At 58.1% G+C, this 133018-nt stretch overlaps 8 protein-coding genes and 1 long non-coding RNA gene across 41 annotated transcripts; 4 read left to right on the top strand and 5 right to left on the bottom strand.

Moving 5' to 3' along the window:
* The first annotated feature begins 1691 nt into the window (after positions 1-1691).
* Positions 1692-41370, top strand: MOV10L1 (Mov10 like RISC complex RNA helicase 1). Of its 13 annotated transcripts, none has more exons than XR_004324424.1 (26): positions 1692-1813; positions 3264-3448; positions 8769-8931; positions 14476-14588; positions 15058-15245; positions 16475-16615; positions 16872-17116; positions 17499-17631; positions 18614-18808; positions 22679-22793; positions 24563-24740; positions 25008-25078; positions 26035-26126; positions 27433-27491; positions 27921-28018; positions 31844-31922; positions 32335-32507; positions 33008-33154; positions 33550-33671; positions 33805-33904; positions 34468-34632; positions 35417-35590; positions 38761-38973; positions 39842-39953; positions 40497-40634; positions 40717-40857. XR_004324424.1 is itself a non-coding variant. In XM_032492557.1 (26 exons), exons 1-26 carry the CDS (start codon positions 1717-1719, stop codon positions 40810-40812), a joined length of 3588 nt encoding a protein of 1195 aa, XP_032348448.1. In that variant the 5' UTR covers positions 1692-1716; the 3' UTR covers positions 40813-41370. The 13 variants fall into 13 exon arrangements, 10 of the variants coding, with proteins under 10 accessions (XP_032348448.1, XP_032348449.1, XP_032348445.1 ...); XM_032492557.1 differs by having other exon boundaries at positions 39842-39949; positions 40717-41370; XM_032492558.1 differs by having other exon boundaries at positions 38824-38973; positions 39842-39949; positions 40717-41370.
* Positions 35470-37088, bottom strand: LOC116667564. Its single transcript, XR_004324427.1, has 3 exons — positions 36953-37088; positions 36169-36609; positions 35470-35603 (listed from the first exon to the last, which is right to left on the bottom strand). It is a non-coding gene; the product is annotated as an uncharacterized LOC116667564 (long non-coding RNA).
* A 4575-nt stretch (positions 41371-45945) lies between the features above and the next one.
* On the top strand, positions 45946-54673 carry PANX2 (pannexin 2). Its single transcript, XM_032492565.1, has 3 exons — positions 45946-46376; positions 51547-52980; positions 53416-54673. Exons 1-3 carry the CDS (start codon positions 46151-46153, stop codon positions 53757-53759), a joined length of 2004 nt encoding a protein of 667 aa, XP_032348456.1. The 5' UTR covers positions 45946-46150; the 3' UTR covers positions 53760-54673.
* A 3048-nt stretch (positions 54674-57721) lies between these two features.
* On the top strand, positions 57722-67485 carry TRABD (TraB domain containing). 4 transcript variants are annotated; one of them, XM_032492566.1, is made up of 10 exons: positions 57726-57826; positions 63056-63124; positions 63482-63560; positions 63938-64104; positions 64335-64475; positions 65162-65272; positions 65364-65503; positions 65682-65854; positions 65931-66042; positions 66297-67485. In XM_032492566.1, exons 2-10 carry the CDS (start codon positions 63092-63094, stop codon positions 66493-66495), a joined length of 1155 nt encoding a protein of 384 aa, XP_032348457.1. In that variant the 5' UTR covers positions 57726-57826; positions 63056-63091; the 3' UTR covers positions 66496-67485. The 4 variants fall into 4 exon arrangements, with proteins under 4 accessions (XP_032348460.1, XP_032348457.1, XP_032348459.1 ...); XM_032492568.1 differs by having other exon boundaries at positions 66188-66474; XM_032492567.1 differs by having other exon boundaries at positions 57729-57826; positions 66161-66474.
* A 4876-nt stretch (positions 67486-72361) lies between these two features.
* Positions 72362-85345, top strand: SELENOO (selenoprotein O). The gene is made up of 9 exons (XM_032492578.1): positions 72362-72979; positions 79053-79256; positions 79768-79948; positions 81111-81241; positions 81666-81946; positions 83403-83553; positions 84324-84509; positions 84609-84765; positions 84846-85345. Exons 1-9 carry the CDS (start codon positions 72411-72413, stop codon positions 85017-85019), a joined length of 2034 nt encoding a protein of 677 aa, XP_032348469.1. The 5' UTR covers positions 72362-72410; the 3' UTR covers positions 85020-85345.
* Positions 79645-106055, bottom strand: TUBGCP6 (tubulin gamma complex associated protein 6). 5 transcript variants are annotated; one of them, XR_004324430.1, is made up of 27 exons: positions 105052-106055; positions 104021-104184; positions 100399-100609; positions 95458-95631; positions 94399-94520; positions 93577-93667; positions 93333-93442; positions 93118-93209; positions 92881-93020; positions 91652-91801; positions 90963-91044; positions 90782-90870; positions 90580-90695; positions 89333-89471; positions 88966-89037; positions 87638-88757; positions 87440-87498; positions 87127-87262; positions 86878-87046; positions 86654-86795; positions 86375-86569; positions 86170-86302; positions 85888-86101; positions 85606-85805; positions 85424-85527; positions 81209-81344; positions 79645-80839 (listed from the first exon to the last, which is right to left on the bottom strand). XR_004324430.1 is itself a non-coding variant. In XM_032492572.1 (25 exons), the coding sequence occupies exons 1-25, from the start codon at positions 105778-105780 to the stop codon at positions 85436-85438; spliced, it is 4893 nt and encodes a 1630-aa protein (XP_032348463.1). In that variant the 5' UTR covers positions 105781-106055; the 3' UTR covers positions 85410-85435. The 5 variants fall into 5 exon arrangements, 2 of the variants coding, with proteins under 2 accessions (XP_032348463.1, XP_032348461.1); XR_004324429.1 differs by having other exon boundaries at positions 81209-82377; XR_004324428.1 differs by having other exon boundaries at positions 81209-83706.
* A 119-nt stretch (positions 106056-106174) lies between these two features.
* Positions 106175-111772, bottom strand: HDAC10 (histone deacetylase 10). 10 transcript variants are annotated; one of them, XR_004324431.1, is made up of 20 exons: positions 111330-111768; positions 111127-111261; positions 110837-110933; positions 110517-110614; positions 110335-110439; positions 110106-110174; positions 109797-109923; positions 109558-109623; positions 109313-109372; positions 109145-109234; positions 108898-109004; positions 108758-108825; positions 108413-108677; positions 108227-108311; positions 107740-107831; positions 107567-107623; positions 107227-107305; positions 106877-107059; positions 106633-106701; positions 106175-106469 (listed from the first exon to the last, which is right to left on the bottom strand). XR_004324431.1 is itself a non-coding variant. In XM_014555018.2 (20 exons), exons 1-20 carry the CDS (start codon positions 111386-111388, stop codon positions 106459-106461), a joined length of 1977 nt encoding a protein of 658 aa, XP_014410504.1. In that variant the 5' UTR covers positions 111389-111768; the 3' UTR covers positions 106175-106458. The 10 variants fall into 10 exon arrangements, 8 of the variants coding, with proteins under 8 accessions (XP_014410504.1, XP_014410503.1, XP_032348464.1 ...); XM_014555018.2 differs by having other exon boundaries at positions 106633-106792; positions 108449-108677; XM_014555017.2 differs by having other exon boundaries at positions 106633-106792; positions 111330-111388.
* A 1871-nt stretch (positions 111773-113643) lies between these two features.
* On the bottom strand, positions 113644-122523 carry MAPK12 (mitogen-activated protein kinase 12). Of its 5 annotated transcripts, none has more exons than XM_032492582.1 (12): positions 122168-122520; positions 121968-122097; positions 119238-119296; positions 118326-118587; positions 118194-118223; positions 117919-117966; positions 117294-117408; positions 116947-117018; positions 116737-116816; positions 116591-116669; positions 116324-116497; positions 113644-114204 (listed from the first exon to the last, which is right to left on the bottom strand). In XM_032492582.1, the coding sequence occupies exons 1-12, from the start codon at positions 122290-122292 to the stop codon at positions 114125-114127; spliced, it is 1254 nt and encodes a 417-aa protein (XP_032348473.1). In that variant the 5' UTR covers positions 122293-122520; the 3' UTR covers positions 113644-114124. The 5 variants fall into 5 exon arrangements, with proteins under 5 accessions (XP_032348473.1, XP_032348474.1, XP_032348472.1 ...); XM_032492583.1 differs by having other exon boundaries at positions 118326-118437; positions 122168-122518; XM_032492581.1 differs by lacking the exon at positions 113644-114204 and adding an exon at positions 114211-115960 and having other exon boundaries at positions 118326-118437; positions 122168-122522.
* A 1888-nt stretch (positions 122524-124411) lies between these two features.
* On the bottom strand, positions 124412-131244 carry MAPK11 (mitogen-activated protein kinase 11). Its single transcript, XM_032492584.1, has 12 exons — positions 130848-131244; positions 128412-128541; positions 128224-128282; positions 128037-128148; positions 127925-127954; positions 127804-127851; positions 127615-127729; positions 127054-127125; positions 126735-126814; positions 126196-126274; positions 125936-126109; positions 124412-125701 (listed from the first exon to the last, which is right to left on the bottom strand). The coding sequence occupies exons 1-12, from the start codon at positions 130961-130963 to the stop codon at positions 125622-125624; spliced, it is 1095 nt and encodes a 364-aa protein (XP_032348475.1). The 5' UTR covers positions 130964-131244; the 3' UTR covers positions 124412-125621.
* Positions 131245-133018: the final 1774 nt, after the last annotated feature.

The raw sequence follows: 133018 nt of genomic DNA on the forward strand, positions 1-133018 counted from the left end.
TGATGAGGCTAAGGAGTTTGTTGGATGTCCAGGTGGATCTGCTGATGAGTTGAAGAGTCCAGAATCCAGGGGAGAGGTTCGGGCTGGCAGATGTGAGGGGCAGCCCTGTGAAGTGGAAACTCCCAGTGCACATCACCCTTGCTCTGGTTGCACATTCTTGTTCTAAGGATGTCTCTCCCCATGTAACAGAAAAAATCTGGAAAATCCCCCAAATATTTAGAAATTAAACAATATACTGCTAAAATAACCCCATGGGTCAGAGAAGAAGTCACAAAGGAAATTAGAAATTGAATGAAAATACAACACGTCTAATTCTGTGTGATACAGCTGAATCAGAGCTTAGAGAAATGTGTAGTTTTAAATGCTTATATTAAAAATGAAGAAAGGGGAGGAGGGTATGGCTCAGCGGTAGAGTGCATGCTTAGTATGCACAAGGTCCTAGGTTCAATCCCCAGCACTTCTATTATAAATAAATGAATACACAAATAAACCTAATTTCCTCCCCCCTCAGAAAATAAAATATTAAAAAATAAAATTCTAAAATTCATTATCTAATCTTCACCTTAAAAAGTGAGAAAAGGATAAATCAAACTAAAAATGAGGAGGACGAGGAAGAAGAAGACAGGAAATAGTAGAGAAAAATCAATGAGACCAAAAGGGTTTTTTTTAAAGATAAATAAAATTGACAAATGTGTGGCTAGACTGATGAAGGCAAACGAGAGGAAATATATAAACTACTAACATCAGGAATGAAAGACAGTTCATCACTGTGAATCACACAGACATTAAAAGGATGTAAGGAAAGATGAACAGATTTATGACAATAATTTGACACATGGATGAAGGGAAAAATCTCTTAAAAGATGAAATTACCAAAGCTTACATAATATTGCTCAATATTGGCAACTTATTAAAGCCCTTTATCTAATGCAAAAGTTGAATTTGTTTAAGTAGATATACAACGTATATTTGATAGGCCACAAGACAGGCTGTTCTCATTAGCATAAAGTTCAAGCCAAATCATGTATAAGCCAGAAGGACTCTCCCATACACCAACATGTGAAAATTTCTCCACCCCTCTGAGTAAAGATGCCACCCTTGACCAAACATTACTAAGCTGAATCAGTAAGCAGAAAGGATGAAAACCATGACCAAGGAAAGCATTTGACAATCAGTGTATTTCACTCTTATTAACAGGCTAAAATAGAAAAGCCCATTTCAACAGATGAAGAAAATGCATTTGAGAAAATTCTACACCCAACCATGATAAGAACGCTCAGAAAACTAGCAGACAGAGCACCCTCAACTTAATAAAGAACACCTGCCAAAGCCACACCTAACCACACAGTGGTACGTGAAAGGCTCAGCCCTTTCCCCTCGTGGGAAGGAGGCAAGGATGCAAAGCACTTTATGAAGCCCCGCCCACCCGCTCGATGCCCCGCCCACCAGCGGGGCCCCTCACACCGGGCATGACGTCACTCCCACACTGCACCTCTCCTCGCTTGCTGGCGCACTAACGGTCGCCAACGGCCAACCACCGTCGGCTAACAGTCTTGGCCAGCGCGACGACGCCATTGGCCAAGCTCGACGGGGAGCAGGCGCAGGCGCGGGCGCAGCAACCCCATTGGCCGAGGGCGGCGGGAGCGGCCTGCCGCGTGCGGGCGCCTCAGCGGGGTGCGGAGGGCGCGGTGGCGGCGCGGAGGCGGCGGCGGGGCAATGTTGCGTCTCGCGGCCAAGCTGGTGGCCTTCTTCTGGAGGAGGGCGGACCGTCCCGAGAACGCGGCGGGGCCGCCGGGGCCCGAGCTCGCGGAAGGTGCCTTGCAGGGTGGGCGGGGCCGCGCGCGGCTGCCCCCGAGGCCGCCCGGCCAGGAGGGAGACCTGGCGGCCGAGCGGGCGCAGGCGGCCCAAGGCCGGCCCGTTCCTCCGGACCTAGTGGCAGCTGCCGTGGCCCCGAGGCCGGGTCACTGCGCCCGAGGGGTGGGAGAGGCGGGCCGAGCGGTCCTGACGAGACGGAGTTGGGAAAAGGCCGGCGTCGCCTTCTGCTTGTTTCCGCGCGGATCATGGCGCGTGTCTTTTCCACGGTCGTCCCTTCTTCCCTGCGTAACTTAAGCAGGCCTTCTAACGGTGCCGTAGCACCCTGCATGATTTTGCACATTCACCTTTTGGGGGGCCAGTGCCACGTTGGGCCCTTCCTTCTTGTTTTCGCTCTGTGTCTTTGTGTACCGGGAGCAGCCCGGCGGGACGTCCCTCTGCGTCTTCCCGTGTCATGTGTCGTCAGTATTGCCTGTTGCTTTGCGCTTAGAAAGCTCGGGAAAATATAAGCCCCGCTGTCTTAAACTGTCCTAGACTCTCCTGGAATCAGGCTTCTCTTTTCTTGAAATTGTTTTTGAAGTCATCTTCCTGGAGTCCAGGCCGTACTTCTGATTCTGGCAGTGCCCATCCCTGGCACCCACAGTTACACGATTACCCAGCGTCGTTAAAGCTTCTTTAGGAAGCTAACTTTGCAACTGGAGAGAGTCGCCTCATACATCCAGGTCTTGTCTGTAAAACATGGCCTTTCAACAGCAGTTGGAGTTCCAGCCTGGCCTTCAACTGGCTTCCGTGGCTGGGCGATGACCTGCCACCTCAGGCTTCTTCTGTGTCTGAGAGGTTGCAGACAAGGTGTAGGGAGGACTCACGGTGGGGGTTCCAGCCAGAGTCGCTGAATGGGTTAGGCAGGCCCTGCTCCACGCTGGGCTTGCTCCGCAGGCCCAGAGTCTTCCACACCTCATTGGTGGGATAATGCAGGCTCTCCTGACACCGCTGCTGCTGTTGGTGGTTCTATTACAACGGTGTGCAGTAGCCACGCCCCGGCTGCTGATGGAGTGTGACACTGGTGCGTGGCTCCCTAACCTGTGCTGCTTCTGCCCTGTGACCCTGTCTTGGGCAGAGACGGTAACTGCTTCCGTTTCACAGATGAGCACAGGCAAGGAGTGGTTGAAGACACGCTGCGCCAATGGCAGTGGGAGAGCTGGCATTCAAACCTAGGAACCCGGGCCAGCTGGCTCTGGGCTCACAGCCCTCCCCGCTGAGCCCGCTGCCTGGGCCCCCGGAGGAACCTGCCCCCTGAGCCCTGCTTCCTGACAACTCTGCTCTCCAGGGCGGATGCTCCAGCCCATAGGCTCCTAGCCCTGCACGTGCCATCCTCCACTTTCTCTGAGGGGCTCTACTGTAGTGTGTGCTTGCTTTGTGGTCAACATAACCTCTCTGTTTACCCGTCTCAGGTGACACCAAGTTGAAAACCGTCCAGGGTGTCGTGACAAGGTACTGCAGCGATTATGGCATGATCGATGACTTGATCTACTTCTCCAGTGAGGCTGTGACTAGCAAAGTTCTTCTAAACGTTGGACAGGAAGTTATTGCGGTTGTGGAAGAAAATAAAGTGTCAAATGGACTGAAAGCGATCCGGGTAAGGCCTGAGTTCATTCAGAAGTCTCCCTACCCCACAGGCTTCATGCTGCCGTCCCCCTGTTGAGTTATCCTCTCAGAGACAACCTCTGGTTTTATGCCACGGAGAAAAACTCTGTTACCATTTCTGTATCTGTCCTTCTAGTCTTTTAAACAATTATTGTTAAAAATGGTAATTATTGGACCCTTTGTCATCCAGTTAGCAAACATAATTAGTGGGCTCTGTTGTTCAGCAGCTTTTTCATTAAGAAAATAGTGTTTTGTACTCTAATTTCTTGGAAGTAGAACTGTTAGTCAAAGGGTATGCACACTTGACATTTCAATGATTATCAACAAATTATCTTTCTATAACATTGTAATAATTATACTTTCAGGAGCAGGAGGAGAGACTGCCTATCACCCAGTGTTGGCAAGGATGCAGATATTATCGATCTTTGAAATCTTTGCCAATCTAATACATGAAAAATGATCTTATAATTTTAATTTGCATGTAAGCTTTAAAGTAGATTAAGTTTTCACATTTTTTCTGTGTGTTATTTTCATGTCCTTTATGCATTCTTTTCATTGGAGTCAGTTTTTTTTAAATTAAGCTTTGTATATTATGGAAGTTAGAGCTTTTTATGGAAAATTATATGAAACTATTGCAGATACTTCCCCCAAGACCATCTTTTGACTTTGTTTTGTCGTTTTATTCCACATAGTTAAACGTGTCTGTCTCTCCCACGTGGCTTTTTGGGCCTTATGAGAATCCTTAGGGAGGCTTACACCGCTTCTCATTACAGACGTGCATCCAGGTTTTCCTCTGAAAATTGCTTACTGACATTTAAGTATGTAAGCTACCTGGGTTTATTGGCTGTACAGATGGAAAGAAGAAACCAGATATTTCTTTCTGAGTAGTCTGCTTTTTTCCTAATAAGTAGAAAGATTTGATTCTCATACAGCGGAATCCCACATGCCCAGGACCCTGCCTGGACCCTGTTGATTCTTATGCCTGCACCCGGGCCCCAGGGGCACGGTTGTGTCCACAGGCAGCGCTGGTTTCCCTCTTACTGTTCTTTGTGGATGAGGTTCTCTGGCCTCTCCACTCACTCTGCGTAAGGTTAGAGTCGTTCTGCTGTGTCTCCTCCTGGCCTCACACCCTGCTGGCCAGCACTGAGTTTGCGGATCCATTTAGGCAGGTGACATGTGGATCACATTCAGTCTTCTCCAGCTGCAAACTGGCCACTTACATAAGCCTTCCTTCAGGTTCTTTTGTAGGTCAGTAGTTTTCACTTAGGTTCTGCAAATTCTTTTTTAAGTTTATTTTCAAGAATTTTAACATTTTTGTTCCATTATCAATATAATTTTGCTTTATATTTCCTTTTTTAAAAATTGAAGTATAGTAGTTTACAATGTTGCATCAATTTCTGGTGTACAGCATAATGTTTCAGTTATATATATATGCAAGTATTCCTATTCATGTTCTTTTTTTATTATAGGTTACTACAAGATACTGAATACAGTTCCCTGATAGTTGTGGAATCAGCTCATTTGCCCACCCTCTGGATTTATTTGCTTATTTTTTATTTAGCTTTTTTGTTCTTGTAAAATATAATATAACAATATAAAATTTACCACTTGAACCATTTTTAATTTTTACTGCCGTCCGGTGGCATTAAATGTGTTCATGTTGTTGTACACCCACACCGCTGTCTATTTTCACAACTTTTTCATCATCTCAAAGACAAACTCTGTATTCATCAAATAGTAATTCGCAGTTCGACTTTCTGTCTCTGTAAATTTGACTGCTCTCAATTCCTCACGTAAGTGGAGTCATACAGTATTGCTCCTTTTATGTCTGTCTTACGGACTTACCATAGTATCTTCAAGGCATATCCACGTAACGTGTATCAGAACTTCGTTCTGTTCATGGCTAGATAATATTCCATTGCATGTATAGACTGCATTTGATTTCTCCACTCATCTGTTGATGGACACTTGGGTTGTTTCTGCCTTTCGGCTGTTGTGGGTCATGCTGCTGTGAGCAAGTACCTTTTTGGGTCCTGGTTTTCAGTTCTTTTGGGTCTGTACCTTGGAGTGGAATTGTGGGGCTAAATATACTTATATAAATTTATATAGAGATATATAGCCCTATATTTAACTTTCTGAGGAACTGCCAGATTTTCCCCAGTGGTTGTACCATTTTACATTCCCACCAGCAGCTCAAGGCTTCCAGTTTCTCCACATCTCAGCAATGCGAGTTATTTTGCATTTTTTGACAATAGCCACCCTAGTGGATGTGAGGTGGTGTCTTACTGTGCTTTGATTTGCATTTCCCTAAGGATTAGTGGTCTTGAGCATCTTGTCATGTGCTTGTTGGTCACTTACCCGTCTTCTTTGGAGAAATGTCTATTCAGTTCCTTTGCCTACATTTTTTTATTGAAGTATGGTGGATTCACAGTGGTGTGTTAGTTTCTGGTATGCAACATAGTGATTCAGTTACAGATATAAATTCTTTTCCATATTCGTTTTCATTATAGCTTATTACAAGCTGTTGAAAACAGTTCCCTTCGCTTATATTTTGATCAGGCTGTTTATTTTCTTGTTGAGTTGTAGAAGTTTGTTATATGTTCTGGATATTAATCCCTTACCAGATACGTGATTCACAAATATTTCCTCGCATGCTCTGGGTTGTCTTTTCACTTCTTCTTGATAGTATCCTTTGATGCACAGAAGTTTTAAACTTTGAAGTCCAGTTTATCTTTTTTTAAGCCTGTGCCTTTGATGTCACACTTTAGAAAATCGTTGACTAATCCAGGATTGTGAAGATTTTCACCTGTGCTTTCTTCTAATAATTTTATAATTTTAACTCTTAAATTTAAGTCTTTGACCCATTTTGAGTTAATTTTTGAATATGGTATTGGCTGAGGGTTTGACTTCATTCTTTTGCATATTGAGATCCACTTTTTCCAGAACCATGTTTTGAGAAGGCTGTACAACAGGGAAATAAAAACCTTTTCCCCATTGAATGGTCTTGGCACCTTTGTTGAAAATCATTTGACTATATATGTGAAGGTTTATTTCTGGTTTCTTTATTCTGTTTCATTGGCATTTTGTCTGTCTTTACACTCTTTTGATTACTACAGCTTTGTAGTAAGTTCTAAATCAAAAAGTGTGAGTCCTAAGTAACAAACGTTGGTGAGGGTGTGGAGAAAAGGGAGCCCTCGTGCGCTGTGAGTGGGAATATAAACTGGTGCAGCCACTGTGGAAAACGGTGTGGAGGTCTCTCAGAAACCTAAAAATAGAGCTACCATATGACCCAGCAATTCCACTCCTGGGTATATACCTGAAAAAAACAAAACCACTAATTCAAAAAGATACACACACACAATATTCATAACAGCATTATTTACAGTCTCTAAGATACAGAAGCAGCCTAAGTGTTCATCAACAGATGAATGGAAAAGAAAATGTGGCATATATTTACAATGGAATACTACTCAGCCATAAAAAGAATGAAATTTTGCATTTGCAGCCACTTGGATGGACTTGGAAGGCATTATGCTAAGTGAAAGAAGTCAGACAGAGAGACTGTGTATAATGTCACTTACATGTGGATTCTTAAAAAGTACAACACACTAGGGAATATAAAAAAAGAAGTAGACTTATGGAGAACAAACGAGTGGTTACCAGTGAGGAGAGGGAAGGGGTGAGGGGGAACATGGGTAGGGAATTAAGAGCTATAAACTATTAGGTATAAAATAAGCTACAAGGATATATTGTATAACATGGGGAATAGAGCCAGTATTTTATAATAACCATAAATGGAGTATTACCATTAAAAATTGTGAATCACTGTATTTTACACTTACAATTTATATAATGTTATACATGAACTATACATCAATTTGAAAAAGAATGATGGTGAATTCATAGACATTTTTTATATGTTGACTTTGTTTCCTGCAAACTTGCTAAATGCACTTATTAATTCGGGTAGCTTTTATTATAAATTCTGTAGCATTTTCTACATAGAAAATTGTTTTGTCTGCAAATAAAGCTAGGTGTGCTTCCCCCCTCAAAAAAAAATGTGAGTCCTCCAACTTTGCTCTTCTTTTTCAAGACTGTTTCAGCTGTTTTAGGGTCCCTTGAGATTCCATATGAGTTTTAGGATTGGGTTTTTCTATCTCTGTAAATCATCACTGGGATTTTAGTGGAGACTGCATTGAATCCAAAGATTGCTTGGATAATAATGATGTCTTGATGTTAATCCATGAACATGGGATGTGTTTCCATTTATTTGTCTTCTCTAACTTGTTTCAGCCACATTTTGTAGTTTTCAGTATACAAGTCTTCCACCTCATTCATTAAATTTATTCCTAAGTATTTTAGTCTTTTTGATGCTATCGTAGATGGAATTGTTTTCTCAGTTTACTTTTTTGGATTGTTCATTGAAAGTGTACAAAAATACAGTTGATTTTTGTGTGTTGATTTTGTATCCTGGAACTTTGCTGAATTCATTTATTAGTTCTAACAGGTTTTGTGTGTGTGTGTGTGTGAATTCTTTTAGCATTTTCTATATATAAGATCATGCCATCTGAAAATAGATGAGTTTACTTCTTCCTTTCCAGTTTGGATATTCCAATTTGTATACATTTAAATTTTCTTTTTCTTGCGTAACTGCTCCGACGAGGACTTCCAGTGTTATTTTGAACAGAAGTGGTGAGAGCAGGCATCCTTGCCTTGTTCCTGATCCTAAGGGGAAAGCTTTCAGTCTCACCACTGAGTGTGATGTGTGCTGTGGGTTTTTCATACATGGCCTTTATCCTGTTGAGGAAGTTCCCTTTTTTTTCCTAGTTGATTGAATGTTTTTATCATGAAAGGCTGTTGAGTTTTGTCAGATACCTTTTCTGCATCAACTAAAATGATTGTATGTAAATTTTTCCTTCATTCTATCAATGTGGTGCATCGTATTGATTGATTTTCACATGTTGAGCCTTTGCGTTATGGAGTAAACCTCCTTGTTCGTGATGTGGAACCCCTGGACTACACAGCTGCATTTGGTTTGCCAGTATTTCGTTGAGAGTTTTTGCATCAGTGTTCACAAAGGGCATCGGCTGGTAGTTTGCATTTCTTTTTTTTTAATTGTGTTTAATTATTTTGTTTTGGTAGGGGGCAGGTAATTAGGTCTGTTTATTTTTAGGGGAGGTACTGTGGATGGAACTCAGGACCTCGTGCAGGCTAAGCATGCGCTCTACCACTTGAGCTACATCCTCCCCGCCAGTTTGTGTTTCTTGTAGTCCTCTGCTTATGTCTTAAGTAGCAGTTTGTCTGCCTTGCAGGTAGAAGCTGTCTCGGATAAATGGGAAGATGACAGCAAAAACCACAGCCCAGGGCTGTCCGACTCCAGCCCCCGGGTGCTGATTGGATGCGTGACCTCACTGAGGAACGGCGCTGGCTACATCAGCCAGACCACATACTTCTCCCGGGAGAGCGTTTGTGAAGGTGCGCTGGGCGGGTCTCCGCCTCACATTTCAAATTAGGTTTTGTGGGTTTTAAAAATGTCCATGGTTAGATTTGAGATGGCTGTGCGCATCCTCAAAAGGGCCACACCTGGGGTCACAGCTGGGTGCGCTTCATCTGTGAGGAGCCTTGGGCGGAGCAAAGGCTCCTGGCGCGGGGTGGACGAGCCGCCCTTTGTCGTGTGTCCATTTGTTGGGTGCAGCCACGAAGTTCTGGGTCATTGTCCCTTTCTCATAATTAGTACTACTAATCTAAAACAATAGTGTTATACAGAGGTCTTATTATTTTTTAAGTACTTCAGATGTTTTAAAACAGGAGTTGGGGATAATCTTGTATGTTTCCAAGAGTACAGGTCCATTTTTAATTGCATTTATTTTTAGCTGATCGAAGATTTTGTTTTTATACCTAAAGGAACACTTTGTCAGCATCACTTACTGAGTTTGACTGAACAACTGTGTATTGTGTGCTTGCTGTCTGCAGTGGTGGGTGGGGGCGGGGCAGGGGGAGACCGAGATGCGTGAGCCCAGTGCTGCCCCCTGCGGGGAACCAGACCTAGACGTGCTCTGTCTTCCGGCAGGGCTTAGAAGGGCTGCCTGGGGGCGGTGCTGGCACGGGTGCCAGCTGCACAGCCTGCTGGGCTGCATGTGCAGAAAGGGGTTGGAGCAGGCTTCTCTGCCACCCTGACAGCCAGGAGCCCAGGTACAGGAGGGCTGTCACCGTGAGCTCGGCCCACCGGCCAGCTTGCTGTCTTACGTTTCTTGGATGTAAAAGCCAGGACTCTGACCTTGACCACTAATCCTGGGAGTTCCCAGGATGAGAATGACACATGGCTGTAGCAGGGTGTCACTCCCGGACACAGCTGGAATGTGCAGAAGGCCCACCCTGAGGACAGGCACCCGCAGCACAGGAGGAGGGCTCTCCCAGCGCGGCCCAGTCCTCTCCAGCCCTTAGAGTTGCATTGTTCAAAACCTATTTGCAAAACTAAAATTCCTTCTAGAAAAAAGAAAAATGATACCTGGGTACATTGAAGCATTTTAAAAGAGTTTAATATTGATTATTCAGTTATTCTTGGTACATAAAACAATCTAATTTCTTAGCATCCCTAATCCCACGTCACTGGTATTGTTCTGAAGAACGTACAGTTTTCAATATGATCTTACTTTCATTTTTTCATACAGTGGCCTTGAAAGCTGCATTTTATGGTTAATGAAGTTGTAACTGTAGGCACCTTTGATTGGCACTCCCTGTACACTACAGTATAATATTTTTAATTGAGGAAATACTAGTTTGTGTGTGGGTGGTTTCCTGTCTTTACTGATGAGCTTTTCCATTTCATAATTTTCTCGTTTCTAGTGTGGCCTTTTCTCTTCTTCCTAGAGAAGTTCCTTTAGTGTTTCTTGTACAGCTGGTTTGCTGCAACTGAATTCTTTTAGCTTTTGCTTAGATATCTGTGAAGCTTTTGATTTGTCGAATCTGAACAAGAGCCTTGCTGGGTAGAGTGTTCTTGGCTGCTATTCCTTTCCATCACTTTAAATATGTGGTGCCCTCCCTTCTGGCCTGCAGCGTTTCTGCTGAAGAATCAGCTGATAACTTTATGGGAGTCCCCTGTATGCTATTTGCCACTTTTCTCCTGCTGCTTTTAGTCGAGGAAGTACTAGTAAGCTCAGAGCAAATTTTGCCAAGTGTAGATATTCACAAGTCTGTGTTTTTTCCCAGATTTGTATAACTGAAATGTGTAACTTTTTCAGCCCAAATGTTTTCTCTTTTTTTTTTTTGCCTGTGAGTACAGAGGTGTTAAATATTTTCATAAACTAAAACCTATCAAATAAATCATCTCTGTGATTTTTCTTTCCTAGAAATTTGTTTTTTTGGAATCTTACACCAAACTTGGAGGCTGTAAATTTGTAGGCCTTGTCAATTTCATGCATTCCATCACTGAGTATCAGTTTATCCAACTAAACGTAAGGGCATGAGGGCCTCCCTGAAAGGCTCCTCACACAGATGGGCCGATGTCGAGTCCCATCCTAGGAGCTGAGCTTTGAGCCACGTCCACGCGCAGGGTCTCCTTGCTCCGCCGCCTCCGTTGCTTTTGTGGGGAAGTCAGGGTCACTGTTGCTGTATTTTCAATAACTGCAATTCACAAAAGGCTTCAAAGCTGAACATTTTTTGCTTCCACATCTACTGAATACAACGATTAAATATTTCCAACTGATTTTGAACAAAATGTAACCAAAATTTAGAGGTCTTGCTTAAAAACATGTAAAGGCACACCATTGCTGATTTACAGAGTGCTTCTTCAAAGGTTCAAATGTTTGTGAAATTCAGACAGCGGGGCCGCCAAGAAAACCAGGCTGCCAGGTCCTGTGGTTTTCTTTGTTTTGCCACAGTCTTGTAGTTGGGTCACCTTTGTGCACCAGTCTGTTTTGACCGCTGCGGTGGCGGCCTGCTGGAGGCACAGCGTGCAGAGGCAGACAGGACTGGTCTGCTCTGCAGCTCCCAGTATGTCCGCCCCACAGGTTCCCGGCACCATACGCAGGGATCTTGTTTTATTATGGTGCTTTGTTCCAGCAAAACTTGTGTTCGTGTAAAATTATGTGAAAACCTGATTTTATCTTCAGTGTTGGATTTTTAACTGATTTGTAGCATTCACAATAACTTCAGATATTTCTCCTTCAACAGAATAATCTTCCAGAATCTTTGAGTCCATGATTCTGATGGAGGGGAAAAATCCAACTGGTTTTTGAATTTGCTTCACTATTTTTCTCTCTAAAGTAACTGATTCACTTTAGAAGAACTATTGCTTCACTTCTTTTTTTTTTTTTTTAGGTGATTTTTGATTAGTTTATTTCTTTTTTTTAAAAATTTTTTTTGAGTTATAGTCATTTTACAATGTTGTGTCAAGTTCCGGTGTAGAGCACAATTTTTCAGTTATACATGAGCATGCATATATTCATTGTCATGTTATTTTTTCACTGTGAGCTACCACCAGATCTTGTATATATTTCCCTGTGCTATACCATATAATCTTGTTTATCTATTCTACATATGCCTGTCAGTATCTACAAATTTTGAACTCCCAGTCTGTCCCTTCCCACCCCCTCCTTGGTAACCACAAGTTTGTATTCTATGTCTATGAGTCTGTTTCTGTTTTGTATTTATGTTCTTTTTTTTTTTTTTTAGATTCCACATATGAGCAATCTCATATGGTATTTTTCTTTCTCTTTCTGGCTTACTTCACTTAGGATGACATTCTCCAGGAACATCCATGTTGCTGCAAATGGCGTTATGTTGTCATTTTATGGCTGAATAGTATTCCATTGTGTAAATATACCACATCTTCTTTATCCAGTCATCCGTTGGTGGACATTTAGGCTGTTTCCATGTCTTGGCTATTGTAAATAGTGCTGCTATGAACACGGGTGCAGGTGTCATCCTGCAGTAGGGTTCCTTCTGGATATATGCCCCGGAGCAGGATTCCTGGGTCATATGGTAAGTCTATTCCTAGTCTTTTGAGGAATCTCCATACTGTTTTCCACAGTGGCTGCACCAAACTGCATTCCCACCAGCAGTGTAGGAGGGTTCCCTTTTCTCCACAGCCTCTCCAGCATTTGTCACTTGTGGATTTTTGAATGATGGCCATTCTGACTGGTGTGAGGTGATCCATCATCATAGTTTTGATTTGCATTTCTCTGATAATTAGTGATATTGAGCATTTTTTCATGTGGCTATTGATCATTTGTATTTCTTCCTTGGAGAATTGCTTGTTTAGGTCTTCTGCCCATTTTTGGATTGGGTTGTTTGTTTTTTTCTTATTAAGTCATATGAGCTGCTTATATATTCTGGAGATCAAGCCTTTGTTGGTTTCATGTGCAAAAATTTTCTCCCATTCCGTAGGTTGTCGTTTTGTTTTACTTATGGTTTCCTTTGCTGTGCAGAAGCTCATAAGTTTCATTAGGTCCCATTTGTTTATTCTTGCTTTTATTTCTTCTAGGAGAAAATTTTTGAGATGTACGTCAGATAATGTTTTGCCTATATTTTCCTCTAGAAGGTTTATTGTATCTTGTCTTATGTTTAAGTCTTTGATCCATTTTGAGTTTATTTTTGTGTGTGGTGTAAGGGAGTGTTCTAGCTTCATTGCTTTACATGCTGCTGTCCAGTTTTCCCAACACCATTTGCTGAAGAGACTGTCTTTATTCCATTGTATATTCTTGCCTCCTTTGTCGAAGATTAGTAGACCAAAAGTTTGTGGGTTCATTTCCTGGCTCTCTGTTCTGTTCCATTGGCCTATATGTCTGTTTTTGTACCAATATCATGCTGTCTTGATGGCTGTAGCTCTGTAGTATTGTCTGAAGCCTTGGAGAGTTATTCCTCCAGCCTCTTTCTTTTTCTTCAGTAATGCTTTGGCAATTTTAGGTCTTTTGTGATTCCGTGTAAATTTTATTATGATTTGTTCTAGTTCTGTGAACTATGTCCTGGGTAATTTGATAGGGATTGCATTAAATATTGCTTCACTTCTTATGTGTGTCTGGGAGGGTTTAGAATAAAAGATTAGCAAAATTGTGTCAGACAGTTACCTGGTAAATGAAGCCATGGTTTACACAACGTGTTAATGCACCTTTAGGGCTTGTTGAGTTGTGCTCTGGGCACGTCCTCCGAGCACACGGACTGACCTCGCGTCCAGCGCTTCCAGAGGCCTGTCTCCTGGTTCTGCCCTGCGGTGTTGCCAGTGTGGCCTGTGCATAGCAGTGGACGCCGTGCGTGTTATGGGCTGTTGTGTGCTCGTCACCAGCTCTCCTGAGAAGCAAACTCAGTATTTAATTATGCACATTTGATTTTTGAGCTTATTGCTGCCAGAAATGTTTATTGTAAAGTAACAGAAAGGTTATAACTAGTTATAGCTTTACAGCAGGTACTACAGCCCACCTGTTCAGGCCACACTCTCCCTGTTGGTGTCAGGACTGCTCAGCCACATCACCTCACCCAGCCTGCAGGTTCCTAGTGTTCCCGCCCAGGCAACCCTGCATGTCCCTGACGGGGCGGGGGACTCGCTCCATGGCTGGAAGGAGCTGACATGGAAGCAGGGCACCCCTTCTCCCCCTAGACTGGAGGAGGGGAGAGGAAAGAGGGGAGGTTGCAGTTGTTCATAATACTTTGTTGCTGTGTTTGTTTGTTTGTTTGTTTTAATGAAAAGCATGGGGAGGATTGAACCCAGGTGGGATCCTGAGACTCTGCTGGAACCAGGTGTATCCAGGCCTGACCTCAGACCTCTCTGAGGACCCTGCCCTCACCTTGTGGGCTGGAGGGTCAGGCTGTGCAAAGGTTGGTCTGTAATAGCCTCTGCTCTCTCTGAGCAGGGTAAATGGAGAAGAGAATTAGGTTGATAAGCTGGTTTCTGACAGGCGGGAACAGAGAGCTCCTTCCTTAACTGTTCACGTGTATGTCAGCACAGTATAACTTCGGAGTGAATTGCACATTTTGAGGTTACAACATTACCAAGTAACTCAGCCTGGTTTCCCTGCCTTGGAGGTTTTGAGCCCTGCAAGGGAGACTGGGTGGAGGCCGAGTACTGGATCCGGCCGGGCACATGGAGCAGCGAGGCCGTATCGGTGAAGCCGCTGAGGTACAAGCGCGTGGACAGGGTAGGTGCCAACCCTCCTCATCCCTGGCTCTCCTGGGTGTGCCAGGAAGTCAGGAGAACTGAGGTTCCGTCTCAGCTGGAGGAGACCCTGTCCTCTTACTGGGAGTGCTGCCTCCCTGCGGGGAGGCACACAGTAAAGCTCTGGGGACAGGTCTGCACAGGTGTCACGATGCCCTGGGTGTTGGGGGCGAGCGCGGGGAGACGCAGGCTCTGAGCACAGGTGTCACGATGCCCTGGGTGTTGGGAGCGAGCGCGGGGAGACGCAGGCTCTGAGCCTGCTGTCACCACTGCTGTGGGCCCAGAGAGGGGCCAGGAGAGGAGGGAATTGAGTCTGCGGGAGAGGGGAGGTGTGCGCAGCCTGAGGTGCCCCCTGCCCCTGGGACCCAGTGCTGTGGGCCAGCTCAGCAGGCGTCGGTTCCGGCGGGCCCCATCCACATGTGGTAACTGGCTCCTGGGCACCCTGCGGACAGGTCTGCGTGTCCAGCCTCTGTGGAAGAAACGGGGTGATCGACGACTGCATCTTTTTCACCTTGGACTCCCTAAAACTTCCAGAAGGATATGTGCCTCGGAGACACGACTTGGTCAGTGCAGTGGTGGTGGAGAGCAGCCAGTCGTGCTACGTGTGGCGGGCGCTGTGCCTGACCCCTGTGCACAGGCGGTGAGGAGACTGGCTGGGCAGGGCTGGGCGGATCCGGGGCTGCATGTCGTAAGACAGAGTAATGGCGGGCTGTGTGTGGTCTTCATGGCTAAGTGAAGGCCGAGTTAAAAGTTGCCTCGTTCCTTAATCTCATGGTAATGATCTTCGTACTTTGGTGGGTTTATGCCTTCTGTTACTCCTTCCCCCGTTGGCATTTGTTAGAACACACCGCACGGTAGGTGCTGAATTTGCCATCTCCGCTCCTGTGCCCCCTCCCGCCCCCGCGCTCTGGGGCTAAGCGGCAGCCCTGCCCCGCCTCCCGCTCCCTTCTCTGCCTGCTTTTCCCCTTTGGCCCTTATCTCCAGTGAGCTTGTTACACGGTTTTCAGATTGTTCTGTTTTTGAGCTGATCTCCTCACTAGAGTGAGTTCTGGGTCGCACCTACCGAGTGCCTGGCCCGCGTCCCCAAGCCACGGGGGTGTGTGCGGTTCTGCTGGGAGCAGAGCGGCGGGAAGTGCCCCACGATGCAATGGGTGAATGAGCCTGTCCCTTCTTGGCTGTGATAAGTGTCTGCAGAAGGGCCACCAGGCCCGGGGCTACCGGGCTGGAGAGGCGCCGGCGCACGTGGTGGACAGAGGAGGCCAGGGGGAGCGGGCGTGGGAGGGCCGTGTGTGTGACAGCAGGGACTTGCAGGGAGCTGACTGCGAAGGGGTCACTTGTGTGGTCGAGGAGTCGCTGTGTGTGTGTGAACAGCAGCTAGTTTCTGAGTGGGGCTGCAGCCCGGGGTGGGGAGGTGGGGAGCACCAGGGGACAGTGGGGTGAGCTTCTCGGTGGCACCATCAGGAAGGTAGAGGGGCTTCTCCACGGAGGGTGGAATCACCTCATTTTCTGAAGAGAAAAGTTCTCATTTAATTGTTTTCAAATACTTTGTAGCAACAACTCTTTCCAAATGAAAGCTTAGCAGTGGGTCCCTGATGAACACCCCCCACCTCCAGCAGCCTGGGAGGGACGGGGAAGAGGACAGTGGGACGAGGGGCCCCGGGGCATCTGGAGAACCTGCAGCTGGTGGAGCCCAGCATCAGGCCTCCTGGTCCCCGGTGTCACCACTGTGTCCCTCCGCTTCTGCTCCCGAGTTCTGAGTGTTGTCGCTCCATGGTCACCTCTCTGGGACTTCGCTCCTTGTCTCCGGCCTGAGGGGGGAGGCTGGCGGCGCCTCAGACGCGCAGCCTGACGCTGCTACGCTCCCTCCAGGGACTTCTCCACCCCCGAGGAGGCCGCCGGGGAGGCCTGTGGAGCCCTCTTACAAAACAAAGGTGACATCGAGGTCACAAGGATGACAAATTTTGGAACAATGAAAGAAGGAGGATGTAAAAGTATGGTAATCTGTATAGAGTAAGTTTGCCACTCAAATAAAATTGCTCATTAGTTTACATGGGTTTTAAACTGTAATTTAAGAATTTTTATAAGATCAACTTTATTTTTCCTACATGTATCTATTTAGGTTTTCCACCCTGAAATACCCTTTTAACTTGCACTCATAAAAGTATTTCTCGTTGCCTTTCACTAATTAGATTGAATTCTGAGTTTTATAGTAACTGAATGTTTTAGCTTTAGAAATCTGTGTTCACAACTAATTCTCTTTTTCCAGGAATAAAGGAGACGTCCCTCAGTACTTAGTCTGTTGCAAACTGGCTGGCTGGGACAAAGCTAAACAGTTCAGATTTCAGATGCTGGATAAAACTCAGAGGTGCTCCATGGTGTCTCTTGTTTCTCTTCCTGAGGAGGAGAAGAATTTTTCAGATGAAACTATTAACTCATTAGACAGCTGCAGAAAAACCGACACCTGTCAGACATTGGAGAGCAGCCTGGGGAACAGCAGAGCAGTCTCTCCAGGTAGACGCTTCACTGTTCCCATGACATCAGCCTCCGGAGCCTGGCAGGTCGGGCGCCGGTGCAGCTGCTCTCTGGGGCCCTGGGCAGGCGAGTGGCAGTAATTTCTCTGCAGTCCCTTTGATCTGGACCCTTCTCTGATACCCGGGGTAAAACAGCTTGAGAAACACCGGAAGTGCTTCAGACAAGCGCTTCCCAGGAATGACTCCAGATTGGGGAGGGGCTGCCTACTGTCCCCTTACTCGTTGGCCGTCCACCGTCTGTGGTTTTGTGTCTGTGTGTGTGGCGGTCTCTGTGTGATGCTTATGTCCACCATCCTGCCACCCCTGGGAAAGGAAACATGTTTACCTTTGGTCTAATTTTAAATTCAAATTTCATCTCCCAGATGACTGTGTCTGTAAAGGAGGAAGCGGAGAAAAGGAAAAGTGTGCATCAAGGAAACAGGTGACAGAGCCTGAGCCCGGCAGGCTCATCCCTCCAGGCGGACAAACCCTGGTTGTGATCATATGTGAAGCGAAGTACGTGGCTGGAGGATGTGGAGGGACTTTACTGTGGGGACAGCTGGACACTTGTCTTTTTAGGTTTCATGTGTGGTGTTCTAGGTTGAATGTTACAAAAAGTATTCATAACTATTTTGATGGGCCGAAACTGTAAGAAAAAGCATTGCTGGAGATGGTGGCTTGAGTGTGCGTGCACATCAAGGCCCTGCTGCCCTGCCTGGACTCCGGACTGGCCGGGAGGACGGCGCAGGCAGGGCTCCCCCAGCCCTTCTACTCCCTTGGCTCAGCCTGAGACCTCCTCGCCCCTCCCTCCGCCTCCACCTGGGCAGCCAGGCAAGACACGGGATCCCGAGCCCTTGCGGGTCCTTCCTTTCTTCGGCCTCCTCCCCGTGTCCAGGCTCCCCGCCTGGTGGTCACCCATCAGCGAGCACTCGGGCTGCAGCCCTTAGTCCCTCCCTCATCTCACGTGCACCTGCTCATCCTCGACTTGTCAAACAGTGGGTCTGGTTAGATCCACGCCTTGCCTCGGGCTGGTGGTGATCCGTGAGCACAGGGCAGTCCTGCGCCAGCAGCTTGTGACGCAGCTCCTATAGGCCATCTGTAACCCGTGGTGGTGACAGTGGTGGTGCAGGGGGCGGTGAGGAGGCCAAGCGCCGGGTGTGCAGTGGAGCTGGGACCCTGGCAACAGCAGAAACTGGGCAGGAGGCAGAGTGAAAGTCGTGTCTTCTTGGTCACATGACACAATTCTGATTTAAACTGGGGAATACTGGAAATGTATTTCCTGTTCTTAAGTCTGAGAATTACAGAGAAGACCATTTTAGGTGCTTGATTTTTATCTTGGGAAAATGCTACATTGCTTACGTCCCCTTTTTCCCTGAGAAGATTATCAAAAGCGAAGGAGGACGGTGGTTCGGTAGCTGTGTGATTGTCCTCATGTGAGTGAAGGGGAGTGTGTGGGACCCGCTGTCTTATTGGTGACAGCCGTGTTTGGTTTGTCCAGGAACTCCGGCCGCTGCAAGGAGCTCCTTCTGCTTTGCTTCTCAAATTTCATAATCGGGCGATTCCTTGAAGTGACCGTCGTGAGTGAGGAGGAGTCATTGATAGCGGTCCGAGAACCGTTTTCATGGAAAAACTCAAAAAGTTCCCAAGCATTAGCTTCTACAAAAACTACAGTTGTTGTGACCACGCAGAAAAGGTACCGTGGGCGGAGGGGACAGGCCAGCCGGCTCTCGGGCCAGCAGTGTGAGGGATCTGTGTGGCTGCTTTGCTGTTGGAGGGAGACGGGCGTCCCCTGTTCCACTATTGTTCTGGGGTCACGCTGGGAGGAGAGGGTGGGGGACAGGCACTGTGGAGAGGACTGCAGCGCCCCCTAGTCTCGGGGTGATCTCCCACAGCAGGATGCCATTTGACGCTTGCCCTCAGCTCCTGCCACCTCTCATGTTCCCACAGCCTAGCCAGCCCATCTCCCGAGACGTCCTGTGTCCCACATGGGCACCCGGAGGCGTCGATCTGCAGCAGTCAGTGAGACATGGCTGGTGTGACTGCGAGCCGTTCACAGCACCTGAGTTATCTTGTTGAGCGCTAACTCAACAAGCTTGGCTGCTTGAAGTCCATTTGAAGATGTAGCATCTTTGAAAAATGAAATTAAGAAGGAAAAAATCTGCTAGTAACATATGGCTGGGGGCTTGGGGATGACCCGGCCTTTAACTGGGGCGTGGTCTGGAGAATGTGTGGCATGTCCATATTTTCTTGTCTGCAGCTATGAAACCCAAAATCTGAACAGCAGATTTTGTTTTTTTAAGCTTACCAAAAACTCTGATCTCTGGGGCTGAGGGGATGTTTGGTGATAGCACCCTGTGTCTTGTGGACACTTACCCTCAGGCTGTAACTGATGGCTTTGAGCGCTGCCCAGAACCCCCTCGGGTGATGTGTGCCACTTCTCCAACAGTGGAAAGTCCTGGATTTCAGATCACACCTTACCCAGAAGCAACTGAAGATAAGGTACTATGACTGGTGCTGATTTGTGGGCTGAAGGAAGAATCTCCCAGCAGAGTATTGTGTGGCTGTTAACCTTGGGGTTGAACTGTTGTTTGAATCCCAGCACTGCGGATGGGAAGCTGTGTGACTTCGGCCAGTTCCTCAGTCCCTCTGAGCTTTAGTCTCATTTGTAAAGTGGTAGCCACTTTGGCTACGTGTGGCTGTGAAGATTAAATGTGCGGTTTCTGGCACAGGTGGTCAGTAGTGACCAGTCGATAGTATCAGTCGTTGGTCATGTGAGCAGTGGTCAGACGTGTCCTAGGACTGGAACCTGGAACATGGGAGCAAGAGGCCGCTGCGGCCTGCGGGCAGCAGGGTCCAGGTGGTTGGGCTCCAGTTATGGGAGCTTTTACGAACCTCTGGCTGTCACTTAGTGGTGCACTAAGCAGCCTTCTTGCTCTGCTTCGGCTTTACTAGAGGAGTGAAATAAGCCAAGAGCACAGGTGTTTTAATTCTCTAGTTAGTTACTTCCCTTTGAATGTTAATGTATCGTTACCATACGGAAACGTCCGTGAAACAGGACCTTTGTTTTCCGCTGTCAGAACAGTGACCCAGAGTGCCTGTCCTCCTTGGCTTGGCATCCTTGGAACTGCCAGTGTCTGCACCTGCTCAGCCCCATCAGCAGACAGGCTGCCTCAAGACCTGAGCCCACAGCTTCCCCAGGACCCAGGCCTCTCCACCAGTGTACCAGCACTAGTCCCGGAACCCCCGGGGCCCTGCAGCCCACCCCCCAGCAGGCCCGCACCAGCCCTGGGGCCCCATAGCCAGCAACATTGTGACCGGCCCCACCCGCCAATGGCCAGCAGCCTCCACACAAGACAGGACCTGGCAACTAACCAGACCAGGGACCAGCCACGCCTACGAGACCACCCACGCAGCCCGCACAGCATAGAGCTCTGGTACTCAGAGCGGGGTGCACACTGCAGCCCAGAGGGTGCCTACAAAAGGCCACTTCTCCTAGATCAGGAACTGTAAGGAACCTACCAGATACAAAGAAATACAACCCAGCAAAAGAGTGGCAAAAAGGAGGTGACAGAGAAACATGTTGCAAATGAAGGAACAAGGTAAAACCCCAGAAGCACTCACTGAGTGAAGTGGAGGTAGGCAGTCTACCTGAGAAAGAGTTCAAAGTAATGGCCATAAAGACCAAAGAACTCAGGAGAATGGGTGGATACAGTGAGAAATGGGAAGTTTTTAACTGCGTTAAAAAATGTAAAGAAGAACTAAACAGACACGAAGACACAGTAGCTGAAATGAACAATGCGCTAGAAGGGATCAGCGGTAGAGTCAGCGGCGCAGAGGGATGAGGCAGCTGGAAGACAGGGTAGCGGAAATCACTGGTGCTGAACGGATAAAGGACTGAAAAGAAGTGAAGACAGTGTAAGGGCCCTCAGGCACATCAGTGTACCAACACTCGCACTGTAAGTTCCCAGAAGGAGGAGAGAGGGAGGGAAAGGGCCAGAGAGCACATGTGACTTCCCTCCCCTGGGGAAGGGGACAGTCACACGGGTCCATGCGGCGCAAAGTCCCACACGGAGTCAACCCAGAGCTGCCCACACCAAGGCACACTATGATTAAAATGGCAAAAGTAAAGATAGAGAGTATTAAAAGCAGCGAGCTACATACAAAGGAGCACCCTTGAGGTTACAGTACAGCTGACTCTCCAGCAGACACCCTGCAGCTCGGAAGGGACGGCACGATGCCTTCATTCAGAGTGATGAAGGGGAACCTGCAGCCGAGGGTACCCCACCTGGGAGGGTGCGTTTGGACTGATGGCGAGGTCTGAAGTTCTACAGACAAGCGGGAGGTAAAAGTTCCTTACCACCCAGCCAGCTTTACAAGAAATATTAGAAGAGCATCTCTAAGTGGGGAAAAGGCCATAACTAGAAACACGAAAATTACAAACGGGAAAAGCTGACCGGTAGAGGCGAGCACACAGTGAAAGCACTAGAGCCAGCGTGTGCAGAGCCGGTGCTGAGGTTAGAAGACGGAAGTGGTAGTCGTCTGTGTCCATAGCCAGCAGCTAAAGGATGCACAAAACAAGAGGATGTAAAATAAGAAATTATTACAAAACAGTCATCGTGAGGGAGGAGAGTAAAAGTGCGGGGCTGTTGACGTGTGCTTGAACTTGGGATCAGCAGCTTGACTGCACAGTGGATGGATAGCTGTGTGCGCTCAGCAGCTGTGATGTCTGTGTGGGGACAGATTGTGACAAGACATTGTGCTGATCGTTTTGAAATGCAGAGAAGTAGCCAGTCCCTGTGTTGTTTAACAGGAACTAACATCCTGTTGAAGGTCAGTTATACTTCACACACAGATTCCGAGAAAAAGGGATCAGATTTGCAGTCACCCGGGATGGGGGAGGGGGAATTGGATGAAGGGGGTCAAAAGGCACAAAGTTCCAGTTGTAGGACAGGTGAGTACTGGGGTATGATGAGCAGCAGGTCGGGTGTAACTATAGTGCTGCTGGGTGTCACGTGGGAGAGCTGCCCAGAGAGAGAGTCCTGGGAGCTCGCATCACAGGGAAGAGCACTTTTCCTCACTTTTCAGTGACGCACCTGGTGAGATGACGGCTCACCAGCCCTACTGTGGCTGTCATCTCATGACGTGCGCAAGTCAGACCACGATGCTGCGCGCCTTAAACTTGCATCGTGCTGTGTATCGGTCACATCTCAGTCAAACTGGAAGGAAAAACAGTAGTAAGAGTTGAGCTCATTGGAAGTTTAGAAACTGTTTTCAAGCTCACTGGTCCCTGGGGGTCGGTTCCTGGGGCGCTCAGCCCCGTTGTCCTGTTGCAGGCAAAGCAGCTCTACTCTCCTGCTCACGGAGATGCCGGGCAGGGCGAGCAGGCCCCAGAGCTGAGTCCCACTCTGCAGCCCACGGGCGGGGGCCCGCAGCTCACGTAGCAGCTGTTCTGGTGGCTGAACGTCAGTCTTTCTAAAATAGGGAAGGATGTTTAGGTGAAAACGTCTGGTATCAAATGCCTGGTGATTACAGGTTGTTTTTAATGTGTGATTTTCTTTTTAAGGAACTCAAGACGACAGCTTCCAAGTTTTCTCCCACAGTATCCTATTCCAGACAGACTGAAAAGGTGTGTGGAACAGAAAATCGACATCCTGACCTTCCAGCCACTGCTGGCTGAGGTAGGAGAGTGTCTGGTGCGGAAACTGGTGCTCCTCCAGAGGTGGTGCCCTCCTCACCCCCGGGCTCTGGGGTTGGGGCGGGGCGAAGAGGAGGAGGGAAAGAAACCCTGTGCCGCCAGCCCAGCCCGTCTCCCAGACCTGTGGCCAAGCAACTCTGAGCCGCTGAGAGGGGGCCTGCGGCTGTGCAGGCCGACGGTCAAAGAAGGAAGGAGGCCTCACGTGGCCTCCTTTGCCGGGACCATCTTGCCCACCCCCCGCCCAGCTACACTGTTGCTCCTCTCTTCTCAGGCCTGCTTGTGACGAGCTGAGGGAGCCCGCCTGCTGTTTCAGGTGGAGGCTGGAGCCAGGAGGGGGAGGGGACTGCTGGAGGGGGCACATCCACGCAGGGTCCGGGAAGGGAAAGGGTCTGTCTCTTTGGCGGTGAGGAGCTCGCTGCCCCTTCTTGAGGGTGGGGGGCATTTTCCGGAGGCTTTTGGGGTCCATGGGCTGAGGCTTGGCTGAGCAGAACGAGGGCCCTGGCCTGTGTGGCGTCAGGGTGAGAGGGAGGGAAGAGACTGGGAAGTGGCGGGAGGAGACTTGTGGAGGATGGGGGCCCCTTGAGTGTGGAGAGATGGGGCATCAGGAGGAGAGGAAGAGGGTCTGGAGGGAAGCTGGGGCGGGGGGTGTCTTGCCCTGAACCCACAGAGCATGCCTGCCTGGGAGGCGCGGGGCCCTCTGTCTGCCATGCCAGGGAGTGACGCTGCCTGGACCGCGGGGAGGCTTCTTTGTCTCTGCTTGACGTGCGTGGTCTTTCCTCAGCCTTCGCGCTGCGTGTACCACAGATGCTGTCCTCGTGTACGGCTTCCATCACAGGGTCCTCTTCGGTCCTGTTTCTGCTGGTTGCTTTCTCCCTCATTGTGGGTTGCGGTTTCTGCTTATTTCCACGCCTGGTCATCTTTGTTCAGATGCCGGACGCCCTGCATTTCGCCCTGTTGGGTGTTGCATGTTTTTCTCTTCCTGAAAATGTTTCTGAGTTTTGTTTTGGATGCAGTTAAGTTACTTGGAAACAGTCAGATACATTCAAAGCTGGCTTTAAGGCTTTGTGAGGTGAGGCCAGAGTGGCTGTTAGGTTAGGGCTGCTGCATGCTGAACGCCCCTTTACCCTAGGCCTTTCCATTCGGGCCAGCGGGCCTGCGCTGCTCTCAGGCCTGTGGGTCTGAGGGCTGTCCTCTGTGATCCAGTGGTTCTCAGCAGGTGGCACTCCCCCCGGGGGGACGTTTTCAGTTGTCACGGCTGAGGGTGCTAACAGCCTCTGGAGCAGGGAGGCCAGGAGTGCTGCTAAACACCGTGCAGTGCCTGGGACAGCGGCCCGGGGGAGTGCCCATCTAGGGGCCCTGCCCTCGCCCCTTCCCGGGATGCTCTCCCACAGCTGGCCGACAGAGTTTCTTGTGTTTGCACGTGGACCAGCGCTCAGTTGGTGGCTCAGAGGGGATGCTGGGAAGCTCTGCTGCCCCCCTTCCCGGCCCTCAGTCCCCAGCCCCACCCCCTGCGCTCTCTCTGTGTGCAGCTTGGGGGCTCTGTCGGGGGCAGCTGGGTGGCTGCGAGCTCACTTAGATGGGTCCCCATCTCAGGCTGGCTTCCCGCGCCACCTGGTGGTCAGCGTGGAAGGCCGTCGTTCCATCGGTCTGTCAGACTGACGGCTCCAGGGCCGCCGACGTCCTGACGTGCCAGTGTGTGTGAGAGAGAGAGGTGTCACCCTGCTGTCACTAGCGCGCTGGGTTCTTTTTCAGCTTTTGAACATGTCCAACTACAAGGAGAAGTTTTCGGCTTTGCTGTGGCTGGAGGAGATCCACGCGGAGACGGAGCTGAAAGAGTACAACGTGACTGGGGTCACCCTGAGGAGGAACGGGGACCTCCTGGTTCTGGAGGTCCCCGGGCTGGCCGAGGGCAGGCCCTCCCTGTACGCAGGTGCGCTGCTCACGGGCCACGTGTTGCTGGGCGGCCTCACAGACGCTGGGCCAGTCGGAAGGAGCACATTTAACTGGCAGCACCAGCCCTGCCCAGCCCGGCCCCAGGCCGTGCATGGTCTCCCTGAAGGCCGGGGCGCGGCCAGCATTCCCCGCGCTGACGGGCCCCGCGCAGCGGCCCCAGCAACGCGTGTGTTGCGCTCCACTTCTTTAGACGGTGTGACTTCACAGTTCTGTTGTTTTACACGCAGTGATGTCTTTTAACTAGGTGACAAACTGATTTTAAAAACTCAAGAGTACAACGGACACATCATCGAGTACATTGGCTACGTGATGGAGGTGAGAGCCGCTCGCTTGCCTCGAGGACCTCCTGCCCCACTCTGGGGGCGGCACGGCCCTTGGGGTGGATGGCATTTTGGAAAATTCAGGGTAAAGTGAACATTTCGATAAATCTGACGCATAAAGAGAACTTTGTAAAGAAATCCTGTTGTTTTCAGTCACGTAAAACACACTCACCTTCAAAGTTACCACAAGTAGGTCATGATGTTTGCACGTCAGTGTTTGTTTAGTCAGATGTGGGCGTCTGAACACAGTCCAGGAGAGGGAGCCTCGGAAGGCAGCCTGCACGTAGGCATCGGGGAAGGTTGTGCTGGTGTAACCTGCCGCCGCCACACCTGAGTGTGGTCTGTGCTCCTCCAGCTGGTCCTGCCTGCTCTCCACTGCGCGCCACACGGGGATGGAGGCCGGTCTAGGCGGAGGAACCACCACGCCGCGCACTCCCGACGGAGAAATCAGAGCTGCCCAAGCCCTGACTCTGGAGAGGGAGGAGGGGGTGCGAGAACCAGCCTGGGACAGGGTGGAGGCGCCCTGGCCTCTGCGGCCCCGTCTGCTGTCTGCTGCAGCTCTGCTCACAGACCCACCTCCTCCTGGCAGCCAGGAGCTGAGCCGGTTGCCCCCGCGTCTGGCTGAGCGTCGCCCTCGCTGGGGCGGCTGGACAGTACCGGGGGTGTGGGTGGTTCTCCACGGAGGACAGAGGCATAAATAGTTACCAGGAGAGGAGAGGTCTGTTCACCTACCCGAGGGGAGCGGAGAGGCGTCCCACTGCCTCGAGAGACAAGCGCAGTGTAGCAGCACGGTGACGCCACCCTTTCTATTTCTCCCACGCTGAACACACCAGACTTTTTAGCTCAGATCTGTGGAATGAGCGTTGACTGGTGCGTTGCAGAGTATGGGTAGAAGACTTTTCCAAGAAACCGGGTATAAAGTCTGTAAAGTAAATACTTTGTTTTTTTCAGATTCATGAAGAAGATGTAACTCTTAAATTTAATCCAGAATTTGAACAAGCATATAACTTTGAGCCTATGGACGTGGAATTTACGTATAACAGGTAATGCTTTTAGAGGCTCCTCCTCCCGGGCAGGCAGGTCCTCTCTGCTTCGGCCCTCGCCATGCGAGCGGCGGTGCAGGCTGCTGCGCCACCTGGACCGCAGCTTTCCCTCCAGGCGTAAAGACACACGTTTGCATGTTATTCTTCCTGGGACCTTGAGTACACGGATCTTTGGTTCCTCACGTGCTGTCATCGTCAGTCCACTCCCTCCTTTGTCTGGTCACTCGTCCTCTGTCACATCAGGAGCGCAGGGACCCCACCACCTGGTACCTGTCCCTGTTCCTGCACTAAACTCCCTACGGGGTGTGTGATGCACACCGTGTCTCCTCTCCTGTTGGGGAACTTATGCACCGTCCTCTCCTTGGTTAGTTGCTGGCTGCTGCGGTGGACTCCTGTCTCCTTCACGCCCACACCCCGCCCCTCCTTACTTTCTCGGCTGTGCACGAGGAGTGGGCAGCGGTTTGGGGAATGGCCATGTTTCAGCTTTGCACTGGTGACAGAAGCCTGTCCCAGTGTGGGCATCGGTAATGGCCGGCCACTCCGTAGGGTGAACTTCTGGCTTTGTGCCGGCCTGCTGAGTGTGGCGCAGCTCACGGTGGGCTGGACGTATGTGTCTCACTGCTTCTGAGGTTGAGGGTCTCCCTGTTTGCTGGCTCATGCTGGGCCCCATGTCACCAAACCGAGACTCAGCTGAACTGCAATCTCGGCTGCTCCAGAAACAGAGTCTTAGACCAGCCAGGCAGGAGCCTCCTGGTTGGTACTGGGAGGTCATCTGCCTGGTGGAGCAGTGCCATCCCTACAGGAAGGTGACTGCACTGTAACCAAGCCGCTTCTTTGCCTGAATAATCTCCTTGTCCCTGCTCACCTCTGCCCTCACGTCCGAGCCGCAGCTCCGAGCCCCTCCTGTGCTTCTGCTGCCCGATCGGGGTCAGCTGTGCCCTAGCGAGCTCCTGGAGGTCCCCCAGGCCGCAGTCTTTCACCAAGCATTCTGAGTGGGTCTCTCCCGTCAGAGTTACTCCCCTGCTGACACAGCACTGGTAATGTTTCCCTGTCCCTTCACAGTTTGAATTTTCTGTTTTCCCTACTTGTCCACTTTATACGTTAAAACAGAAATATTTCCAGAAAGGAAGGTGTCCCTGCTGTCCTGACACGTGTTTAAAGTTTTGCTGTAAAACTCCTGGTGTCCTGCTGACGCCCCATGGCCTACAGTCCCCCTGGTGCTGCCTCCAGGCTGGTCTCTGGGTGAGTTTCATGAAGCTTCAAGTCTCCAGACTCCAGAGGGTGACTTGTGTCCTTTCTCCTGCAGGACCACCAGCAGACGGTGCCACTTTGCACTTGAACAAGCCATCCACTTGGGAGTAAAAGGTATTACCTTTGTGGGATGGTGGTGCGACATCTCCTGGCTGTGTTCAGAGGTGTCAGGAGAGTGCGTGTGACTCAGTCTCTTCAGGCACACGCTAGAGGAACCCTGACACCCAGCATGTGTTCCTACAGGGAGTGTCAGTGTCCTTTGACTATTGCAGCTGTGCAGAAACAGCGTGCTTACTTGACTGACAGTGAAGTCGTCGCGCTCCGCCCGTCTCCTCTTGCTATGACTCGTGTCTGTGTTCACAGTCAATAAATGATGGCTTTGTTGCACAGAGCACATGGTCCTGGCTTTGTGCTGTGGCTGAGATGGCACAGGGGCCGAGGAGGGAGGAGCAGTAGACACGGGTCACTGCAGGCCGCTGCCTCTGCGCGTCATTCTTAGACTCTACAGTAACATCTGCCTTCTCACCTTTCCTTGTTTACAAGTGTTGTTTCCGGAAGAAATCATTTTGCAGTCTCCCCAAGTTATGTGGGATTGGAACCATGCACAGGACACCCAGACCGACGGCCCACCCGCCTCCAAGGTACTGCTCCGGTGTTTAACCAGATCACAGATTAGCTCTCCACTGACCGGCGGCAGACGAGTGTATTGAGCGTGGTCCCGGGAGAAACCAGGGTCACGGGTAAAGCAAAACTCACTAAAACGTGTGCAGTGCAGATGTGACATGAAGGTCACATGCAGCTGCACGCCGTGTCTCAGTGGCTGCAGTGTACTGAGTGGGGAAAAGCAAGATACTGATCTTTTGTGTGTGAGCTTACAGTTTTGTTTTTAAATTATGTGGTTTTGTGCACGCTCAGACAGGCACATTTTTATGATTACAGAAAAAGTGGGAAGGCACGCACACCCAGCAACTTGCTGATCAGGAGCTTTCGTAAACAGTGTAGCGTGTCGCCTGTGTACACAGCACAGTGCCTGCAGCGTGTACACGACGAGACACAGTCGTCGTTGTCATTGTGTTTCTGTTAACAAGAAAAACCCTCATGCTGTGGTCAAGCTTGTAACTATAATCCTGTGCTGTTGGAATTAGCTTTTTTGAGCATGTTTTGAATTTATAAGAAATACATATTTTTTACTATATCTAACATTTAGACCCCCTTTGACCATTTTATGGCCCCTCTCCCAAAAAATGAAAAAATGAGAGCTTTATAATGCGTGCACATAGAAAATTCTGTAAAGGAAACAGCAAAAGGTTTTCATTAGAATCATCTGCCATGTGATTTGTATCTGATCCTTTTGTCCTGATAATGGAAAGGGGTCTTCACTGGACACGGGTGCTGTGTCATCCACAGAGCTCTCTGAGCACTCCCCCCACCCCACCCACCGCTGGTCCGCCTGCTGCCTGTGTCTCCTGGGTGGGGTGCTGACAGCTGCCTGAGGTGAGGGAGTGCTGCTGTGTAGGGGATTGCATTCCTGAGCCAGTGCATCTCAATGCTTTTAAATGCAGAGCATCCTCTTTCCATGGATTAGCCAGGTTGCAGATAGACTCAGTCATTCTGTGCGTCAACCAAGCTGACGTTACATAGACTGGACTTAGCCTTCCACCTAAATCACTGAAAACCACACGAGATACGTAAAATAGCAGGTTCAGACGCTGAGCATCAGCTCCTGTAGGACAGTGGTTCCTGGGAGAGGAGCCGGTGCGGAGAGCCACTGACCGCCCAGCGGACCGCCTGCAGAGCTCCCAGGCCAGGAGCACAGAGCGGGCAGGCGTCTGCCGAGCCCTGGGCAGTCCAAGGGCAGGATGGAAGAGGTTTGGGGGCAGAGAGCTGGGGGAGAGCCCTGGGGCCTTTAACTGAGGCCTCGTCTGGTCACACTTGTGAGGGAAGGAGCCCCTGGGGAGCAGAGGGGGCCTTGAGCTCCCTCGGTGCTGGGGGCTTCATTCCTGGCCATCAGGTGTGCCCCTCGGGGGTGCTGCCTGGGGGTCTGGAGGCCGATCGAGGAGTGGGAGAGCAAGGCCCTGACGCTCGCCCACCTGCTCCACGTGCTGCAGCCACAGCCCATACAGCGCGCAGCCCTTGTGGGAGCGTGACAGTGTCTAGCACCCGTCAGGGCATAAAATTCATTCCATCGGGTATCTGATCCCAAAATGAAACAACCTGAAAAACTCAGCCCATAATAAGAAATTGCAGGCAACTGAAACCAACCCAGAAAACTGGCAGTGGCAGAATGAGCAGATGGGGTCGTTCAAGTCACCGTGGCTGTATTCTGTGTGCTCGAGAGGAAGAGGGACACGGGAGCCCTCTTCGCGGCACAGGAAGGACGTCAAAGTCACCTGCTCACCTTCTGGGGATGAAGACTCGAGGTCCGAGATGAAAAATGTGTCAGAATTAACAGCAGACTAGACACTACAGAAGAGATTAGTGAATTTGAAAACATAGCAGTAGAAACTGCAGGACAGAATAAAAGGAATTTCTTTTAAAAAGCTGAGAAAATAAAGTGTATTTTAAAAAAAAAAAAAGCATCAGTGATGTGTGGGATAGCTTCAGGCAGCCTCCCTACATGTGGTTGGCGTCCCAGGAGGGGAGTGGGGGGCTATGAGAACAAATAATGAGCAGAAGTTGTCCTAATTTGATGAAAATGATAAACCTTGAACCCAGGAAGCTCAGCAGACAGGAAATGCAAAGAAAACTGCACCAAGGCCTGTGACAATGAGATTCCCGAAATCAGTGGAGGAGAACAAATCCTGAATACAGAACGTCTCGTTATAAAGAGAATTAGAAGTAAGACCTATAGCAGCCTCCCCGCCGCCAGCAGTGCGAGCCCGGGGTCCCGAGGGCACGCCCGGAGCTCTGCGGGCTGCTGCATCCCTGCTGCCACGGTGCTGTTCCCCAGCTGAGGTGTGTCCAGAGGGTAGAGCGTGTGTTATGCTCTTACTGCAGTAAAAACTTTTAAATAATTTTTTAAAAGAAAATTGACTCTTTAAAACTGAAGTAACAACAATGTATTATAGCATTTGTAACATACCAAGGACAGTTGGTAAGAAATTGACAGGCTAATTACAAAATTCATGAGTGCAAAGGGCCTAGAATTTTGAAAACAACTTTAAAAAAGTACAAACTTTTAAGTCATCTAACAAAGTAATCAATGGCGTGTGGTGCTGTCACCAAAACAAGCCTGTGCAGAACAGAATTGCCTGGGAACAGACCAACACGTACTTGAACGACTGGAAGTTGGCAGAGGTCCCCTGGCAGCTGTAGGAGAAGGGGTGGTCTTCTTAACCAGCGCTGCTGGGGCATTTGGAGGTTGTGTGGGAAAGTGCGCCAAACGGCACAGCGGCTAAAACTCGTCCAGAGTGGTTTGTGGCCCTAAACGTGGAGCCTGATGAAAACTTCTGGAAAACACTGTGGGAGAATGTCTTCATGTCCCCCAGGTTAGGCAGAGTCTGTCGATGTGATGTGAGTGTGGTCCGTAAAGAAAAACAGATGCACTTGGACGCCAGTGAAAATGAAATATTTCACTGTTCAAAAGACACCAAGACTACGAAAGGCCAGTGACAGATTTCAGTCTGTGTGACAGCAGTAGGGAGCTCAACGGGCTCTGGGCCTCGAGAGATGCATTCGTGTCCTTGTGGTGACAGGGTCATGGGTCCGGTTGTACACGTGGAACGTGCCCACCTCAGTAAATGTCCCCTACACTCTGCAGAACCCGGACGGCGGTGGAGGGTAACTGCTGTGACCTCCGGGAATCAGATTTGATGACATGTCTAAAATTTTCCATGTGAAAACTTTCAATGTAGCAATTTTACTTCTAGAATGTATCCTGTGGAAGTAATCACGTGATTTCACAGAGATAAATGTGCAGAGTTGCCTGTTACGGCCTTGTTTATAATGGGAAATTGGAAAAACGGTTCTGTCAGTCCAGGGCAGACTCTGTTTATGTTTAAACACACATAAAACCAACTCCTGTGTGGGGCTGGAGCGCGGTGAGGAAGCCGCAGCACCGGCACTTTGCTTCACCTGCGAGGCCGAGAGGTTCTGCTTGTTCTCACACGGGCTCTCGGGGTCCTGCACACGACGGAGGAGGGTCTCCCCGCAGGCGAGCAGGGTCCATGTGGAAGGATGCGGGAGGAGACGACACCCTGGAGCCAAATGGGGTCCTTTGTTTCAATGTCATCATCACAAAATTTAGTTTATTTTTAAAGGGGTATGTAAAAAGAAATCATCTTAGCAGCTTTTTGTTACATGTTCTTCGTTTTCGTTATGTCTTAAAAGGTAGGACCTGCGACTTGTGCAGAGGGCTGTTAAGTAAATCAAACAAGCAGGATGTTGATAATTGTTTAGATTTACACTTTAAGCCTGTGTGGACACAGCTTTCTTTTCAAGCCATTTTTCTGCACGATCCTTCCTAGGGTAGGAAAGCCATGAGGGACCAAGCTCAGGTCGGAGTTGAGGAGCGGCAGGCCGGTACTGTGGAGGCAAGTGGTCTGGGTGAGTGTCGGGGCCGTGGAGCCTCTGGAGAAGCTGGCTCTTGCGTCTGGAAGTGAGGCTTGGTGGGGGGTGCTCTGACAGCCGCGCAGCCAGGCGGAGCGGAGACGTCTTGTCTCTGACGACTTTCTGATGATGGGCTGTTTTTGTCCTCCTGCTTGTGACGGTGTCTCTGCGTCCTGGGTAACGCTGCGCGGGTAAGGTGGAGAGAAGGAACAGCGTGGCCTGCGTTTTGCCCTTAGAAAGTGGACTTTCCGGACTCTGCAGGATGAGGCCGAGACGGTGTGAGGGGCCGGCCTCACGGTGGTCAGAGCTACATGCACGCGCACGCACACGCACCCCTCCATCCCCGCCCCTGGGCGGTGCAGCTGCGCGTCCTGCGACTGGCCCTGACGCTGTCTGCGCTTTGATGCAGTTGGCAAGACCCCAAAAGCCAGAGAGAAGGAGTTTTTCAATTTGATGCTCAACGAAAACCAGAAGTTAGCAGTGAGGAGGATTCTGAGTGGTGACTGCCGCCCACTCCCGTACGTTCTCTTTGGGCCTCCTGGAACCGGGAAGACAGTGACGATAATAGAGGCTGTTTTACAGGTGAGATGGGAGTGAGGGAGGACGGGGGAGGGAGCCGGGAAGAGCAGGGGGTGACGGTGGGGGTGCCGCGGTGGCTGGAGCTGCGCCGTGGGCCACCATCGCCTGCGGGGTCGGAATGTGGGAAGAGCTCAAGGAGCCCCAGTTACTTCACACCTGGAGAAGTCTGTTTTGTCCTGCGGCTGCTTAGGGTTTGAGAGCTGGTGTCAAAGGTTAGAAGGGAACCCCCTTGGTGCTCAGGGTGGCGGACTGCAGTGGGGGTTCCGTGCCCCCATCTGGGCTTACGCAGAGTCTGGCGGTGGCATGTGTCCATTGTTTGCATGGTTTGGGATTCCGGTCCACACGCCTGCACTGCCACCAGCTGGCAGGTGTTGGGGGCACAAACCTGGGGCCCCACCTGGACTACTCAGGTCTGGAGAGCCAGGGCCTCTGCCTTCTCCCTGCGGTGGGCTGGGCCCTGGCCGCATGACCCTCCCGCCCGTCTCCTGCGTGTCTGCACAAAGGTGTTCTACGCTTTGCCGGACAGTCGGACCCTGGTGTGCGCACCCTCCAACAGCGCTGCCGACCTGGTGTGTCTGCGTCTGCACAAGAGCCAGGCGCTGCGGCCTGGAGCCATGGTCCGCATGAACGCCACCTGCCGGTTCGAGGAGGTAAGCGAGCAGCCCGCGCCCTCCCTGACACTGACGTTCCGCTTTCACTGGATCCCCAAACAGTATTGTTTGTTTTTGGTTCTGTTTCACTGGTTTGCTATAAAAGGTCCTGGTTTGGTTAAGAAGAGAAATTGAATCTTGAAAATGTATAAAGTTGTTCTGGGGAAGGATCTACAGGGTTTTGTGTTATATTCACAGCTCGAGGGTTGGTAACACACGGACTAAATTGATAGGGAAATGTAAACTACTTTGATTTGAGAAGACAAGTCTTACGTCGTCCTTGGTGGTGACTAAGACGTGCAGCGGGACGGGCCCCCGTTTCAGGAGCCCTCCCAGCCTTGCGATCGGGTCCAGTTTAAAGAGACTTAATGACCTGCTGGTGACCTGCTCCCCAGACCATCACGGAGGCCATCAAGCCTTACTGCCGCGATGGGGAGGACGTCTGGAGGGCCTCGCGCTTCAGGGTCGTCATCACCACGTGCAGCAGCGCGGGGCTCTTCTACCAGATAGGGCTGAGGTGGGCGCTCGCCAGCGTTGGGAGGGGCCCACCAGGGGAGGGGGTGCCCTGCAGGGGGGACGGGGGCAGAGGTGGCGGGTGCTTGTCCAGGACCCTTGGACGGGAGCGACCACTAGGAAGGCGTCTGTTCTAGGGTCGGACACTTCACACATGTGTTCGTGGACGAAGCGGGGCAGGCAAGCGAGCCGGAGTGTCTGATCCCCCTGGGGCTGGTCTCGGACGTCACCGGCCAGGTGCGGCCCGCGTGCTGCGCGTCATCTTTCCTCCCTCGGCGGCGGAGCCCTGCACCCCCAACCCCATCCACTGCACAGGACACACAGGCTGACCAAGGGCCTGGGGCATGAGAAGCCTCCCGTCACACACCAGCCTCCCCACCTCCTCCACTGTGACCACAGAGCCTGCACACAGGGCAGGAGCGAGGAGCAGGCCAGCGAGCCGCCAGGGTGGGCGGGGCCAGGGCAGCATCGAGAGGAGGGCGCAGCAGAGAATTCCAGAAGAAGGGAAGGGAACAGAGGCTGCCAAGTGTGGGGTCAGGGTGGGGTCTGCCCCCCGGGAGCTCAGGGCTCCAGTCCACTGATGTTTTCCACTGGGCTGTCCCTATCCCAGCTGCGTCCCTGTCCTCTGCAGCCCGAGTGACTGTGCAGCCGCACTCCCGCCTCCCAGCCGCCCTGGTTTGGGCAGTCAGGGCGGGAGGCCAGCCCATCACACTCTGTGTCCTGCTCACCCAGCCCCCTTCACCCACCTGACCGTGGTGGGGTCTCCCTGCACCAGTGTGGGCCCCGTTTCTTTGCCACAGATCGTCCTTGCCGGAGACCCCATGCAGCTTGGGCCAGTCATCAAGTCCAGACTGGCCATGGCCTACGGGCTGAGTGTCTCCATGCTGGAGAGACTAATGTCCCGACCGGCCTATATGCGAGACGAAGACGCTTTTGGGGCCTGTGGCGCCTACAACCCCTTGTTGGTGAGCTCGGCCCCCTGCTGTAAGGTCAGACTTGAGCCGAGGGGCCCACCAGGGAGCTCACACCGTGTCCACCAAGGCACACATGGGGCCAGAGGCCCAAGCAGCCCCTGGTCCCCTCTGCCACCACCCCCAGGGTGGGTCGGGCTCTTTCCCCGCTCCTCTGTCCCAGGACATGGAGGCTCAGCCTGTGGCGGAGGCAGGTGGGCAGACTAGCACTGCAGGGCCTGGCTCAGCCAAGGGAGAAGCTGTGATGCTGAATCTGGTTTGGGGTTTGATGAACATCTTAGAGACTGGATGTGTTAAAATTACTGAGTTGAAGTTTATCGCCCTGAGTCAGCAGGAGAGCCCTGGATCTCGGGCTCTAGAGGGAAACTAGAATGAGCTTCCAGGTCAGTTGGAGGCAGAAAACAAAGTTGTTCTTGCTCCGTGTCCTGGTAACTTCATCCCCAGCCCCTCTGAAGGTCCCACCCAGCCCACAGGGTCGGGGCTGGGGCCGTGCCTCTAGCCACCCTGGCTGGGGCCCGAGCCCGCACCTGCTGCCGCAGAGCCTGTGAACCAGAGCACAGCTTGCGGCCAGACACGCAGCCCCCCAGGGAGACTCCCTCCTTTTCTGTTAAAGTGAAGTTGTCGGAGGCTCCGAGTGCACGTCCTCGCCGGGTGGAGGTGACAGGCGGGAGATGGGGGCAGCAGGGGCCTCCCGGCTGTGACTGAGGGGGACGGGGCACTTTCCATGTGGCCGCAGCAGGCCGGCTTTGGCCCTGGACCTGTCCCTTCCGCCCTGCAGGTGACAAAGCTCGTGAAGAACTATCGGTCCCACTCGGTGCTGCTGGCCCTGCCGTCCAGGCTCTTCTACCACCGGGAGCTCGAAGTCTGCGCGGACCCCACAGTGGTGACGTCTTTGCTGGGCTGGGAGAAGTTACCGCGGAAGGGCTTCCCCCTTGTCTTCCACGGAGTGAGGGTGAGCAGTGGACCTGGAGGGCAGGCCAGGGGAAGTGCTCAGCCCTGAGCGGCCCCTCAGTGCTGCTCACAAGTTTACGTGTGTTCAGTGCGTGGGTTCCGTTTAATCCAGTCATTAACCAAGCATTTGCTGGGTGCCTCTGGTGCGGTGACTGTGCCCATGAGGGGTCCGGAGAGGTCCGGAGGGGTTCCTGAGGGAGCTCTCGGGGCTGGTCGGGACCTGGGAGGTGAGCAGGAGGGCCAAGGAAGCCCCTGCCATCCCACCCCGTGCACCAGTGTCCAGGGGATGGACCCGCACTGGGGCAGAGCCTGCCCTCCCGCCAGGTCTCACAGGGTGGGGTTCCCTACAGGGAGGGGTTAGATGCCCGGTAGCCAAAGAAATGACAAATATTCCCTAAAATCAGAGTTTGTGTTGGAATTTGGTTGTTAGAACCAGAAGTCAAGTTTGCAAGTTCTCATGCAGAATTGGGGCTGCATCCAGACTCCAGAACAATGGACGCTGGTGCCAGGGTGCCCTGGAGTGGGGTCTGCCCCTCTCCTCTCTGCAGCCTGCTTCCTGGGGACAGCTTCTGGACTTACCTGGGGTTGTGTGTAAGGTGCGGCCATGGGGTGCCCACCATCTGGATGGGAGAGACTTTGAGGGAAGGGATTCTGTGGTGAGACGGGACGTGGTCCACTCGGCACGAGCCCCCTGCTGGCTGGTTCTTCCTCCCTCCGGGAACCCTCTTTCAGCTTCTGCTCAGGGCTTCCGTCTATCTCAGAAAAAAGCAACCAGAAAGCATAGTGGGGGCATCAGTGATCCCCCCAGCAGCAGAAAGTCGAAGGCCTCTCCTGAGAGCAGGAGCTCAGATGCGCACGGGCACTCCTGGATGCGGGGCCAGTGTGGTGAAGAGGTCACTTCTGCCCAAATCAGTCCATGTGTTTCATGCAGACTACGCAGAAGTCTCAGTAGGCTGATTGCTGAGAAAGCGGAGTTGTAGGTGTGCAAAAGGTCTTGTAGAAGGAAACGGAGACTCAAAGCTGCGGGAGATGGAGGTGCTCAGTGTGAAAAGAATGAAGTCCAGAAATACTATTTTATTTAGAATTTCTTGAGGGCCTGACTGTACCCAACTCTGTTCTGGGCCCTGAGGACAAAGTGAGGGTTAGGCCTCTGGGGCTAGTTGCAGAGAACAGGGTCCACTCCCACATTTGAGCAAAAAGGGCTGTGTCGTGGGTTGTTAGCTGGCTCTGGGTTAACCCCCGGCCCTTGCTGGCCCTGGATCCTGTGGGTGCCCTGCCCAGGAGGCCACATCAGACAGGCAGAAACCCTCCCATCCAGGCGTTCCCTCCCCCAGAGTTCCAGAAGGACCCCTGTCTGACTCACTGCTCTGTCTCCAGCCCAGTGTGTCTGGGCAGAGGGTGCCCAGTAGAAGGAGCAGCTGAGCCCAGGATCGCCCAAGGAGGGTCCAGGCAGCTGTGGTCTTGTCCTAAGGGGAGCGTGGTCGGAGCAGAGCTGAGACACTGGCCTCCTGGCCCTTCCCAGGACAGAGGCCCCGCCTGTGGCCTAATTGGAAAGCTAGCTGTGGACTTCCGGATGTTTCCTGTTGGCTCTCTGCCTCATTAGTCTCAGCTTCATTTTTCATCCTTCTGCTCCCTGACTTGCTCGTCTTCACTGAGTTTACTGTGGTTCCCCTGAGATGGACGCCTTGCCCCCTGACATGAGCGCCTGGGGCCCACACCCTCTGGACACCTGTGACTTTGTTTTCTTTTTCTGAGCCAAGGGTTCTAGAGAAGCATTTTTTCACTTTCCATGTGGCCGAGAATATTTTGGTCACCGTGTTACCAAACTCAGATTTGGCAGCTGGCCACTCACAATTCAGTACCCGAGAGGCAAATGTCAGTAGAAACAGAAAACATTGCTTTTAATCAGAAAGCCAGCAATCTGGGGAGAAGGCGGACTCATGTCCCCAAAAACCAACTGCTAGGATTCTGCTCGGCCATGAGCGTTAAAGGGAGAAGGGGAAGTGACCTCAGCGAGTCACTGAGGTGGGGGCAGACCCGCAGCCACTCCCACGGCGCCGGCACATCGGCGGCTCACGGTCTTCTCTCTGGACGCGGTCTCGGTCGCACATTCTGATCGTGGGATCACGGAAGGGGCAGCCGGGGAGATCTGGTCATCTGTTAATGACTTACTCTCCGTTTCTACTTCTTTGATCTAGGAGAGAACCGATAGGTTAGGCCAGGTGTTGTGTGAGCAAAACATTTGACCCGTTAGTGGTGTTTGGGCCGGAGGTGAGTAGAGCGTGGGACGCCTGGGTTAAGGTTAGTGACAGTGCAGCTCAAGTAACAGAACGAAGGGGCCTCCTGCTGAGATCTCTGTCCTGCCAAAAGCTGCTTACAAATCCCTGCTTGTGTGACATCATTCCATTTCTACGGGATTAGGGCGGGGTCGTCTTCTGTGACTTCCTCCTGCTGACTCCGGGTGCCGTGCTCCCAGAGAGGAGGATGTCCGCCTGGGCCTGCAGCCCCTCTCTGTGACAGTCGTAGTTGGCCGCTTACGTGTATGAACTGTACGAACGGACCAAGCTGCAGTTCCTCTGACGCCCATGCAGACGTGGACGCTTGTGAGCAGCAGCGGGGGCCCCGCTCTCTCGAGGCACTGCATGGACCCGTGCTGCCGTAGAGTCGGTCCCGCTGCAGGCAGGGCAGCTGACGTCCTGGCTGGAGTCTGGTCGTTGTGCAGGCAGCTCTCCTCTCCGGTGGCAGCTGCAGTGCCTGTAAAACGACTCAGAATGTGCACTGGACCCTGTGTCTGTGACTCTTGTCCAGTCTTGACCTGCTCGAGCCTGCCCTCCTGTGGCTCAGGGAGGCCTGGGGGGCTTCAGCTTTTCCACAAACAAGAGGCAGGGGCCACAGAGGGGCCTTTATACTTGAGGCGCCCCTCTGTGAGAGGCTTCTGCTCGGTTCCAGTCTCTTTTATTTCTAATTTCATTAGGCTCTGATCAAGAATGATGGCCTGTAAATTCTGCTTTTGAACACTTGCGGCCCAGTAGGTGTCAGCTGGCTGGCCGCCGCCCAGGCCGCTCTGGTCTAGCCAGGCCTCCCACCTGCAGCGTCTCCGCAGCCTGAGTCCGTGAGAGTCGGCCTGGGAGCAGGGCTCTCCTGTCTCTGCCAGCTGCTCCTTGTCCACAGACCCTGGGCGAGCTTCTGTGGAGGGCAGCTCTCTGTGACGCGTCTCTTGTCCCCGATGCCCAGGGCAGCGAAGCTCGGGAAGGGAGGAGCCCGTCCTGGTTCAACCCCGCTGAGGCCGTGCAGGCCATGCGCTACTGCTGCCTACTGGCCCGCAGTGTCTCCAGCCAGGTGTCTGCCGGCGACATTGGGGTCATCACGCCCTACCGGAAGCAGGTGCGGCCCCCGCGGCTCCTCTCGTGTGTGCTTGTCCGTGGGGTCCAGGAAGAAGAGGGACATGGCTCTTTGAGGTGGCTCCCAGTCCCCTCCTGTTGCTCCCTCCCCTGCGTCTGCACAGCCACTCCTCCTGTGCCGGGGGCCGGGCCCGGGGCACGGAGGGTGACCTCTGCCTTTGTTCCCGGTCACTGGGCATGAGAAGGCCCGTCCCCGCGGTGGTGAGGGCAGCACCGCTGGTGCCTTCCCTCCGCGCGGCTCCCGACCCCCAGCCCATTCTCCTGGGAGAACTGAGCCTCCCTCCATGCTCAGTGTTCAGCCAAGTACATGTTCCTTTTCAGTTTCAAGGTGGTTCTTTACCGGCAACCCCTGGAGATCCTAACACGCCCTCTCCCAGCCCCAAGTCCTGCTCAGCTCGTCAGCTACCCCGCCTTCAGGACCTCTCCCCTCGTCCTCCTCCTCCCGGCTTTCCTGCTATAGTCACCACACAGCCTGACTCCCATCTTAACCGCTCAGGACCCCAGGGCGGGACCCTGGGAGGGGCTCTCTGTTCCTCACCCCAGGAGGCAGTCCGGGACCCAGCACCATCCCCAGGGGACATCCCCCCACTCACAGCACAGGGTGTCTGCACTTCTCTATAAAGCACCCCCCCCACTACTGTGCACCCATCCAGTGGAGAGGGGGGCATCTCCACGGAGGTGCTGCCCCGCCCCAGGCATTCCTTCCGAAATGGGTCTTTGCTTTGGTCCACTTAGAGCTGATGAAACATGACTTGGAATTGACAGGCCGTGCACTCAGCCTGTGCTGTGATATGTAAAGAAACGGTCAGATTTGTAAAGTTTTGTCTTCAATCTCTTTATTGCCTTCAAAGGTGGAGAAAATCAAAGTTCTTTTGCGAAATGTTGATCTGACAGATATAAAGGTTGGATCTGTGGAGGAGTTTCAGGGGCAAGAATATCTGGTTATCATCATCTCAACTGTAGGTATTTCTGCCCCGTGGGGCACTGTCTGCGCCAGGCTGCCTGGCGTGCTGGGCCCTCTGTTGCCCTCGGTGACACAGAGCAGGGGAGACCCAGGCGGCGCCTCAAGCAGCTAACTGTTGGGTGTTCTTAAAAAAAAAAAAAAAAAAGATCAGACAAAAAAGTAAAGAAACCCATGAGGCAGTAGTGAATGATGGGAGGAGGGAGGGGACCTTGCAGTGGGGTGTGGCTGGGAGAGGGGCAGACTCTGGAAAGTCCATTCTTTTATAAATGACTTTTATCAAAAGGTACACATCAACCGCAGACAGGTTAGGAAATTGAGATGGGAAAGAACGCAGCGTGGCTAAGACCCCACGCCCAGCTCAGCTCCCAGTGCTGGAGGCTCTGCTTGAGTGTAGTGAGGCCCACACCCTGCCCCCGCTGCTTTTCCCTCTTTTTAGCCAAAATGGGGTCACATGTCACATTTCTAAATGTTTGTATATATCGAGTTTCTTTCCATGCCAAAAAATTTAAAACACTGTTTTTATTAATCTTTGTGTGTTTCAGGTACGGTCAAATGAAGATAGCTTTGAAGATGATAGATATTTTTTGGGATTCTTGTCCAACTCAAAAAGATTTAATGTTGCAATCACCAGACCCAAAGCCTTGCTGATTGTGCTGGGAAACCCTCACGTTCTTGTCAGAGTGAGCTGCGGCCAGTGGGCCCAGGGGCGGGGGTCCCGGCGGGGCACTGCTGGGTGCAAGGCCAGGTCCTCTGTTTGCACAGGATCCCTGTTTCGGCGCCCTGCTGGAATACAGCATCACAAATGGTGTCTACACGGGGTGCAACCTGCCACCGGAGCTGCAGTCCCTGCAGAAGTGAGCCCTTCCGTCTCCCTAAAGGGTAGACTCTGGTCCTGCTCCCCAGGCCCACCGTCGGCCTTGCAGGGTGGAGCAGGGTCTGGCCTCATGGGCTGCGGCGGCCACTCTCTGTCCAGATGACATCTGGGGTCAGCGTCTCCCCTGCCCACACAGCTTCACAAGTAACTCTGGTGCCCCTCGGACCACGCTGGGGTGGGGGGCCGGCCCCAGCCCCACTGCGGTGCTCGCATGGGGAGCCCTATTCACCAGCCCCTGGCCTTCCTGCGTCTGCAGCCGTGTGAGCCCCCCCCCCAAACCAGAGCCAGTCCCTGAGGGGCCGGACAGGACAGCCTGTAAAGGAGGGCCCGTGGCTGTGCCCCTCCCCCCCAGGGACCGCCGTCTGTGCTGCGGCCCCTGCTGCGCGCCTTGTCCCACAGCCTTGGCCACGAGTGTGGGGCCTCAAGCCTGCCACCTGCTCATGCTGCTGTCAGCCCTGTGTGCCAGCCAGCGCCTGCCCCTGGGCAGCTACTCCATCACCGAAATAAACCCTCGAGTGGCTCACTGTGTGGCCTCCACCTCAGACGCGTACGTGCCAGAGGCTGATTATGGTTCCCCGTGACCTCTGGTCCCTGCTGGCACTGGAGCCAGCCTTCCGTTAACGTGCTAGCCACGCGAAGCCTGGGGCCCTGGAGGCTCTGCCCAGGGAGGGGTCAGCACCCTGCCCACCTGGCCCGGTGCAGCTGGGCAGTGCTGCAGGGACCTGCCCATGTGTCCCGCACAGGTGGAGGGCGCGGCGGGAGGGACAAGGCAGAGGGTGTCACATGGGGTCCTGAGGCCCCTTCAGGACCCCACGGCCTGTCCCTTTGTCGGTAGCCATAACACTGGAAATGCCATCTGCTGGCCCACAGGTGGGAAGCTGAGGCCCCAGTGGCCCAGCCCGGCCACACTGGCTCCCACGTGGGGTGAGGGTTGCTGCTCTCCCACCTGCAGGCCCGCCACAAATGGCTGTTGTCGGTCGGTTAGTCAGGGAGGGGCTGGACCCGGAAACAGAGCTGGTGGCTGGTCTGAACGTGTGAAGACTCTGGTCTTGGTGCTTCGGGAAATGCTCGCCCTTGGCCACAATCATGGCGGTCCCAGGATGGTGGCCAGGTTGCCCTAAGCAGCCTGTTGCCCCCGGCGGAGTCTCTGGAAGTCAGGGTGCCACCCTCCCCCTCGGTCTGAACCCCACGGCCCGCTCTGTGCATGGCCCCCCTGGTCTCCCCGTGGCTGTGGCCCAGCCCAGCCCCCTCCACCGTCCCATGCCTCCCTCTCTGAGCAGTCTCAGGGAGCAGGCCTCTGATACCAACTGGTGACCAGTGGAGCCCCAAAGAGCCCTAGGGGAGGGAACCAGTGCTGGCTGAGCACATGGCCAGGTCCCCCTCCGCCCTTGGTGGCGTGTGACAGGATTTGTCTCAACTTCCACCAGCCCTGAGACTGCAGGTCCAGTGCTGGGGGTCACAGGGCTCTGCCCGCACGTCCCTCAAGACTATGACCGCACCCACAGCCCTGTACACAGCCTGTTGGCCTGGCTCTGGCCTTGGTGACTGGATGTCCCAGCGCCCGGGAGAGAGAGGTGGCAGGTGTGGGGCACACCTTGGGGAGGTAGGCAGTGCCACATACCAGGAACAGCCGGTCCTGTGGGCAGTGGGTGCTGAGCTGGCACCCAGGCCAGAGGACACCAAAGCAATGACCCACAGGTGTGTCCAGGGCGACGAGAGGCCCGGCAGCGGGGTTCTGTGCAGAACTCGGGCTGCCCCCTGCACTGGGGCAGGAGGGTGCCATGCATCTGGGCAGGGCACAGAACAGGCAGGGGCCGCTGTGTGACCTTTGGAGGAGGGGAGAGAGAGGCCAGTGACCAAGCCAAGTGCTGCTGACCATGGGACAGAGTGCATGGGGCCTGCCCTCAGAGGTCAGAGTCTGTGGGAGTCCAAGCCGCCCAGACCGGCATGGACACCTGGGGAGCAGAGGGAAGAGGCTCCTGCAGGCAGCTGAGGCCCCACTTGGGTTGGTTCACTTCTGTGTTTGGAGATTCCCCCAAAGGAACTTGAGAACTGTATCCCATCACTTGTTTTTTTAGTTTCTAAAGTTTTTCTTAAGTTTTTAAAGCCGTCCGTCTCCGACACGTTGTAAACGCTGCATTGTAAAGCACAGCAGTGCGGCAGCCTTTCTGGTGTGTCTGGGGCGGCCAGAATGCCGCTGCGACTGGCACTCACCCTCGTCCACTTAAGAAGGACTTGAAAGGCAAGCTGTCCCCTCACAGCGGGGCACTGTGCAGACTCCTCCTGCCTGCAGAGCCTCGCCCACAGGGCTGCCCCTGGTGTAGAACGCACTGGGTTGAAGTTTGAGGGCAGCACAGTCTGTTCCCCTCCTGGGCACATGGCCCTGCCGGGCGAGAGACGCGCCCACAGGAGTGACAAAGGAGACAAGCAGACCAGCTCGCCGGCTCCAGGTCCTCCACCAGGTGCCTGGCCACCCAGAGGTGGTGGCTGCCCGTCCCCAGAGAGGACTGACTGGGACAGAGCTCCCAGCCCACCTGCCATCCAGGTGTGGGGTGAAATGATCCTGTGCTGTTTCATGCCATTGAGAAGCGGGGCTGCAGGTCCTGCAGCGCCACCTGGCCTGGCCAGTCGCCACCTCTGCCGCTTCTCCCAGATGATCACACACAGCACCTCCAGGGGGTCCTTGGCCTTAATCTGAGGGGCCCTGAACCTGGTAACAAGAACTTGGTCTGGGTGGTTCTTAGAGTCGTTAAGTACGTACTCAATCAGTGATGCACAGATTTGCAAATTTTCATGGAGAACTGAACATGGAAGTAAAATTGAAAATGCATCAGTTAATGAGCTGTCCGTCTTGGTGGGAGAATATCACTTAAGGCTGAAATGGGATAGGACTCAACATGACGGTTTTTTTTCTATTTTTCATTTTCATTGATATGAGAGCTGATAAAACTTCACGTAAGTAGAGACGAGAATAAAAGCTTTGCTAGAGCAGAGTCACTCAACCTTTTGAAATCCATGTGTCAAAAGGCACGTGTGAATGTGTTGCCACGGGAGAGGACAAGCTGCTCCCCCAATGCTGGCCTTCCCCAGAGGCGGATTTGGGAGCGTATCCCTCCAGACTGTGGCGTGGCCCCTGCGCCCCACCCCTGCCCTAGCACGCTCTGGGAGAGGGCGAGGGAAGGGGCTGGGGTCCAGGGTGGCACCGAGGACGTCGGCTCCAGCCCTCCCCATCCAGGCCCCGCTGGGTTGAGGACAGCGTCGAGGGGGCTGCTGCAGTGTGGGTGCAGGGGTGGCCTTCGATGAGAGGGCAGCTGCCGGCAGCTTCCCGGAGCGTGCTGGACTACGTGCACACACTCCACCAGCATTCACCGCGCACCCACAGTGCTCCAGTGGCCATGCTGCCACGCCACATCACACGCCAACTCTGAGATCACATCAAGACCAGCAGTGTTCCTCTGTACCAGACTGACCAACTGAAAAACAGAAAGCAGGGTTCCACTTACAGAGGAGCATCAACCATGACGTGAGCAGGAAATGACAGCAAAGCGGTGCCACCAGGCTTCGTGGAGAAGTAACTGTGATTCCACGGCAGGAGACAAAGGGGTGCAGGGGTGCAGGAGTGCAGCATATGCTGTGTTCAAGGAGGGGTGACTTAACACAGCATGGACCCTGTTTTCCCCAGTCCTCCAAGATGTCCACGGACAAGTGCAGGCCATGAACTCTTAAGTCATTATTGAAAAGGATGGTGGGGGACCCTGCAAAGCCATAGGAAGGAAGGCGTGCTGCTGTGGGGGAAAGGGCAGACCCATGACTGGAGGTGCCCGGGGGGCTAGCTGGGTTGTCTGGAGGTGTCTTGGTGGGTATCTGGGTTTTCGAGGGTGGGGGTCGGGGTTATTTGAGGTGGGAAACTGGAGGCAGCCCAGCTCCCTCAGCAAGTAGGAGACAAGTCAAATGGACTGGAAGCTAGGGATGGGCAGCATTCAGAAACATGCATGAACCTTTTAAAGAAAGATTTTTTTTTAAGTGTGAAGCTCAGGCTTGGTATGGGACATCCTCCTTTCTGAGCCCCCCCCGCCCCCCCACACACACAGTGAGGGGGAATTAGCTCACAACTGCCACCAGAGGTTCTGCAGATACGGATGCTCGAGACAGACTTGTTGGATGAATTACTGAATTAAGTTGAAACTCCAACTATGCTAAATATTTCACAAAGACGGCACGCGTATGTTCTGCTACAGGGGGACAGGGACCTGCCGGGAAAATAAAAAGTGGAAAACCGCAGCGAGTCTTGCAGGCAATTGGCATGAAGGTGGCAGCTGTGCTCTTTGCTTGAGACCAAGCCCAGTCCTGCGCCGTCGTACCTGGGGGAGGGGGGATGACAGCTGGGACCGTTGGGCACTGGGGGTCGGAATGAAGGAGGTAAAGGTCAGAAAGGTGGCAGGGAGCCAGGCCAGAAGCACGGGACCCCAGAGATTGCCCCCGGAGCTGGCACGGGCCTCCGGAGAAGGCTGTTGACCGAGGCAAAGCAGTGGGGTGATGGGGAGGAGGTGCAGGGCTGGAGAGGAAGAGGGCCGCGTGGAGGTGATGCGAGGGCCCCGGCGGTGGGTCAGGGGGCTAGGCGCCAGGGCCCCATGGCCGCCCTGGAGGGGCGCTGAGGAGACGCCCCGCAGTGTCCGCCTGCCCGCTGCCCCAGGGTGGGGTGCCAGTCCGCGACACCGGGCGGGCGGGGGCCTCGGCGCCCACAGTGGCGGCCAGGCTTTGGTAGGGAGCGGAGAGCGACTGCGGGAAGCGGGCGAGGAAACCCCTCTCCCGGGGCGGCTCCGGGACCACGCGTCTGGAAGAGGGGGGCCCGGGACGCCGCGGGTCCTAGCCGGTCTCCACCGCGCGCGGCCGCCCCCGCGCCCAGGGCGAGGGTAGCCCCCGGCTCAGCCACCCCCGCCTCCCCACCCTGAGGACGTGGAGGGACCAGTCATTGTTCATTCATTTTATTTAATTTAAATATTTTTTGCAAAGTCATCGTCGGCGCCGCATCTGCGCGCGGGGAGGGGGGGGCGGAGCCACGGCGCGAGTTGCCGCAGGTAAACAGCCCCCTCCCCGCGGCGGGACAGCAGCCGCCGCCCGCCGCTCGGGGCGGGGGTCCCGCCGCCGCCGCCGCCCCCGCCGGAAGGACACGCCTGGGCCGCGCCGGGGCTGCAGCCGAGGCGGGGGCGGCGGCCCCTGCGCGCCCCCCAAGCACCCCCGGGCGGCCCGACCCCTGCCCGCGGGGCGGCGGCGGAGCGCCCCCCCACCGCCGCCGCGGGCCCCGCGCCCCCCGCGCCCCCCATGCACCACCTCCTGGAGCAGTCTGCGGACATGGCGACGGCGCTGCTGGCCGGCGAGAAGCTGCGCGAGCTGATCCTGCCGGGCGCGCAGGACGACAAGGCGGGCGCGCTGGCCGCGCTGCTGTTGCAGCTCAAGCTGGAGCTGCCGTTCGACCGCGTGGTCACCATCGGCACAGTGCTCGTCCCCATCCTGCTGGTCACCCTGGTCTTCACCAAGAACTTCGCAGGTGAGGCCGGGGGCACGGCGGGAGGGGCGCGTGCTCTCTCCGCCACCCTCACTGCTGCAGCCGGCCACGGGCCACCCCGCTGGAGCCTGCGAGTGAGGGCGGTGCCCGGGTCTCCCCGCAGACCCTCCGCACTCCACCTGCCCCCACCCCGTACCTGCATGGGTCCCCGCGGCTGCCTCCCAGACGCCTCTCCTCCGATTTACTGATTTTACCTTCCATTCGCTCACCGTGAGCAGGGGGGTGGGGGGGACTGACTTGGACCTGGTGGTCCCAGGAGAAAATGAGACTTTGGCTAGGGAAGAAGAGGGGACCAGGAGGGGGAGTGAGCAGGGTCTGAGGGAAGGAGTGGCCAGTGGGGACCAGGAGAGAACGTTACAGAGGATGAGGACACCCATGCTGCTGGGCCACGTCCTGGGGCTGGACATGGGGTGAAGACCCCTGAGGAAGAAGTGGTCAGATTCTGGTCGGCTACTGGGGTTGCTGGGGAGCCTGGGAAGGTGGTGGGCAGATGCCCATGAGGCCAGGCAGGGCCTGGAGGAGCATCAGGCAGTGGTGGGCTGAGCAGGAGGCCCGGAGCCTGTGAGGGCTTATGCAGGTAGAAGAGGGAACTGGACAAGGGCAGTGACCAGAACAGAGTGGACGTTATGCAACGTGGAAGCCTTACGTCAACATACACGGTCCTGATTAGATTTTGTGCATCGTGGGGGCACCTGGAGGGCCTCCTAACGAGAAGTGACCCCAGGTGAGGCAGGAAGGTGGACAGAAGGTGGTGAGCCAGCCAGTGACTCCTGGGGACATGGAGGAAAGGGAGGGCACTCCCGGGTGCCACCGCACTCCCCACGGGTCGGGGCGTGGGGACAGGAAACCCCCCCACCCAGGGTCTGGCTGGCAAGGGGTCTCAGAGCCCAGGTGTCTAGGGAGGTCCCTCCACAGCTGTGCTTGAGGCCAGGGGCGGCAGCCCGGGGCAGAGAGAGCCCCTCGAGGAGGGAGAGGTGCGGACAGTCGGGCAGACGTTCTCGCATCCTGTGCTGCGTCTTTCACAAAGGACTCACCTTTTAGGGTCCCTGTGACCTGGGGATGCCAGACCTGGGGTGGACAGGCTCCTTGTCCCATTGCTGGGGCCAGGCCACGCCAGGAAGCACAGCCCACGGGGGCCCGGGGGTGAGTGCAGGTGTGCACAGATGGCGCCGTTTCCTGGGGCGAGGAAATCTTGTTCCAGGTCACAGAGCAAAGGGGGGGGAGCAGCAGCTTCAGAGTCCTTACTTGCTGATGTCCTGCGACCGCGCTCACGCCCTGCGTTTCTCACAAATGGGAGGTCTGTGACCGCCCGGCATTGAACAAGTCTACTGGTGCCATCTTTCCAACAGCGTTTGCTCAGTTCTCACAATATTCTCACAATATTTCAAACTTTTTCATTATTACTGCACTTGTTACAGTGACCTGTGATCAGTGATCTCTGACCTGACTATTGCAAAAAGATTACTACTTGCTGAAGGCTCAGAGAATGGTTGGCATCTTTTAGCAATAAAATATCTTTTAATCAATTTATGCATTGGTTTTTAAGGCTTGCACACAGTATGTAGACATGGTCTAGGGTAAGAGTAATTTCTGTTTGCACTGGGAAACCGAAAGTTTGTGTGACTCGCTTTATTGTGCTACTTGCTTCTTTGTGGCGGTCTGGACTGGCCCTGCAGTGTCTCGGAGGCTTGCCTGCAGTGGGTGCCCTGCGGTCATGAAGGGTCCCCAAGGTGTGCTCACCCCAGCTCAGGAGAGGCGGCGAGCACTTTGCCCGCTGAGGACTGGTGAGCTGCGGGTCCCTGTGCCAGTGGGTTCCTGGGGACCCAGTCTCCAGGGTGGGTCTTTGAGAAGTGAGCCCCCTCCCCACCTAGCCAGCTCAGGAAGAGCTGAGGCGGCCCCCCGACCCTGGGGCAGCCCAGGAACCCACCTCCTTTGGTGGCCTCTGAGGGTCTCCTCTCCCTTCTAACTCTAACTTCTAACTCGCTCTAACAAATGACCACAAACTTAGTGGCCCAAAGTAGCAGGAATTTATCATTTACGGCTGTGCAGCTCAGAAGTCTGAAGCGAGTCAAGGTGTGGGTGTAGCTGGCTGTGGAGGCTCCAGTGAGAAGCCAGCTCCTTGCCTGTCCCAGCTTTGAGAGCTGCCCCTTCCCCAGCCCCTCCTCCACCTCCAGGGCCACCGAGCACATCTTCTCTTCTCTCTGACCCCTGCTCCGTCCTCACGCTCACTCTCATTCTCACCTTCCTGCCTCCCTCTTATAAGAATCCCTGTGTTCACATCAGGCCCACCCAGATAATCTAGAACCATCATCTACCAGCAAGAACCCTAACCTAACCCCACTCTCTGTGGAGAGCTACCTAGTTGCAGGGTTGGGAAGCTGGCCAAAGCAGCCTTGTGGAGTCTGGGAAGGGTCTGGACCTCGCCTGGGGCGGGGGGGCTGGGAGGAGAAGAGGGGGGCCAGGAGCCAACTCTGGGGGTGCCGGAGGCAGGGTTCTGCCAGCCCAAGGAGCAGCCTCGGCTGAGCAGGGGGCCCAAGAGGCGGCTGCCCCCACCCACGTGGAACGGGGGCTGGTGTGGGCAGGACAGCGCAGGCAGCTCCACGTCTGGAAGGGTCCTCAGGGTGTGCGGGTTGGGGAGCCAACTCAGAGGGGGTGGGGCCGCTGCTGTGGAGGGCCGGGCCAGGCCTGATGGGAGTAGCGCAGACTGGTCCTTCCTGAGGCTGCCCTGGCCCGGCTTTCCCTGCTTTCCCCTCGATGCCATCGTTGGCCCTGTGCGCTCAGCCGTGGGGTTTCCAGGGGCCCCAGGTCTGGAGCCCCACAGTGCCAGCCTCTCAGGAGAGGTGCCCTCGGCAAGCTGGCCAGGTCTGCATGTCCCCATCAGACATCTGTGCTGTCACCACTGTGTTGGAGCACCCTGCACTGGGGTCCCCATGGCTCAGCGATTGGCCCCACCCAGAGCCAGGCCCAGCGCCCAGGCTCCTGAAGCGTGAGCCGGGACGTGCAGCCACAGCTTCTCCTGCCGTGTGCATCCTGAGCACCTGCAGGCGAGATGGGTGCCGGCTCTGCCGGGCTGTCGGGGTGCCGTCTGCTTTGCAGGCGTAGGCAGATGGAGGAAGGACAGAGACCCCAGAGATGAGCCCATGGGGCCCCAGGGCTGGGCCTCTCCTGAGCCAGGGCTCATCCCTCCTCCCCTGCCAGCAGACACAGAGGCGGCAGACGTGAGAGGATACGGGGAGCCCGTGGGGGCCCTGCTCCTCTGTGCCTGCAGCATGGGGTACAGGCCCCCCCACGCCCCAGAGCTGGGGCCTGCACTCGTGGTCCAGTGGTCCTTCAGGGCGGGCCTCCCACCGCCCTGTCCTTTTCCCCTAGAGGAGAGCGTCTGCCCTGGGGTCGGCGGTGGGGACAAAAGTAAGTGAATAAAATGCTATCTTCTCAACCACAAGGGTTCAATCATGTCCCTCTTCCATGTTTCTCTGAGCCCAGCTCACCACTCGGTCCCAAGTCTGTGTCCTTGTCAGGAACCTTGAGCTGTGGGTACCGGCTCTTCGTGACCTGCCCATCCGTGGCCAAGCCCCCATCTCTGTGCCCATGGCAGCAGCTTCCTCATAGACCCCCTTGACCACCCCCAACTGTGTCTGAACCAAGCTACCCTGCCCGCCCACTTCTGCCCCTAAGCCCTCCATGACTCCCAGTGCCCTCCAGGTGGAGTCTGAGGGCCAGCTGCCATAGCTGTGGGACCATGCCACCTGGAATGCTCAGGTTGGTGTGGGGCTGTCGTGCTGGTGGCAGTGCTGTGGGGTCTGCATGGGTAAGAGGCCAGGTGACCTCCCAATACCAGGGCCGCAGGCACTTGTGAGGTCTCTGGCCAGATATGTAGCCAGCCACCGTCCCTAGCCCCCTCGGCCCCTGTGAGGTACAGCAGTGACCGTCTGCCTCTCCCAGCCTCAAAGGCCAGGCCCAGAGTGGAGCAGTCCTTGTGGTAGGGGTGAGGCCTGCACAGACAGACAGGCATGGGAGTCCCTGCTGCTTCCTCGTGTCAAGTCTCGGATGTGGGGGGCTTAAGCTGGGGCAGAGGGAGACTGAGCAGACCTGGGGGGCCTTCTTTGGGATGAGACAGAGAGTCCAGGCCAGGGCCACAGCATGTGGGTGGGGCGGGGGGGATGACCTCTTGTCAGTGGGACGGTGTCGTTGGGCTGGGGGCCCAGGGCTCTTGGCTGCCAGGAGGTCACGTGCCCCCTGTCCATAGTGAGAGGGGCTGGAGTCTGGCCAGACAGCAGCGTGGCCCAGCCTTGAGGGGCCGTGAACATCCTGCACTAAGGATGGCTGGAGCCTGTGAAGCTCTCCCCTCCTGGAAGTGTTCAAACATGAGACCCATCGTGGGGCCCGGCGCCTCACATGTCCTCATGTGGGAGGGAAAGCAGTTCAGTGATGACCATCTTTCCTACAGTTGGAGAGTGCATGCCCCCGGCGCTGTCTCAGTGGCAGACTCTGCAGTCCCACCGGTAAAGGCTTCCTGTTGGAGCCCAGGGCCCCCAGGCCTGCCCTTCCTAGGACAGCGCAGGTCCTGGGGAGACTCGCCTCCCCTCTCAAGGTCCGCCAGGGCCACGTTTGTTTTCCTTTGGTTATTTTCACCAGAACTGTCTCTGGCCAGGTAGGACCTGTCTAGGACACCTGCACTTCTAAGGATGGAGCCCGGGGCAGTGCCAGGCCAGGGGCTAGTCCAGCTGTGTTGATGGAGGAGGGACCCTGGATGAGTGGTGTGGCTTGTCCTGTCCGCTTTGGGACTCAGTTTCCCGGTGTGTACCTGAAGACTTTATGGTATTTGGAGAGGGGCCTGAGGCTCCAAGGGCAGGTTGGTCCCCCAGGGCTGCGGTTGGCATGACTGCACCCTCCACCCTCAACCCACCTCTGCCTTTGCCAGAGCTGATAACGGCATGTACGGGGCGAGAGGGGAGCCAGAGTGAGATCTCTCATGTCTCCTTGGCTGAGACGGTGAAGGAAAGCCACCTGGAGCTGGAGGGTTTGTTACCCGAATGGCAGACCCTGTGCAGGCAGACCCTGTGCAGGCCGCTGTGCTGGAGGGGGCTCAGGGCGGGGCAGAAGGGAGAGGTCTGATGCCCCGGCCCCAGCCCCCTCTCCTCTCTGCCCCCAGAGGAGCCCATTTACTGCTACACGCCGCACAACTTCACCCGGGACCAGGCGCTGTACGCCCGCGGCTACTGCTGGACGGAGCTGCGGGACGCGCTGCCGGGTGTGGACGCCAGCCTGTGGCCATCGCTGTTTGAGCACAAGCTGCTGCCCTACTCGCTGTTGGCCTTCGCGGCCATCATGTACGTGCCCGCGCTGGGCTGGGAGTTCCTGGCATCCACGCGCCTCACCTCCGAGCTCAACTTCCTGCTTCAGGAGATCGACAACTGCTACCATCGGGCGGCCGAGGGCCGCGCGCCCAAGATCGAGAAGCAGATCCAGTCCAAGGGGCCCGGCATCACGGAGCGCGAGCGGCGCGAGATCATCGAGAACGCAGAGAAGGAGAAGAGCCCCGAGCAGAACCTGTTCGAGAAGTACCTGGAGCGCCGCGGCCGCAGCAACTTTCTAGCCAAGCTGTACCTAGCGCGGCACCTGCTCATCCTGCTGCTCAGCGTGGCGCCCATCTCCTACCTGTGCACCTACTACGCCACCCAGAAGCAGAACGAGTTCACCTGTGCGCTGGGCGCGGCCCCGGGAGGCGGGGGCCCGGCGGTGCGCGTCAGCTGCAAGCTGCCGTCCGTGCAGCTGCAGCGCATCGTGGCGGGCGTGGACATCGTGCTGCTCTGCTCCATGAACCTCATCATCCTCGTCAACCTCATCCACCTCTTCATCTTCCGCAAGAGCAACTTCATCTTCGACAAGCTGCACAAGGTGGGCATCAAGACGCGCCGGCAGTGGCGCCGCTCGCAGTTCTGCGACATCAACATCCTGGCCATGTTCTGCAACGAGAACCGCGACCACATCAAGTCGCTCAACCGGCTGGACTTCATCACCAACGAGAGCGACCTCATGTACGACAACGTGGTGCGGCAGCTGCTGGCCGCTCTCGCCCAGTCCAACCACGACGCCACGCCCACCGTGCGCGACGCGGGCGTGCAGACCGTGGACCCCAGCGCCAACCCCGCCGAGCCCGACGGCGCCGCCGAGCCGCCGGTGGTCAAGCGGCCCCGCAAGAAGATGAAGTGGATCCCCTCCAGCAACCCGCTGCCCCAGCCCTTCAAGGAGCCGCTGGCCATCATGCGCGTGGAGAACAGCAAGGCGGAGAAGCCCAAGCCCGTGCGCCGCAAGACGGCCACGGACACGCTGATCGCGCCGCTGCTGGACGCGGGCGCGCGCGCCGCGCATCACTACAAGGGCGGCGGGGGCGACGCGGGGTCCGCCCCAGACAAGAAGCACGCCCGCCACTTCTCCCTGGACGTGCACCCTTACGTCCTGGGCACCAAGAAGGCGAAGCCCGAGGCCGTGCCCGCCGCCCTGCCCGCCTCCCGGAGCCAGGACGGAGGCTTCCTGTCCCAGGCGGAGGAGTGCGCGCTGGGCCTGACCGCAGCACCCACCGCAGGTAAGGGCGGGCCGAGGGCGGGGCGGAGCCAGGTGGGCGGGGCTGGAGCGGAGGGCGGCCCCTGGAGGCCGCAGGGAAGGGAGGACCGACCTCAACAATGCTCCCCAGATGGCTTGCACCTGGGAGCTGTTTGAAAGAGGTTAAGGACTGAGCCAGCTGGATGGAAGCAGGGACGGTCAGGCGGGACCCTGGAGGGCCCTGTGAAACAGACGGGATGAAGGCTGGGCCGCGGGCTGGCGGGGACACAGTAAGGTGGTAACGTTGAGAAGGTTCTGGAAATGGGCGCTGCTGCTCCTGGGCGAGTCCACCCAGCCAGGCCGCTGTGTGCCAGAGCTGCAGAACCCCGAGTCCCAGCCGTCCAGGTGAGGGGAGGGGACCGGAAGGCGGGGTAGAGAGGGAGGCCTGCACAGGCTCTGTGCTCTGGGCTGTTTGCAGACGCGCCCCTGCCGGAGAAGGAAATCCTGTTCCCAGCAGAGCCAGCCCTGGCCGCACTTCCCTCGGGGGGCCCTTTTCACGTCTGCTCGCCCCCTGCAGCCCCCGCCACGGCCCCGCTGTCCCCAGCCAGCCTGAGTAAGGCTGACCCTCTGGCCATTCTGAGCCGCAACGCCACTCACCCGCTGCTGCACATCAGCACCCTATACGAGGCCCGGGAGGAGGAGGACGGGGCCCCACGAGCACCCCCGGACGTGGGCGGCCTCATCACCATCCCCCCCCCACAGCAGATCCTCATCGCCACATTCGACGAGCCAAGGACAGTAGTGAGTACCGTGGAGTTCTGAGGGGACGGGGCTGCCCAGGCCTTCCATGCCCCTCTGCATGATCGCGGTGTGCCACTGACCCCAGCTGGCCCCGCACATACACGGCCTCAGCTTTGCCCAGCACTGCCCACACCCCCCGGCCTCCTGTCCGCATGCCACGGGGCTCAGCGCCTCACCCACCCGGCCCCCTAGATGGCATCGTCGGGGCGCTGGCTGGGCCAGGGGCTGGCCGTGACCCCAGTGGAGCCCCCAGCCAGAAAGGCCTGGAGCCACCCTCTCCCCTGCATCAGGCGCTCGGCTGCAAGATGAAGAATTTATTTTTTTAGTTGATTTTGTCTTGCCTGGGGTGGGCATGCTGGCCCGCGAGGGGCAGGGCAGTGGCAGGATGACTCAGGAGGGGCTGGGGCTGGCGGCACCTCTGGGGCTTGCCCTCTGCAGACACCAGGACCCCTCCATGGGAGGGGCTGGGGTCCGCCACCCAGTCAGAGATCAACATGCACTTTCTCCTTGTTCCCGACACCCCTGTACTTCACTACGATTACTGTAACTAGCGAGTGTGCTTACTATCAGGAGGCTCAGGACGCATCCCAAAGGATGGCCTGTGTGAGTGTGCGTGAGTGCGAGCATGTGGGCAGGAGGGCGAGGGCGTGGGCGTGCCAGAAGCCATGTGCGTGACCGGGTAAGCGTGCGAGTGTGTGTGCGAGTGGGCACAGGGTTGAGGCCGGGAGTGGGCGCCAGCGTGCCCATGAGGGAAGGAATCCAATGCAATAACCACGTCCCCTCCAAGCCACCAGCCCCTAGCCCGAGGGTCCACGGCGCTCTGTGGGAGCCCAGGGCAGGCGCTGGGCGGGTCTATCCCTATTACCTCAGCCACGCGACAACGTGACAGTATTAACAAGGTAGCACCGAGCATATCAATAAATACTATTCTGATACCCCTGAGTCCTGAGTGGTCCATCCTGCCGGAGCCTCCTGCATCCAGGGCCCCGCCCAAGCTGCACATCTGGGGAGGACTGCATCCATGGCAGAACAAGGGCACACGGCTGCCACTTGCAGCTGACGTTGTGGCCTCCTGGGCCCCAGGGGAATGGACACAGCCTCAGTGGAGAGGAGTGCATCCCCCCGGAAGCCGACATCTCCATCAGATGTGGTGGGACGGGGCTGCCAGGTGCCCTTGGGGGAACAGCAAGAGCTAGCAGGACTCAGGTAGTCTCCCCGAAGAGACGCCCTGAATGTGGTCTGATGGTGCTCACATCACCAGGGTCGAGAGTAGGGGGGGCCTTCCTTACCAGATCAGGATGCAGGTGGAGATGAGGGTGGTCCCGTGGATGCACCAAGGAGTCACACACCCCACAGGCCATGGAAGGAGACCCCAAGGGTCTGAAGAGAGGCTCCTGGGGGCAGGGACCTGGGGCAGCTAGGCCAGAAACCCTTGGGGGCTAGAGCAGGTGGGGTGCAGGCCCAGATCAGTGCGGGACCACCTGCTGCACCACGTGGAGGCCTGACTGGCTTGGCCTCCTTGAGGCCCCTCTGCAGGCCCCGCCTGGGGCAGCTGCAAGCTGGGCAGGTAGGGCTTCCCAGCAAGGGGGACGGCCTGCACCCTAACTTGTGCTTTAAAAGTTGGTCTTTTGTCATCACTCAAGTACGATGAGGCCAAGAGATAAGGAGATGACAGCCATTATAAAGATAGTTTATCAACGGCTCCTGAGAGGCGAGGCCGCCACACCACGGGGGCCATGCAGGGAGGCACCAGGGTGGTCGGGAGGAAGGGAGAAGGGACACGTGGGCAGGAGCCTTTTCTGTGGTTTCTCAGGAAGAAATGCAAGGCTGGGTGTGCAGGCTTGGGCCCGGCTAGCCAGAATAATCTCGGTGGGCTGTGCCTAGTTGTGGGGTGCCTGGCCTGGGTGATTAGGGCCTGTGGAGGGTAGCCCCAACGACATACAGTACCCTGTGGAGAGGGGCAGGCTGGGGTCTGGATGGCTGGTTGGCATGTGAAGTTACTTGTAATCTCTAGGAATTGGCTGGCTTTGGGAGGGGCGGTCTTTCCAGGGTCAGCACAGACCCAGACGGCAAAATGGGACGATTAGTACACCTGGTCCCCAGGAAGAACCCACCCTCACCAGAGTCAGGACGCTCTCCTGGGCCCAGCATCTCAGGTCACGTGGCCACTGCCCCTTGGGCTGGCGCTCCCCATTTCCACGTGCACGGGGAAGGGATCCCACAGGCCCCAAGGGGGCTGACCAGGGCTTGCAGCGCCCCTCTCGTTCCCTCGCAACCAGCCCCGCTGTGATGGTGAGCCAGGCACGGGGCCAAGGGGACCCCGTGGGCAGGGTGGCTGTGCCCACCTGGGGACCCCAAGTTGTGCTGACCTCAGGCGTTTCCACGGCCCCTCTGCCACTCCAAGCGGGGCTGGAGTCCAGCCCGGCCTTCCCTCCCCTGCTCATGCTGGCACGGTGGCTCTGCTCAGAGTGGAGACAGTCCCAGAGCCCTGCAGAGGGGTGTGCGCTGCCCGGCACTGTGGTGACTCCCGAGTGCTGCTGGCCACAGAACTTCCAAACTTCCAAACGCACAGAGGTCCAGGTGGGGCTGGGCCGCACCAGCCCCTGAACCCCGGGCTGTGTCTTTGGCAGGATGGCTCTGCCCAGGCCTGTCCCCTGAGCCAAGGCCTGGCAGGACATTTCAGACCCGGTCTCATGCAGAGGCCTGTTCCTTTCAGTAAGCATCTGGCCCTTGGTTTGTAAACTGACCCCTCGCCCTTGTTTGCTGGAGAACAGAAGGCCGCAGGTCCGGGTTCCACATAAGCAGGCTTCTTTCTGCAGGCGCCAGGGGACGCCGCCTGCCCAGTGAGTGCAGGGGCCGCACCATGTGCTCAGTGTTCTTTTGACACACCGTCCAGCCCTGGACAGGGCCAGGGGGTTGCTGCTCCTCTCCCACAAGGAGGGGCTCTGGGAGAACCTGGCACCCTACCCCAGACAGCCAGGACGGGCACCCAGGCCTCTCTCCGTGCCCACACCAGCTCAGCGTGGGCATCTAAACCAGACTGGCTCTAGCCCAGGGCAAGAGCATAGAGTGGACGACAGCTCTCCTGTGTGAACGGCCAAGAGGTCAGGAGGGCAGAAGTGATCTGCGCTGGCACTAAGGAAATGAACAACGGGAACTGGACAGAGAGGGCTAGACGCGGCCGTGGACCAGAAGCGACGCACATAAGCGTCAGCCTTGAGCCCAGCCTGCTGGCCAGGTGCCTTCCCCGCGCGAGAGCCGCAGGAGGGCCACTCCCGGACTCAGAACTTGGGGAAGTCTGCGACCTGCACGGATCACCAGGGCTGGGCCAGGCACCCCCTTCCTGGAACCCGAGGGGAGGCCCGGCACCGAGATCTGACCGCTAGTGGGCTGGCCCCTCAGGCCCAGACAAGGCAAGGGCTGGACAGGGCTGCCCCTCACGCCGGACATCCCCCAGGGCTCCGGCCCGGCTCCGTGCCCCGTCCCCGGCCGCCCCATCGCCCCCGCGAACCCCAGCCGCTAGACCAACGGGTGGTCGGAGCGCCCACACCGGTGCAATCCGCGACCCAAATTCTGCTCCCCGCATTGCACTATCGCTGTCCCTTTCGGGCAGGATTGACAGTTTTGTATCATAGCACGTAAAGCCATCCCGCAGATGCTGTATGAACGGCAACCCCCTTTTACCGACTGAGAGCTGCGGCCAGAGAATTTTAGTGCGCTTCGCAACCACGCTCCACTTGGTTGGCAGGCCTGGGACTCGAACCCGCGTCCCATAGCTACCGCCTGAGTCCTCGGATCGAGGCGCTGGATACGAGGCGGGGCGGGGCTTCTCACGCGCGGCCTCCTGGGAAGTGGAGTCCGCGGCCGCTCGCGCGCATCCCCCTGGGAACTGTAGTCCTTGGGCGCGTACTGGGCGGGCTTCAAGAGGAGGCAGACGGCGCGCTGAACTACGCTTCCCGGCATGCAGCGCGCCGCCCGGCCTCCCGGCCCTGGCCCGTCCGGCCGCCCCGCCCCGCGGCCCCGGTCCGCCCCGTCCGGTGGGGCGACGAGCCGCATGGAGGCCGGCTGAGGAACGCCGCCCAGCCTCGGTACGCCGCGCGGCACGGGCTTGGGGCGGGGGGCGGCGGGCGGGGTTTCCAGCGGGTCAGGGTCAGATCGAGGTCGGGGGCCGCCGCTCTTCTGTCCGGGCCCAGCCAGCCCCCAGCGTGGGGTCTCGGGCCGGAAGGGGAAGCCCCGGCCTCCGAGGAGCGCGCGCTGGGTCGGGGTCGACGGCGAGGGTCGCAAGGGCTGGAGCTCTCGGTGGTGCAGCCCGGGGGCGGGGCCTTGGAGGCGGGGACTAGGGGCCGAAGTCGGGGGCCGGGGGCCAGGAGTTGGGGTCGGGGGTGAGGCGCGGGGTCCCCACCTCCCCAGGCGGCGGCAGCAGGAGACCCTGGGCTCTTCCGCGTGCTGGAGGCCTCTGCCCTTCAGGCCGAGCGAGCGAGGCTGCCATATGGGCAGAGTAGACGGAACTTCGAAGCTCTGTTGGCCCCTTGTTTGTGCGAACAGCTTTATTGAGACATACCTTGCATGCCACAAAGTACCACAAAGTTCACGTATGTGTCTTGGTGAAAACTGTCCCGGGAGGGGAAGCCAAGGCACATGGGAGACAACAGGAACTCCTCAGAAGTCCTGGGCTGGCTTGGGACATCAGGACACCTTTATCAGGAAATTGGGGGTTTCCAGGTGGACTTCTGCCTTTCCGGGAGCCCCTGGGGAAGGATATATACAGGCCACCCAGCTCACTGTGCTCCGGTCTAGGCTCCGCTCTCCTTGGGCCTCTGTCCCTTTTGCTGCTGCTGCCCCCCTTGTTGTGTGACTGGGAGGGAGCCCTGACCTTGGGGCCCCGGTCAGCCTTGCAGGATGGCGGTGTTGCTGTGGTGTCTGACGCTGCCAGGCAAAGCTGCCAGGAGACAGCCCAGCATGGTGGGCAGGCAGGCCCCTCCACTGTGCCCTGCAGTGGTGGTCAGTGTGGGGACCTGGCACCAGGCAGTGCCCAGGTTCCAGGAGGGTCGGCCAGGTGTGCTGGACCAGGAGCCATGTGGACCTCCAGCTCAGATGTGAGTTGGCATGTGCCCTCTACCCCTGTTCTGACCTTTGCCCCACCTCCATAGAACAGCGCCCATCAGACCCAGGAGGTTCTCCTGTTTCAGGCTCAGGCCGGAGCCGGGAGCGCTCAGACCCCAGGCTTCAGAAGTGGGGGTGGGGTGGGAGTCAGGGCTTTGGGCTACACTCTGCTGCCTCTCAGTTAGTCATTTCCTTCTGCAGCCTGTGGTCCAGTTTAGGACCCTTGGATTTCTGAGCAGACCTAGTGGGTTAGTTGGGAAATGGGGGTTTTCTGGAAACTCCATCTGGTGCTGGTCAGCTCTTGGCCAGCAGTGGAGAGCCACGGTGGGGTCTCGAAGGCAGTTTCTGGCTTCCTAATTTTTAAGAGGGGTGAGGGGAAGAGAACGGCTGTCTCAGTCTGCTCTGGGGCCGTGACAAAATACCACCGACGGGCGCTTAAACATTAACAGACTGCTTTCTCACAGTCTGGAGGTGGGGAGTTCGAGATCACGGTGCTGGCTGCTGTGGTTGCTGGGAAGGGGTCTTTCTTCCTGGCTTGCAGACAGCTGGCTCCTTGCTGTGTCCTCACATAGCCACTTCTCCTGTGTCTCTTCCCACTGGGGCTCCAGTCCCACTGTGGGGCCCTCTCAGGACCTCATCTACCCTTAATCAAATCCCAGGGACCCCACCTCTTAAGTTCATTGCGCTGGGGCCAGAACTCCAGAAAGTGAATTGAGTGGGGTCACAATTCAGACCACAGCAGTGGGACCAGGAGAGGGGACGGCTGCCTGGGCTGGGCGGGCGGGAGCCTCTGGCCACTCGCACTGTGACTGTCTGGTGTGCTCGGGTCTGCCCTGTGCCGGGCCCCCAGCAAATCGTGTTCTGTGCTAATTCCTCACCCAGTGAGGAATGTGTTCCTGGGGGATCCCTATCGCCAGTGGGGCTCCCCCTGCCCCGTGAGCAGGTGCATTCTCTGCTGAACCTGCTAAGGTGGGTCCTCTCGGGGATGTCGGGGAGTCCCTCAGATTTGGTGTCTTTTCCTGGGAGCATGTGGCACCACTTCTGTCGTCTGCGGGGCCACATCATGGCAGCGTCCCTCCACACAGAGTCCTGGGACCAGGCTGCCGGTTCTTCCCATGCCCTGTGGGCCCACCACCCTGGAAATGGGAGGCCCAAAGAGGTCTAGAGGCCTTGGGCTGGAGTGACCCCGGAGTGTGGTGTGCTGTGCTGTGGGCCAGCTGGGCAGCTGCTCTCACCCCTCGGCCCTGGAGGCAGGAGCTGAGAGCCCCAGCAGGTTACAGCAGCCTGCCCAGGGCCACGCAGCACTCAGTGGTGGCCTGAGATCTGGCCAAGCCTGTGGCCATCCCCGCAGCACGGTTGGTGGCGGCTGGCCAACCAGCCGGCCTGTTGGCCAGAAGGACTGGGCTCCGGCGGCCACACTCAGGAGGCAGCTCCCACCGGTGTGCCCAGTGCTCCTAAGGTCATGCTCCGGGGACAGTTTGGCTCAGTGGTGACAGCTGGTTGAGGAGAGGGAGGGGGCCCCTGGGCCTGGCAGGACCGTCGTCCTGTTTTGTGCTGAGCTCCATAGGGTCTGAGCGTCGGTGGCCGCAGCATGGCCTGGCGCCTGGCTCCCTGGAGCTGTGCTGCTGGTGGGGCTGGATGTAGGAGGGGGCGTTGCTGCAGGGTGTTAGCCCGGGGTCTGTGCTCCCTGCAGCATGTGGCAGTGTGGTGAGCTGCTGGGACCATCGTCCAGAGATTTTGTGGCCAGAAAGCGGACCTGCGGGCACCGGGTCCCGGGTGCTGTTGGGGTGGGGCCTTTGCTCCCTTCAGGCAGCTGAGAGAGGCTCGGATCCCCGCTGTAAATATTTGCGTCATGGTGAGCAGGGTGCAGGGAGGAGGGATTGAGAACCCACTGAAATTACATCCTGCAAGGGTATGGCGGGGCCAGGCTGAGGTTGAGGGGACCAGAACACGGGGTGTGCACGGCTGTGACAGCGTCAGAAGGAGACGCTGCTCAGAATCATGGATTCTTGGCATGGAAGGGGCCTCGGTGGCCTTCCTGCCTGCACCCTCCCAGGCCATGTGCCCGCACTGGGGGTCCTAGGGGACCTGGGTCCTTGTGCCACAGTTGGTGGCCCAGCCATCTCGGGGCTCAAGGCTTGTCTGCCCCCTCTCCGTGGGCACAGGCTTCCTCCTGGCTGGTAGCAGGTCGTCTAGCCAGGCAGTGCCCGGAGGGTGGGGGACTGGCCCAGAACTGGGGACACCACACTAGTGGGAGGGAGACGGAGGCCACGGTGGCCTCACTCTTGCTGACTGTCACACAAGGCTCCCAAGACAGCATGGATGTTTCCTGGGGCAGTTTTCTAGCACCTGGGCAGCCTTGTGCGAGGCGGCTGAGGTGGACGGTCTGGGCCAGTGCGGGGCCTGAGGCGGGAGGCCCAGCCCGCCTGCAGACACGGCTTCCTGTTTCTGTGTCGGGTGTGCCCTGCGTCACTGCATGCTTCCATTTGTGCAGAGGGAAGGAAGAGGCCCTGGCGAGGCCAGGTGAGCTGCCACCCACTGGGTCAGCCAGAGGCCTGTTTCAGGTTCGGGCCGGGAGCCAGGAGTGCTGAGACCCCAGGGCCGCTCCCCTGCTCCCTGCAGAGGCCCATGGGCTCTGAGTGCCACCCTTCTGGGCCAGCTGGAACCCCCCGCCTCCCATGGGGCCCAGTTACTTCCTTTGGCCTTAAGCCAGTTCCTCTTCCTGACCCTTCCCTGACCTCCTTTCTTCCAGAGGCCCAGCCATCCTTGGGATGGGCTGCCCCTTTCTAGGTCAGCTCCTGGGCGCGTTGGTGTGTCTGGGCATTTGGTTATGCGGCAGGGAGCTGCCCCTGCTCTGAACCACCTGCCCGACGGGTCCTCCCGGCTGTAGACAGGAAACGGGGGCTCAGAGAGGAGCAGTGGGTACTGGGCATCAGTTGGGAACAGAGCCCAGATTGGGATAAGGCTTAGGGTCACAGGGTACAAAGCAGGGAGGAACCTGACGTAGCCTTTTGTTTATTTTATTATTTGCTTTTCCTCTTTGTAACGGAAGTTGCGAAAGCGTGCAGCCCAGCGAGACTGATGCGAGCCCTGGGCGTGCTCTGTGGCCTGTGTGGGGCCGGCAGGGCCGGCGGGGCTCTCGGGGCCCCAGCTGCTGCCCACGAAGCACAGACACTGAAGCAAAACCACAATGCCCCGCCGCAACTCAAAACAAACTAGAATCGCTCCCTGACGCAATGTCCGAGTGAGCTCGTCGTTTTAAGCAGCTCCTTGGCCGCCGTGGCTGAGCCTCTCTCTCCTGGTGCCCACGTGTGCCAGGCACCCTGTCCTTTGGCGGCAGGACCCCGGCTCGACACTCGTAGGTGGCCCCAGAGGTGGAAGCAGAGGCCCTGTCAGACTCTGGCTTGAACTTCCCATGGCATCTGGGGGTCTAGTGACGTCCAGAGCCCCGTGTCCTGACATGGCCCCAGCCGAACCCCAGACCCCAGTAGCTCTGGAGGTCTCGATGGCCCATCTTGGGCGGTTTTCTCTCTCTGACGAGGACAGCCTGGGGGCTCCAGGCCCCAGCCCACACCCTGCCCCCGCCCCTGCTCCGCTCCGGGCTTTTCTCCAAGGTGGCGCCTGCCCAGACAGTCTCAGTTTCTAACTCAGCTTCTTCCAGTTGGCATCTTTTTTCTCAAACCAGGAATCTCAGCCCCCAAGGTGCCGCCCCCTAGCCCCTCTGTTCCCCGAGTCTGTGCTGACACGTGTCGTCACGGCACGTGACTCCGGAACGCGGGGCAGCGGCCCCGGCCCGGGACAACGGCCGCCGGGGACTTCCACGCCGGCCCAGCGTGCAGATTCCCTTTTCCCACTCGGCTAGCTCTCTTGAGGGAATTCTGTAAATTGTATTTTGCTCCAAATTCAAAAAGGAGACATCCAGGTCTGGCTAGCGGCCTGAGGGCTTCTCCGCTGGGCAAGCTGGAGGTCGGGCAGCACACCCCGCCCTTGGGTGTCTCCCTGTCTGCAGTCAGCCCCCGCTCTGCGGGGCTCGAAGGGCTCGTGGCCGGGGTCTCCCGCCTGCTGTGCCCGGGCCTGGGGAGCCTGCGCTTCAGCGGCCCCAGACTGACCAGGGGCCTGATGGGCCGAAGCCCTGCCCAGGGTTCATTCAGGGCGTCCAGCACCCCATGGCACACTGACCCCTGTTGAGACCCTGGGCTCCTGTGTCTCCTCAGGCTTCACTCACTGGTGTCAGGAGCTGCCACCCAGCTATGGACGAGCAGGAGGACCAGCCACCCCGCGAGGTCAGGGGCCTGGGCCGGGGCACTGGGTCTGGGGTGGCTGTGGGCTCAGGGCTGGGCCAGCTGCCCGCAAGCATGGGGCTCCCCCCCACCATGGCCTTCCTGGGGTCACTGGCTTCTGTGCATAGAAGAGCTCCACATTCTTGCCTGCGGTGCTCCTGGGCCAGCCCGGGGGACCAGGGCGGGCACCTTGAGGGTGGGCCGCATGTCAGGCGGTCGTCATGGGGAGGCCTTTAGTCCCGGGGCACGTGGCAGGTGGGTCCCAGGAGTTCCGGGCATTGGAAGAGCCACCAGACAAATCCCAGGCTGGCCCCGGAGAGGGCGGTTGTCCCAGCTACAGTGTTCCCCTTCCTTCTGCAGGCTGACCCAGAACCCGTCGTGACATCAGGGGGTTCGGAGGTGGTGCCCAGGGTGCTTCCTGGAGAGCCCCAGAACCTGTGTGCGTGCTCCCTGAGGTCACTGTGCTGGGCGGGAGGGGCGGCAGCTTCCCAGCCAGCAGGGGCTCAGACTGGGTGGCCTCCCGAGTTTGTGGCGAGCGAGGGGCCCCTGGCCTGCCCTGGGGTGTAGGGGAGGGGGCTCTTGAGCACAGGTGGTCCTGAGGCTCGGTCCTTCAGAGCCCCCCAGGGCCCCCAGCAGCCTGGGTGCCTCCTCGGGGGCAGAGCTTGCCAAGGCCCAGGCCCCTTTCCTCAGGGAGGGGCCAGGAGGGACCCCCTGCGTGTCCAGGTTCCACAGGGCAGCACGGCCCCACCCAGTGCCCAGGGAGCCCCGGCTGCCCGGCAGCGGACGTCCCCGAGCTGGCCCTCACTGTCCCTGCAGCCGACGTGGATGCCTTCAAGCTGCTCCTGGAGATGAAGCTGAAGAGGAGGCGCGCGCGGCCCAGCCTGCCACGTACGGTGACCGAGCTGGTGGCCGAGGATGGGAGCAGGGTGTACGTGGTGGGCACGGCCCACTTCAGCGATGACAGCAAGAAGGACGTGGTGAAGGTGAGGCCGCCACGCCCATCTGACCTCAGGCCAGGCCCTGACAGCCTTGGGTGTTCTCCTCCCTGGGGACGAGCAAACCTGCTTGGTCATTTCCGCTGATAGTTGCCTGAAGCCCTGAGTTGTCGCAGCATCAGCTGAGTTGGTGGCAGGGCCGCCCAGGGGGTGGGGGCCTCTGGGTGCGGCATGGGCCCTGCCCACAGGGCCGTGGGGAGCCGGCATGTCCCTCGCAGACTATCCGGGAGGTGCAGCCTGACGTGGTGGTGGTGGAGCTCTGCCAGTACCGTGTGTCCATGCTGAAGATGGACGAGCGCACGCTGCTGCGGGAGGCCAAGGAGCTCAGCCTGGAGAAGCTGCAGCAGGCCGTGAGGCAGGTGCGGCCCTCCCAGCTGGCTACGCCAGGCTGGGCCTGCGGGGGCCTGGGGCGTGCCGGGCTCTGCCCGCCTGGCAGCCACACAGCCCCCTGGGCACAGGGCCTGGGGCAGGCCTGGCCTTCCCAGTGGTGCAGAGGCACCCCGCTCCCCGGGCTCTGTCTGGTCAAGGGCCGTTCCCCCTGGCTTGTGGGACAGGGGCAGTTTTCAGACCCGGGAGAGAGGATGGATGACCCCCCTACCCCAAGGCAGGAGCTGACCAGGGGCCCCGAGGACCCCGGGTATGCTGAACAGGTCACTAGGGGTGGGGGTGGGGGTCTCGGGATCATGTGGCAAGGCCTCCTGCCCAGAGCTGTCACCCCCACGGCATCTCCCTGGGTACAGGACCCGAGTCCACTCATACTGACAGGCGCCCTGAGGAGGATGTGAGCAGGTGGGGTGGGAGTCTGGGCTGGAGGGGTGAGAGGGGAAGGGGCATCCATGGGGCAGAGGCCAGGCAGCTGGTCCAAGATGGTGTGGCCCCAAGGTGGCCCAGCTCTGGGAAGTTTGTTCAAAGGGCCTCTGCGTATCCACAGTGTGTGGGCGCCCATTGCAAGGCCCTGCTGGATGTCAGCGCGGCCCTCACCGGCCCCTGGCTGTGGGCACTGGGCACCGTGCAGCTGGCTGACTCAGGCCCGCTCTCCCTGCAGAACGGGGTCATGTCTGGACTCATGCAGATGCTTCTGCTGAAGGTGTCAGCCCACATCACTGAGCAGCTGGGCATGGCCCCTGGCGGCGAGTTCAGGGAGGCTTTCAAGGAGGTGGGCCTGGGCCCGGCCGGGGAGGGGGCTCCGCCCTCGGGAGCTGCCCCTGGGGCTCAAGGCTCCCCAACCGACACCAGCCTCTGCCCAGGCCAGCAAGGTGCCTTTCTGCAAGTTCCATCTGGGCGATCGGCCCATCCCTGTCACCTTCAAGAGGGCCATTGCCGCGCTCTCCTTCTGGCAGAAGGTCAAGCTGGCCTGGGGCCTGTGTTTCCTGTCGGACCCGATCAGGTAGGACCACTCAGCCTCCTGACAGGCGTCCCTCTTTTTCCTGGGCTGAACCTCCCCGCCCCTTCCTTCTGCCCTGATCCCAGATAGAAGGTGCCCAGGCCCCTGCCCGGGGCCAACAGCACCAGCGTCCTGCTGGCCGCTGCGTCCCCACGGGCTGGCAGTGCCCCTCTGCCCCCAGCAAGGATGATGTGGAGCGGTGTAAGCAGAAGGACCTGCTGGAGCAGATGATGGCGGAGATGATCGGCGAGTTTCCGGACCTGCACCGCACCATCGTCTCCGAGCGTGACGTCTACCTGACCTACATGCTGAGGCAGGCCGCCCGCCGCCTGGAGCTGCCGCGCGCCTCCGATGGTGAGGCCCGGCTGCCGGGCGGGCCTCTGGGGATTGGGTGGGATGGGCGGGCACTGAAGGGTTGCTCCCCCTACAGCCGAGCCCAGGAAGTGCGTCCCCTCCGTGGTGGTGGGTGTTGTGGGCATGGGCCACGTCCCCGGCATCGAGAAAAACTGGACCACTGACCTCAACATCCAGGAGATCATGACGTGAGTGCCACCCACCCACTCCTCGCGCCCCCACACGCAGAGCTGGCAGCCGTGCCCGGACTGGGGGCTGGGGATCACGCATCCCCGAACCAGGCCCAGCCCACCCTCCCTCCCCCAGCGTGCCCCCGCCGTCCGTCTCCGGCAGAGTGTCCCGCCTGGCCCTGAAGGCTGCCTTCTTGGGCCTCCTGGGCTACGGCCTGTATTGGATGGGGCGCCGCGCCACCAGCCTGGTCCTGTCTCTGCCCGCCGCCCAGTACTGCCTGCAGAAGGCGTCCGAGGTCTGGCCGCACAAGTAGGAAGGACAGAGGGAGCCACCACACCCGAGAGGACCGCCACAGTTGCTCCGGTGTTACAGCCAAGGGGCTCCTGGGTGCCACCCGCCGTGGGGGTCCAGTCCCAGCCTCGCCTGCCCTCCCTCAACCCACCCGAATAAAGAATTATTTAACCGTCTGAGCGCAGGCTTCCCAGAGCCCCCACCGCCCCCTCTGCTCAGGGCCCTCAGGAAGGTCACGGCGGCAGGATGACCTGGCGGGAGAGGGGCTGAGGCTCCCCCACACCCTCTGGCCCCAGGTAGAGCGTGTGGGCCACAGCCGGCCATCGCTCACCTCACTGTGCCTTCTCTCCGCCAGTAGGGGCTTCTCATGGTGGGTTCTGGGCCAGCATGTTGGGAAGGGCAGGGTGGCCCCACGAAGCCCTTGGGTGCAGCTCCTTGGGGTACCCCCCGCAGAGGGTGGCTTGGCCAAGCTTGGCGGCCCTGGATGTGCGCCAGCAAAGCTCTGTCTGCAGAGATTGTGTTTTTGGCTTTTAAAAATGTCTGAAACTTTTTTACTCAGGTAATTTTAACTTAAAACAAACTGAAGCAAATGTCAGGAAATACAAGCCTTAACTCCACTTGGGACAAAGAGAGCATCTTTTTCTTGGAGTCTCAGCTCCAAGAGGACGAGCATGTGGGGAGGATCGGCTTGGGCCGCAGGGAGCCAGGCCGGCCACCTGGCAGCGGGGCCGGGGTTGCGGCCCTCTGGGGCGTGCGCCTGGCTGGGCCGCGGCGGGTCGAACCTGCTCCCGGTGCGTCTGGTGGAGGCACCTGGGGTCACCCCGCCCTCAGTGGATAGGCGGCATGTCCTCCGGGGCCCTCCACCTTGCATGTGAGCCCACCTTGGGCTGGGACTGGTTGGCCCAGGACCAAGCTGGCCCCACACAGCACTTCCACCCATTCGTCACCTGTGTGCACAGTCTCCTGGTCACCTGTTTACGACGCAGCCTCTGCACCCTGTCTGGGGCCCAGGGTTCACATTTGATTGTGTTTGTGTTGATTCGGTGTCTGCCTGAATCCAGTGAAGCCCACAGCATGCGCTGGGGGGCCTCGGGCTGGACCGTAACTGTCGTTCGCACGCGCGTGTGTGCGCCTCTAAGAAGCTGAAATAAAGCCTACTTTTGGAAGCCTGTTTGGTGACGTGTGTAGATGGGACTCAGTGGCAAGGGCAGTGCTCCCTGGGCCGTGGGGCCCGGGCTGGGTGCACCCGCGTCCCTAGTGTGCACCCCTGCCCTCACCCTCGGTCCCCGCCCTGCTCAGCCCCTCACCCTGGCATGTGGGAGGGGAGGAGGTGGGCGAGTCCAGCGATCTAAACAAAACTGTGGGGACCAGTGGCTAAGATTTGCCCAGAAGGACAACAGCGAGCCTGGAGGGGAGCGTGGGCCATTCCAGGGACGCAGCAGGAGGCTGGCGGGGCTGGGGTTCCCTTCGCCGTCTCTGCCCCAGGAGGCCCAGCTCTCCCTTCGTGCTGGGTCTTCCGCACTCTCCTGCCTCCTCTGCCCTGGGCCAGCATTGATGGCTCACAATGGGCAGGGGGCTCCTGAGCCTCCCCAGACTGAGGTCCTCTCCACAGGTCCAGGCAGCACTGCTGGAACCCTGAGGTCTGGCTACATGTGGGGGAGAGGGAGGGCCGGCAGGCACCCACAGGTCTGCACCCTGCAGGCCTCTCCTGGTGAGGACCCGCCTGGGTCCCTGCCCCCAATGGTCTAGGGAGGGGGGCAGAGGACAAGTCCCTTCCAGTCCCATGTTAGGAGAGGCCAGCTGGGCTGGGGAAGAAGGCGGGACAGCCCAGGTAGACCCTCCAAGGGCAGCAGGTGAGATCCACGTTGGACCCATGGGGGAGAGGGGGTGCCTGGGGGCAGCAGGAGGAGCCAAGGAATCAAAGGCCTGGCAGAGGGCTGGGGGCTGGCACATGCTTGGAGCCCAAGGGACAGCCACTTCTGGAACAGAAGATGCCTGAGGTGGGTGTGGCCGGGGTGAGGCAACAGTGGCTGGCCGACAGTTTATTAATCATCTGCTGGACTGTCCACTGGCCCTTCTTGGGCTCTGGTCCCGGTCACCTGGAGAGCACTGACCTCCTGGGGCGTCTCTTACAGGGAGGGGCTGCTCTCAGATCTGGGTGGAGAACCAGAGGGGCCCCAGGGGTGTGTCCACCGTCCAGCCAAGGGAGCCAGCACCCCTTCCAGGTGAGCAGCCTGCAGCGTGGGGGCTGCAGAGACAGCTGGCGTGCTGCTGTGGCAGAAACAAGACACTACTGTTCGAGGCTGGCAGGGGAAGGGCCGGGCCTGGCACTTGCCTCCCAGAGGCCATCCTCAGCCCATTCACACCTGGTAGGGGCACGTTCTCTGAGGTTGTCTACAGTCAGGAAGAGCGAGGGGAAACTCAAATGTCCACCTCTAAGGGAACGAACAAAGACGCCCAGGATACAAGTTTGGTACAAAATGATATGCATTGAATTGTGGGCCACTGGCCTGAGGCCTGGGGAATTACTTTGAATCTCCACCCTATTTCTGAGAATTGGAATTTATTACAATGCAAGTTTGTATTATAGTGACAAGCAGAAAAACAAAAAGGTTTCATTTTCCAAATACATAAAGTGCTTAGGGGAGAGTGGACACCTTTCTCCTTTCAGACAGGAGTGGAGGCCTGCATGATGTGCCCAGGCACCGCCAGCACAGATGACGGTGATGTGCCGCCCCAGCCCCCAAGTTTCCTGTGACATGTGTATGACAGTGGTTGGACAGTGATTCAGAGTCGCAGGCAGGGAGAGGCTGCTGGATTTTGAGAGGTGCTGGCAGGAGTACAAACAGCTTCAGAGACTTGGGAGGGAGGAGGGCTGTACTGCCTGAGGAGAACAGAGAACTAGTAGCCAGGTATCCCAGGCCTTGTCCTAGGGGACAGAGCTTGAGCCCCACCAAGAACACAGGGCAGGGCAGGGCAGGGGTGGCAGGAGGCGGCAAGGGACTGCCAGCAGGCGCAGACCTCAGCCTGGGTGCCTCTCTCCTACAGGTGACCACTGGTTAGGGCTGGAGCACATCTCGGGCCTGACCTCCCAGCCTGGCCTGCACACCAAGCTGATGGTGGACCTGCGGGACACGGACAACTCTGTGGGCCCATTATGACAAATTCTGCGTGGACAAGGGAGACCAGTTGTACCGGCTCAATCTCAGCCTGCGCTTGGCACCGCAGGTGAGTGCCTGGGAGGCCTGGGGGCTCTCGGGCCATCTCCCCGCCCCGCCCCCAGGCACCCTGCTTTGCTGACATGTTTTCCAGGCAAGGGGCTAGAGGGAAGGAGGGGACCCAGAGACTCCGACTTCCCAGCCCACACCTGCCAGCCTTCATTCTCTGGGCAAGGATACTGCACCTCCCTTGGGGGTCCCTCATGGCTGGGAAATATCATGAGGGCGCAGCGCCCGAGGAGCCTCCGCCCAAGCTACCCCGCGCGCAGGGGACGCGGTCCCGGATTTGGGCCGCAGCGACAAGCAGGAGGGCAGCGGCTTCAGCACGCTGGACCGCGACCTCAACGGCGGCGCCCCTGCGTGGACGGCGCGCACACCTTCGCCAGCTGCAGCCGCGATCGCTCGGGCGCCGGCGGGTGGTACAGCGACCTCGGCCAGGGCGACCTCAACGCGCAGGGGCCGACTCAGGCGTGCGCTGCGCCTCAGGCGACCACCCACCGGCCCTGCGCTCCAGCGTGCTGCGCAGCCGCGCCGCCTCCAGCAGGGCCTGGGCCCCGCCCCAGGGGCGGCGGCCTCATTAAATGTTAAGCCCGGCTGCCCGCTGGGTCGTCTTTGCGGGGAGGGGCCAGGGAAGGGCGGAGCTCAGCTGCAGAGGCACCTGCCCAAGTGGGATGGGCCAAGGGAAGTCTGGGAGGCCCGGTAGCTCAGCAGCGAGGCCACAGGCAAGGCTGCCAGGGCTGGGAGGGTCATCCCCGCAGTGCTGACCTGCTGGAACCCTTGGAGCCCACTAGGCGTCCCCTCTGGCTGTGAGCTCAGTGAGGGCCCTCAAAAACCTAGTCCCACCAGATTCAAAGTGTGGGTAGGACAGCAGAGTCAGGGGGCAAGGTCAGGAGGGCCTGGGCCTGAGGAAGAGGGAGGGGTGACACCAGGCTCAGGCCTGGTCTCCTAGGCAGTGAGGAAGGAGGCTGCGAACAGGGTACTCCGCCAGCAGGCCAGGTGGGGAAGACACCGGGTGGGCCCAGGTGGAAGGGAATCCATCAGGCTGCAGGGGGCATTCCAGGGTGCTGAGTACCTACCAGGACCTCACCACGTTTTCCCCGTTGTCTGTGTCACCCCCACCCCACGCAGAAGGTAGTCATCGTTTTTTGTTTTGGGTTTTTTTTTTTTTTTTTTTTTGACTGATAGGATGTCCAGGTGGTCCTCAAAAACCTTTACTGGATGGTTCTTTCCAGAGAGGGAGATGCAAACCGACGGATGGGGCTGAGGGCAGGCATGGCTTCCAGATCTCCACACCAGGGGGGACGAACGGTGGGCAGGATGCTGTCTGCTGTGTCCATGTCACCTCTCCAGGGGCACGCATTGAGCAGCTTCTCGATCAGGCCCATGTGGGCCAGCAGCATGTGGCAGCAGCAGTAGGGCTTCAGGCTCAGCGCTTCCAGGGCATTCCCCTCGGTGTGCTCGGCCTGCAGCAGCCCCAGGTAGGCCTCCCACTTGTTGCCACAATCTTGCTACACGTGAAACGGCACACAGGGATGATCAAGGCAGCAGCCGAGCAATCAGCTGACCAGCTTGGTAGAGTCATTGTTTATCTCAGCAATGAGGACCCCAAGCTGGACGGGGCTGAGGGGTTCCCCGAGGTCACATGGTGACAGGGTCAAAGATGGTTCTCACGTGGTCTGGGAAGCCTCGTTGTGGCCCCAGGAGAAAGTTCAGAGGCGGCCCCTTGAAGGTAGGTGTGGAATCGGGGCTCCTGGAAGAAAGAGCAGCCCCAGCCAGGAGGGAGCTGGAGAGTTTGTCAAGGGTCTCGGGTTTCAGTCTGAGCCCAGGTGGGCAGGAGATTGGGAGCCCCTCCAAGAACCACACTTTCCATGCAGGCATCGGCGGGGTCACCTAGTGGGGATGAGTCTCCACAAGGCTCCTCTGAACTGAATTCGAGTCATTTTGCAACACTGACTTGCCCCACCTCCTCACCTGGGGGCCCCTTCAAGGCCAAGCTTGACCATCCCCACCCTGCGCCCACCTCAGCCTCCTGAGCATCTCCAAGGAGTTTCTCTGGGCCAGGAGCTGCTCTGGGGGAACTGGTGCCCAGATCATCAGAGCTCCTGCTCTCGCAAAGTGAGGGTGAGGAAAGACATACAAGAAACAGGAAAATAAGGGAATGAGCTAATTTCAGAGAGAAGTGCAAGGAAAAACACAGGGTGACAGGAGGCACGGCGGGCAAGGCAGGCAGCAGGGTGGTACGGGATCTAGCATGCATGTGCGGAATCGCGCTCCAGGCGGGGACAGCGCAGGCGCAAAGGCCCCGCACTAGGGAGGCGCCCGGCCGGGGGCTGGCAGGCTCCAGGCTTTGGCTTCCTCCTCAGGCTCTGCCTGGCCCACAGCTGTTCCCATGAATTCTCCCAGATCCAGACAAATGTTGTCCTCTTTCCCTCCTGTCCTGTGCGCGGCTAGCAAAAACACAATCCAGGTCCAGACCCTCAGCACAGCGTAGCGGTGGGGCTGCCCTTGGCTTCCCCCCGGAGTTGGGGGCATCCTGGAGGTCCACTGGGGACGTCATTCGGCACAGTCACCGGCTTGGAGCGCTCAGCCTAGTCTGGCAGATGCCTCCCAGGGCGGACTTCCAGGGACCTGACGGCTGTGGCGCAGGGCAGTCATTCCGGACTGCCCTGTCTCAACTGCCCACTCCAGCCCTCAGCCGCAGCTCCGCGGAACCTGCCCTCGCAGTCCCCCGAGGCGGGACCTGGCGCAGAAGCGGACAGACGGTGCGACCAATCAGAGCTAGGCTTCCGGGGCGCGGCCCACGACAACTGGGCGGCGGGGAGCAGGGCGGGGCTTCCTGTCGGGGCAAAGAGGCTTCCGCCGCAGCGGCGCCTCGGATGGCCGCACTCAGGGCTGCGCTCGGGTCGTCGCTCGCGGCCGCCCGCGCCCGGCCGCCGTCCCTCGGCTGCCGCCCATTGCCCGCGCCTTGCTCCGCCTCGGCCGGCGCCATGGAGCTCGCGCCCCGCTGGCTGGCGGGGCTGCGCTTTGACAACCGTGCTCTGCGCGCGCTGCCCGTGGAGACGCCGCCGCCCGGCCCCGAGGGCGCCCCGTCCGCGCCGCGTCCCGTGCCCGGCGCCTGCTTCAGCCGCGTGCGGCCCGCGCCCCTGCGCCAACCACGCCTCGTGGCGCTGTCCGAGCCCGCGCTGGCGCTGCTGGGCCTGGGCCCGCCGCCCGCCGACGCCGCCGCCCGCGAGGCGCGCGAGGCCGAGGCCGCGCTCTTCTTCAGCGGCAACGCGCTGCTGCCGGGCTCCGAGCCCGCCGCGCACTGCTACTGCGGCCACCAGTTCGGCCAGTTCGCGGGGCAGCTGGGCGACGGCGCCGCCATGTACCTGGGCGAGGTGTGTACGGCGGCCGGCGAGCGCTGGGAGCTGCAGCTCAAGGGCGCCGGCCCCACGCCCTTCTCCAGGTGGGCCAGGCCGGGGCTCCGGGCCGGGGGGCTGACCCCGGGAGGCGGGCTGACCCCTCAGGGCGCCCCACGCTCTTGTCCAGGTGTGTTTGGGGGGGGGGGGTGTGCCCACGCCCACGGAGCTGTCCTTCCCGTTGGGGTGGTTGGGGGTGAGATGTCACTACAGAGAAGTTCTACCTAGGGATGTAGAACAGGATGGGTAGCAGTGTCCTAGCCGAAGGAGCAGCTTGTGCGCAGGCCTTGAGTCCAGGACAAGACAGGAGGGAGGTGCTCTGGCTCCCTGGCTTCCTCCTCGTGCCCCTGCCCCCTCTGACCCGTTCGGTGGAGGGACCCTGCTGCCTCTCCTGTCAGGCTGAGCATCTGACCCCACAGCACTGGCAGCTGCCCAAGCTGTTCTCAGAAACCGTCCCAGGACTTTGGAGTCAGTCCTCCGGGTAACACTCATGTTTACCGCGTGCCCAGCCAGCTGCCAGTGCTCAGGCGGTCTCTTTCCCTCCAACACACTTAGCGTCGGTGTGCCTTCCCTGCTGTCTGCCGTGCGGCCAGTGCTCTGGACAAGGACAGGTCTGCCGTCCCAGTGGACATTCTCCCAGTCATGGGCTTCCACGCACTTGGGGGCCAGCCCTGTTCTGACTCTGCAGCAAAGTGGGCAGTGTCAGATGCCCGTCCAGGGCCTGGGTCCAGATCCCTACAGCATGACCCAGCAGGACACCCTGCCCACAGCTGTCCTGCCTCCTGAACACACCGTGCCGACAGGCTGTTTTGGTCTTTTCATATATTTGGCCCGTATTTGTTAGATGCTTGTTGAATAGCTAAAAGAATTACACCTAAGTTAGCATTTTGTGTTCAACGAAGTCTCGAGGGCATGTGTCCTCTCTGGCCCCTTCCACGTGCTCTCACCTACCCTCTCTCCAGGGGCTGAACCTGTTTCCCCCCCCCCCCCCCCAGCATCTCCACCTCCAATCCTCAGGGTAACTGGTTCTTCTTCATTCACCAGTCTTCAAACCTTTGTGTCTCTGAGATTTCCTGAGTTCAGCCTGGCACCCCCTGCATCAGTGGTTGGACCTTCCACCCCTTGAGATGATTTGTAAATGCTTCTCACCCTGGGGCTTATCTATTGTATGAGCATCTTTAAACTTTGTGTGTTCATTTTGATAATTTGTTTTTGCCCGTTATGAAAAACATCTGTGAGAGTAATGTGCTGTTGGAAGTTGCTTTTTATATTTGAAGAGTTGAGTTTTAAGTCAGTGTTTCCAGACCTGAGGTCCTTTAAAAGAAAGGGGCTGTTTGGCCTTTATCAGGTTTGCGCCCACCCACCACCCCCAGCGTTTCCTGACTTGAGGCTTACACCCGAAGTGGCTGTGAGTGGCTTAAGGCCAACTGCTGCTGGAGTCCCCAGGTGTAGGTTTTGGGAGTCGGGCAGGGGGCGTCTTGCCTCTGCCTGCCATGGGGGTTGGGATTTTAGGATGGCCTCTCCTGGCAGATGCAGAAGAGCTTGTCCTTAGCTGAGTCCATCCCAGCAGTTTGGCTGGGAACAGACCTGAGCGCCCAGGAGAAGGGACCACAGTCGTGTGTCCTTTGGGCTCTGTGGGGGCAGGGCCGCCCCACGCCCTTGACCCTTGCTGTGTAATCATTATTCAGTTCTGGTTTCTGCTTTGGGCACCTTGCCCTGGGCAGGATAGGCTGCTTGTTTTCAGGATCATTTTTTTACCAGATTCAAGATTAGCTTGGGCTGTGCTGGCTTCCTACTGGAAAACATGAAACCTAGCTGGGCTGAGAGGTAATTCCCAGGTCATGGTGGGGCTGGAGTGACACTTGAGGAAGGGTTACAGACCAGAAGGCGGTGAGTGGAATGCAGCTGTGACCTGAGGCAGCCATAGGTGGGTGCAGTCGCCCAGCAGGGATCCCTGGGGTGAGGGCGAGGTCAGGCTCTCCTGGCTGAGGGCAAGGCAAGAGGCCAAGGTGTGCCCCTGCAGAGGTCTCTACTGACTCCTGGCCTCCCTAGCCACAGCACCCCAAGCTCACACTGGGCCCAGTATTGACAGAGGATGTAGGCAGCAGATGTACCCCAGGTGCCTTCACTAGGCCTCAGTGTCCTTCTGCAGGTGAGATGGCAGTGTGCCCATTGTTTTCCCACATGTTTTGTTCTTTCCTGGAGAACTTTCTGAATTTTTTCAAGTGCCTTCCTGCCTGGGAGAGTGCTGAGACACTGCTGTGCCCTGGGCCAGGCCCGACTTCCACTGCATAGATCCAGGCTCATTTTGTTGTTGTGTTTGTCTGCTAGGTGGGACCAGAATCTCTTGTGAATATGGGTAAAGAAATCCTCAACAAAATATTACCATATCAAATCCAACAATGTATTAAAAGAATTATACATCACAACCAAATGGGATGTATTCCAGGGATGCAAGGCTGGTTCAACACTCAAAGGTCAATTACTGTAATCCCTCAGATTAGCAGGCTAAAGAAGAAAAATCACATGATCGTATCAGTTGATCTGGAAAAAACATCCGATACCTAATCATGATGAAAACCCAGTAAATTGGGTATAGAGAGGAACTTCCTCATTGATAAAGAGTATCTATGGAAAACGTGTACCTGACATCTACTTAATCATGAGAACTTCAAAGCTCTCCCACTAAGATCAGAAATAAGGCAAAGATGTCCCCTGTCATTGCTTTTCAGCATCCCTGGAGGTCCTAGCTAATGCAACAAGACAAGAAAACTGAAGGTATCCAGATTGAGATGGAAGAAGTTAAATCTGTCTTTGTTTACAGATGAACATCTGTGTAGAAACTCTCAAAGAACTAGCCAAAAAATGAGCTCATAAGCAGTTATAGCAAGGTTGCAGGATATAGTTACTGTACAAGTCAGTCACTTTGCTATATCCCAGCAATTAACAAGTGTACTTTGAAATTAAAAACAATACTATTTATGTTAGCAGTCCTAAAAACGAAATAATAAGGTTTAAATCTAACAAAATATCTATAAGACCTCTATGAAAAAAAACTACAGAATTCTGATAAAAGATATCAAAGAAGAACTACATCTGTATAAAGAGGATATTCCATGTTCATGGATAGGAAGAATCAATATGGTCAAGATGTCAGTTTTTCCAACTCAATTATAGAGTCAGTGCGATCCCAGTCAAAGGCTCAGCAAGTTATTTTGTAGGTATTGACAAACTAATTCTAAAATTCATATCAAAAGGCAAAAGACCCAGAAGAGCCCACACACTATTGAAGGAGAAGAACAAAGTCTGAGGACTGATCCCTCCCAACTTTAAGACTTACTATAAGACAACAGTAGACAAGACGGTGCAGCCAAAGAACAGACGATCAATGGAACAGAACAGAAAGCCCAGAAATAGACCCACATGAATATATAGATCTTTGTCAGTGGATCTTTGACAAAGAAGCAAAGGTGATACAATGGAGCAGGGATAATTTTTCAACAGATTGTACTGGAACAGCTGGACATCAACATGCAAAAAGAATGAATCTAGACACAGACCCTACATCTTTCACAAAAATGAACCTAAAATGGATCACAGACCTAAACAAAATGCAAAACTATAAAACTCCTAGAAGATAAAATAGAAAATCTGGATGACCTTGGGTACAGAGATGACTTTTTAAACACAACACCAAAGACAGGATCCATGAAAGAAATAACAGATGGGCTGGACTTTATTAAAGTTAAAACTTCTGTGCAGGACAGTCAGGAGAGTGAGGAGACAAGCCACAGACTGGGAGAAAATCTTTACAAAAGACACATCTGGTAAAGGACTGGTATCTAAAATATACAAAGAAGTCTTAAAACTCAACAATAAGAAAATAAACTGATTTTAAAATGGGGCAAAGACCTTGTTAGATGCCTCACCAAAGAAGATACACGGATGGCATATAAGCATAGGAAAAGATGTTTTATATCATATGTAATCAGGAAAATGCAAATTAAAACAACAAGGAGACTCCACTACACACCTAATAGAAGGGCCAAGATCCAGAACACTGATACCACCAAACGCTGGCGAGGATGTGGAGCTACGGGAACTCTCACCACTGCTGCTGGGGATACACAGCGGTGCAGCCGCTTTGGAAGACAGTATGGTAGCTTCTTACAGAACTAAACATGGTCTCACCATGTGATTTAGCAGTCATGCTCCTCGGTATTTACCCAGAGGAGCTGAGAATATGTCCACTCAGAAACCTGCATCCAAATGTTCACAGCAGCTTTATTCATAATTACCAAAACTTGGAAGCCACTAAGATATGCTTTAAGGTGAATAGATAGGTAAACTCCTGTCCATGCAGATAATGGGATGTTATTCAGCATTAAAAAGAAATGAGCTATCAAGCCATGAAAAGACGTGGAGGAAACTTAGATGCATGTTAGTAAATGAAGGATGAAAATCTGAAAAGGTCACACACGGTATGATTACAACTGTGACCTTCTGGAAAAGGCAAAACTATGGAGACAGTAGAAAGATCAAGGGTTGCGGGGGAGATGAGTGGGCAGAGCACGGAGGCTCTGGGGGCAGTGAGTCTACTCTGTGATGCTGTCATGGTGGATACATGTCATTGCACGGGTGTCCTTCTGTGGGTTTGCCAATCGAAGGTACAGCACCAAGCGTGAACCGGGTGTAAACGGCAGAGTCTGGGTGATGCTGACGTGTGGGTGTAGGTTCATTGATTGTTAACAAGTGTCCCACCTGGCAGCAGTGTTGATGTTGGGGGGGCTGTGTTTGTGTGGTGGGGGGGATATGAGACATCCCTATGCCTTCTGATTACTTTTGCTGTGAACCTAAAACTGCTCAGAAAAATAGAGCCTATTAAAAAAAATGATGGAGGTTTAGCAGGAAAAGAAAAAATTCAAGTCATTCAGAGCTGCCTGAGGTAGTCTGAGGTCCTCCTCCCACTGCAGATAATGCTCTCTGTTGTTTTAAGAGCGTTTTCATAAAGTAAATCCACAAAAACAGAACTGCAGATTTCTGAGTGTGTGTGTGTGTAACCCTGGGAGTGGGCCAGGCCCTCTCGGGAGGCCTGTGTAGCCCTCCCTATCCTTGGTGCCAACTTGGTCCCCAGCCGCAGGCCAGACACCGGTGCTGTGGCTCCAGACCTGGACGACTTAGGGGCTCAATGTCTGCTATTGTCCAAAACTCTCCAGTGCAAATGAAAACTGCAGTGAGGTACCACCTCACACCAGCCAGAATGGCCAGCATTCAAAAGTCCACAAGTGACAAATGCTGGAGAGGCTGTGGAGAAAAGGGAACCCTCCTGCACTGCTGGTGGGAATGCAGTTTGGTGCAGCCACTGTGGAAAACAGGATGGAGATTCCTCAAAAGACTAGGAATAGACTTACCATATGACCCAGCAATCCCACTCCTGGGCTTATATCCAGGGGGAACTCTAATTCGAAAAACCACATGCGCCCCAGTGTTCACAGCAGCACTGTTTACAAGAGCCAAGGCGTGGAAGCACCTAAATGTCCATCAACAGATAAAGAAGCTGGATAACTAAGCCATAAAAAATGGTAAAATAATGCCATTTGCACCAACATGAATGGGCCTAGAGATTTTCATACGAAGTGAAGTAAGCCAGAAAAAGAAAAATAGCATATGGTATCATTCATGTGGGATCTAAAAAAATGACGCAAATGAACTTATTTACAGGACTCACAGACATGGGAAACAGACTTATGGTTACGGGGCAGGGGAAGAGGGGTGTGGAGGGATAAATCAGGAGTTTGGGGTTAGCAGATAGGAACTACTATATGTAAAATAAACAAGGCCTCACTGTAGAGCACAGGGAACTATATTCAATGTCACATAATAACCTATAATGAAAGTATGAAAAGGAGTCTGTGTGTGTGTAACTGAATCGCTCTGCTGTCCACTGGCAGTTAGCACAACATTGTAAACTGACTGTCCTTCAATTTTAGAAAAACAGGCTCTCTCCAGCGGTGTTAGAACTGCTCATGGGTGGTTTTTAACAAGCCTGGGTGCTTCCCTTCTCCTGGCCCCTCCCTGGGTGAGGTGCTGAGCAGCAGTGACCTCTGTGTTTGACCCCAGACAGGCTGACGGCCGCAAAGTGCTGCGCTCCAGCATCCGGGAGTTCCTGTGTAGTGAGGCCATGTTCCACCTGGGAGTGCCGACCACGCGGGCCGGGGCCTGTGTCACCTCCCAGTCCACCGTCCTGCGGGATGTGTTCTACGATGGCAACCCGCGTGCCGAGCCATGTGCCGTGGTGCTGCGCGTGGCCCCCACCTTCCTCAGGTACCGCAGGAGGGTCCTCCGGGGCGTGGGGGCGGGGAGGCCTGGGCCTGGAGCCCAGGGTGGGTTCTGGGGGTTCACTCGGGTGCCTAACAAGGAGCTGTGTGAACGGCACTGAGAGAACAGCCTCGTTCTGGGTCCCCAGTTGTGACAAGCAGATGCCTCTGAACCTTGCCCGTCCCTGGGGGTGGATTACCCAGCGGAGGACCACTGCTGACCACTCACAGGCAGTGTCTGGAGTCCTGCCAACCCGCCGGTCATCTCACAGGACATGGTGACCGGCGTGTCCCGTGGTGTGGAGGGGACAGACAGGAGCCCCTCCTTTCTTGCAAGGTGGCCGTGGGGGGCCGAGGAAGTGCCCCGTGTATCTGTCACTGAGAAACTGGCCACGTCATGTGGTTTGTTTTAATCGGGTATCCATCCTACTCTGGCCACAGGGCTGCACGTGGCCCTCTTCCTTTGCGTGGGGGGAGGCAGCACGTTTAAGCAGTGAGGACACGTGTCTTCCCTCCAGGTTTGGGTCCTTTGAGATCTTCAAGCCTGCGGATGAGCGCACGGGGCGGGCGGGCCCCAGCGTAGGCAGGAACGACATCCGAGCGCAGATGCTGGACTACGTCATCGGCACTTTCTACCCCGAGATCCAGGCTGCTCACGCCGGCGACCGTGTGCAGAGGCATGTGGCCTTCTTCCGGGAGGTGGGTGCAGACCAGGGCCAGCCTCTCACAAACACCACTGAGGGTCAGGGGTCCTGGGACACACTCATAGGTCACTGAGTGGCGTCCATGGGGCCTGTGTGCCACACAGAGAGCCCTGGGGGGAACTTGGCTCAGGTGGGAGTGGGTGCTGGTGGGTGCCAGGCCCCTCCCGAGGGAGGCCTGTGCACACAGTGCCCCCAACCACACAACCTGGCCAGGCCAGCCCAGCCTCTCCATTCAGGGGAGACACGGGACTTTCCTAGCCCGAGGCGGAGTCCATCCCCAGAACTCTCAGGCAGGGCCCCCCACCTGTCGGTCGGAGTGTAGGCGGTACAAGAGGCCAGGCCTTGTGGAGGGAGAGGAGAGGGCAGGGTGAGGGGTCAGCACCAAAGTGGTTGCCAAGCAGGTGGCTATGGGGTCCCATCCTGCACCAGTCACTCCCAAGCCCACTTCAGCCGCACTGTTTCTTCCCGTCATGATGCCAGGGGAGTCCTGGGGCTCAGCTCACACCCAGGGTGGGCAGTCCGGGACCCCACTCTGAACTTGGGTCTCTTCGTCATTGAAGCCGAGAGTGGTGCTGCCCAACCCTGGGGATGAGGCACGTGCGTGCAGCCCTGCGTCCTGCTCCCCTGCGTGGGCACCTGCCCGAGGCTGTAGGGGGCACTGTGCCCGGCAGGGGCTGGGTGGCGGCAGCTGGACCCTGGCCTAGGCAGGTGGGTCAGTCGAGCCTTCTTTCTGCGGTCCAGCCCAGGGCGAGGCGGGCCCGTGGGCACCATGGCCTGTACCTGGGGCAGGTCTGCCTGACAATGTGGTAACTGCCCTCCTTGTTTCCACATGGTCATCCACTGGTCCTGCTTCATGAGGGTGTCAAGGTTCCCTGGTGTTTCTGGTCTGAGTAAAAAGCCAAAATAGCAAGTACGCGAAAGAGAAGTGTGGTGGCAGGGGTGGAGGGGTTGGAGCCACAAATTCCAACTCATCCAAAATAACTTTTTCCTTCTGAAATATTCTTGGGTGTCCTCCCCTGGCTGAGCATTGGCTGAGCTGACAGGACACTGGGTGGGGCCCCTGGGGCATCTCGTGGAGCCAGACGGGCGTGGGGGCACCGCCGGTTCAGGAAGGGGTGGGCTGGGGCACAGCGGGGCAGCAGTGCCTCCTGTTGCAGGTGACACGGCGCACGGCCCGGCTGGTGGCCGAGTGGCAGTGCGTGGGCTTCTGCCACGGCGTACTCAACACGGACAACATGAGCGTGGTGGGGCTCACCATTGACTACGGGCCCTTCGGCTTCCTCGACAGGTGAGGTCCCCGCCCGGGCCTCAGGAACGACCTGCAGGCGTGTGTGGCTGCTTCTGCGAACAATCTGTTCCTGTTTAATTCTTAGCCAGCCAGCAGGGATGCCCTGGAGGATTTTGAGCAGAGAGTATTTTAGAAAGCGCCCCTCTCCCAGGCTGATAGTGCACTGAAAGGCAGGGGAGGAGCCAGGAGGTGAGGGGGACAGGCTGCCTGAAGTGTGGCTTCCCTGCTCTGTAGGTGGAAATTGATCACATGTGTGGGAGGGGACAGACAGCTGCAGGGTCCTTGAGTTGGGCCAGCGCAGCCAGGCTCCCCGAGGGAGTGGGCAGCTAAGTGGTGGCCACCCAGGCCCTGCCTTTGGGCACCCAGGTCCGCACAGCCCCTCGGTGGGGCCCTCGAGCGCACCCGGCTCTCACCCATGTGGCAGGTACGACCCCGACCACGTGTGCAACGCCTCCGACACCGCTGGGCGCTATTCATACAGCAAGCAGCCCGAGGTGTGCAAGTGGAACCTGCAGAAGCTGGCTGAGGCCCTGGACCCTGAGCTGCCCCTGGAGCTGGGCAAGGCCATCCTGGCGGAGGAGTTCGACATTGAGTTCCGCACACTCTACCTGCAGAAAATGCGCAGGAAGCTGGGCCTCGTGAGGATGGAGCTGGCGGAGGACGGTGCTTTGGTAGCTAAGCTCCTGGAGACCATGCACCTGACAGGTGAGCGTGGGCGGGCATAGGAGACACGAGACTGGGCCTTCACCACCCCCGTGCACACACTGTCGTGCCCCCATCGACGCTGTACCCGTGAAGCACTGAATACCCCCCGCAGCCCGATGACCTCGAGTCTCCATCCTGTGAACCTGGCTGTGAGGCGAGCCGTGGGCCTGGTGATACAAGGCTCTTACCAAGCTGGGGAGGCTTCCTTCTCTCCCCAGTTGAGTGTTCTCACCGCTTTGCCTCATTGAGATGATTACACAGTTCTGTTCCTTCATTCGCACTCTGTCTTAGTTGATTGAAAGTCCATCTCACAACCTGGAGGCTGGACATCCAGGGTCAGGGCACTGGCAAGGTGGGGCCACTGGTGGAGACTGTCTCGGGCTCTGTCTTCACATGGCAGAGTGCGGGGCGGGGGAAGCTCTCTCTGCCCCCTGTTAGAAGGGCACAAAGTCCATCGTGGAGGCTCCACCCTCCTGACCTACCTCCCACAGGCCCCATCTCCAGAAACCATCCCACTGGGGGTTTGGGTTTTAAGGTGTCAGTTTGGGCGGGGGGGACACAGAAACATTCAGCTCATAAACTGGCATTCTGGGGATAAAGCCCACTTGGTCCTTTAAATATTTTGTTGAGGTTTTTCATTTCTGTTTATAAGGGAAGTTTTTCGTTGTTGATTCAATCTCATTATTTGTTATAGGACACTAGATTTTGTTTCTTGAGTCAATTTTGGTAACTTATGTTTTGAGGAATCTGTCCCGTAAATGATCTAACTCTTCGTTACCTAGGTGGTTGTTCACAGTGTTTTCTTGGTCTTATTTCTGTATGGTCAGTTGTGATGCCCCCGCTTTTGTTCCTTCTAGTTATTTGTGTCTTTCAACTTCTTTAAGTCTAAAGTGAGTATCTTACTGTAGCTGGATAATGTTTTTTATCCATCCTGCCAGTCTCTGCTCTTTGAATGGAGACACTAATCCGATTCCTTTTGAGGTAATTACCGACAAGGAGGGACTCCCGCCGGGCTCTGCTTTCTGTGTCTTGCCCTTGTCTTCTGTACTGCTCTCCTGCTTAGGTGATTCTTCTGTACACCACCGGATTCCCTTCTGCTGTTGGGTCTGTTTTGGGGTGTTTTCCTGGGGCCCGTGGTGACGGCGCTTTGACAGGTCAGGCTGAGGACCTCACACGCCTGCCGAGCATTGCACCCAGTGCCGGGCGCTTCTCTGCCCTGCAGCTGTGACGCCAACCTCGGGGTCCCCTCGCTGTTTACCCATTTTACAGATGAAGACACGGGGGCTTGGAGGCCTCGAGAGACTGAGTGACTTGCCTGGTTCAGAGTGGTGGCCACCCTGGGTGGGGATGGAGAGGCTGGAGGGGAGTGAGGAGTCCTGGCCCACACGTGTGTGTTGGATGGATGGGTGTGGTCACCTGTTGACGGGACGGTGCCCTGAGCAGCTGCCTGTTCCAGGTGCTGACTTCACAAACTCCTTCTACTTGCTGAGCTCCTTCCCGGCTGGGCCAGAGTCTCCGGACCCAGACGAGTTCCTGGCTGCACTGACCGCACAGTGTGCCTCCCTAGAGGAGCTGAGGCTCGCCTTCCGACCCCAGATGGATCCCCGGTGGGTACTCAGGGCTCGCTTCCTTGGAGTTCGTTTTCGTAAAGGGAGGAATATTTAGAAGGAAGCCCGTGGGAGACATGCGTGCTGGAGAACGTTGGGGACAGCAGGACACCGGGAGCCAGTCAGTCCTGGTCTTTGTGGTGCTGAGGCTGCCTGGTCAGAGGAAAGCACGGTGATGTGGCCCCTGGAATGGCGAGGCTGGGCAGCATAGGCTAGGGCACAGTGGTCCCTGATCTGGGGAGGTCCCCAGGGAGAGCCTGGGTGTGGGCCCTTCAGAGTCCAGCCAGACCATGCCTTAGTGCCCTCTCCCACTGGGATGAGCACACATGTCCACCAGGGGTGCAGCCCGGGTGCTAGAAGCGATGGTGATGGGTTTTGATAAACCAGCCACCAGCCAGATGTCTGACAGGAGTGCAGTGCAGCAGCGTGGGTAGTGGGCTGAAGGCTGGCAGCCCTGCTGGACATGAGGGCAGCATAACAGGAAGTGGGTGTCGGGGGCCGCCCTGCCCCCTGGAGGTGGAGGAGGGTCCACTCAGTGGTCAGCAGACAAGGGAGCCAGTGCAGGGTCGGGATGTAGGCCAGTGCCCAACAGCAGGGAGAAGCAGCCCGCCCTGGGCAGCCTGCAGACCCTGTGCCCCACGAGGTGGGGGGGCTGCCCCGAAAGCCGGCTGGGCAGCAGGTAGTCGTCCTGTGTCTGCCTGTCCATTGGGCTGGGGTGGGGGTGGTTGCAGGGCAGGCCCCTGGAGCTCTCTGTGCCACGCTCTACACAGGCAGCTCTCCACGATGCTCGTGCTGGCGCAGTCAAACCCACAGCTCCTGGCGCTCATCGGCACGCAGGCAAGCCTCACACGGGAGCTGGAGCGCATGGAGCGGCAGTCTCAGCTGGAGCAGCTGAGCCCCACCGAGCTGCAGGCCAGGAACAGGAGCCGCTGGGCCGGCTGGCTGCAGGAGTACAGGTGAGGCCGGGGGCGCCAACCACCCGCAGGCCGGGCACCATGTCGGGGTGGGGGTGGGGGGCGCTGCATGTGCTGGACACGGGCCGGGTATGGTTCCAGAGCCCGGCTGGAGCAGGACAGGAAGTGTGCTGGTGACACTGCTGCCTGGCAGGCTGACCACGTGCGTGTCATGCACGCCAACAACCCTAAGTACATCCTGAGGAACTACATCGCGCAGAACGCCATTGAGGCTGCAGAGAATGGGGACTTCTCGGAGGCAAGCATCACCCCCTGCCCATCCCTCTCCCACGGCAGGTGAGGGCCACCCCAACACCCTGCCCCCTGGCTCTTCTCCAGGTGCAGCGGGTACTGAAGCTGCTGGAGACCCCGTACCACACAGAGGGGGAGGCTGCTGAGGCACACAAGGCCGTAGAGCCAGAGGAGGCTGGCAGGGAGGCCAGCAGGCGACGCTCCTACAGCAGCAAGCCCCCTCTCTGGGCGGCGGAGCTGTGTGTGACATGATCCTCGTAACCACCGGGGGGCCCCAAGGCCCCAGGTCCTGCTGAGCCTGCGAGGGAGCGCTCAGCCCGCAGATAGATGCCCATCTCTCCATGACGGCAGAGATGTCCAGTCAGGACCTGACCCGTCTCTGTCCGACGCAGACTCAGCAGCCCAGCCCAGCCCAGCCCAGCCCAGCCCAGGCCAGCCCAGGCCAGCCCTGCCCTGCCACTCCTGTGACCTGTCGCTTTGCCCAAGGACAGCTCAGCAGAGGGGACCAGCCGGGTTGGCACACGGCCCCCCACCCATCCAGCCTAGGCAGGGAGGCATGGTCCCCAAATAAACCAGCAGCTTCCTCAGTCCCCTGTGTGGTCATCATGCCCCGGCCGGGCCCAGGCCCTCCCCGGAGAGAGAGGCGCGGGGTCAGGGGGCAGCACCTTTATTCAGCCTCAGGCGTCCTGGTAGTAGTTGTTGAAGTTGATGCGCAGCAGGAAGTCCTCCAGGTGGGGCTGGTAGCCACGGTTCACCAGCTTGCTCACCACTGGGTGGAGGGTGGTCAGTGAGCAGCGCAGCCAGGCCCCTGGGCGCCCCCAGCCCGCCCAGCCCGGGGGACAGGCACCTTTGAAGAGGAAGCGGGAGTAGTACTTGAAGGTGCTGTAGGACTGCTGCATGAGGGCGAAGTTAGGGTGCTCGGCGCCCCGGGGGCCGCTGGCTGGGCCCCAGGGCTGGGAGATGAGCTGACTGCGGAACTTCAGGACCAGGCTGAAGATGCTGTGGATGACGTTCATGACGGGTGCCGCCTTCTCTGTCAGCAGGCCCCTGGGGAGTGAGGTGGGTGCTGCGGCAGACACGCTGGGCCCCAGGATGCAGCACCGGCACCTGTGCCTCACCCTCGCCTCACCTGAAGACAGCCTTGTGCAGGTACTCAGCGTGGGCGCGCTGGATCTCCTCCAGGTCACCCACCAAGGCCAGCCTTGCCTGGAACTCACGCCAGGTGACATGCAAGATCTGGTTGGCAATGTAGCCCTGGGTGACCTTCACGAAGTGCTGCATCTCGTGCTTGAACAGCTGCAGCTGCCGGAACTGCACCGAGCCGGCTGCCTGGCTCACCCGGGCTGCGCAGAGGTTGGGGGTGAGCCGGGGCCGCGCGCTCAGGGGCCACTCGGGCTCCCGCCATGCTCACCTGTGCGCTTGAGGTGGCAGCAGATGTCCTTGAGGGTCCACATCATGAGCTTCAGCTGCAGCAGGAAGGAGAAGATGCCGCTGTACCGGTTCAGGCAGCTCTCGGTGACCACGATGTTGAGGGGCCAGTCGACCTACCAGGGAGGCTGGCTCAGCTCACCCGTGTCCGGGACAGCCCCTCGCACCCACTAGGGGGTCCTGCTCACCTTGTACCTGAGCTCCAGGCAGCTCAGCACGTCCGGGGCATTGGGGGCAAAGGCCTCAGGCAGGAACTTGAGGGCAAAGGAGAGGTTGGCGGCGTGCGGGGTGTGGCCGTGCAGGCTGTACTGCAGGGCCTTGCTCAGCACCGCGTTGAGCGCCAGTGGGCTGAGGAGCTCCCCGGGCGTCTGCCCCGCCCCGAGCTGCCGAGACAGAGGGCATCGACGTCCTGAGGTGTCTGGACCCCGCCTGCAGCCCCGGCGCCTGCTGGCTCCCCACCTGGCTACCTTCTCAAAGAGCAGGTCGCTGAGGGATTGGGCAAACTCCCCGTCCTCCATCAGAAGGAAGTGCCGCAGCGCCTCGAAGTGCGCCCCCAGGCGCAGCTCCCCGAAGAAGTAGTCAGCGGCCGCTCTGTTGACCAGGGAGACGCTGGCGGGCAGGGGGCCCGGAGTCAGGGCCCGCCAGGCAGCCCGGGCCTGGCAGGGGCGGGGGCGGGCGGGCGGGCACTCACTGGGCAGCCAGAGGGGCAGTGATGGAGTGCTTCATGAGCACAGGCAGGGGCAGCAGCTCGCTCAGCTGCACTGCGGTCTCATCCGTGTCCGACTGGACCCTGGCTTCCTCGGGGAGGGTAAAGGCTCTCGGAAGCCCGTGATGCAGGAGGCGGGCGACGGGAGGCTCTGCTGCAGGGGTGACACAGACCGCTGTCACATGCCAGGGATAGGCCTGCCAGGCTCCCACCCGCCATGGCCAGCCCACTCACACATGGCCTCAAAGCTGTCCGGGTACCGCTCCAGGCAGTACTGCCCCGCCAGGCCTGCCAAGTAGGCCTGCTCCTGGCCCCAGCGCTGGGCTGCCTCCTCGCCAAGGTCTGGGCTGCTCTGGGCGGCCATGCCTTCCTAAAATGACCCAGCCTCAAGGAATCAGCCCCTTCCCCTCATGTGAAGGGGAAGGGGATCTCACCGCCCCCTAAGTGTTGTGGGTCTCAGGACAGAGCCCCCACTGCCCACAAAAGGCTGGGGTAGGGGGAACCAGCAGAACATGCTCCCCCAAGCTCTGACCACGTCTGCCCTGACCTGTGAGCCTGGAGGGCAACTTGGAGAGAGGTCTTCAGTGTCCCCACTCCTCCCTGGGCCTGAGTGGAGCAAGCAGGGCAGGAGGGGACATCAGGGCCAAGAGCCCTGGGGCTCCAGGGCAGCAGACTTCTCACCCCCCTCCCCCCTCACGGCCCCAGACACCCTCAGTAGCTGAACAGCTCTGGGGACCCCACAGACCTGGTTCCTCAGGCGTGCCACCTCCCAGGGCAGTGGGCGCAGCCCCCTCAGACAGCGAGGACTGGAGGCCACTCTCCTCCAGGCCAGAGCTGGAGCCGGCCATGTGCACGCAGGACCTGCCTGAGGCTGTTTCTGTGGGCGGCTGGGGCTCACGTTCCTGGGCAGGGCTCTGGGCCCCCAAGTTAAGATCTGACTGGGACCTATGATCAGGGGGCGTCCAGTGGGGCCTGGGCACATTGGACTCAGCTTCCCCTGGGAGCATCCCTAGTGTTACATGGGACTGAGACACGTGTCCGTGGACATTCCAACGTGGCCGGGAGGGGGCCACGTCCCACACATTCTCCCCGACCCTGATGCTGGCATCAGACACATGTCCGTGGACATTCCAACGTGGCCGGGAAGGGGCCACGTCCCATACGTTCTCCCCCACCCTGATGCTGGCATCAGACACGTGTCTGTGGACATTCCACTGTGGCCGGGAGGGAGTCATTCCAGAAGCGTAACCCCCTGTGGGAACACCACCCTCTGACACCTGCCCAAGGAGCTGCCCTGTGGCCTGGCTGCTCCCCTCCTGGGGGGAGGTGTGCCTGGGGACCTGCCCATCCGGGACACACATGTCCAGCTGCATGTGAGTGTCCTCCCACAGCTGCTGCCCCTCACTGCCCAAGCCACCTCCTACTGTCTGGAGGGACCCTGGGGAAGCTGCGGCGGCCATAGCCGGCCTCAGGATGGTTCTGAAATCGTACTCCTGTGGCCCAGAGGGCGCTAAGCCCACCGGTGCAGACGGAGCCACCAGAGGCAGGTCTGAGCCAATGGTCTGCAGTGCGTCCTCCAGGACGGGGGCTGAGCAGGGGAACGCAGGCTGCTCAGCCCCCGGGGCCATGGGCAGGAAGTCCTGGATGCTGAGGCCCACAGAGAATGGCCCTGGCCCCTCTGCCTGCCCCAACGGCGGGCCCGCTCCAGGCTGTGAGCCGCAGGCCCCCGCTGCTGGAGACTGGAGGGGCTTCGGTGTCAGCACACTCTGGCTATTGGAGCAATCCCAGACAGCCACATGCTGCTCTGCACGCCCAGAATCACTGCTGCTGCCTCTGGCTGGGTGCTGGGGGCCCAGGAAGGAGGCCTGAAACACAAGTGCACATTAACCCCTCCAGTCATCTGACTCTAACCCCCAGTTCAGTTCTGCAACTGGCACCAAAACCCATGGCAGGATGGACACAGGCCAGGCTGGCACCCACCATGCTCCCAGGGCAGTGCTGGCCTGGGGCACCCAGCTGAGATCCCCTCCCTGCCCCCAGCTGCGCACCCTGGATCCTGCCCCAGGACCTCACCTGGGAGTGGGCACCTGAGAGGGCAGCCAGCAGCTCCAAGGGCTTCTCCTCAGACATGTCTTTCAGCATCTCCTGAGGTTCAACCAGCAGGATGTGAGGCAGCAGCTGAGCGGAGAGCAGTCACAGCCCCCTCCCACAACTGCCAGCCTAGGACAGGTAAGGCTGTGTGGCGCTGTGCTCGCGGGGCAGCCCCGTCCGCGCTGTCCGAGGGCAGCACAGCCTCTTCCAGTCACCTCACCTCCGAGCCACCGATGGGAGCATTACCCACCCTCCTAGGCGGGAACACAAGTAGCTCTGCATGCTGCTTCAGGAGGCCATGAGACCCCGAGAGGCCATGGAAGAACCCCCATCTAAAACCACAAGATACCTGAATCTGTTTCTGATCGTCCAAGAGAAAGCGAAGCCGAGCGCTGGCCAGTCTTCGCCTCTGGACCTTCCACAGTGCCCTCTGCTCCCGGCGAGCGGCCTCCGCAGACAGCTGGCTGTAATGGTCCACCAGCGCCTGCCTGCAGCCACAGAGGACTGGTCACCATGGTCAGCGCACTGTCCCACCAGTGCCCGTGGGCTGGATGGCTCTCCGTGGCACAGGCCCCTAATGGGCAGTTTGACGGCGGGCAGCTGGCCCCCTGGGCCCCCACCACACCTGCAGGGGCCTTGCTGGGCAGGCCCCCATGGTGGAGCAGGCATCGGCTGAGTGAACACCCAGATGTGCTCCCACACAGCCGAAAGTGAAGGGACTGGCAGGGCCAGGGCTGCCTGGGCCTCGGGGGTAAGGCCTCGTTCCCTGAGCTGCATGAGAGGCATCTTTCCATTCTGCTGGTGCAAAGCCCACAGAACCGAAGATCAACATGAAAAGGTAGACAGCGCACATCAACATTTCATCAGCTTAATTCAGAGCTGGTCTGGTGAGTTACATCCAGTGATTCTGACCTTCTCACCAGCAGGAAACTTGTTTCAAACCTGGACTGGCTGTTTTTAATTCAGCTGCCACAGGCCAGGGGCACAGCCTTGACACCTAGTTTTCTGCACGTGTAAACAGGCCAGTAACATCCCCCACATGCACACACACACACACACACACGTGCACACTCCCAACAGCATGGATGCACACGCACAGGCACACAGGGCCTCTTCACTCGCTGAGCCCATCACAGCTCCACAAAGTCCCATGGGTCAGAACAACTGGGACCCCGAGATGATAAGCAGGAAGTGACAGCCCCTCCCACCAGGGTCCCCCTGGAGACACCAGCTCTGCCACCTCTTTGGGGCAGGACAAGCTGAAGACACAGCAGGAGAGACTCCAGGTCACTGTGCTGGGTGAATTCCCGTCTCTCAGGCTAACAGGTTCAGGAATAAACAAACAACTTAAAAGAGACCAAGAGACAGAGAGGGGACAGGAGCAGAGCGTGCAGACCAAGCCCAGATCCCAGGCCACACAAACTGGCTGCAAGGAGACACCCTGACACAGCCGAGGACGCTTGGATGTGGCAAGTCTGCTGGTTCTGAGCTGAGACCTCCTCCCACTGGAACGTACACGTGAAAGGTTTCAAGATAAAAGTCAACGACCGTCACAAAGCTCAAACAGCTGTGATGCCCACGGCACCCGCCGCTCACCTCGCCTTCCTCTCCAGCTGCTCCTCCAGGGCTTTCAGCCTCTTCTCCCGGTCCCGGAGCTCGCGAGCGTAGCTGAAGTCATCATCCAGCTCCTCTTGCCTGGCCACCCGGCGTCGCTGCACAACACCCCCACCGGCAGCCTGGCTGCTGAAGCCGACTCCCCGGCCTGCTCCCCGGCCTCCCCCAGGCCAACCCCACCCACCTCCTGGTCCTTCTCGAACTGCTCCTTCAGCCTCTGAAACTGCTCTCGCTTCCGGGCATCCAAGGCCATCCGCACAGACATCTGCCGATCTGCAGTGACAGTGGGGTTGCTGCTGTGAGAGGCCCAGCAGGCAGCCCCCAGACACGGGGCCGGGGGTTGGGGGAACACAAGCCACACGCACCACTGAGCTCACTCAGGACCCTGGACGCCGCTTCCCGGGCATGGATGATTAATTCTTGTTTTGCAATTTCCATTCGTAATTCCTGAAAAAGACCACCAGTGATCAATGCATTTAATCCTCTGTCCCCTTCCCTGGAATGACCTGGGAAATGGGGCTGCTCAGACCCCGGGTAGGCTCTCCAGGGACAGTGCCCAGGCTCTGGGGGCGAGGCACCTGTCCTGCACAGTGACAAGGTTGGCTCCCAGGGCAGCAGACACTCTCACAGAGCGACCTGGAGCCACGACCCCAGGCCTGTGTGTGCCCACCCTAGAGGGGATGGGCTTCCCTGCAGGGATGGAGGGTCAGGCCCAGGCTGCCCAAACAGGCCAGCCCCTCTCCACCTCCAGCCCCCGCCTCTCCACCCCTCCCACTCCCTTCTGTGGGGTCTGCTGCCCTCCTGGTGCCAGGCCAGGAAGGACCCTCATCAACCCCTCTCCAGTACACAGGATGCTCAGAGCTCAGGCTCTGGTACACCTGCCCCTTCCGAGCAGGAGAGGAGCTCAGAGGCCACTGAGTGCAGGAACCTCAGGTCCTGCTGCCCTGGGGCCACTGCTCAGGCAGGACCTGGCTGTCCGCCATCCAGCCAGCCCCATAGGAGAGAAGGGAGGGAAGGGCAAGGAAAGGCCCCAGAGCCCGAGGTGCCCCCACACCTTCTCCTCCTTGCTGATGGAGCTGTGGCGTGCCACCCTCTCCATCCGTCCCACGTAGATGGCACAGTCCTTCTCTATGTCCTTCAGCTCCTCCAGGGAGAAAATCACCGAGATGCGAGGGACAGGAACATCAGAGCAGCAGAGGTAATGCTGCCGAACAGGAGAACCTGCAGTTAGCCCAGAGAAACTTGGACCCACATCCTGCTCTGCCTCCCTGTTTCTGGTGACCTGTGTGTACACCGGCTTTCTTAGAAAGTGCATTCCTCACTGCCATCCTCCACAGCTCTGAGGACACCACAGACAGGCTGTGCAAGGTCTCTGCCCAGGCCAAGGCTGCCCTGTGGCAGAGGTCACATCTGCCTCCAAGTGACTCTTCAGAACGTGGGACACGCCCACACCCACTCACTGAGGCCCACCCAGATTGGACAGGCCCACCACCGGCCTTTCCCCATAGCTGAGCCCCACTATGTAGCCCCGCCCCGCCCTGGAGCCCCACTTCCCGACAGCCAACCTCCCAGAGGCTCCTGAGAGCCCACCAGCATCAGGCCCCTCCCTGCACCTGCTGCTCCCACCTGGCCCTGAGCCTGTCCTGGCTGCTCCAGTCTGTTCTCAGCCCCACACTCGGCCAGCTGCTGCCCCAGATCTGGCCTGTACCTGGCTATTCCGCTGCCTAGAACCCGTGTCCACATGGGCCCACCTCCTTCTGCTGGGGCATCAGACAGCACCTCCTCAAAGGGCCAGCCTGTCCACACCCCATCACAGTCACCTGGCCTTCCTCCACCAGATCTCGGCCGCATGGACACCAGTGCAGGCCTCTGTTCCAGAGCACAGCCAAACCCTGTGACCCCTTCACACGTGCCCCCCAGACCAGGGGGACATGATTCCCTAAACAGCCACATCCATCTTCCCGCTGACACAGCCCACCCCTGTCGCACTGGGGCGTCTCCAGGGTGGAGGAGGTGGGGAGAAGCCCACTGCCCCCTTGGTCTCTGAAATGCTTTCAGCTTCTCTTCTGGTCTTGGAAAGAGCACTCAGAAACTAAACAGAACTACTAGTGAAACTCCAGGGGAAACTGAGGTCACCACAACCTGGTCCAGCCCAGCTGACCCAGAGCTAAGGACACCCGGCCAGGCCGCAGGGGGTGGGGGGAGGGCACAGGCAGAGGGACAAGAGGGGCGGGGGGGGGGATGAGACGGCACACTGGGTGGTGCAGGGCAGCGCCCCCTCACCCGGGGGCAGCAGAGCTTCAGCAGGTTGATGGTCTTTCCGCAGACATACACGTCATGAGCAACGTGTTTCAAGAACACGGGCACGCAGTCCTCCACCTCTTTGGAAATGAGCACGTAGCCATGGGTCCAGTAAAACTTGTCTACACGTGGGACCGGAAACATAAGATCTGTGTCCAGCGACAGCCCTGACCCACCCAAAGGCGTGGAGGCCCAGCCTGAACGCCGGCCACCACCTACCTCTGAAGCCCAAGTACTCCTGGTTCACCTGGATCATGAACTCGCCATAAATGTCTCTGAAGACCCCACTGTACACCCAGTCGTGAATGAACCTGCGGGGTGGGCGGGCCAGCAGTGAGGTGCTTGGTAGGCAACCCGGGTAGGAGCGTAGGAGCGGCAGCCACGAGGACAGAGCTCAGCCCCGCCCCTCGCCCCTGCCCCACCCCAGGCCCCACCGCGTGTAGGGCTCGCAGCTGGTCTTCAGTAGAGACAGCAGCACCGGGTAGTGTTCGTTGCTGCAGTTGTCCAGGGCCTCCTGGTAGAGGTAGGAGAGCAGCTTCACCCCCTGGAGACAGCAAGGAGAGGGGATAAGCACACACAACACTGCAGGATCCAGCCCCCCACCTGTCCTCCAAGCTCAGCCACTGCCCCGCCCCCCAACAGGGGCTGCCTACTCAGGAATCCCTAACTCGAACTCACGGTGGGGAAGGCAGCCGCAGCCCTGGGCTCCCCTCCACCAGCGCCCGGGAGTGCAGTGCCAGTGCCGACACCACAGAGCTCAGCCAGGTACCTAGACACAAAGGCCAGTGAGATCAGGCGAGCAGGACGTGTCCCAGGTCCTCCTCTGCCTGTCTACGTGGTCCAGCTTTAAAACCACCTGCACCTCAAGGACTTCAGACTGGAGCCTCCTGACAGACTCCTCCCAGGGCACCCGCGCATCGCCACCGCCTTCCCAAGTTTGGCCAAGACTCTGCGTCCCAGAGTCCACAGCCCTGCCCCAACCCTACAGCTCTGCCCTGAGACCTCTCCAGCACTCACCACCTCGCCCAGGTCGCCACCTCCTCTGTCCTGGATGGCCCCTCGCCCCCTGCACCCCGCTGCGGCACAGCCCCAGACAGCACCCTCCAGACCCTCCCAGGCTCCCACCTCCCTCACTGCACCTGTCTCCAGCCCTGGGGCCTCCACACTCCAGCCTGCCTACAAGAACTCCTCTTGAACTGAACCCGCCTCCGCTCAACCCTAGCCCATCATTTTCTGGCTCCAGATGGCACCTGCCAGCGACACACTGCCTGGTGCTCACTGACCAGCTTGTGGGTGCCAGGGGCCAGGCCTGTCTATACGGAGGAGCCCTGTGTGCCCTTCAGGCAGGAGCCGCTGACCCAAGGCAGGGCCCGCATGGTGGGCTGCCAACAGACAGCACCCAGCCCCTCGTGAACTCATCTGGGTCAAAAGCTATCCAGACGCCCAGCAAGCCCCATGCCTGCCCCTGTCCAGCCATCACACCGCCATGCTGAGGCTCACCTGAGCTGCCGGCCCAGCTTCTTGAAGAGGAAGCCAATGGTGAGGAGGCTCAGGGTGGGTGGCGTGGAGAGGACGCAGGCCCGGTAGTACTGCAGGTACCTCCTCAGGCCACTGGTGAAGGCCTGTGGGGCAGGGGCTGGGAGGATCGCGGCCAAGCACATGGACCCAGCCACTGAGCTCAGACCAGAGAGGAGAAGCCAGTGCCAGGGAGAAGGCTGGGCTTCCACCCCCAACCCTGGGGCTTCCTTTTCCAAGGAGTGGGCATCTGGGTGTGACACCCAGACACCCCAGCCCAGCTGCAAGTCCAAGGCCCACTGCAATCCTGTCCCTGCAGCCAGGACCAGCTACACCAGGAAAGCAGACCCTGCAGACCCTGGGTAGCTGGGCTCTGTGCACAGATGCCAACTCTCAGAGGGTCTGGCCACTCAGACCACTGGAGAACACTCCAGAACCAATACCAGGCACCCACCAGCAAGGAGACAGCTATCCCAGCTCACGTCCCAGACACCCGGCACGACAACCTGGTCTTGGTTTCCTTCTGCCCTCCCGGCCCCCCTTGGCCCCCTTCCAGAACCTGAACCTCATCATGTCACCTCAGCGACCCCACTGAAGTGCCAAAACTTGGGGAACTGACCCGAACCCTGCCACCCTTCTCTCTGTCTGGATGCCTGTCCCTCCCAAGCAGCTGCCCCCACTGTCCCATGGGCTGTGCCCCATGTATGTACCAATTATAAGGCTTTCAAGAGAGACCTGGTTCAGCCCCGCCTGCACTGGGGACCCAGGGGGAACAGGCAGCATGTATCCACCCCACCCCACACCACTGGCCCTTCCCCTGGGGCCCCCAACATTGGCCACACCTGCCTCCTACTATCTCATGGCCCAAATGCTTCTGCCCCAAGTTTCCAGGGAAGTGATGCGTGAGGTAAGACACAATCGCTGGCCACCTGTTCTGAACAGTAATTGTTAGACTCTGGGTGTCACCTGGGGCAGGGCCTCTGAGGCTCTTCTCCAGAGCATGTGGACCATGCTCGGGTCCGCAACAGGCGAGGCGGGGCATACCTGGAACACGAGGCCCCTGCTGCATGAGGAGTCCAGCACAGGCTGCAGGGAGAAGTGGCTCAGGCGTGCATAGTGGGTCCCGCACTCGGCCACCTCTGAGAGGAGGCTGCTCATGCTCTCGGGGGACGCTCCTGACACGTGGACGCCCTGCTTCACCGTGAAGGCCTGAGCCGGCTGGACAGGACAGACGAGAGATCACTGGTGCTGGGCATCCAGAGCCCAGTGTGGGGCTGCATCCTGTCCAACCCACGCCCCCAACCATGGCACTGCCCAGAGCACCCCCAAGACCGGGTGCCCCAAACCAAGACACACAAACAAGAAGTTCCAAAAGCAAAAGCAGATAGCCACAAACACACCCCAGCACCCACCCAGGAATAAAAACACACGGAGACAACAAGGTGTCACTTTTCACTAACCACGTGAAAGAGAATACGTGTCTAGAAGATCAAGCCTAACTTGGTGGGAAGGGGGAGGAGACAGATGCCTCCAAGCCACCAGAGTGGCGCGCACAGACACCTGCTTGGGGCAAGAGCACAAGGAATTGCTTGCCCTTCGATCTGATGATTCAGCTCCCGGCCACCTGTCTCAAGGAAGTACCAGAGGCGGCCCACGAACACCTGGCATGGCACGTCCCCGCGACACTGTTCTCAGCCCCGGGGCGTGGGGCGCAGTGAGGCAGTGTGAAGAGGGAAGGGTATGGCCGCGACTGCTGGCACCGAAAGAGGAAGGGTCTCAAATCAGTAGCCACGCTGACAGGTTAAGGAAGTAGAACAAGAGCAGCTGGAGCACAGAGCTGACGGAAGGAAAGGAAGGTCGCGGACCAGGAGCTGGTTCTTTGAGAAGCTCAACAAGCCTTTAGGAAAATAAAAGACTCAAATTACTAAAGTCAGAAATGAAAGTGGGGACACTGCTCCTGATTTTGCAGAAACAGAAAGGATTGTAAGAGAACACGATGAATAATACACACCAGCAAATTAGATAACCTAGCTAGGACAGACAAAGCCAACTCAAGAAATAGAAAGTCTACACAAACCAAAAACAAGCTTCCATTAGTCACCAAAGCCCCCCGTAGTGTGATTTCTGACGCTGCCAAGGCGTCCATCTAAGGGACCACACAGCCCCCAGCAAAACAACAGAGAAGAAGGAAGGCCACCCAACCCGAGCCTCCTTTCCAGAACGCCCTGAGTGACCTGGACACCCGACCCCTTGAGTGACCCCACTTTTCCCTTCCCGTGCCTTAATTCCCACCCTTAAGTTTTAAATTCACTAATAAAGAGTGAGCCTGTGAAACCCGAGGCCCCTGCCCTCGACCCCAATAACATCGGAGCCCTGGTCTGTGTGTGCCCCATCCACGGCCTTGTCTGTGGCCCTGAGCGTGCCGTGTCTAACCCCCCAGGACCCGTGCGCAGTACCCTTGTTCTTCAAAGGGCCTCATGGACGCTGGCTGAGGTGTCTCCTGCAACCCTAAGAACCACGAGGGCCAATCCAAACGCAACAGGGCCTGGGGGTCTGTGGGGCCGCCCCAATACCGCAGGTCCAGGGAGCGCCCGGGCCGTCTGGAGCCTCCAGCCCCGTGCCGCCAGGCTGGGACCAGCACAGCGCTGCCAGCAGGCTAAGGTGGCAAACGTTGATGTGCTGTGAATTTCACAATCTACAGAAAATAAAAGCAACAATAACCCAACAAAGAGAAGTCCAAGACCCAGTGGCCTCACCGGTAAATTCTACCAAACAATTCAAGAACTGACACCAAATATTCTTAAACTCTTCCAAAAATTAAAGAGGAGGGTACACTCCCTAACTTTAAGAGGCCAATACTGCACCAGTGGCAAAGCAAGACAAAGACATTACAAGGAAAAACCTGCAGGCCAATATTCCTTATGAACACAGATGCAAAAAACCTCGATGCTAACAAAAAATACTAACAAACCAAATGCAGCAGCATGTGAAAGAATTGTATACAATGACCAAGTGGGTTTTATCTCAGGAATGCAAGGATAGTTCAACATATAAAAGCCAATGTAATACATCACATTAATAGAATGGGGGGAACCATGATTATCTCAACTGATGCAAAAAAAAAAAAAAATCTGACAAAACTCAACAGCCTTTCATGATAAAAACACTCAATCAACTTGGAAAAGAAGGGAACTTCCTAAACAGGATAAAAGCCATGTATGAAAAACCCACAGCACACATCACACTCAGTGGTGAGAGACTGAAAGCTTTCCCCTTAGGATCAGGAACAAGGCAAGGATGCCTGCTCTCACCACTTCTGTTCAAAATAACACTGGAAGTCCTCGTCGGAGCAGTTAGGCAAGAAAAAGAAAATTTAAATGTATACAAATTGGAATACCCAAATTGGAAAGGAAGAAGTAAAATTATCAATTTTCAGGTGACAATATTATATGCAGAAAATGCTAAAGAATCCACAAAAAAACCTGTCAGTTAATAAACAAATTCAGCAAAGTTCTAGGATACAAAATCAACACACAAAAATCAGTTGTATTTCCATACTTGCAATGAACAATCCAAAAAAGTAAATTAAGAAAATAATTCCATTTAGAACAGCAATCTAAGAATAAAATACTTAGAAATAAATTTAACCAAGGAGGCAAAAGACTTGTTACAGTGAAAACTAGAAGATATTGCTGAAAGAAATTAAAGAACTAAGTAAATGGGAAGATATCCCATGTTCATGGACTGGAATATCTAATACTGTTAGGATAATACACCAAAAATGATCTGTGGATTCCACGGATGAATTTACCAAATTCATCCATCCTAAAATTCATATGGAATTGCAAAGGGCCCTGAATAATCTAAAAAAAAAAAAAAAAAAAAAAAAAAGCCAGAGAACTCACACTTCCCGAGCAAAATTTCTTACAAAGTTAAAGTTACAGTAATCAAAACAATGCTGCATTCACATAAAGATAGACATGAAGACCAATGGAACAGAGTCCAGAAGTAAACTCATATATGGTCAGTTTCTTTTCAAGAAGGATACCAAGACCATTCAGTGGGGAAAGAACAGTCTTTTCAACAAATGGTGATCAGTAAACAGAATAGCCACATGAAAAAGATTTAAGTTGGACCTTTCCTTTACACTCCATATACAAAAATTAACTGTAAATAGATCAAACACCTAAACTTAAAAGCTAAAACTGTGAAACTCTTAGAAGAAACAGAGGCAAACCTTCAAGACCTTGGATTTGGCAATTTCATTAATATGACATCAAAAGCATAGGCAACAAAAGGAAAAAGATAAACTGGACTTCATCAAAATTTAAAATGTCTGTACATTAAAGGAAACTATCAAGTGAGGGGAAAGAACCTACAGAAAGGGAAAAAACACTTGCAAATATCTCACAAAGGATTAACATCTGGAATGTATAAAGAACTCCTGCAACTCAACAACCCAACTCAAAAATGGGGAAAGGACTAGAACAGACATTTCTTTAAAAAAGATACACAAATAGAAAAATGATCAGCATCATTTATGTCATGATGGAAATGCAAATCTACACTGCAATGAGATACCACTTCACATCCATTGGGACAGCTATTATTTACCAAAAAGGGGTCAGGGTGTAGACAAGTACTGGTGAGGACACAAAGAGACTGGGACCCTGGGACACTGCCGGAGGGAATGTAAAAGGGTGCAGACACTGTGGAAAAGAGTTTGTCCGTTCCTCAAAAAGTTACACATAGAATTATCACATGACCCAGCAATTCCACTCCTAGGAATATACCCAAAGGAACTAAAAGCAGGGACTCAAACAGATTCTTGTGCACCAGTGTTCACCACAGCACTATTCACAACAGCCAGGAGTGTCCATCAACTGATGAATGGGTAACAAAATGTGGTCTCTACATACAATATTATTCACCCTAAAAAAGGAAGGAAATTTTGACATGTGCTACATCTTGCATGAAACTTGAGAACATTATGCTGAATGAAATAAGCCAGTCACTAAAGAATAAACTGTATAGTTCTGTTTGTATGAGGAAAGTCGGAGACAAAAAGTGGGTGCTGGGTGCCATGGACTAGGGGAGGGGAAATGAGGCATTACTGTTTAATGAGGAGAGTTTCAGTCTGGGGTGATGAAAAATTTTGGAAGTAGACAGTGGGATGTTTATACCACATTGTGAATTCATGCCACTAAATAGTACACTTAGAAGTGGTTAAGATGATAAATTTTAAGTTATGTTTATTTTACCACAATTTTAGGGGTGGGGGGTAGTTGATTCCACTTCATAGAGTCAAGCCATTCACACTGCAGAACACTATGAGGCCCTGAAAACAGTGCCCAGAACAGCGTCCCAGAGGGCAGCCCAGCCCAGCCCAGCCCAGCACCAGCAAGGCCTCAGAAGTTTGCTAGATGTGCTTCTAGGGCACACCAAGTCTGAGAACAGCCACCAGGAAAGAGCAGGAAGACACGAGAGACTGGACACTCAGGTGATGGCAGGCTGCAGAACAGCACATATAAAAGGTGTCACTTTGCACACGTCTTCTTTTATTCAGTAAATGCCCAGCAAGAGGCCAAAGGCTGGATACAGTACAGCAACTGCCCAGACGAGCCAGCCCTACCATGGCCAGGAGAGAGGCCCATAGAAGTGGGGAACATAGTGATGGTCACCACACCTGCGCTCTGTCCCAGGATGGGCGTGGAAACGGGGACACTTCTCTTGTTCCATTGATGGCAATAAACATTTTACTTTTGTTCAGTTTTTAAAAGGATGTTAATGAATTAACACTTTTTAAAAGTGAAAGGAGAAAATCACCAGGACTCAGAGCCACCCTACCCCTCAGGGGCTCTCGTCCAAGGCCGCCCACTCACTGCCCTGGGCCCCAGTCTCCCCTGTAAAGCGCTTGAACAGCGCCAGGCAGAGGGCGGCCGTCAGCCCAGCACAGGGGCTGCCTCCACGTGAGCGCGTCCTTACCTGGCACAGGGAAAACGTGGTGGACACAACCCCAATCAGGACGTTCAGGGCATCCTTCACCAGCTCGCACTCCCTCACCAGGATGGGCTGCGGGGCCTGCAGGAGGCCCCCGCCCACCACCTGCAGCTCCCCATGGCGGAGCCTGCAGGACCTGTCGAAGGCGTCCCTGCCCGCCTCTGTGAGGTAGGGCTCCTCTCTGTGGCCGGGGGTGCTGAGGGAGACAAAGGGGGCAGTGAGTAGACAGAGCAACACACACCTTAGCTGTAGGAACTAAAGACAGGACAAAGAGGGGCTCAACACAACAAAACACCTAAGAATACAGAGCAGGTGCCAACCCCAACCAACTGCCCTGCCTCTCCATCAGCGTCTGGCAGGCTCTGGCAGACAACTGTGCAGAAATGTGTCCAGAAGCAGCAGCAAACGTCCCCACCCGCCTGGTACCCATGGGGCACGTGGTGGTCCTCAAGCTGACAAGTCACTCACTGAAAACAAGCACAAGGTTTGCACACCCAGGCTCACAGCGGCACAGTCACAACAGCCAAAGCAGCCCAGGGTCCAGACCCAGATGATGGACAAAGATGTGGTCCACCGCTACAAGGGAACAATTATCTAGCCTTAAAGAAGAAGCAAACTCTGACACGTGTCAGGTGTCACAGAGGAACCTTGAGGACATAACACAGCCCAGTCACCAGAGGACAACCACCACATGGTCCCACTCCTGTGGAGTCGCCAAAGGAGTCAGAATCAAAGACACAAAGTACAACGGTGGGTGCTGGGGCTGGGGAAGAGGGATGGAGAGTTAGTGTTTAATGGGGACAGAGTTTCAGTTTGAGAAGATGAGAAAGTTCTGGAGACTGACCGATGGTGGTGGTGGTCACACAGCATGAATGTCCTTACTGCCACGGAACTGTAACTTAAAAATGGTGAAGATGTTAAGCTTTACATTATGTGTATCTTAGCACCCTCCCCCTAAAAAGGAGGCACACAGCAAAGATTCATGAATTCCTAAGAGAAACAGGCCCACTGGGTCTTGCGGAGGGTGGCTCTAGGCACACATTCGCCCCTGGGTCTTCGCCTCCGGAGGGTCCTGTGCGAAGTTCAGGAAGTGTCTACCTAGCTCAGTCACACTGTTCAAAAGAGGGCAAAAACACAGTATCACTTTTCAAACAGTCCTTTGAAAACCAGCAACACCTACTAAAAGTAAGAAAGAACTCGTTTTTTTTTTAATCCACTGGAAAAAGTAATTTCTTAATAAAAGGAGCCCAGGAAAAACTCAGAACTTGTTAAAAACAAAAATGCTTTTTAACTGACAACGCACCATAATGGGGCTCCTTCCCTCACTCACAAGGATCTGAGCGCAGGGCTGAGCAGCTGAGAGGACAGGCCCAGCCCTCACTGGGGTGGCAGGGGGAGGGTGCTGCAGACAGAAGCTCCAAGGAAGCACGGGGCTCCTAGAGGGACCGGCGATGCTGGTCAGGAAGGACCCGGGAGCATGGCCTAGCTGGCGGAACAGCACTCCTGGCAGGGGGAGCAGCCTGTGTGAAAGCCCAGAGACCGGAAGAGAAAGGGGCCGGGTGCATGCGGCTCAGCAGGCATGTGGGGTGAGGTCAGGGGCGCTGGGCCTACAGTCCAGGCAGGGGTGGCCATGAAGCGGGGTCAGCAGAGCAGTGAGTGCCCTGATTTCCATCCCTGGAAAGTGGCACCGGCCATGTGGAGGATGGGCCGGAGTGGGCAGGAGGAAGGGGAAGGCCAGTCCTGAGGTCCAGAGTCAGGAGGAGGGCACAGCCCGCACTCCCGGGGCAAGAAGGGTGTGAGGAAAGGGAAACCCCCGCATTGGGGCCCTTCTGAACGGCGCTCCAGGGAGGAGCAGGTGAGCACACAGCTCCTGCCCACTCCTCCAGGGCGGGCCCCTGACTAGTGTGGCAGTGCAACCCCTCAGGCGACTCAGGGCTGAGGGAGGAGAGCCCGTGGAGGAAAACGCCGAACTCGCACTCATCACAACTTGGCCCTTCCCCCGACGGAACCGCCTCCCCCAGGGTGAGGATTGGGGGCAGACAGGTGCACAGAAAGAGCAGAGGACACCTGGCAGCAGGGGAGGCGGCCTTCAGACCAGTGCTGGCCCGCAGGGGGCAGCACCATGGAGCGTCCCCCAGGGCTCTCACGGCAAGGGCAGAGTTCACAGTCTGGGGCTGTGGGGGGATGGGGGGCGGTGCTCAGAGCTCCTGGCAGGAAACCAGCAGGCAGCTAGGATTCCAACTGCGACAAGTGCAAAAGATTCTCCAAATGAACTCGAGTGACAGGCCTCAGGGGCCAGGGGCCAGGGGCATCAGGTTATGACCAGACAGGCAGGAGGTGGAGGCAGCGAGCTTGGGGCGCGCCCAGCCACAGGGGCCCAAGGTATCTCCTGCAGAGGTGGCAGCAGGGCACGGACACAGGCCGACGCACCAGCTGTGGTCCTCCTACAGGAAGTGCCGCAGGGCAGTCCTCACGGCTGGGGTTCTGTGTCGGTTCTGCTCTCAGGGGACACTGAGGAGATTAAGTATATTCAGAACAGGGGACTAGGATGTTGACTGACTGGGCAATCACGTCTCCTCCCTGGTGACCTGGAAAACCACGCCTGGAAAAGAGGGAGTTGGTAAATAAAACACCACTAGTAAATACTTACAAAAGGAAGTTCTAACCGCCTGTTACCCAGTGCTTAGACTCCAGAGGGTTAGCAGAGAACAGGGTGATAGATCTGCCCTGCACACAAGGCAGGATGAAGACCCGAAGGGAAGCTACAGGGCAGAGAAGCCCCAAAGACAAGACAATCGCCCACACTGGCGGTGCTCAGGGAAGCAGCGAGCTGGCGGTGCCTGAAGGAATCCACGTGGGGGAAGGTGATCACGCCAGGAAGGCGACCCCATCAGGAGCGGGGCCCACACAACAGGTGCTGAACAGCTGTCCGCCCCAAGCATGTGCCGCTCATCCTTAGGAGACCCTGCAGGAGCCGCAGCTGCATCAGAGTTACTCAGCTCCCTGCGAGCCCCAATTCTTTCACTGTGCTCCCCAAACTGTTGTCCCACAGAAATGCCGGTAGATGAGACATGACAAGAGGATCCCTTGACCAAACGTGTGTCCTCACTCCCCACTCTAGGAGGTTTTGAGACACCAGAATGACAGGTCCTGAGAGCAGAAGCCCTGGACCAGAAGAGCACCAATCAGGGAAGCACTGCGATGACCAGAACTTCTCATCACATCTCTTCTAAACGTGAAGAACAGAGACAGGAAGAAATTTCCGCATCAGAACCCCGTGCCGGGCACTGACCACACTGCTGCCAGGCTGCCCTCAGACACCTCTGACTGGGAGCCCTCCTGGCAAGGATGTAACTCAGTTGCCAACTGACTGCTCTGACTGGAAAGTGTGATCTGCAGAAGTTACTGGCTCCATGGGGAACCTGTGCAGCCTAGAATCCTTTCCCATCTGCATTTCTATCAACTCTCAGTGCACAATTTGGGACACTAGCTTGACTGGAACTTCCAAGTTCCTAATCCCAATCATCTGGGCCCTGAGTAAAGGTCACGGTTACTGGGGTAGGGGGTGGGGGGTGGGCACTGTATTTTAAGGCAAAGGCTCACGAACCATCCAACTTGCTCCCAGCACCTCCGCTTGCTGGCCTCGTAGGTGAGCACAGCGTCCCACAGGTCAATGTCTGGGGTCATGCTCGGCTCGGACTGGGAATCAGGAGTCAGATTGGATGCTGACTGGAACCCTTCATCTTCCGACGGATCCACACTCGGAGGGACCTGGAGACCGCAAGAAGCAGGAAACTTTACCTGTGACGTGGTGTCTGGATTTCACCCCAGCATGATGACAATTCCAGGGAACTCTTCCACGCTTCCACTTACTCTATGAGAAAGGCCTAGCGGAAGGTTTCTTCTATTTCTCTCAAGTAGGTAAGTACTACACGGTGTTTTCGCCCCTAGTGAATCATTTAAGGAACTAAACCCATTAATCTATTAAGGTTACCAATTCCCATTTCACACAACAGAGGCCTATTGACGTTTATGAGCCTCAACGTAACTTACAATGAAATTTTCTCCCAATCCAGAAGTTTCATTTTGGGGAACCCAGCACCAAAAAGTTACACAGACAGAAAAATTCACATAAGCCAGGATGTTTGCTACAGCACTGTCTGTTTGGAAACAACTTCAAGACCTCACAGTAAGGCAATGACTGAGTGATGACGGTACCTTCTTTCAGCAAAGCCTCAGAATGCAAAGGCACATGACAATTTACTCAACATCGGAAAAACCCCACATGACTGGTGAAAGCAAGCATAGACAGACAACTGCATGTACAGTACGGACAAATGTCTGTTGCCACATATGGCTACTGAGCACTTGAAACTTGGCTTATGCAATGATGAACTGGACTTGCTGCATTTTAATTAACGTAAATGTAAACATCTACTCACTCGGGGGCAGAAGTGAGTGAACTGCACGTCCTGTCGGATATGAGATGAACGCGGTACCCGGAGCGGGACCGGCGGGAAGGGACCGAGCCTGGCCCGGAGCCACCTAGTGGGCGGGACCCGCGCTGTCCTCCTCCCACCATGATCAAAGGAGCATCTGCAAAGCCTCGGAGCCACAGGCGGGAGGACAACACTCTACCTTGATGGCCAGTCCCGCGAGGTCGGCGCTGTCCGGTACCGGGGGCAGGTCCAGCCGGACGTCCATGTCGTTTGTGCGGCTGTGCACAAGGGCTCCGAAGAGAGAGAAGCGGGTGTCCCTCTCAAACCTGTCACCGCTCGGGTCACCGTACGAGAAGGGTAGCCCGGTGCCCGGCGCCGCCTCCATCACCTGAAGCGTCCTCCGGATCAGGTCTTGACACAGACTCTCCTCCCCGGAGATGAGAGCGCCCACGTCCGCCTCAAACGCGCGCAGATCGCCGCAGTCGTAGCCGCCGTAGGGAACTCTCCTCCCGACCGGCCCGCGGGGAAGGAAGTAGTCCCGCCCGCGCCGTGGAGCTCGCGGGGGGCCGCTGCCCGACAGCTGCACCAGGAGGTCCAGAACCGAGCCCATCTCCGCCAGGGGCCGGCCGGGCGCCGCCTCCAGTCCCTCCACCAGCTCCTCCAGACGGTCGGCCTCGGCGCCCAGGCCGCCCACTCGCAAGTCAAAGGACAGCATGAGGATCTTGTTTTTCACAGGGAGTCTTGAGAAGTCAGGCTGCAGCCTGCGAGTCTCATCTTGAAAGAGGCTGGTGAACAGCGCGTTGTAGGCCACCCTCTTGAGGCTCTGCTTTGCCCTCTTCCGGCTCCCGCGGCGCTGGCCCAGGTGCACCTTCGCGGCCGGCAGCAGGGCCTCGCACAGGTCGTCCAACAGCTGCGGGACGCTGCCCATGCCCCCTCCTCACGCCGGGCCCTGGCCCCCGGCACTGCACTCCTTCTCGGGGCCCCGGCAAGGGGATGGCCTGGAGAGGCGCCGCCCAGGACGGAATGCGAGGCCGGGCCCGCGAGTCCGCCCGCAGACCAGAACCCCTCACCCCGGGGAGAGCGCGACGCCCGACTCCCGCCGCCGCCGCCGCCGCCGCCGCCGCCGCCGTCGCGTCATCTACACGCGACGGGCCCAAAGGCAGAGCCGGCGCCAAGGAATTGCGTCACGCGGGAGGCCGGCGGCCAAGGCGGAGGGGCGGAGCCTGAGGCCGCGGTCCAAGGGCGCTTCCGGCCCGGAGCCCCGTTCGGGCAGGTGGGAAACTGAGGCGGGCGGCGGGCTCAATAAAGGAGGCGAAGTCAGATTTTCGCTGAGCTGACGTTTACTTATTGGGCTTGGAGGGAGCGAGGCAGGGGCTGTTCGGGAGAGGCGGGTGCCGGAGAGGGATTCCAGGCCGTTGCAGGGGGCATGGAGCCCCTGAGTCGGTGTCCTTGGCAGCCGGGTAGCCTGGCCCTCGGGACAGAAGCCTCAGGCAGAGGTGTGCTGGTGAACAGTTAACAACCGGCTCTTGGGGACCGGTTTGTAGTGACTTTTCCAGCATGGCAGTACGCCTATCCTGGCGGATTTCAAGCTACCAGGTCACAGCACTCAAGGAGACGCTGAGAAGAGGTGCACAATCAGCTTCACAAGGCTATAAGCTCGTTCAGGGCAGCACCTCACTCACCAGGACAAGAGCCCCTCTCCCCACAGCTCTAAGGCAGGACTGTCACCCAAGGCCCTAAGCACTCACCCTGAGCCTCACCACCCCCACCCCAGCCTCACCGGCCACCTGCAGCATCTTCCACTGTGGCTCCAGTGGCCCTCTCAGGCGCATCAGGGCCTGCATGTCCTCTGGGGAGGCCATGGAGAAGGGGCCCAGGCTAGGGGGTGCCTCTCCATGCAGCACCCGGGCCAGGACCCCCACAAGCTGGGGTGTGGATTCCTGGGCCAGGGGCAGAGATGGAAGCAGTGATCACTGGTTTCTCCCATATCCCACCCCATAGCATGTCCACCTGGCACAACTCACCTCATCTATAAGGGCCAAGACTCGGCCCCCTGCTGGGCCCCGCAGCAGTGCAGTCAGGAGTGCAGCTTGGGGATCCCGCAAGCCATGGGCGGGCCCCAGTGCCACCAGCACCAAGTCAGGCTGGAAGCTGTAGGCCAGGGGCAGCACCAAGGCCAGGACACAGTTCAGGAAACCACCAGTCGTCTATGGGAGTGACAGTAGAATACCCCAGCCCCTCATCCACCGGACACACCTCCTGCCCGCCTAGGTCACCCCACCTCCCAATCTCAGATGGGCAGATGCACCCACAGTTGCCCCAGGAGGGGCAGTTGAGGGCCAGGGGCCTAGGCCCTCATGACACCACCACTCACCCCTGGCAGGGGCACACACACGTGGAATGTGGACGGGGCAGCTGCCTCCTTGCCCCCGATGTTCAGCCACAGATTCCTCCTTCCAAGGGACAGCGAGCATGTGTGTGAGACGCTGCCCACCCTCCAGAGCCCAGACAGCAGCAGGAGTGAGGCTCAGGGGCAGGACTGCTAAGACTGCTGCCCCTTATGCTGGAGACCCCACTGGCATTGCTCCCAGAGGCCCCTCTGCCAAACTCCAACCGTACAAGGCCCTGCCCACCTGTCACCCCTGGGGATCCAGGGTGATATGTCCGCCCACCCATATGCAGAACGGGACATACATATGACCCAAGAGTCATACCCATCATCAGTGAGATCTGGGGGCCGATCCAGCTGTCCCACAGCCACACAAAGCAGCCTGGAGGAAGAGTTGGCCCCTGGATAGTCTGCACTTACCCTGCCTTGAGTCCATCCCCAGAGCCCTCCCAATGTGGCCCTGCTCTTGGAGTCTCAGGCCAGCCAGATGAGGCTTACCTCTGGGCTCCATGGGACAGGCCACACCGAATGGCCACGTCCAGGGTGGCCGCTGTGGCAGGGGCTGGGGTGGCTGCAATCCCACTGCTCACCTGTGGGATAAATAACAGCTGTGGAGGGGAACTCCCCAGTCAGGTAAATAGACCTATCTACTCCTTCTTTTGGTCCCTGTCTACATGGCTGTCACCTGTGCAATCTGACAGCAAATTGCTCCACTTCTGCAAATAAGATACTTAAAATTGTACTTTAAGTCATCTCCTTTACCTCTTGGCCAAAGAACATTTAACTTGAGGGAACTGAGGGGGGTTGTTCCTGAACCCTGTGCATGGGGGCTGTTCTGGGGAAGGTCCCAGGCACAAGGCAACACTCATGTCCACATGGTTCTGTACCACCCAGCCCTCCCCTGGACAAGCCACCTGTCATGGGCAGGTCCTGGGCTCTGCCCCTGGCTCCACAGCCTCCCCCAACCCCTCCCAGGTGTCCCCACCTGTCCATCCAGGAGCCTGTCCAAGAGATACAGGACCTTCCCCAGTGCAGTGAGGGCCTTGTCCTGGGCCAGGGCCTTGTGTGGCCTGTGGTGGACAAACCAGAGGGACACAGGACCCAGAATGAGTCACAGACAGGCACACGTGCAGACAGGGCCCAGCCTTCTCCCCAGGCCCACCCTGCCCACCTGGCCCAGGCCTGCATCTCCTCCGGCAGGGCTGACCTCTCCTGACAGAGGACACCTGGGGGCAGGACCAGCGCAGCGTCTGGTGCAGTCAAGGCAACAGCCGTGCGGACAGGGGGCGTGGGGTTGAGGCACAGCTTGTCCAGGAGGGAGCTCAGGGCAGCCATGGTCTGGGTAGCTGCTGCCTTGAATTCGGGCCCCCAGGGCAGCAGAGGCGAGGGCTTCCCCTCGGGGGAGCAGGTGCTAGGACTCAGTACAGGGGCTGCACCTAAGGGGCAATTCAGAGTCAAAGCCACTGCGTGGGAGCCTGAGGCGCAATCCCGCCAGCCCGACCCAGGCCGTGCTGACCTTGCTGCTGGAGGCTCATCCAGTAAGGGGCCTGGGCTGCCCGGACACTCTGGATAGACTCCAGGGCACTGCGGGGAGAGGCAAAATCAGTGAGGCCTGGTCCCCCGGCCCTAGCCCACCCCACCCTCTGCCTCTCGCACCTGCCGTGTGGCACCATGGGCCCTGACAGGGGTGGGGCAGGGTCGCCCAGCAGCGCTTGCACCATCATGCACACAGACTGGGAGAGTGACTCCAGGTGGTAGCCACCCTGGGAGAAGGGGGAGGGCAGACACATGACAGGACAGGGATGTCACTGTCCCAGGCAGGACACCATGCCCCAAGTGGCAGGACCCCTCTGACTGCATCGCAGCCTCTGGCCCACGCACCCTCCCTGCTCGCCCCAGTCACCTCCAGCACAGCACAGACCCTGCCGTCAGCCAGCACCTGCAGCAGCTGAGTGAGGTGGGCAAAGCACTCTGGCGTGGCCTGCATCTGCCCCTGGAAACCAGAGCACGGTATGATGAGGGCCTGGCCCCAGGACCCCAGAAGCCCTCCTCAGCCAGGCCCAGCCCTCACCTCAGGATCTCCGATTGCTGAGTCAAATCCTGCGGAGACTAGGACCAGCTCAGGGTCGAACTGCAGGCAGGGCCAGGTGGGGCGGGGCAGAAGTGGAGCTGGAGCAGCGGCGAAGGGGAGGGGGTCCTCCAGAGAGACCCTCCTCACCCCCAAGGGCTCTGTTCCTCTCTGGTGGAATGAAGGGGGCCCCAAATCCCCTCCCACCCTCCTGCCATCAAGATCACTGCTACCCCACATGCAGTCACCTCAAAGGCCAGGGGCAGCAGCACGTGCAGGAAGGCAGCCATGTAGTCAGCATTTCCCATCCCGACCTGCAGCCACGGGGCGTCAGTGTTGGCCCTGCCAGGGAGGACTGCGGGGTCTCCACCCCTGGGGCTCAGACTCCAGGGGTGATCCTGGCACGGTGCCCTGGGCTACGCTCAGGGAGGGGAATGTGGGCTGGGTGAGGGGCTCTGGGTGGGGGCCTGGGGTGAGGGGCAAGCACCTGGTTCCAGGGGAGGTTGACAGTAAAGCCAAGGCCCTGCCCCTGCCCGACAGCATCTGCATCTGACTCTCGCAGATAAGGCCAGAAGCGCCTGTGCTCATAGCGGTGCCAGGAGAAGTAAAGGACGCTGCAACAGCCAGCCGGGATCAGAGGTTAGAGGTCAGGACCCTCAGCTCCCTGGGCTCTTCACAGAACCCTGACCCCCTGAGCACACAGCCATGTCTCCCTGCCTTAGACTTTCCCAGGCCAGGCTATGTGTCCTGGAAAGCAAGGACGCAGGGAAGAGTCTGGTCCCCACCTCCAGCTTACCTGGGGTCATCCTCAAAGATATACTGGGTGCCCTGGCCATGGTGAACATCCCAGTCAACGATGAGGACCCTGCAGACAGACAGCTCTGGGACCACCGAGGGGCAGGGCCTCCCCCCTCCAGGCCAGGAGCAGGCCCAGGATGGGAGGGGTGGGGCAGGGTCTCCCAGAGGCCCAGTCTGTCCCCTTCCTGTCTGGTCTGGACACCCTCTGCAGCCAAACTGGCACAAACCTGTGCAGTCCGTGTTTCTGCTTGGCATGTCTGGCCGCTATGGCCACACTGTTGAACACACAGAATCCATTGGCGGCAGCCCGCTGGCTGTGGTGCCCAGGAGGCCTGGGGGTGACAGTGGTCATCCTGTGCCCTCACAGGGCCACCCACAGGCAGGGCAGCTGGGGAGGGGCAGCTCTCACCTCACCAGAGCAAGCCCATTGCGCACAGCTCCCGTCATCACTGCGTCCACCAGCTGCAGCGCAGCACCCACTGCCAGGCGGGCACAGTGGAAGGTCCTCTGTGGGGACGGAGGTGCAGATAAGCCCCTGCCCACTTTCCCTCACAGGCTCTACCAAGACCTGTGCCAGGCTGCAGGTCACCAAGCACTGAGCACAACAGGCCAGGCCAGTCCCGGGTGCCGGAAGCCAGCAGGTCTCTGGCACCCAGAACATTGGCCGAGAACAGTTTCAAGTACTGGGATGTGAGACTGGGTGGGTGGGTGTGTCCCCAGAGCACCCACCGGATGGAAGTAGACGGCATCGTACTGTCCAGACAGGGCCTGGAGCTCCTGGGTGCCCAAGGCCTGGGTCCCCCGCAACAGGGCCACATACTCTGGGCTGCAGAGGGGCAGGCAGGTGGAGCAGCGTCACCAGGAAGAGCAAGTAGAAGAGAACGAGGGCCTGGACCCCCAGCGGGACTGCCCACCTCAATGCTCCCTCACCCACCCATCCAACCGTGAAACTGAGGCACGTGGGGGAGGCTCTGGCAGGTGCTGGCCAGCTGGGGCCTGACGCCCACCCAGGGTCTGACCTGTGCACCAGGCCCAGCTCTGCCTCTGAGGCTTCCCGGGCTACCAGCCGCAGACACCTCTGCTCCAGGCCACGCTGCTGCAGGCCCTCCAGAGCTGCAGTCAGGCGCTGGGGACACTCGATCTCGCATTCGGGGCTGGAGGGACAGAGAGCTCAGAGTCCAGAGCCCCTCCTTATCCCCCACCCCTGCCAGATCACACTTACTCCTCCCAGAGCAGCCGGGCGGCTGTCATGTCCTCATGGTACACAAGTGCGGTCCCCATGGCCTGACCGTGGTCACTGTGGGCCACCCAGGGTGGGCAGGTCACAAACGCTCCCACTACAGGCTAATGAGTGCACTGCCCGCCCCACTATGCAGCCCCGTGAAGCAGCTCAAGGCCTGGGGCACAGCAGGGAGCGTCGGCTCGGTTCCTGGGCGGGAACACGCAGAGCCCGGGCAGGAAGGAGGCCCCAGGCCCAGCACGCGCCAGAGCAAGGCGGGAGTCGACAGGGTGGCTCCCGAGGCCTGGCTTCCGTCTTCCTCCTTGTCAGACCTGCCACCGACCCGCCTCCGGATGCCCCAAACCCCGCCCCGACACAGCGGGGCGGGAAGACGACTGGGCCCCTCGGGGCTGCGCCCGCGCCGCCCGTCCCTCCAGCTCCGCTCCACCTCCCCGCCCCCCCGCCCCTGGCCGGGAGCAGGACGCGGGTCACCGACCTCGGCGCCCGTCTGGAGGTGAGGGGACGGGCGTGAGGACCGAGGACCAGTGTGCCCAGGCTCCTGCGGACTATCACGGCGGCCCTACATACGCGCTGAGCCGAGCCACGCGCGTCCGTGTCCCTCCGCCCCAAGGCCCACCCTACCGCGCAGACCACCGGTCAGACGTCAGCAGCCCATCGCACCCAGCGCTGCCCCAGACCCGCCCCCCAGCAGCCAGAGTCAGGAAGGAGCTGCGCGGCAAGGAGGGCGAGACCGAGGTTCTGCAGGGTCAAGGCCACGAGGGGGAGAGAGCCCCACCCAGGGACTGTGGTCGTGGTTTAGCTTGGCCTGGGCGCTGCCCCCAAGGCCTCATGAAGGGAGTGACAGTGTCCGATTTGAAGCTCTAGGAGCTGAAGGAGCAAATGAGTCGGAGGGTCAGGGCTGTAGCAGAGAAGCTGGACCTGAGCGGAGCAGCGTTGGGGAAAGCAGGGCAGGAGGCTGAACTGAGGGAAAGGCCAAAGGAGGAAGGGTGTGGAAGAGGGATGAATGAGTTAGTGAATGAATAGGGCCAGCAAAGGAGGAGACACGGGCACAGCCAATAACAAGGTGGCCAGAGAGTGGAGGAAACATGGGCCGCCGGCCTGAAACCGAGCGGCGCTGGGGACTGAGCCCTGGGGGCGGGCCTTTGGGGGCGGGTCCGTGGGCAGGGCCCAGGGGTTTGTAGGCGGGGAACTGGGTGGGTCTTTTACAGACAGGGCTTGGGCAGGGGTTCTGGATTCACGGAGGCCGGGCATCTTGGAGACACAGCCCTGGAGGTGGGTCTCTTGGAACTGGGGCGTGGGCAGGGGTCCCGGGGTCTTGGAGGCTGGGCCCTGGGGCGAGGGTGCCCCTGACAGGGCCCTGCTGCCCGCCGCCTCGCGTGGACCACCAACGTTCTGGTTAGGGTACCGGCGGCACGGGTGGCTGGCGGCCCGCCAGGCTCGGGGAATATGTGCTCGCCGCACAGCCAGTCACGGAGGCTAGGGAACGGCGTGCTCTGATTGGTCAATCTGAGCGCGTGGTCACGAAGGCGGGGCTTGCTGCAGACAGTCCCGCTTGGATCGCTGGGAGCGGGGAGGGTCTGGGCCGGGCTCTGTCAAAGAAGCGCGGGACGGGCCCCTGGACAGAGAAGGCCGGTATCCACTGTAGCAACTCGTCTGACCAGCTGTACGTCTACCCGACCGCCAGGTCGGGAGAAGGGAGACAGCCTGGCCCCAACTTCGGCGCACCTACCAGGGGGGCAGGTGGGAGGAGCCAGGGTGGCCGCAAGAACCCAAGGTTGGCCCCTGACTCAGATGCCGGCCCTCGGAGACGTCGAATGGCCTGCCGAGGGCTGCGCAGGCTCGTGGCCCAGGAAGGGGCAGGAAAAGCGCACAGAACCCATCCTTCCGCTGTGGGACAGCCATCTGGAGGCGCCTAGCTTGATTGACCTTGCCTCCCCAGGACCCAGGCCTTGAAGAGTGCGGGGAGGCCAAACATCGGAGACTGAGCCCCATGTTGGACCCTAACCTCCTACCCCCATCAGTCCCTGCCCTAGGCCTGGTGCCAGTGTCTAAGCCACTAGAGGTAGGCCGCCCCACAAGAGGGGCCGGGCCAAGCCCTAATGCAGGGTCACCAGGCTTGGGGCTTACTGGCACAGGATGGAAGAGAGGTGGGCACCAGCTTTGTGACCTGGGAGGGAAGGCCCAGTGGGCCAGGACAGGCCTGAGGCTCCCAGGCCGGCCTCCTTACTCTATACAGAGCTGCAGTTCAGAAGCCTAAATTGAGATCCAGCCCAAAAATCAGGAAGTGAGGCCAGAATGGGAGCTCTACAAAAAGGTTTAGTTCCTTCAAGCCAGGTGGCCATATCACGTGGCCAATTTACATTCCAGGCTGGGGTGCAGGAGCGTCCACACCAATGCCCCCAGGAGACACATGCCTGAGTCAGCACCCCACACCCTCCCTGCCCAAGCTGGGCCTCAGCACAGTCCAGCACAGGCAGGGTCAGGGGCCTCGCCTTGACCCCAAAACCCATCCTGCCCCACAGGCTCTAGGCTTCTCGCTGCACCCTGGGGGAGGAACCACGACTCAGGGGTCAGAGCAGGCATCCTGTCCAGAAAACCCAGACACTCCTCCGCAGCAAGTTGAGATGGGACCTGAGAGAGGTGGCAGGCTTGCAGGAGGGGTTCCATGGAACCAGGAGGCTCCTGGGATGTAAGTTCCAACATGGTCATGGTCACGGTCATGGTGGCAAACAGGATCTCCGTTCCAGGCGGAAGCCCCAGCCAGGGCCCAGGGGTCTTCAAAGGGCTGTCTCCTTGGAGACCTTGGCCCCCAGCTGCCGAGGAGGCTTGAAGCTGAGCACCTCTTTATACGTGTCACCTGGGGCCAGGAGAGAGCAGCAGAGACAGTCATGGGAGAGGGGTCCTTCCCTGTCACCCAGCTCCCACAGTGTACACCGGGCATGGATGCAGTGACCAAGGCGAAGCACTGGGCCCAGCTCACCGGGTGCCACCCAGACCAGTGGTAAGTCCTGTGACACCCCACTCAGGTAGGGGTGGGAAGAGCTCCCAGGCCCAGAGCATAGGCTGTTAGTCACTGACCTAGGGGCCCACCCCCCCAAAACAAGAGTCAGAGATCACTGCTGGGGCATAGGCACCAGATTGGCTCCTTTGTCCCACACGTGCAAGTCCATCCCGGGCCACGGCCGCTCTCAACCCACCCGTGTCCATCCACAGGGACTGTCCACCTTGATGGGGCTCCTGTAACCCAAACCCACCACCCCTAGCATGCCCTTGGCCCTACCGCCCACCGCAGTGAACCAAGAACATCCTAGGAATGAAAACTAATGTGCTCACTCAAGTGGAGCTGCTCAGGGTCCCACCAGGGCACACCCCAGCTTCCAGATCCAGAATTTCTACGAAGGCTCAAATGAGCGAGGAATTCCCACCAACTACCTGCAACATCCACCTTCCTTGCCTGCGGTCATGTTCCCTGAACTGTGTTCCCAGAGTGAGCCGTCCCCACAGGAAGGGTGGGGAGCCTGCTCTGTCTCCCCTCTGAGCGGTCTGCAAAGGGACAGTTCCACTCAGCCTACCCCAGTGCTCCCACACTCACCTGACCAGGGGAGCACCTGTTCTGGGGACCACTGGTCCCCACAGGCCCAATGCAGGAAGGACTCTGCCTTCCGAGCCGGTGGTCTGTGTGGTTTGCCCAGCATGTGACACAGGTCATTCCCACCCCATGGGGTGCCCCCCAGGCCCGTCATCTAATCCTCACACGGGGGCCAGTCTACACGGAAGGTTTGTGTGAGGAGGCCATTGCTGTAAAGCTGGCTTTTCCCAGGGAAATGAGGTAATGGGTTTGCATTTCTGATCAGGGCCTCAGCCACAAGGAGGTCATGTTTCCTTTTTTGGTCCTACATGGTCTGTAGTAAAAGCAAAAGCTCTTACTACGGTCTGTGGTGGGAACCGCAGAGAAGATCCTGTGGCCTGTGGTTTTCAGGTTATCTTTTTTAGCAATGGAAAACATAAACACAAAACACAGCACAGATAAGGGCGGAGGCCCTGCTGGAGGCACCAAGAATCCAATGACCCTGAGGAACGTGGTTTGAGAACCAGTCTTTCCAGCCCCATCCCTACCCCCATATGCAGGACCATGACCCTGGGTCTGAGGCAGAGCAAGGATGAGACTAGGATAATGGCAGCCACGTGCTATAGCTTCAACGGTGCTAAGCGCTGCCCTTAGGCATCCCTGCACTCCCAGGCGGGTCCTGCAGCCACTGAGGGGAGACACCTGCTGTCCTGGAGTAGACATGGGTGAGGCCCATTCCAGCATGGTGCGTCAGGACCCCAGTAGAAGGAGGCCTGGGGACTGGCCAGGTGTCCCTGAGCCCAGCCAGAGGCTGAGCAGATGCTGGCAGCCCTCAGACAGGAGGAGAAGGGTCCGGGTCTAAGGGGATGGCCAGTGCGAAGCCGGGAGGTGCAGAGCACAAATGGAAGGGGGTCTGAACACCCAGTGGGGCTGGAGGGGTTAGGGATGAGTAGCAAGAAAGCGTGAGGTGCTATGGGCTGCCCGGGGCAGACCTCATCCCGCTGGCAGGATGGGGGGTGTGCAGCTGTCCACGTCGGGGGGCAACCTGAAAGGGGCAAAGAGAGGCACGAAGATTCCAGAGGTATGAGGAGCGGCCCGGGGGAGTGGGTGCTGAGGGGCTCCACGGTAGCCCAGTCTCTGGCCTAGTCGGGGCAGGGAATGCCAGCAGGCCTGGAGGCCCGGGGAGGCTAAGTGCTCACAGCTGCCCTGAGCTTGCAGCTGCCTCCCCAGTTTCCAGAATTCATCTCCTGTTTGTGCCAAGTCCTGGCCACGAATGCCCTCCTTTCCATCCTTCAGCTCTAGCCAGAGGTCACCTTGACCAAGAGACTCAGCTGCCCTCTGACCCCCTACTCTGTTCCTGGGGTTGAGGGACCCAGGATCCTGAGCCCTGCCAGAGCCCCTGACTCACGCTTCCACTCATCCAGTGTGCGGTCCACGTCATCAAAGGACTCATCGTACTTCTGGGCCTTGGGCTCGTCCTCCGTGTCCTGCAGGGCCTCAAAGTAGGGGTGGGCCAGCGCCTCGGCTGCCGTCACCCGCCGCTCTGCATCTAGCACCAGCATTTTCTCCAGGAGGTTCACGGCTGGGGGGTTGGGCAGATCAGGCTGGGCCAAAGGGAGGCTCCTAGGCCCCAGGCCCCTGTCACTGACTGCATGCCCACCCCAGGCCCACCTACCCAGAGGGCTCGCATTGGTCAGGATGGAGGCAAAATCCTTCTTCTCCAGCTCAGGGAGGCCCTTCATATAATTCTTAGCCTGTGTGGGAACAAAGGGTGAGGGGCCAGCCCCCAGCTCTCCGGCCCACGCCCAGCTCCCGACTGACCTCATCGCTCTGCAGCCTCTGCACAAACTCGGCAGGGGGCGTCCCCGTCACCTTCATGATCTCCTTCAGCTGGTCCAGGTCTTTGCCAAGGTCAGGAGTACAAGGTGGGGCCAGAGAGCAGGGCTCACCTACCCCAGAGCTGGACAGTGGGCCCGGCCTGCCCCCCACAGGTGCAGGGCAAACCCCGCCCCTGCCCCAGGTGTAGGATACGGTCGTTGCCTTTGAAGAGTGTCTTCCCTGTGATCATCTCTGCCATGATGCAGCCCACTGACCAGATGTCCACTGAGACAGAAGCCCCTGCATCAGGGCTCTGGGGACTGGGGAGTGGGGCACACATGGACTGGGGTGGGGGAGATAGGCACAGGAGTGGGGGCAGTGGAGGGGGCATGGACACAGAAGCCATCTAGCCTGCCATGCCCTGCCCAGCTCCCAGCCCAGCTCAGCAGCCTCCCCACAGAGTAGCCACCATGGGCTTCCCAGGAAGAAAGAGGGAGGCCGGTGGGCGCAGCCCAGGAGGCTGGTGCCAGTGTAGGCTGGGGCTCTGGGCAGCTTCTCACCCGTCTGTGTGTAGTGCATCCAATTCAAGATGACCTCGGGCGCCCTGTACCACCGGGTCACCACATATCCAGTCATCTCGCTGTCTGCCTGCCTGGCCAAGCCGAAGTCCAGGATCTACAGTCAGAATCAGAAAAGTGGGCCAGAGGAGCCCCCGGGGAGTGGGTGGGCCAGCTTGTGGTCCAGGGACCCCCAAAGAGGCTGGGCACATCAGGGCCTCCTGCAAACCCTCCCGGAGGACAGTGCACACAGCCCAACCAAACTTGCCTGCCCACAACCCTTAGGAACAAGCACCCTGGAGGCTCTCCTCCACCTTCTCCTCTACCCCCTCACCCCAGGAAATGGCCAGCACCTGTGGGGAGGCCACCTCAGCCCTGCCAGGCTCAGGCCTGGGGAACCAGGCACACTTCTCGCCCTTCACTTCAAGCAGGTCTGGGAGTGTGGCCCATGCCATGCCCATCAGGTGCCTCCCCAGAGCCCAGAGGCTGCTCAGCCACTGCCCAGATGGCTGGGGTCTGGTCCCTCTGCCTGGGCCTGGGCCAGCCGCCTTCCAGGCCTGAGCGCCAAGGGCGAGGCAGGCAGATGGCCAGGTGTGAGGATGAACCGAATCCCCAACCCCATACACACCTTCAGTTCACAGTCCTCATTCACTGCCAGGTTGCCAGGCTTCAGGTCCTGGGGACAGAAGGAAGATGGCTGTGCAGGCCTGCCAGCCAGGATTCGAGGGCAAGAGCCCAGGCCGCACCTGCAGCCCTTCCGGAAGGGTGGAGGTGCCCGGCCCCCCAGGGCTGAGTGCAGGCAAGTACCCCGTCAGGCTCCTCCCAGGTGAGGAAGGAGGCTCCTGAGGTCAAGCCCCTCCCAGGCCCACAGTCTGGGGAGCTCCCACCACAACCAGGACTCACCCTGTGGATGATGCCAGCATCGTGGATGTACTGTGGGGACAGCAGAGGGGCAGCAGTAGTCAGCTCATGGGGACCTCAGAGCCCTGGCCCAGTTTAGGGGCTCCACCCCTCCAGCAGCCCCACACATCCCACCTTCAGCCCCTTCAGCATCTGGTAGGCAAGGAACTGGATCCGGTCCTCGCTCAGCTTCTCATGCTTCATGAGCTTGCCCAGGTCGGTACCCATGAACGGCATCACCAGGTAACTGCAGGGACAGGGCAGGCATCCCCGAGGCACCCCGAGTCCACCTCCCACGGTCTCCTTCCACCCCAGCAGCTCCATGATGTAGGGCAGTTGGGGACTGTGCTCTGGGGATTCCCCAAGGATGGCAGGCCATGCTAGGGGCCGGGGCTCCCTGCAGGGGACGGTGGGAGAGGAAGAAAGGAGGGAAGCGGCTGCGGGTGGCGGTGGGGCAGCCGGACGTCTGGGTCAGAGGGGCAGGCTGGGCAGGTGGACGGGGAGAGACAGAGGGAGAGAGTCAGCACCCCACCAGGATAGGCCAGTGTGGGCCCTTGATCCCTGCAAGGTCAAGCAGCAGGGAGCCTGTCCTCCCCAGCCCTTCCCAGGCCCTTGGCCGACACCAGCGTGAGTCCAGGGGTGGCCGCCCGGGCAACCACAGGGCAGGCTGGCAGGGCAGGACCACCATGGGTCCCTGTCACCCCTCCCCTGCCCGCCAGCAAAGGTCAGCAGCTCCAGTTACAGGCCACACATTTAGTACGGACCCGGAGTGCGGGCCTGCTAACAAACATTCAGACCCAAGGCTCCGCAATAGAGGAGCAGGCCCAGGTCCACCCAGCTGGACCAGCCCCGTGGGTCCTTGGGGTACGTGGCAGGGGGAGGACTGTGGTGTGCTGAGGGGCAGGCAGTGTGCACCCCAACCCCCGTCAAGCTGCAAGGAGAGGCCCGCCTCAGGCGGTGCCCCTGCCAACCCCAAACCTGAGGCTCACACCCAGGGGCCACCCAACACCGCCTGCCCTGCCAAGCCTGCCCCAGGCCGGCGCTTACAAGTCTGTGAAAGCATCCAGGGTCTCATCGGGTGTGAAGACATCCAGCAACCCAATCACCTGGGGAGGAGGCCAGAGCGCCAGGTGGGCTGGGGGCAGCCAGGGGCACAGGGCCGGGCACACCCTGGTCCGGGTAGGAAGGCCCCTGCAGCTGTCCTGGCCTCCCCCCCGTCCACAGGGCCTGGCTCTGCCCGCTGGCAGCTCAGCCCAGCCCTGGCACACATGCCCACAAAGACTATTTTTGGATGGTGACAGCCGGAGTTCTCTGGGGGAGGGGCAGCTCCCAGCCATCCAAGGAGCTCTAGACCCTTGGCCCTTCCTCCACCTCTTCCTATCCCCATTGAAGACTCAGGACCAGTGTGGTGACAGCCTACTAGGGGAGAGCCGACATCTGGCAGGTCTTTCCAGGGACCGTGCCTCTGCCAGGGGGGCCCAGGCCGGCAGCACTATGACCAAACCACAGCCAGACCTGGCCCCGCAGACCTCTGGTCAGGGGGGATGTACAGCAGACAATGTGACGACTGGCAACCGGGGGTCCGGGTGACAGGGCCTCCGGGAAGCCCAGTAGGCCTGTACCTCAGAGTGGCTGGAGGGGCAGGTGGATGTACTGGCGGGGCACACCTGGCAGAGGCCATGCACGTGGTGGCCTGGAAGGAGGGAGAATACTTAGAGAGTTTGAGGAACACGGGGAGAGAGGCCAAGTGGCTGAGGACCAGGCCAGGGAGTAGCCAAGGAGAAGCCAAAGGGAACCCGAGAAGGCCCTCAAACACCAGGTGAAGGTTGGCTTTGACCCTAAGAGCCACTGAGGAAGGGCTTAAATAGGCGTGATGCTGAATGTGTCCCCTGGCTGCTGTGTGAGGACAAACCAGAGCAAGGTAAGCATGGACATGAGGTGGAGGATGAAGGGACAGCTAGGTGACCAATGCAGCCACCAGGGCCAGAGACATGGGCAGGGGAGGGGAACAGAGTGGGGCATCCAGAGAGGGGCATGAAGGCAGGTGAGGCCTGGGGCATGAGGAGGATGTTTTAGCAAGAATCCCAGAGGTTAAGGGGAAGGTCCATGGGGTTGATGGAGACTTCTAAGCTTCTGGTGCAGATGGAGGCCTGGAGTAGGGGGAGGGGAGGGAGGAGGCCTAAGTGCGGGCAGAGGGGCAGGACCGGGGCAGATGGTAACTCCTCCACCTACCGCTGCGCTCAGACTCTCAGAGCCCATTTCCTCCCAGGAGAATGGGTTTATGAAAAGCAGAGTGTCCCAGCTGTGGAGCGGGGCTGGAGGCAGGAGGGTAGGACCCACCGGCACAGTGGGGACGGCCCCAGCACAGGTTGGGGAGTAAGCTCCCAGAGGAGGGGGCTGAGGCAGGTCAGGGATGGGAGGCGACTGAACAGAAGAACTAGTGACCTTGCTGGACTGGGGTGGGGTGGCAGAGAAGCCGTATGAAGCCTCTGGTAGAGGAGTCTACCCTCACAGGGACAAGTCCTGAGTGTGACCAGGTGTGACCCGGAGGTAGCAAGGCCCAGGCTGGGCTGGCGTCCACCATGACACCACGAATGGATTTCACCAGGGAAAGGTCAAGGTTGGAAAAATCAGAGAGAATGAAGGACCCATCAGAGGTGGTAAGAGGGTGGACACTGGACAGGGGCTGAGGGAACAAGCTTCATAGGGGACATGAGGACTCATTCTCCCAGGGGGAGACCAGTGGCTCTGATTACCCAGGAGGTGCCAGGGCATCTGTTGGGAGCACAATCGGCCATGGTCTGGGTGCCCCGATGAACAGCCCTCAGGCTGGGTGAGAGTGGCTCATGTGGGAGGGGGAGAGTTCAGGGCCACAGGAGGACCTACATGGAGGAACGAAGGAAACTCCCCTAGCAGAGAAAAGGGCCCTTTCCGGCAGCCACGTCCCCCAGAGAGGCCAGTGGGCAGTTCCGTGTCGTGTCCCGTGAGCAGGTCTGGAAACAACACAAGGCCTTTCCCTGGTGGGAGCCAGACCCGCTCCTCCCCCAGTCTGTGAAACCCACCCTGTGGATGTGGAGGGTCTGTGTGCCGCCTACTGTGCCCAGTGCCCTCCAGCGCCCTAAATCCCTCCACTGCCAGAGACTCCAAGGCTCTGAGGCTGCCGAGCTGAGATGCAGACACCCAGTCCATGCCTCCCTCAGTGTTCCCAGGAGCCCCCAGCTCCTAGGGCTGGGGTTCAGGAGGTAGAGGGGCAGAGTAGGGTCAGGAGTGGGGCTGGAAGGGCTGGAGAAGGGGGACCAGGTGGGCCTGCAGGGGGATGCCCAGAAAGAGGGCCGAGGCTCAGTGCCCCTTCCAGGAAACTCACTCCTCCCACCCGAGGTCCTCTCACCTCAGGGTTTGGAGTGGGACCTGGAAGATCCCCTCCGTCTGGGCAAGTGGCCATCCTCTGACCAGGACCTGGGCTGAGGAGCCAGATGTGGCCCCAGGAAGAAGCCAGAGAACTAAGTCCTCCGCAGGGACTGGCCTAAGAGAGGACTAGCCCCTGGGGAAGCTTCTCTCTCAGGAAGAGCGGGGGCTCTTCCTCCCTACTCTGACACCCCCCAACCCTGTTCACGGGGGACACAGCCCTGACCGCTCACCTCTGCCCCCATCACACAGGGGCGCATTCTAGGGTCTGGGTAGGGGGGGCCAGGTCTCCTAGGGCAGGCCTTTTGGGGAGAAGGGCGATAAGCAGAGCGATGGGCGCGGTGTCCGAAGCCGAGGGCCCACGCGACTCACATTCTCGTGGCGCATGTGCTTGAGCAGACGCAGCTCGCGGTAAGCGCGCTTGGCGAACAGCTCGGACTGGAAGGGCCGGTAGAGCTTCTTGATGGCCACCTTGACGCCTGTGCGGCTGTCCACCGCCGAGCTGCGGGGCGCACCGCTTAGCGGGAGGACTGGGCCACCTCGCCCGGCCACCCCGCCCGGCCTGCGCTCACCATACGGCGCCATAGGCGCCCGAACCGACGGGCTGCAGGTCCTGGTACACGGCGCGCACCTCCCAGGCGGTCTTGGTCACCTCCTGGCGGTAAAAGCCGCGGCGGGGGGGCGGCTGAGAGCTCATGGTTGGCCCGGCACCGCCCCCGCCGCAGACCCCACGCCTCGAGGACCCGGGACCTAGGATCCGCCGAACTCCCTGGCGCGCGCCCCGGGCCGCTGCTCGGGCAGAGCCAGCTCCGCGCCGCCCGCCGCCGGGGCGCCCCCGCTCCCGGCTCTCGCCTCCGGGCTCTCCGAAGCCGCAGACCCCAGCCCTACCCCAGTCCCGGCCCGCGTAGTGCTGGGCCCCTCCCCTACCGGCGGACCAACCGGCCCCCGGGCAGCGCGCACGTGACGCCCCCGCCCGCCCTCTGGTCCCTCCGGAAACCCGAGGCGGCCGCCACCGGGGAGGCCGGAGAAAGGGGGGAGGGGACGGAGTGGGGAAGGGAGCTGCGCCCGAAGCTCAGTCCCAGACTAGACCCGGACGCACCCCCGCCCGTCTCCGCACTCGGGATGAACTCCCCCGACGGAGCCGAGGTTGGGTGTCTGAACGGGGCCCCGTGGGGCTCGAGTCTCCTCCTTGCAACCATGCCCCCAGGGCGCTGGCTCATCCTGGGCCGCCTGAGCCTGTCGACTTCCACCCCTAGCCCCAAATCGCTGTCCACCCGCCCCGACAACTTCCACCCCGCGGCAAACCCCCACCCCTGAGGCACCTGAGCTGAGCGCCCCAACCCCCAGGATGCCCCTGACGCTGGAGCTAACCGGTCCACCCCTCAGTGTGCGTTCCCCAGCACCTGTCTTGCCGCATCCTCCTTTCCAGACAAAGAGGTTAATTCTGTCTCCCAAAATCAGGTGGCCTCCCAGGCCGGAGCAAAGAGGGCGGGTCCTGGAGGTCCCCCTTGGGCCCCCGTGGATCCCTCCTCACCACACCCCTTCTGCCTGCGGAGCCTGCTTCAGACGCTTGCAAGACCCTCGCTTGTCCCACCCCTGCCCTGCCTGGGCCCTCTGGTTTGTTCCTCAAAGCCCGGCCAGAGCCACTCCACTCTCTTCAGGGTGTGCGTGACCCCAGGAGTGAAGGGGGGGACCTTACTGGGGCTCTCCCTGCCCCCCCCTTGCCCCTAGGTGGGGGCATCATCCTTTCACAGGTCTGGTCCCATCCCGGACCAGACACTCCTGGAGGACAGAGCCCCCAGCTCCCCCCGCACCGTGTCCTCCCCCAGCCCAGGGACCAGGTCGGGGAGGGGGCGGGTAACAAGACCCCCAGCGCCCCTGCCCCGCCCTCTAAGCCCAGCCTGCCAGCCGTGAGTCGGCAGCTCAGCAGCGGCCGGGCCAGAGCTGCTTTACACCTGGGCCGCCACAGCCACCCATGTGCTCAGGACCTGCAGGCTGGCCAGGGGGGGCAGCCTGGGGTCACTGAGCCACAGCTGCCTGTCCTCACGCCCTTCCTGCCCTGGGCTGCTTGTGGCACTCCACCTGCCTCCTCCAGGAGGCCCCCAGCTGGCTCCTGACTCCCTGTGGTGGGACCCCGGGGTCCAGAAGGGTTTGGGTTCCGTGTCAGACTGGACTAGGTAGGGCATGTCCCAGTTGTGTGCCCACCCCCGACCCACCCCTGGCAGGACTTGGCCCAGCCTGGGCTCCTGGGGTTCTCCAGGACCTGAGGCCCAGTACTCACGCTGCCCTAGTGTCTGGAGGGCCGACTTCCAGGTGATCTCCACCCCTCAAAGGCCTAGGGCAAGGACAGCCAAACACCACTATCCTGGGGATGCCCTGCCTGATCCCCTTTGGGGCCCAGGCCCTCTCGGCCTGAGCGGCAGTGAGCACTAGGGGCTGGCAGCTCAGTGTGTGTCCCAAGGGCTGAAGCAGCCCTCTTCCCCTTAACCAGGAAGAAAAGGAAATCTCCCCTCACCATCCCTGACCCTGGGGAAGGGCAGTCCTTTGCTCCTAGACTTCCATGTCCTCCCTGACCACTGAGAGGAGGGGGCAGGTGTAGATCTAGACCAGAGCCCGCCCAATGACCCCCAACAGGGCAGTGGGGTTGCTTGTTGGGGTGACATCACACTCTGTCCACCTTGGATCCAAGTGGCTCTCAGGGAGCAGGGAGCATACTGAAGATGGCTGGCTGTCAGACCGGGGACCCGAGGGACACAGCCACCCCTCCAGGCAGTGGGGGCAGCGGGGCAGCAGGACCTGGAGCCTGAGACACAAGCTGAGTGAGAGGAAACCCCCTTTATTGCAAAACCCTGGTGCAGGCACTTATCAGACCTCCCTGGTCCTGCGAGGTGAGAGGTCACCACCTCAGCTACCTGACAGAGAAGCCCCTAGAGGGAGGACCCACACCCCCAACACATCTCAAGGAGGGTCCTGTCCCAAAGCTGGCAAGGTCAGCTCCACTCTGGAAGGAGGGAGGACAAGAGCCAAACCACAGACCAGAGCACCCAGCTCTCGGCCGTAGGGCCAGAGGGTGGGCAGAGGTAGGGTGGGCAGAGACTTCTTCATCAGCTTGAGGACAGGGGCCAGGATCCAAGTCCACGTGGGTGTGTGCGTCCTCAGGGCTGGACCCCCCTATGCCTGCCAGCCCTCTGGCTGGCATGGGACCTTCATGTCTTAGAAACCTGCCGCTGCTCCCACACCCAAGGAGAAAGGGGGCTTTGTTCACACGGTTGCCCCTGGCGAGTTGCACAGCAGAATCTCAGCAGAGCCCTCCACCCTGGCCCGCTTCAGGTACCGGGGGAGAAGAGGCAATAGTACAGCCACCCCAACTTTGGCCTCCTGCCCATCATGGCACTGACCCTCAGGTGCCCACAGATTCACATGCCTGCACCTGCCTTGACACATGAATTCCAGGAGTGCACATGTGTCACACGCAGCACAGGTGAACGCATGACTCCAGGTAGCTGTCCCAGCCCTGCCACCCACAGGGACGATCCTTTGAGTCCCAGCACTTTCCAGGGGAGCCCCTCACTTCTAGGCTGAGCAGCTGTGACCACCAAGACCCCTCCCTTTTTCTCCAGAAGGCTCTGGCCCCAATGCACCACCCGCCAGAGGCAGCCCTCTGGGACTGAGGAGCTCTGGAAACTGACATAGTCCCAGGGGGAGCTCTCATGGCACCCAGGTCCACCAGAGTGAGGTCCCAAAGGAGACCCAGGATGCTGGGAGGGGTAGCAGAACCAAGGGATCCAGGATGCTCTGCCCAGACTCCTACATCCGTGGCTCACACACATGCAGGTGTTCACAAGCGTGCAGACTCCCCATAAGGAGTGGGTGTGGAGACAGGGGGATCCCGGGAGAGGGGTCAGCGCTGCTGGCCGCAGAGGTGTTGGGAGGCACCCCTTGTGAGAACCAGGCAGCTGAGGAAGGTGGGCAGGCAGGCTCAGGCCCCTCTTGGAGTTGGGAGTGTAGTGGGTGAGCAGCATCTCCTCACTGCTCAACTTCCAGGCTGCCCAGAGGCTGCGGTGGTTCTGGGGGCTTGAAGCTGAGGACCTCCTGGTAGGTGAGCTCTGCGGGGGGAGGGGAAAGGGTAAGCTCAGGCAGCCATCAGCCCAGGCCCACCACCCTCTGAGGGTAGCCTCTGCCCGTGGGCTCCTTCCTAGGCCTGCCCTGTGCTGTCCTCAACCCTGGAGTGAGTGGGGTCATGTTGTCACCCGCCCAGACCACAGTCAGGAGGAGCTGGAGCACTTCCTGCAGGAACAGGCAGTGCCCAGCCTCTGGGGGAGCGCAGCCCTCGGGCCCACCCTTCCACTCCTCCACTGTGCGCTCCTTGGCCTCGACGCTTTCATCGTAGGGCTCAGCCTCAGGTTCATCCTCGGGGTCGTGGTACTGGCTGAAGTAGGCATGGGCCAGGGCCTCGGCCGCACTGACCCTCTGGTCACTGTCTAGCACCAGCATCCTTCCCAGGAGGTCCACAGCTGCAGAGTAGTGGGGGGGTGGGCTGTGGTCACCTCCACATCCGGGGTTGATGTGGCACCCAGCCCAGCCCAGGGCCCATCCTCACCCAGGGGGTTGGCTCCGTGGAAGATGCTCCTGAGGTCCTTCTGGGGCATGGGGGGCAGGGACTGGATGTATGTCCGGGCCTAGGAGCACATGGGAAGGGCCTGGACGGGCTGTTCCATGCCTAACTTCCCTGGGCCCTAAAGCAGGCAAGGCAACGGCTTGCCAAGAGAAGCCCCCAGACTCACTCACTCCAATAGGCCTTGGCAAGGGCCTGGGCAGACCAGAGACTTCCCTGCTTTGGACCTGGTGGCTCCAGCACCACGCCTGGCCCTCGATGCCTGTGGGACCTAGGCCTGGTGCCATTCCACTGTCCTTGGCCAGAGCACTATCTGTGCCCAGATTTTACCCTTGCCGTCCCTCTTGCCAGGAATGTCTTCCCTGTTCACCTGTTTCCCCCAGAGGGGTCAGATGCCTGCCTTGTGGTCTGTTCCACTGTGACCCATGCTCCCTACGTAGTACCCTGTCTATTCCCACAGCACCCCTTCCTCCAGAGTGCCTGGGGGCTGGGTCAGCAGAGGGAACTGGTGCCCGGTGACTCACATGTTCCGAGGATATCTTTGCCAGAACCTCAGGGCTGGGGGTGCCCACCACCTCCATGATGCGCTTCAGCTGGTCAATGTCTGCCGGGCTCAGGAAAGACCCAACGGCCAGGCATGGACTCTTCCTGGGCTCTAGACTCCAGACCTCGGGGCACTGCCCAGAACCTGCACTTCCATAGCTGGTGATAGTGAGCCCAAGGTGGCACAGTGTGGGGCAGGGGAGGTAAGGCTGGCCAGAAAGGCCAGGCCCACCTTCCTCGACCCCCACCCACTGGAGGGGACCCTGGCTCAACCCTCCTCCCTAACTGGGCCAAGGATACAGTCGTTTCCTGGGAAGAGGGCCTTTCCCTGGAGCAGCTCAGCCATGATGCAGCCCACAGACCAGATGTCCACTGTTGGAGGAGGCGTCTCCATCAGTCCGCCCACCCCGAGTCCCTCCTTGGAGAGCTGGGGGCCGCTGGGACTGCACCAGCCCAGTGGCCCTTCAGTCACACCTAAGCCCAAAGGCAGGCCTCTCTCCTCTAGACACAACGCCGGGGAAAGGGTTAGCCCTAGACCCACCATGTTCTGCCTTTCTTGAAGGTCTATTTTGTGGGGGGGAGGGGGTTAATTAGCTGTTTGTTTGTTTGTTTGTTTATTTGTTTGTTTATAATGGAGGCACTGAGGATTGAACCCAGGACCTCCTGCATGTTAAGCACGCGCACTACCACTGAGCTGTACCCTCCCCACCACATTGAAGGTCTGTTTTTGAATGCTGGTCCCAGACTTTGTCCCCCAAGACTGGACACACACCCTAAGGTCTTTGGCCTCTGGGTCCCACCCCCAACCCCTTCCCAGGCCCTCCGCTCCCACCAGGCTGCACCGACCCAGGGTGACATCACCTGTCTGGTTGTAATGCATCCAGTTGAGCATGATTTCAGGTGCACGGTACCAGCGCGTGGCCACATAGCCAGTCATTTCCTCGTCAGCCTGACGCGCGAGCCCAAAGTCCAGGATCTAGGGTGACCCGCAAGGATGTCAACACCCCCGTGTCACTCTTCCCTGCCCACCGGGGTGCCCCTGCCGCTCACCCTCAGCTCGCAGTCCTCGTTCACAGCCACGTTGCTGGGCTTCAGGTCCTGCGGGGCAGGTGCTGCGTGAGCGCAGAAGCAGCAGCTGCAGGACCCCCACCCTCGCCTGCGCAGCACCTACCCTGTGGATGATCCCCGCCGAGTGGATGTACTGCGAGGGTGAGACGGCAGGGTCAGGGTCTGCCCATGGCTGCTGCCCGCCCTCCCGCTCTGACCTCTGCTCCCGCGCCCACCTTCAGCCCACGCAACAGCTGGTACACGAGGAACTGGACATGCTCGTCGCTCAGCGCCTGACACTTGACGATGTTGTTCAGGTCTGCGCCCATCAGCGTGGTCACCAGGTACCTGGGAAGGGTCAGGGATCAGCCTAGAGTGCCCCACCCCTGCGCCCTCCCCCGACACACTCTCGCCGCTGCTCACACTTCGCTGAAGTCCTTGATGGAGGTGGCCGGCGTGAACACGTCCAGCAGCCCGATGACCTGGGTGCAGAGGGCAGTGAAGACGCGGGCGTCCCCCCACATCCGACCTCTCTGTCAGCCTTCCGTCCCCCCTCCCCCCATCCCTGCTCGGCTGCCCTCCTCCTCGCCGCCACCCTACAACCGGCTCACATTTTCGTGCTTCAGGTGTTTGAGCAGCCGCAGCTCGCGGTAAGTCCTCCGCGCATGGATCAGCGACTGGAAGGGGCGCGCCAGCTTCTTCACCGCCACTCTCTGACGCAACTGTGTGTCGTAGGCTGAGCTGCAAGGCGTGCGCGTGAGGCTGCAGGCCTCGCTGCCTGTTGGCGCCTGTGTTGCTTGGCGGGCACCAGCCTGGTCTCCACACACAAGATCTCCAGCAAGGAAGCGCTCTGACAGCACTCACTCAAAGCCTCTCTTCTCCTCACCGGGGGTCCTGCTCCCCCCTCCACGGACCCCTTCACCCCCAGCCTGCCCAGCCCAGGGACCTGGCCCGCCCCACCTGGGAGCTCAGGGCAGGATGGGGACTTCTCTTGTCTCCTGGCCCAATGGCTCTTGCCAGGGTGGAAATGACAGGGCAGGAGAACAGCCAAGCATGTTCCCTCAGCGCAGCCCTCCAACTCCCCCACGGGCTGGCGGGGCTGGGAGGCTCCCTGAGGGGTTCCAGGGCCACTGCCAAAGCCCCTGAATATTCAAAATGTGGAGGGAAAACTGACCACAGGTGTTTACTGCATCATTTCTCACAGTGAGAAACTGGACGTTGGGAAATGGCCAGTAGAGGGTGGCGTCTGGACCCTCAGACCATTTCCCCTTGCCTGACTCCGCTCCCCAGAGGTCCAGCCCCGCAACCTCCACACCCACCTACTCTTCACAGGAGACGACTGGCATTCTCCTCAAACGCAAATGGCCTGGTCACTCCCACTCTCGGGATGGGGTTTAGGCCCTGCAGAAAGCTTTCCCTCTGCTGCTGCTCATCCCTCCCTTCCCTCCTACAGGTCTTGGACCTCCCCTCTGGGATCCAGCCCCCCTCAAGAGTGAGTGGAGCCTCAGGCCACCCCCCAGGCCCATTCCACCCAGGGAGCATTTCCTGCTGTGGGACCTGGGATGCTCTGGGGCCCAGGTGGTGGTGGAGGAAGCCCCTCCCTCCAGCCCATGACCCGCTGGGGAAGGTCCAAGTCGCTGCTGGGGTGGGAAGCAGGGGAGTGGCCCCTCATGGGGGTGGGCGATGGGGAGCAGATCCTTTGGTGTCTGCACAGTCAAACAACCAAGAATTAGCACTGGGTTGCCAGCTTCATCAGAGGAAGGAGGGCCATCACCTGGATGAGGTCCATGCCCAGCTAAATGCAGTGGGGAGGGACCAGGCCTCTCTTCAGGAGCTCGAACTCCCAGAAAGTGCTTCCAGCAAGGGCTCTGTCAAATCCCCTAGACCATTCACACATTGTCCCACACCCTTTTCCTGCCCTTTGAGGTCTCAGAGATGAAGACCAAGGCCTGTGGTTGGAATGGCTGAAATGGCCTACCTGAGGTTCCTGACAGCCAGCCAGTACAGTGTGAGATCTGTGAGATCTGAGGCCCCGGGGACCCCAAACCCCTGTTCCAGTCTCCAGTGCTGGGCTTTAGGAGGGGGGATAAGTACCGCTCTTAACTTTCTGCCAGAGCCTGAAGCAAAGCCCCACCCCCAGGGTCGCTGCCTCCCCACACCCATGACCTCTGTAGTGAACAGCAGCCACCTGGCCCTTTCTCAGTAAGGATACCACTGGGTTCTGGGGTGGAGCACCTCGCAGCATTCCCACCCACAATCTGCCTCATTGTCAAAACACTGCTAACTGCAACCAGAACTGTCTGCAAGCCCCTCACCCTAAGCCTCTCCAGCCTCCACCCCCTCCAGGTTGCAAAGGCCTCTTGGAACCCCACCCTCCCTCCTGCTTCCAGACTCCGCAGTCTGTCTGAGCCCCAGGGCTAACTACAGGGCTGTGGTCAGAGCTCGCGCGCGCTCGCTCTCTCTCTCTCTCTCCCTCGGTTGGGGGCAAAAATGGATTGTAGGGGGATGGTACACGCCTCTGGTCAGGCCTGAGCCCCATGCGGAGTCCTAGACCCCTTGGAAAATGGGGGAGGGGAAGGACCCACGGGGAAGCTTGAGGTCATTCTAAGGCAGGGGTCTTGCCCTCCCCCTAGCTGGACTCTTCTTTTTCAAACAAAACTACCCACTCTAGGGCGGGGGCATCTGCCAGACCCCGGGGCTGCCTGACCCTTGACCCGGGGTACCCCAGATGCAAGCTCAGACATTTAGGAGCCCGGGAGACCTGCCCTTTGGCCGGCAGTGACGCCGCAGGATTCGGGCCTGGCGGGGACGCTTCGGGTTGGCGGGGACGTTGCGGGTTGGAGGGGCGGGAGGATGACCCCTCCCCCTGCCGGGGAGAGGCTCTGGTAGGAAAGTTTCCCCCAGACGCCCCTTGCCATTCATTCCTCGGATCCGCGTGAGGCCGGGGGAAGAGGCAGGGCGAGCCCCTCCCCGGGCCGGGAACCCTGCGCCGGGCGGGGAGGGGGCGCGAGCTCAGTCCCCCCACCCCGGCCCCGCCCCGCCCGTACCAGACGGAGCCGTAGGCGCCCGAGCCCACCGGGCGCAGCCCCTGCAGCCGCTGCGGCACCTCCCACACCGTCTTGTTCAGCTCCTGCCGGTAGAAGCCGGCGCGAGGGCCCGACATGTCCGGAGCGGCCGCAGCTCGGCCCGCGCCCCGCCCCGCGCCCCCCGCCCGGCAGAGCGGGAGCCGGCGGCCGGAGGCGGGGCGGGGCGGGGCGGGGCCGGGGAGGGGGTTCCCGCAGACGAGCGCGCGGCTTCCTGCCCCTCCGAGGCGGCGGCCGAGCGGAAATCAGCCTTCCCCGGGCGGTGCGGGCAAGGGGGGAGGCCAGGGAACGACTTACCGCCCCTCCCGCTTCTACCTCCCGGGGTCCACGCACCTCCCCAATATCCGCCGCGTCTATCCCCCGCGCAGCGCGACGCAGACCAGGCAGCCACCGCCTCTCAGGACTACGCGCCCCGCACCCTCTCGCAACAGCTCCCGCGCCTGCACCTCACCGCTCCCCACCTCCAGTCCCTGCACACGCCCTCCGCCTGTTCCGGACCCGCGTTTAACCCCCCTTCGGCCTGCTCGGGTTCGTGCATCCCTCTCCCAACACCTGCACCCCTCCCCCACCTGCATCCCCCTCCCCCAGCATGGTCCCTCAGAAATGAGATAGAATCCTCTAAATGAAAGAAGCCAGGGGCGAACCATGGGGAATAGTTTTAATCAGGACTGAAAATGCCCCCTAATGAAAGCTGGCATTTGGTTGGATAGGAACCCCTCTGCGGTGGGCAGATGGCGGCGCCTTGGATCCTGGGCCAGCCTGGCTTCCCTCCCCGGTGGAGGCCTTCCGGTCTTGGCCGTGTGGTTCTCCTGATAAACCCTCTGTGGTCTGATGTCGGCCTCCTGCAGGGCTGGCTCCTGAGCTGGGCCCAGCCCTCAGGACCAGGGACAGCGGCGGAATCAGGGGCCGTTGGCGTGTTGTGCCCATAAGAAGCCCTCCCCAAATGGGTCCTCCTCAGTGCCTGGTACCTTTCCTCCTTCTGAAACAGCCCTTTCAGCTGTCACCCCTTCCAGGAAGCCCTGACTTTCCTAGGTACTGAGGAAGCTGCGTAGTTCAAAACCACTCTTCCCCAGGGCGGTGAACTCCTCCCAGCACTGCACATTTCCTCTCTCCACCTGTGAAGGTTCACTTCTCACAGGCAGCTTTAACTGTGAAGGGGAATGTTCCCCATTTCAGCATCTGTCTAGAGCTCTGGGCCCCAGGGCATCTACTTCTGTTTCCCAGCTTAAAATGACAAGGGCTCAGAGAGCCCATTGCCCCGTAGGTAGCATAGAAATAGCCCCCTGACCCTCCACCCTGGGGAAACCGTGGGGAGGGGCTGGGCTGCTTCCTCCCAGGAAAGTAGGAAGTCAGGCTGAGTGCTCTACCTTAGACTTTCGACTTTTTCAAAACAAATGAAAACCTGACTTCTCATTTGAAATCTCCTGATTTTCAAATATTGGCAACCAAATTAAAATAAAACATGTCAATGCAGTACTAGGCAAATAGACACATCTGCCTGCGGAGGAAACCAGAAGGGGGAGGTGCGGGTGGCGGGTAGCCTAGAATAAGAAAGGAAGCAGGGTCCCAGTCTCAGCCACTCGCATGAGTTCGGCCACGTCCTGAGCCACCCCCGACCTCAGTTTCCTCTCTGGGAGCCGGCGTTGGTCAGCAGTGCCGGATGTCCCCTCCGCCAGTAGTCGCCCGGCCCGGGCCTCCTCCAGGCTCGCGCTGGGAGCGCCTTTCCCGGCCGTGCGAAGCAGGCTGAGGTTTTGTGTGGAGTTAATGGAGCTTCAGCTAAAGCAGGGGGAAGAGGCGGGAGGGAGCGGCGGGCCGTGGGAACCGGCCGCGCGCCGGGGGAGGAGCGGCCTTTGTCTGCGCCTTGGCTGGGTGGGACCCGCTGTGTTCCCATGGCGACTGGCCGCCCTTTCCCCACATGCCCGCTCCTCTCTCCCACACCGGGGCAGGGTTGTCTGTCGACCCAAGGGAGCCAGCCTCGGCAGGCCTTCCCCAATGGCTCCCCTGAAATCCCAGCCGTGAGTGGTCAGAGCAGAGCAGAGAGGAGCGGCCTCCGTGCCAGGCACAACCTTCACACTGTGTTGACCATTTAGCAAACCTGCCCTGGGCACAGGGAAGCCCGGGCAGACAGGTCTCAG

This window comes from Camelus ferus, chromosome 12, assembly GCF_009834535.1.
Source record: "Camelus ferus isolate YT-003-E chromosome 12, BCGSAC_Cfer_1.0, whole genome shotgun sequence".
NCBI lineage: Eukaryota > Metazoa > Chordata > Mammalia > Artiodactyla > Camelidae > Camelus > Camelus ferus.

Excerpts from the sequence above, each read along its gene's own strand:
- PANX2 (XM_032492565.1), top strand. The coding sequence starts at position 46,151 with ATGCACCACCTCCTGGAGCAGTCTGCGGACATGGCGACGGCGCTGCTG. Across the intron at positions 46,377-51,546 it reads CTTCACCAAGAACTTCGCAG|AGGAGCCCATTTACTGCTAC; the intron begins GTGAGGCCGGGG and ends CTCTGCCCCCAG. Across the intron at positions 52,981-53,415 it reads GACCGCAGCACCCACCGCAG|ACGCGCCCCTGCCGGAGAAG; the intron begins GTAAGGGCGGGC and ends GGCTGTTTGCAG.
- HDAC10 (XM_014555016.2), bottom strand. The coding sequence starts at position 111,388 with ATGGGGACCGCACTTGTGTACCATGAGGACATGACAGCCGCCCGGCTG. Across the intron at positions 109,235-109,312 it reads CAGCAATCGGAGATCCTGAG|GGGCAGATGCAGGCCACGCC; the intron begins GTGAGGGCTGGG and ends TCTGGTTTCCAG. Across the intron at positions 107,832-108,226 it reads ACAGGCTCCTGGATGGACAG|GTGAGCAGTGGGATTGCAGC; the intron begins GTGGGGACACCT and ends TTTATCCCACAG.
- MAPK11 (XM_032492584.1), bottom strand. The coding sequence starts at position 130,963 with ATGTCGGGCCCTCGCGCCGGCTTCTACCGGCAGGAGCTGAACAAGACG. Across the intron at positions 128,542-130,847 it reads GGCGCCTACGGCTCCGTCTG|CTCAGCCTACGACACACAGT; the intron begins GTACGGGCGGGG and ends CACGCCTTGCAG. Across the intron at positions 127,852-127,924 it reads CGGCGGGGATCATCCACAGG|GACCTGAAGCCCAGCAACGT; the intron begins GTAGGTGCTGCG and ends CCTGCCCCGCAG.
- MAPK12 (XM_032492579.1), bottom strand. The coding sequence starts at position 122,292 with ATGAGCTCTCAGCCGCCCCCCCGCCGCGGCTTTTACCGCCAGGAGGTG. Across the intron at positions 119,297-121,967 it reads AGCACATGCGCCACGAGAAT|GTGATTGGGTTGCTGGATGT; the intron begins GTGAGTCGCGTG and ends CCTCCTCCCCAG. Across the intron at positions 117,409-117,918 it reads ATGAGGACTGTGAACTGAAG|ATCCTGGACTTCGGCTTGGC; the intron begins GTGTGTATGGGG and ends TTCTGACTGTAG.
- TRABD (XM_032492566.1), top strand. The coding sequence starts at position 63,092 with ATGGACGAGCAGGAGGACCAGCCACCCCGCGAG. Across the intron at positions 64,476-65,161 it reads TGCAGCAGGCCGTGAGGCAG|AACGGGGTCATGTCTGGACT; the intron begins GTGCGGCCCTCC and ends CTCTCCCTGCAG. Across the intron at positions 65,273-65,363 it reads TCAGGGAGGCTTTCAAGGAG|GCCAGCAAGGTGCCTTTCTG; the intron begins GTGGGCCTGGGC and ends GCCTCTGCCCAG.
- TUBGCP6 (XM_032492570.1), bottom strand. The coding sequence starts at position 105,780 with ATGGGCAGCGTCCCGCAGCTGTTGGACGACCTGTGCGAGGCCCTGCTG. Across the intron at positions 88,758-88,965 it reads TCTCAGGTGCCCACTCCCAG|GCCTCCTTCCTGGGCCCCCA; the intron begins GTGAGGTCCTGG and ends CTTGTGTTTCAG. Across the intron at positions 86,796-86,877 it reads ACTGCCCCTCTGGCTGCCCA|CGTCTCCCTGGTCAACAGAG; the intron begins GTGAGTGCCCGC and ends CCTGCCCGCCAG.
- MOV10L1 (XM_032492554.1), top strand. The coding sequence starts at position 1,717 with ATGTTGCGTCTCGCGGCCAAGCTGGTGGCCTTCTTCTGGAGGAGGGCG. Across the intron at positions 33,155-33,549 it reads CCACCTGCCGGTTCGAGGAG|ACCATCACGGAGGCCATCAA; the intron begins GTAAGCGAGCAG and ends CCTGCTCCCCAG. Across the intron at positions 33,672-33,804 it reads TTCTACCAGATAGGGCTGAG|GGTCGGACACTTCACACATG; the intron begins GTGGGCGCTCGC and ends CGTCTGTTCTAG.